The 144,179-nt window shown below is 40.4% G+C and overlaps 1 protein-coding gene across 1 annotated transcript; it reads left to right on the top strand.

The window, feature by feature from the left end:
* Positions 1–16,329: 16,329 nt before the first annotated feature.
* On the top strand, positions 16,330–19,752 carry LOC120287516 (TMV resistance protein N-like). The gene is made up of 5 exons (XM_039300329.1): positions 16,330–16,765; positions 16,881–17,161; positions 17,331–17,627; positions 19,470–19,555; positions 19,683–19,752. The coding sequence occupies exons 1-5, from the start codon at positions 16,330–16,332 to the stop codon at positions 19,750–19,752; spliced, it is 1,170 nt and encodes a 389-aa protein (XP_039156263.1).
* The last annotated feature ends 124,427 nt before the right edge of the window (positions 19,753–144,179 follow it).

The raw sequence follows: 144,179 nt of genomic DNA, 5'->3' as shown, positions 1-144,179 counted from the left end.
AGCCACGGAAGAAAAACTCGAGGGACCTCCCGAAACCCTCAGGCAGTATAAATCCATCAAAGAGAGGGAGAAATCCACTCGGTTTCTCTTGATATTGAACGAAACATACCTAACATTTCGTTCGCAGATCCTGGCGATGGATCCCATGCCACCCTCGGCCGGATTTTTCAGCTGGCTATCCAGGAAGAAAGCCAACGGCTCACAGCACCGGAGCAAGCACGAGGAGGCGAAGCTGTCGCCCTCGCTCTTCGTGGAGATCGCCGCGGAAGGGAATCGGGGGCGAGAACCCTAGCTCGGGAGAGAGAAATTCACAAGGGGCTAGGGTTTGCAAATGCGGACAAAACCCTTAAAAGGGAAGGCACCTACGGTGGAGATTCGCTCCGGAGATCTGACGGCCTGGATTTCCCGCGGAGATCTGACGGCCTTGATTTCCCCCGGAGATCTGACGGTCTGGATTTAGCGCGTCGATCCGACGGTCTGCAAGCGGTCGATCTATACGGTGCATCGGACAGTGGAGATAATTCCACGAGTAAATCATCCGACGGCCATTTTTATTCCGCATCAGTTCGAAATTTCGGACAAAATTCCAGGGGAAGAGGTAAATTATACTGTGAACATTGCAAACGTCCCCATCATACCATAGAAAATTGTTGGAAATTGCATGGAAAGCCAGGAGAAAAAGAAAAAAAGAAAGGGTATTCTGCAGCTTACCAGGTGATTGGACCTACTGGATCAAGTAGTGACCGACCAATTTCTTATGGGCAATATCAGCAGATTGATGCAGGCATTACAGAAAGCTGAAATTGGAAATAAAGGAGGCAGTTTCTCAGGTATATCCCATTGCCTGATTAATTCAATTTCAAAGAAGGCATGGATAGTTGACTTAGGAGCATGTGACCATATCATTTGTGATATAAATTTTTTCTCACAAGTGCATAGGAAATTGGACACGCCGATTTCTGTACAACTCCTAAATGGGAATATTACTCATGTCACAAAAGAGAGAACTGTCCAACTTAGCTCCCAAATTATCCTGAAAAATGTCTTATATGTCCCACAATTTCAGTTCAATCTGATTTCCGTATCCAAAGTCTGCAAAGAAAATTCTGTCAAATACTTTTCAATGCCGACACATGTTTTTTTCAGGCCTTTTTTGGGAAATTGATGGGCTTGGGTAGTCTTTCTGAAGGTTTATATTTCTGGACCAGTGTTCCAAGTCATTTAGATTTGAATTCAATTCCTTTCAATAAGTTATCATTGTGTAATGCTATTGCCAATGATAAAGACTTTCTTTTACATTCAAGGATGGGGCATAGTATTTCTTTTCCATATTCTAAATGTCCTATCTGTCCTCTTGCAAAACAACCTCACACATCTTTCCCTTTACATACCAAGCATTCCACTACTATACTTTCTTTGATTCATGTGGATGTCTGGGGACCGTATCACACAACACATCGTGATGGTTCCCGATATTTTCTTACAATTGTGGATGATCATTCTCGGGCTACATGGATATTCTTGATGCAATCAAAAGCTCAAGTTCCATCTCATTTGAAAATGTTCATCGCAATGACTAAAAATCAATTTGGAAAGTCAATTAGCGAATACGAACTGACAATGGGAAGGAATTTTTTAGTCATGAATGTAGATCACTTTTCTTGCTTCATGGCATTCTACATGAAAGCTCTTGCATCTATACTCCACAACAGAATGGAGTGGTGGAACGTAAGCATCGTCACTTGCTGGAGGTTGCACGAACTTTGAAGTTTCAGGGATCTGTTCCGGCAATATATTGGGGAGATTGTGTCCTCACTGCAGCCTATCTCATCAACCGTATGCCTACTCGGATATTAGCTGGTAAATCACCCTTTGAACTACTTTATGGAAAGAAACCAACAATAGATCATCTTCGAGTTTTTGGTTGTCTTTGTTATACTGCAACTATGGGACCTCGAGACAAAATGAGTCCACGTCCCAGGAGGTGCATTTTCATGGGTTATCCTACCTTACAAAAAAGGTTATTATGTCCTAGATCCATCCACAGGAGAATTTTTCGTGAGTAGGGATATCATATTTCACGAAACAATCTTTCCATTTCGAGCATCTACAAAGGATTTGGATATCTCCAATAGTCCTCATCTTTCCTCGATTGAGGAAAATATATCTCCTGAATATTTTCTAGCAGCATCACCAGGACAAGTCATTCCACCTTCTTCGGTTGATCGTCGACTCGGCGAGGCCATATTGGAAAGAGACTCTGCTCTTCCAATCAACAATGAATATGATTCTGGCGAACAAATCACCAATAATGCTGCGGAAGTATCCTCACCTCCACCACCAACGGATCATCCACGTCGTTCGGGGCGAGCTACGAAACCACCAGCATGGACCAAAGACTATGTCTGCGCCTCACTGAATGGACCAGGTATTCACTATCTAATATCTTCATATGTCTCCTTTGACAAACTCTCGTCAGAGCATAGATGTTGCATTAGTCGTATATCAGATGAGAAAGAACCGTCTAGTTATCATGAGGCATCCATAGATCCAAGGTGGCAAAAGGCCATGGAAGCGAAATTACGAGGCCTTATCGATAATCACACATGGGAAATAGTTCCTCTACCCTCAAATTGGAAATCCATAGGATGCAAATGGGTTTATAAAGTAAAGTATAGAGCTGATGGATCCATTGAACGCTATAAAGCTCGACTAGTAGCCAAGGGATATACGCAACGAGAAGGTTTCGACTATCATGAAACTTTTTTGTTGCTAAAGATGTCACCGTCCGCTCTTTCTTATCGGTTGCAGCCATCCATGATTGGACGTTGCACCAAATGGACGTTCATAACGCCTTTCTTCATGGTGATCTAGATGAAGAAATTTACATGGATATTCCTCGGGGCTTACGGAGACGGGGGAGAATAAAGTATGTCATCTCCCAAATCCCTTTATGGGCTAAAACAAGCTTCCAGACAATGGTATGCTAAATTTGCCAATGCTCTCATTAGTGCAAACTTCAAACAGTCAAAGTATGATCATGCCTTGTTTACATGGACCAAAGGTACGTCATCTATTTACTTGATGATCTATGTAGATGACATTCTTATCATGGGGAATGATGAAGTTGCAATAAAGAGCCTAAAGAAATATTTACATACTACATTCCATATAAACGATCTGGGAGCACCAAAATATTTCCTTGGGATTGAGATCGCCCGATCTCATCAAGGAATTTCTCTCAGTCAGAGGAAGTTTGTGTTGGAAATTATTTCAGAGGCCGGTTTATCAGGATGCAGGCCAGCTGTCATTCCAATCGAGCAGAACATCGATTGACTACGGAGACCACCTTTGGAGGAATTTCTCGGGATGATCCTATATTACGGGATCGACGAGTTATCAAAAGCTCGTTGGAAAAGCGATTTATCTAACTATGACCAGGCTCGATATATCATATGCGTGCATAATCTTAGCCAATTTATGCACAAACCAAAGGAATCCCATATGAATGCCGCTCTAAAGGTCATGAAGTATTTGAAGGATGTCCCAGGACTCGAGATACTTCTATCTAGAAGATGCAACATGGAAATGACAACATACGTGATGCGAGACTATGCAACATGTCCTATGAGTCGAAGGTCCATAACTGGATTTTGCATTAAGTTGGCGGACTCTCTTCTTTCGTGGAAAACCAAGAAGCAAGCAACAATTTCTCTATCTTCACTGAAGCGAGAATACGGGGCCATGGCAAAGACCACATGTGAAATTGTGTGGATACGAGGATTACTTGGTGATCTCGGAATACACCTAAAAGGTCCGACGAAGTTATTTTGCGACAATGAATCAGCTTTGAAACTTGCGGCAAATCCTGTAATGCACGAGAGGACCAAGCACATAGAAGTAGATTACCATTTCACTCGGGAGAAGATTCAAGAAGGAATAATCGAGACAAGAGGGATTGGAACTCTTGAACAACTTTGCACATGTATTCACTAAGGCCCTATGTCAAAGACAACATGCATATCTACCGAGCAAGCTAGGTGTCTTGGACATCTACAAGCCACCGGCTTGAGGGGGAGTGTTGGAAGATATGCAAAAGATTCTGAAAGTATATTGGCAATTGATTGATTCTGAGAGAATCAATCTTATATTAGATTGATTTGTAGAATATTACATTGCCTTTTTCTTTATGTATACACTTTGTAACATAAACAGCAAAGCATTGTACATTGATTGACACACAGAATACAAGAAAATCTTCTTCCTAAACCTTGCTCTTCTCCTTTCTCTTTGCCATCCGTTCCTTACTTGCCTTCACATTATGACAGAATGGTCTGGTTCGAGCTTGGACAGCAGCTCGCCGTTATTGCTGGGGATTCCGCAGATGGCTTGTAGAGTTGGAACTTGATGTCAGGGCAATGCAGGTGGGCGGCGTTGCCGGTGAGGGACACGAGCAGAGGTGACTACTGGTTGTAGGTGTCCGGGACGGTGCTGCTGGTGCTCGGGCAAAGAGCAGCCGCGTGCGTGGGCGGCCAAGGGGGGCGTGTTGGGTGCAGCGGCAAGGCGAGCGGGTGTCGGGCGGGCGCGAGAGAGGGACGTCGGCGCTGCAAGTGGAGAGGGCTCCGGCGACCACAAGTTAGAAGCAAATGCGATGGGGTTGCGAGCGTTGCTCGTGGCTTCGAGCCGCGGGGCGGCGACGGGTTAGCGGGGGTCGGCGTGAGTTGCGGCGGAGGCTGGCGGGCGCGATGGAGGCGGCGACGGCAGTAGTGGAGGCAGAGGGGCGTCGGGCGCTGCGGGTGGAGGCGAGCAGGTCGTGGGTCGTCGGGTTGAGGTCGGCGACGGTGAGTGGGGCTCCGGCGCGGTGACGAGCTGCGGAGGAACGGAAGACAAGCGGATCGGCTGGCCGGTCGTCACGGCCACGGCAGGGATGACGAATGGCGGTGCGAGCACATGGGTGGTGCTCGCACGGGGGATGACCGGCGGAGTGGTGGTGGCGGTGGTGCGGCTGGGCGGACAACAGCAGTTTTGCTGCTGAGGTCTAACGACGTAGGAGTAGAAGCAGAGCTGGCTGTCGCAGGGGGGCGAAGTGGAAGCGGGTCGGTCGGCGCAAGGGGGCAGCCGAGCGGCCAAGGAACCTCTGAAGAAGATGAACGGTAGGGATCTTTTCCTCTCTTTTTTTTTTTTTCTGCTGTTCGGTCACTTCTTTTCTCTGTCTCTCTCTCACGTCTCACTCTCTGCAGTCTCTCTTTCTCTGCTTTTTCTCTTCTTTTTTAATCTCCTCCCCCTGACTCCATATTTTCTTCTTTCTACGAGAGTCTCTCCTTTTTTAATTCCCTCCTTTCTCTCAACTTGTGTGTGTCCACACGGGCTCTCTTTTTTTTAATAGCTCTCACAATCTTCTCAAGGGAATTTTTTTCGTTCTCCTCTCCTCCCCCCTCCTTTTCGTGTGGCCTCTTGTGGTCTTATTTATAGGCGTTCCACTGCCTCTTGAAGATAGCCGACTTTTCCTTGCTCGTTCAAGTTTGGTTCTTTTTTTTTTTTCAAATATGGTGGTCGCCGATCTGCTCTCTATGAAGGAAAGTATTATAAAAACGTTAGCCCATCTTTTGCAGGTGTTTGTAGAATTTTCACGTCCCCCATTCCATGCGTGCATGTGCATTCATTAATGAGGGGGGAGAAAATGGACGTTGGATTCTTCTTTCTTCTTCATGCTTGGGGCTTCTTGTGAGGCTACTTGTCCCTCCCTTCTATAGGATTGCCGCAACTTTTGACTTTTCTTGTTTATTATTTGCTTCCTCCTTCAGCAAATTTCTCGTTGCTTCTCCTGACAACCCTCACTTGAGAGAGAGCATATTATATAATATATCATGGGCTCATTTTGCTTCTTTGAGGGTTCTTCTAGAATCCGCACGTTCGCCGAATTTGTGTGTGCATGCGCATGCATTAATGAGAGAGAGACAACGGACGTGCAAGAACTTCCTTCCTCTTCTTTTTTTTGACTTTCGCGCTTTTGCGCATTCAAACAAGCGGAGAGAGACCATCCCTTCTGTGAACATTATCGACCACGAGCTGCTGCGTCTTGTTGCCTTTTGGTACTGATGCAGATGCAACTACATGAAATGCAATTTTACTATTTTTTTAGGGGTTAAAGATTAATCCCTAAATTTTTTTGTGCAATTAATTACTAAATGATTAGTCAAAATTTAGGTGTCAACAACCATGATGAGTATGTCATCAACATAAATCATCAAATAAATAGACGACATACCTTTCTTCCAAGTGAACAAAGCATAGTCATATTTTGACAGTTTGAATCCAGCGGCCATAAGAGCACTAGTAAATTTGGCATACCATTGACGAGAAGCTTGTTTCAGTCCATACAAAGATTTGCAGAGACGACATACCTTAGAATCCCCCTATCTTCGTAATCCTGTTGGAAGATCCATGTGGATTTCTTCATCCAGATCACCATGTAAGAAGGCGTTATGGACATCCATTTGGTGTAATGACCAATCTCGAAAAGCAACAACCGACAGGAAAGAGCAAACTATGACATCTTTGGCTACTTGGGAGAAGGTTTCGTGATAATCAAAACCTTCTCATTGTGTAAAACCTTTGGCCACGAGCTGAGACTTATACCTCTCTATAGAACCATCTGCTCGATATTTAATCTTATATACCCACTTACACCCAATAGGTGTTCGATGAGTAGGTAATGGCATAACATCCCAAGTATGATTTTCTATTAGAGCCTATAATTCTGCCTCCATAGCCCTTTGCCAACGTGGATCATGCATTACTTCATTATAACTAGATGGCTCTTGCTCCTCAGAGATATGGCTCATGCAACATAAATGTTCTGACGATAGCCTATCAAATGAAATATAGGACGACATAGGATAACGAGTACCTGATGATCCGGATGAAGCACATACATAATCCTTCGTTCAAATTGGTGGACGACTAACTTGACCAGATCGCCGAGGTTCTTCATGCTATATTAAAGACGATTCTTCATTAGTGCTTGATTCCGGGGAAGCTGTCATACGAGAATCCCTTTCTGTGGAGGGTTCTTCAATTGATTGATCCGTAGAGGTCTCAGTAGACAACAGGGGTGATGCAGTAGTTGATTCTGGATTTCTTGGAGGAGGAACAATAATGTAGGATTCTCCAGAAGATGGGTATTCTTTTGATAAAGAATGATTAGTACCTAGCCTTTTGAGACAAATGATGCGCATCTTGGAAAGGGAAAATGTCTTCATGAAAAATCACATCCCTGCTCACCAAAAATTCTTTTGTGGATGGTTCATAAATCCGATCTCCCTTTTGCAGATTCGGATACCCCATGAATATACATTGTCGTGCACGAGGTCCCATCTTATCCCTGTGCCCTACCGTGGTCACATAGCACAGGCACCCAAAGACTCTGAGATGACTCAGATCTGGTTTTCTTCCATATAATATTTCAAAAAGGAGTTTTTCCTTTAAGAATGCATGATGGCATGCGATTGATCAGGTATGCTGCTGTGACACATTCTCCCCAAAATTTTAGGAAGCCTAAAACTTAAGGGCACGTGCTACTTCCAATAGGTGACGGTGCTTTCGCTCAACTACTCCATTTTGCTGTGGTGTATATGTGCAAGAGCTTTCATGTAAAATTCCCTTCAAGGAAAGAAAAGAAGCACATTCTCCATTAAAGAATTCTCTACCATTGTTAGTATGAATACGCTGAATTGACTTCCCAAATTGATTTTTGGATAAAGCAAGGAAAGTCCTTATGTGAGAAAGAACTTGAGCTTTTGATTGCATTAGGAATATCCATGTCACACGTGAAAAATCATCTACGATTGTGAGGAAAAATCAAGACCCATCATGATTCAAAGTGTGATAGGGTCCCCAAACACCAGCATGAATCAATGAAAAAATCTCATCAACTCGAGAAGTGCTATTTTGGAAAGGAGCTTGTGTATGTTTTGCTAATGGACAGATAGGACATTGAGGACAAGGAAACAAAGCAGTATGACCCAATCTTTGATGATAAAGAAAGTACTTATCATTTATAGTAGTATTACACAATGATTTTATTGATTCAATGGAAGACAATTGAAGACTGTTCAAAAGACTCATCCAAAAATATAGTCCTTGAAAGACTCTAGCCAAGCCCATTAGTTTGCTAGTCGAAAGGGCTTGAAAGAAACATTTATCAGAACTAAATAAGATGCGACAGGAATTTTCTTCACAAGCTCGAGATACTGACATGAGATTGAAGTGGAAATTAGGAACATAAAGCACATTTCGAAGTATAATGTGGGAACTAATGTGGGAACTAAGATTCACAGTGCCAGTCATTTCAACTTGGATTATGTTTCCATTTGGGAGCTGCACTAATTTGGGAAAAGATAATTTTTCGATGTTCGAAAGCAAACTCTTATCATAGACAATGTGGTCACTAGCACCTGAATTAATAATCCATGCACTCTTTGAAATTGAATTCACCAGACAATAAGATGTACCTGTGAAATTTCCAGTTTTATTAGAGGCATCCAATTTCCTTAAGGCTTCCATCAGCACCTGATATTGATTATGAGTGATTGCCTTGTCCGTTGGTTGCCCCGATACCTGAAAAATTGTCGACAATTTCCCCTTTTCTTTTTCTCCAGGTTTCCCATGCAATTTCCAGCAATTTTCTACTGTATGATGCGGACGTTTACAATGGTCACTATACATTTACCTTTTCCTTTGGAGGTAATATTTCTCGTGCCCAAAAAAGGCCTGTTTGTAGGCTGTGAGACTTGGGCCAAAGTCAGCCCATATGAGCCATTTGATCCACCGGCCAATAATCCGCGTGAGCCCTCCGACCCACAGAGAAAATTTCCTCGCGGCCCATCTGAGCCAATTAAGCTGCTCCCACGTGGACCGTCTGATTTGCTCACTGCCAGGGATGGATGTGGGCCATCCGATCACCCTATATAATCAAGATCTCTAGGGTTTTCTTCGAGAAACCCTAGTTCCGTCCCTTTCTGCCCTCAGCCTCCTCCATTCCTCGGCGAAGGGCGGACATGGGTTATTGCCACCAGTGCCATTCCATCTCCGCCTTTGTTGTAATCCACCGTTCTCTGTTGACTTTCCTCTTGCACGGCAAGTTGATAGATGCGGTCAAGGCTCGGTAGGGGCTCCATAGTTAGGATCTGGGAGCCAAACGAGAGGTAAGTCTCGTTGAGTATGAGCAGAAACCTTGTCACCTTTTCCCTTTCCCGCATCCATTTTTATTGTTGTAGAATAGGCTCAAGCCAGTTGAACTTCTCTTCGACTTCGAGTTCGTTCCATAGGTCTGAAAGTTTGTTGTAGACGGCTGCAATGGACATGTTTCCTTGTTTAAGCTTTGAGATTTGTTGTGTTAATGAAAAAATCTTGACTTGATCGAGTTTTCCATACATCTCTTTGATATTCTCCCAAATCTGTTTTGAATCCTCCATCGGGGGGAGTTCGGCTGCGACTTCGATTGTGATGCAATTCCCCATCCACGTTCTGACCAGTTGGTTGCATTTCTTCCAAATTCATGCCATCCTCTTGTCGGACGGAATCGGAATTGTTCCGTCGAGAAAACCTTCTTTATCTTTTGTTACCAGTGCCCCTCGGAATTCTCGCGACCAGCTCGAGTAGTTGTTAGCACTGGTCAATTGTTGGCTGATGAGCTTCAATTCCGATCCATCGGCGTTAGTTGTGTAAAGTGGGTCGCCGGGTTCCGGTCGGTTTGCCCACAACAAAGATATGATACGGGAAAATTCCGGGTCTGAGATTCAGGTAGGGATTTCCTCCCATGCCCGATCCATTCGGTCCGGTGCCCTGACTCGCATGACCAGCATGACCCGTATTGAGAAAAGTTGGGTAGGGGTTTGTACCCATACCGGTCTAGTTGATTCGCCTGTTTGCTCTGGTCCGATGGTTGCGCTTGCCTCTTCGTTGGTTGGTAGGCCTCCATCGGACCCAACGTTGCTTTGGTAGCCTCCTGGCAATGATGCATTTGGGCTTTGCCCATGAAACCATGGATATGGTATCCACTGGTACGGATGGCCCATAAATGGCTACCCCAGATTGGACTGAGCCTGGAATGGTTGCCATTGCGCGTGTTGAGCCTGTGGATGTGCTTGAGCCTGACTGTGTTGTTGTTCTGAGGCTGAAGTCACGACAGACGAGTCTTGGATCTCCAGGGTTTGTGGTGTAGCTTCTGTTGCTGCTGCTGCAGGTTGGTTGTTTGAAGTCGAGGTGAGGTCTTGTGCTTTAGGCATGATGAAGGAAAAACTTCTTCCCTTTCAAAAGATTAACGATTCCTATGGCAACCCCTTTTTGCAGATTGGAGTTCCGTGAGGCAATCGAAGCAGAATCATCAAATAATTCAGAACTTCAAGAATGGCTCCGATACCATGTCATAAGACTAGGTAGATGAAGAAGAAAGAGCGTAGGGAAGAATTCTAGAGAGTAAAATTTGTACCTCACTTCATTGATTTGTATTTTGTGTACAATGATGTATATAATACAAAAGAAATACTAATAAAAGAAAGTTTACATTTCCTGAATATTTTGTAATCTTTCTAATCCTAAGATATACACAAACATATCAATTTACAATTCATCCCGATCTTGCAAATCATATCTTCCAACACTCCACTTTATTATTTTTAAATTCATCAACTTTATTGACTCTGAATTTTCTACGGAGACAAAGCCATGTGAAAAAGCAAGAAAAAAGAACTCCATGTCATCCTGTAATGATATGGTCCTCCACCTTATCGTTTTAAGTCCATCAACTTTATTAACTGTAAATTGGACGCTGCTGCGAAGTTGCCCACTTGCGTCTTTTATGGCAAATGCAGTCAAATTCAAATATGTGAAATGTAGTATTTTTTTAATAAGCATGATGTTTAACTAGTGCTCCGAGAGTACCGATTAAATTAAATATTTACACAAAGAAAATTTTATTATTTAGAAAGCACGGCCTTCCTCATTTTATAAAAATATAGTGCATTGAGAATGTAAATATTTCTTTTATAAAATATAGCTAACAAGTGTCCATAGAACGCTTATTAAAAAGATCTATCTATTAATGATCCTTGATGCGGTTATATTGCCTGTTCATTATTTGGAAGCAAATTTTTCAAATTCTTTTTTAAGTAAGGCCACTTCTCTCAAGATTGAAATTATCTACTGCCACTTGTTGTTAATGTCTGAACCGATCTTATGGACTTCAGATTAGATCCGAATACACCAAAACACTTAGAATCTGTTGGTCAACAAAGTCAATTTCAATTTTTCCGAATCGATTGGTAGTTGGCTCATTTCTCGAGTCTTTGTAAAATTAATTTTATATTCAACGGTCCTCTAATAAGTTTTAGAAAGTCTTCGCCGTGACTTCAATATTAAAGTCACAGATTTGTATCGAGATCTACAAAACATATTTAGCTTTTTCCAAAATTGCCTACAGCCAGTACGATGTGTGTAATATTCGAGATTTTTTTACTAGGTCAAAGAAAAGGTGGTGGGACCCACTTTAAATAAAGAAAGAAAAAGAAAACAAAAAGGAGAAGAGATAAAAAGGAAAAGAAGGCTCACGTTCAGGCAGCAAAAGAAAAGAGGAAAGAAGAAGAAAGAAAGAAAGAAAGAAAGAAAGAAAGAAGAAGAAGAAGAAGAAGAAGAAGCAGAAGAAAGAGAAGAAGGAAGAGAGAGGGCTTTGTGTGCTCACGCTGCGGGCAACTCACCAAGCTTATTTACAATGCCTGGTAAGTGATCGCACCCTTCGTTCTTCCAATCGGAATAGTTTCGAAGTTAGGGTTTGAAATTTGGAATTTTGGGAAAATCGAGCGGCGAAGTCCGATTTTGGAGTCATTGAGCCGCGTATTTTTATAGAAATCATAGTTTATGGTGTTGTGGAGCAATAGTATTTTACAGATCGCGATTTGAGGTTGTGGTTTGTCCGAAATAAAATTTCAAAGTTTCCCACGTCCAGCAGCTTTAGGCCCATATTTTGTCATTTTTCGGCTTCATTTTGGAGCGGCCAAGTTGGGATTGTGTAGTTTGTTTGAAAGGCTTTCTATTGACTACAAGTACGTTTGGATCGGGGTTCAGAGGAGAAAATTAAGGCGCGGTCAAGTTTTGTGCTTAAACTCCGTGTTGCGAATGGCTTGAACAATCGCTTTAGTTATGCAATTTGTTAGCTCGTAGGAGTCATTTTGTGAGAGTTAAGGCATAGTTTAGTCATTTTGTAATTGAGATAGAGTTTTATTTTGATTTTAACATTATTCATCGGTTATTTGATAGGGCCGTGAGTTCGACGATACGAGTATCGTTTGTCGTTTGGTCGTAGACAGTGAGGTGAGCGGTACTGTATCTTCTTTGGTTTTGTAAAATCATGTCTTGAAGTATGTATATGTATATATATTGAATTGAGAAGAGCATTTTTATTGCATAAAAGCCGGATCGAGCAATTGCTACTTTTTGGTTGATTATGAATGTTTGAAAAGCATGTAATACAAAGTTTGTGGAGAAATATATATGAAATTGCTTTGCAACTGATTTATGGAAAGGTTTATTATGATTTGAGAAATGGATATGAAATGGATGATGGGCTATGCTGCAAAATATTATTTGCTTGGTTTAAGATATTGATTTCTAGATTGGATTTCTAGTATTGGAGGATGATTATTTATGCTCAATGTGACTGTGAACCTAGTGAGGGGTTTTTGGGGTATGCATACCAGGTTTAGGATATCATTTTGGGCCGAGCCACTAGCTTTGTAGGTAAAGACCTTGCCAAGGGGGGAATCTTGGTCGCCTTGTCACAAGGCGTTGTGTCGTGACCATGGTTAGGTATTGAGCAAAAGATTGGTCGATCGATGGACCATCGACGTGTGTCCGATATGAGATGAATCAATGGATAGGCCATTGATATGTGTTTTTGATGGAGATCATTCAATGGACTTGACCATTGATACTTGACTTTTGATGATGATTTAAATGAGTTTTCATATTAGTATAAAGCTTTGATGATAAGAAATAATTTTTATATGATTTGATATATATTTTATATATTGAGTTTGAGTTATGAAGTTTAGTATTGCTTTGTATACATGCACAGTAGTTGCTCGATCTGCTTAGAAGATATGTACTACTCACTAAACCCCTCTATTTCCAAACCTTTTCAGGTCATTTAGTTAGCAGCTAGTAGGTAAAAGAGTGCTATCGATGGGGACATTTAGAAGTGGACTTTAGGTATGATTTGAGGCTGCGTCCTTCGGGTGGAAGGACAGCTATGTTACCCCTATCCTTGTAGGGTTTGGGGTGTGACAATGTTCTAGATGAAAAAGTATTTCAATAGTGGCTATTAAAGAGAAAGAGAGGGAGAGAGAGAGAGAGGTGGCTCTGTTAGGTGTGACGTGAGCTTCTATGGCGATATCAAAGACGGGAATGAGCACCAGCAATCTATTAGGAGATGAGTACCAGGTGTTCTTGAGTTTTAGAGGACTTGACAATAATCGTGGATTCGCCGACACCCTCTACCAAGCCTTGTCTGAAGCCTGGATTCGTGTTTGCATCGATTACGAAGAGATTCGACCGGGCGAAAGAATTGATGGCAAACTTTTGCAAGCGATCAATGACTCTAGGCTCTACATACCCATCTTCTCCCCAAGCTATGCTTCAAGTTACAGGTGCCTTTGCAAGCTTGCGAAGATGGTGGAAAACATCTCTAATTCTTGGGAAGATGCGAATAACAAGGTGATATTGCCCTTCTTTTATAATGTGAAACCTTATGATGTGGAGTTGAGGACCCCCTTGTACGAAAATGACATTCAGAATTTGGAGCAAATGATGAAGGATAAGAAAAAGAATTTCAGCTCCGAGGATGCGAATACCTGGCGGCAAGCGCTGAAAACAGTTGGTGGCATCAGGGGGTTGGACTTGAAGAATTATACAAGGTAACCACTTATGAATGGGAAAGTCATTTTTTACAATTGAAAGGTAGATCTAATAAAAATTCATTTATCATATTCCAACTCCAGTTTCCCAAAATTGAAATAAAAATTCTCAAATTCTTTTTTTTTAATTTTTTTATATCATGAGATATCCAAATTTTTTCTGACCTAATAGAATTATTATGACTTTGTTTTTGACCTAATTTTCGTTGAATAAAAGATTGGCTTCGCTTCATCTTTTTTACTCCAACTCGATCCATATATGTATTAAGATTTCTAATCTATGCCAGAAAATTTTATAATGGAACTGAATGCAATTGCATTTGTAAAGTTCTTTTCCACGTCAAAAGAAATAAATAAATCTAATAATATTGTAACTCATCACGCATTTATATTTTGATTCTTCTACTTGATTTAAAGATCAAACGTTTCTTCCTCTATTCCTTCACCTTACACTTGTAATGGATATTCCCGGACCAAAAAAAGAAAACTTGCAATGGATATTCATGAATGTAATTCATCACGGACCTGAAGTTTTGGGGGTAACGTTGAATTTTTATCGAGTCTTTAATCCATCTTATTCTAGTCCTGATTCGATTCGTGTCCTTTTTCATTGGATAAATTTTTGTTGCAGCTGACCCATCCAAAAAAAAAAAAAAAGTTGCATCATAATCATAAAGATGAATATTAATACGTACAGACATGTGATAACCCATATGATTACTAGGTAGAGCGACCATCAAAAGTAAATGGCTGAGTAAAATTTAAGGGATCATGGGGACACGCACACACATATCTCAAGACATTCGATGGAAATTAATTTTATTTTTTTAAGTGAAATAATAATGTGGTGATAAATTCTTCCGGAGTGTCCTTCAACCTGGTAAACATTAAAAATATGAACTCGCAAAATTAAAGGCGGTTTAGTATTTTTATTTCGGGGGCTCGACGAACTCTTATTTAATTCCACTTCACACATATCTCAAGACATTCGATGGAAATTAATTTTTACTTGGTTCGTGTTCTTTTTTTTAAGTGAAATAATAATGTGGTGATAAAAAACCTGGTAAACATTAAAAAATAAACTCTGGCAAAATTGACAAAGGCGGTTTAGTATTTTTATTTCTTTGGTTTTTCTTAGTGTCCTTCAACCTGGTAAACATTAAAAAATATGAACTCGCAAAATCAAAGGCGGTTTAGTATTTTTATTTCGGTAACAAAACAAAAACACTTTTTCTCACGTTTTTTATTTTTTTTAATATTGGTTTCTTACTTGGTGGTTCTTTCTTAGATGTAATAATGAAGTATGAACATTAGATTCCTGGCTCCATCACTTAACTGAGTAATATCTGCCTTTTTGATTAGTTTATGAAATTGATCTACAAAAGAGAAGCGACAAAGACTTGTTATAAAACATCTGAATATGTCTAAGAATTAGAGATGGACAATTGGAGATTTGCTAAAGTGGTTATATAATATAAACTACTAGGTAAAGCTTGCATGTAAAAATGCCATGTCCTCAACCTCACGCGAGTTTTATCCACTTCTATATATGCTAACTTTATACTTTATAGAAGTGAGAACTCAAAACAATTGATGAAAAATTAGTTTATTTGTTTTACGTGAAAAATAAATACAGTGATGAGATTTTAGTGTCTTTGAACACGATGAACATTCGTAAAAAGGAACTTACAGGAATTAAGTTTTCTTACTCTATTCTATATCAGTTTTTTACGTGGTGTTCTTTCTCACACGCAAAACAAAGTATCAACACTAGATTCCTGGCTCCATCACTTAACTGATTAGAATCCACCTTTTAATTAGTTTATGAAATTGATCTACAAAAGAATAGCACTTATTCAGATGCTTCTTTTCCATTCTTTTTAATTTCTTTTGCACTAGGTATTGTCGATCTCATAACTTAATAATAACATTTCTGATTATCTTATTTGTTCATAAGATCAACTTTTCTTACATGGGAAACATTCACTAGGTGCTGGTGGATTGACATAGTAGTCCCCCCGTGGTTGAATGCTATTATATATCTCTAACTCAATCACTACCTTTTCTCAATTGAAATTGTTAATTTTGTGACAGTGACGGGGATCTAATCAATTCGGTTGTTGATGAAGTTGTCAATAAGCTAGGGACAAGACAAAGAAAATTGCCTAGAGATTTAATTGGAATGGAGGACCGAATAGCAGCCATAAACGATTTATTAGACATTCAATCCGGTGGTGTGCAGCTAATTGGAATTTGTGGGATGGGCGGCATCGGTAAAACAACACTTGCTAAAATTATCTTCAACCAACTATGTCCTCTTTTTGGGAAGAACTGCAGCTTTCTTTATGATGTACGGGAAATGGCAAAAACCAAAGGCTTAGTCTCGCTACAAAAACGATTATTGTCTGATATCTCTAATTCTAAAGTGGCTAGTAAAATTGGTAAAATTGATCAGGGAATCAACTGGATTGGAGATATAGTTTGCAACGAGAAAGTACTAATTGTATTGGATGATGTCGATGAGTGCAACCAAATCCAAAATCTGGTCGGAGTGAATTCTTTGTATCCTGGTACAAGGATTCTTGTTACCACTAGGGACAAAAGGGTTCTGAATATGGGGGAATTTAAGTATCAAATCTTGCACTACGAAATGGAGTCATTGAGCCACCAAGATGCACTTCAACTGTTTAGTAGACATGCCTTTGATGACGATGCTCCTCTAGGTAATTACTACACCCTTTCAAGAGGCTTTGTGTCTACTACGGGTGGACTACCTTTAGCTCTTCTAGCAATAGGTTCATCTCTTTTTTATAAAAAAAAGTGAGATATGGGAAGAGATGCTACAGAAGCTAAGGAAAAGACCTCATAAGGATGTCATGGCTAAGCTACGTATTTCCTATGCTACCTTAGAAGTGGATCAAAAACAGATATTTCTTGATATTGCGTGCTTTTTCATCAGTCATAATAAGATCGGTCCAATCTCCTTGTGGAAAGATTATGGGTTTAGGGCAGAGGATGCTATTAAGGTCCTTCAGAACATGAGCATGATAAAGGTTTTAGATGATAATAGCTTTTGGATGCATGATCAGTTTAGATATTTTGGAAGGGAAATTGCTGAGCAAGAGCATACCTGGTTTTGGGATGAATTGCGGGATGAAGAAGACATCACTTACAAATTAAGATGGACAAAGGTAAATTATAACTAAATTTGAATAGAAATTTACTTACCCAATTCCTAATTGAGGATTCCTGTTTCAAAATTAGGAGCTAGTGTTCTGTTTCATTTTTTTCTTCTCTTGATGAAATAAATTTGTGGGATATTGACAAATTCTTGCTTCTGCTCCTCAATGTCAATGGCAGATCAAGGGAAGCGTTCGAGCACTCTATTTGAGAGCGGAGGTTGGCAACCCGATAACTGTCACTGTGGAGCAAATTAAACAGTTTCCGCATTTGCAGCTTCTTTGGTTAAGCAATGTAATTTGCCGAGGCGACTTGACGGGCTGTCTCTCCGAACTGAAATGGATCAGTTTGGATTACTCTCGTACACCCAAACATTATCAAGGTTTTGAGGCAACCAATTTGCCCGTAGAAAACGTGGTTGGGATGGAGCTTTTTGGCCATGAGTTCACAGTAGATAAGGTCAGGAGCTTAACCAGGGTATGTCAATTTTCCTCTTAGTCTAATTTTTTCATTCGATGAAGGACAAAATTTAGTGGATTTATGGTTGAATTTTCTCATTTAGTGAGAAGAACATAGGACATATGATACAGGTTGGGAGCCTAAATCCATATTTATTTCTTGCTCAGACATCTAATTATCTGTCCTAATGTTTCATTTGTTTTTGTAGGGGGCAAAGAAAATGGAGTTTCTCAATTTTTGTTGCGACTCTCCTATAAAAATTATGTCTCGAATTTGATTCTCGTACTTGATTAAAAGATCAAACATTTCTTTCCCTCTATTCCGTCAACTTAAACTTGTAAGGGATGTTCAAGTTTGTAATCCATCATGTTCCTCAAGTTTTGAGGGTGACGTTGAACTTTTATCGGGTCTTTAGTCCATCTTTTTCCAGGCCCGTTCGGCTTGCGCCCTTTTTCTTTGAATATATTCTAGTTGCCGCCGACCCACCCAAAAAAGAAAAGAAATAGTTGCCTTTTAATCATAAAGACAAATGTCCGTACTTATAGACAAGGGATAACCCATATGACTACTAAGTAGAGTGACCATGAAAAATAAATTTACTGGGTAAAACCGTCACGAGAGCGTGGCGCATGCGCATACACGTGTGTGTATATATATTAAGACACTTTATGGGAATTAACTTTTATATTTTAAGTGAAATATTAATGTGGTGATCAAGTTTTAGTGTCCTTGAACCCGATGAACATTCAAAATAATGGACTCACAAAATTACATTTGGTTCAGTATTTTTATTTCGGTAAAAAAACAAAAACACCTTTTCTTACACTTTTTTCTTACGTGGTGGTTCTTTCTTAGATGCAATTGTTTCGTCGGTTTTGTTCTCCGCAATAAAATATTTTTCACCGAAATTAATTCTTCGATTTTTATTTAGAAATGACAAAGGTTATGTGCTAATTCTAGACAAAGAATATCAAATGCAATACATACGTTGAATTTCCAAATTTGAATATGTTGACACCTAATTTTTAGTCGACGTGTCAAGAAGGTAAAAAATCGAGATTCGGGATTCCGATCGCGATGGAGCTTGTTTCTTGGTCAAAGAATGTCATTTTTCATTTCTTTGTTTTACATCGTTGCTTTTAAGCAATTTCTGAAAAAAAATTTAAGATTAACTTTTTTGATCAACTCTTTTGACCAAAAAGTCCACCCCGGATCAAAAATTGATTTTTCATCCAAAAAATATACCATTTGGCTTTAGTTTCACTTTTCTCAAATCAAATTTTCAAAAATTCAAAGATTCGGCTTAAAAATCAACATCTTAGGAAAAGTCAATTAAATTGTTGACTTTTGGTCAAATCTTTGACCAAAAATTGGAAAAAGAAAATTCCACAAAAAACATTTCTTTTAGTGTCAATTTGATTTGTGTGTCAAAAATTTAATAAAATTCAATTAAGAACCCCAATTTCCGAATTTTTCGGTTTTAAGTTCTAAATCAACCAAAAATGAAATTACTTTGTTCTAGCCATTAGTAGGTGTAGTTCATTTTACAAAATTTGGTGTGATGACTATTTTAAATCCGCTCGTGCATTCAATTTCACGAATTTCCATGTAGAAAGACAAATTGCCATTTTAAGCCATAATTAGAGGTTAAAATCAATTCTTCATGACTTACAAATGGACAATTATTTTCCACTCATTTTCTTAAGATAAGTCCAAAAGCAAGTAGCCAAGTCATTCAACCACAAGGTCCGGCCAAGACACTTTGAGATCAATGATCTCGTCCTAAGGAAGGTCCTGCCTATCATTCTAGACCCTCGTGGGAAATTTACTACGAATTACGAAGGTCTATACATTGTAAAGGAGGTGTTGCCTGGTGGAGCACTAATTCTTGTAGAAATGGATGGACAAGAGTTGCCAAAGCCTGTAAATGCTGATGTTGTCAAGAAGTATGTACCCTTGAATAAAGTGAATGGCATTTGAGGTGCTTTTGGATTGAATCCGAGCCACTTCAGAACATTTACATCATGCATCTCGTGCATATATGTTGCATTTGCATGTTTGTTCATCTTGCAGGTACCAAAGGATCCTTAAGGAAGACATCACCTATCCTCAAGAGATCAACCTCAAGAGAATAAATCCCTAAGTTCAATCACCCTCTTTAGAACTTAGGAAAGACCTAGTCGGTTGGGACACTCGAGTGATGAACCCCTTTTTGGCAATGAAAATCGGATTTGTCCAAAAGTTTTCAACATTGTTTCCAAAACCTTCCTTAGAGGAGTCATGAAACATATCTTTTGAAAAACATTCTTCATATTTTAATTCCCCACGGAGAGGAATTTATCCAATTGGAGTTTTGAAAAACTCAAAAAGGATTGTTAGATATGCCAAATGGTAGTGCCTAAGATGATGAGAGATAACCATTTAACTGAATACGTCCTTATACACACTTCGAGAGAGTTGAGTGAAAAGAACTGTGTCTCAGGGCATAGGATTCATTTACAGTGGATACATAGATTAGAATGATAAAGACATTTCTTTCTCAATCTCTAAACACTATTATTATTCCTTGTAAACCACTTTGAGCCAAATAGGGAACATTTTCAAAATAACCCTGTCAAGAATGACCCCACACTAGGGCAAAATAGGGCCTCTTGGTTGAAAATTATGGAGCGACAAATCAAGAAAGATTTTATTGCCTTCATTTGTATTAATCTTCTTGTATTAGTTTTAGGTGAATTTTTATGGAAGCTTGAAGCATCCCAAAGTGACAAAGAGCATTCAGTTTACTACCCTAAACACAATTACCTTTTGCTGAGCCAATTTGAGCTTTATGCGATTCTTTTCGAAACCCCATATGATGATTATCTCCCTACACTAGGGCAAGGCATGTGATTTACCAACAAAAATGAAGAATGTTGATCACATTTGTAAAACCACTCGGGAGTCCCACATACTCGAGAGAGAGTGAAAACTAGGAGACATGGAAAAATAGTGTGCTTGGTAAAAGTAAGGCCGATGCCCATGAAAGATTCATTGTGAGAAAAGTAGGATTAGTGGTTGTGCAAAAGACCACGCATTAAAAAGACAAAAGAAATGCTTTGCAAAATACACATATTGCAAGCGATGTTCTTAGAAAAGAGAGCAAAGCTCTCATGTCTTAAAGCAAAAATGGCCAAAAGGACTCTTAAGATAGGTCGAATTTCAAAAGTCGTGACCTCCTAAAAGTTGTGTGATAGTAATGATGCCAAGATAATCACTTACTTTTAAACCCTTGATATCCAAAAAATTTCAAGCCTTTCAAGCTTCACTCGAACTGACATTACAATCCATATATGAAGTCTCTTCCGATTGGGATGGTTTGAGTTAAAGTGAAAATTTTACATAGGAGCTACTGCTAGAAGGAGTGGAAGCAATCCTATCTTATCTTATCTTCAAGGTTCTTGACTTGTAAATTTGATGAAGATACAAATTGAACATTCATTTCTTGGCCTCAAAGTGCATATCCTTTGTGTAAGCCCATAATCAAGCCTACATTACGGTCCTTTTAGAAGACCTTTTGATCAATAAATTTGTATTCACTTGAACATTTCCAAAAATCTTAGAGATAGATTACACGAGACTTCTCCAGTGAGAATCAAATAGCTTTCCCACATCAAAGGTTAGGAATAAAGCCCTATTGAGAGCTAGTGCGAAACACCTTTTTGATTAGGTTATTTCCAGTTTGGCATGTTGGATTCAACCCTTAGACGGTTAATCAAACTTCATTTTGTTAAAATCCTCTCTGAAGGAATTTGACAATTGGTATTATTTACCAAGTCATATTTGAATGATTTCACAAAGTTAGCCTTTATGCAATTTCAAAATCCTTTTTCAAAATATATGTTTCCCAACTGGTTTTGGTCATCCTAAACCATACCATTTTCTCTCCGATTTTTGATGATCCTGAACTATACCCTTTGTCTTAGGTTTTTGGTCATCTTAAACCATACCCCTTGTTTTAGGTTTTTGGTCATCCTAAATCATACCCCTCGTCTTTTAGGTTCTTGGTAAACCTTAAACCTCATCTCCTAGATTGTTGGTAAGCCTTCTCATCCCTTAGGTTTATGATAAACCTTAAACCTCGTCTTTTAGGTTCCTAGTAAACCTTAAACCTTGTCCTTTAGGTTCCTGGTAAACCTTAAACTTCATCCCTTAGGTTCCTAGTAAACCTTAAACCTCATCTTTTAAGTTCCTGGTAAACCTTAAATCTCGTCTCTTAGGTTTTAGATTATCCTCGTAAACCTTGATTTTCAAGTTCTAGATTATTCTCATAAACCTTGACTATAGATTCTAGGTTATCCTCATAAACTTTGACTTTAGGTTCTAGGTTATCCTCATAAACTTTGACTTTAGGTTCTAGGTTATCCTTATAAATCTTGATTTTAGGTTCTAGGTTGTCCTCATAAACCGTGACTTTAAACTCTAGGTTATCCTTAAATCTTGCCCTTAGGTTAGTGGTCATCCTTAGACCATTCTATTTCCTTAACAACTTTATTTCCTTCATTCCATTCCACGAGAGAGACGGAGAGAAAAATCCCAAGCATGAATTCAAATATCCCAATGAGCGAAGGTAAGTATCCAAGTATGTTCCTATCCAAATGTCATTTGTCATTTTTCTTTCCCCAAAGTCGAGTCGACTAAAAATTGAAGGTATTAATTTTGTCTTTAAGTGGTACCTCTTCGAACTTCCATTTAAATAAGGGTAGTTATTGACATATGATTTTCAGTTGACGTGTCAAGAAAGAAAAAATCGAGATTCGGGATTCTGATGACGATGGAACCCGTTTCTTGGCCAAAAAAAAAATTGTCTTTTTTCATTTCTTTCTTTTACATTGTTGTTTTTAAGCAATTTCCAAAAAAAAAAAATCAAGAAAAACCAGAAAAAATCGAATGGTTGATTTTCAGATTGACCTTTTGGTTAATTCTTTTGACCAAAAGTGAACCTAGAATAAAAAAATTGGCTTTTCATCCAAAAAAGATACCATTTAGCTTTAATTTCACTTTTGTCAAGTCATTTTTTCAAAAATTCAAAATTTTGGCTCAAAAATCAACCTTTTAGGGAAAGTCAACTAAAAAGTTGACTTTTGATCAAATCTTTGACGAAAAAATTGGAAAAATAAAAAATCCATTAAAAACATTTCTTTCAGTGTCAATTTGATTTGTGTGTCGAAAATTTCATGAAATTTCATTAGGAATGTTATTTTCTGAATTTTTCGGTTTTAGGTTCTAAATCAATCAAAAGTAAAATTACTTTTGTTCTAGCCATAGTTAGATATAGTTCTTTTTACGACATTTGGTCTAGGGTCTATTCTAAATCCACTCGTGCATTCAATTTCGTGAATTGCCATGTATAAAGACAAATCGCCATTTTAAGCCCTAGTTAGGGTCAAAATTAATTCTTCATGACTTATGAATGGACAATTATTTTCCACTCATTTTCTTAAGATAAGTCCAAATCTATGATTAATTTTGAGAAATTCACATTAAAACTTCTCGATTTGAGGGATTTCATTCTCTTGAAGGTAAGAGAGCTGAGCCGCCGAGCTTTAATTGAAGAAATTTGAATTGACCCATTCAAGACTAAGCTTCAATTGCATGAATCTATGTCCAATTTTAATGTGAGACCCCGATTCATTTTTGTCCTAAGTTTCGGCATTTCAATTCAAGGTCAATTTGAATACATTAGGCGACCTTACTCATGGGTAATTAGTTAAATAGGTCTATTGCAATATTAATTGAATTCAATTTCAATTAATTTGTGACTTTATTCAATAAATTGCAAAATTGCTCATTTTAGCCCTTTAGGCACAGTATTAAATACCCATGATTTTGGTCCATTGTTTTTCACAATAATTTCTCAATTAAGTGAATAGAGAGTCCATAGATCACATTTATGAAGTTTAATTAGCTTAATTGAATTGAAATTGGACAATTTCCCTTTAAATCGGACAAGTTTTCTCTTCAATTTGGTTCTTGAGGGACCAATTTGCATAAATTCTAAACCCACAAGAGCCACAAGTGCATCAACCAGCCAAAATTGGTCAAGAATCAGTCAAACTGGCGTGAACCGATTTGATCGGTCTAATTGGTCGCTGGTGGGGTAGGTCAGTTTGGCCCCTTGCCAGCCAGTTCTAAACCTCCAACAACCGGTTTCGGGATCCTCACCATCCAATTTCACTTCTACACCCTCAATTTCCCATGATTTTGTAGATTGACCCTCAAATTTTGTAAATTTGCAATTTGACCCCTAATTAGGCATTTTAGTGCAATTCTCGATTTCAACCTAGGTATTCACGAAGTGGACCCATCCGATCGATTACCTGACACATCCAAATAATAATTAAACTTTTAAAATCAAGTTTTGCCCATTAGATTAAGATTTCGACCGTTGGATCAAATCAATGGCTGAGATCAACCAATCTAGGGGTAGTATAAATACCAATTTTCCCTCCAAAATACAGGGGGGCCTTATTATGCACAAAGCTCTCTTTCCCTCTCTAAACTAATCCTCCTCTCTCTCTCTTATTTGCTTTTTTTCTTGCCAATCCTCCATCTCTCTCTAACCATCGTGGGTTCGTCCCCTTAGTGGCGGCCATTCAATCGGCACCAACGCTAGCCAGCTACCTGGCCATTCCCCTTCTTCGATCGCTAGCTTAGGACACCAGAGAGGTTGCCTGAGTTCCTCGTCTAGCGGCCTTTTGGTCGCCGCTCTTCAAGAGCGGCGATCAAGCCGGATTTCCTTTTGTTCAATTAAATCTATCGGACCAATGACAATCGCCGATCTTCTCCTCGATCGAGCATTTTCAACTAATCCTTTGAATGATCCTTGACCTTGGTGGGGTAGGGGATAGCTGGAAGAATCACCAAAACAACTTCGGTGACTTAGTTTCATTGGACGGATGAAGACCACTCCGATTGGACTAGTATCGATCTCCAGAGGTGAACCAGCAACCAGTAGTGGTTCAACCGCCGCCGAACTACATTCGATCCACTTCCAAGCCTATCCTTGACCTGCTCGTGGTTGGAGTCTAGCCGGTCAGCCATCGGAGGAGCACCAGCGGCTCGATCTAGCACTAGCGATCCCCAAATTGGTCCATCTAGGTCGATTCTATTTGAAGTCTAAACCGGTGGCCCAAGCCGTGCCAATCATGTTCTGATAGCTTCGATTACATCCAATTGCATCTAGATATGAAAAAAAAACGCAAGATTCAATGAAGACAATTACAAATTGATCTAAATAGGGCTTGAATACCTTATTTATTAGGTCCATGAATGCAGCTGGGGCATTCGTCAATCAAAATGGCATAACTAGGAACTCGTAATGTCCATAGTGAGTCCTAAAAGCAATCTTGGGAATGTTCTCCTTCTTAATTCTTAGTTGATGATATCATGACCTCAAGTCGATTTTAGAAAAGACTAAACTCCCTTGTAATTGGTCAAATAGGTCATCAATTCTAGGTAACGAATACTTGTTCTTAATGGTGGCCTAATTCAATTACCTGTAGTCGATACACAAGCGCATCAACCCATCCTTCTTTTTCACAAATAGGATCGGTGCACCCGAAGGGGACGCACTAGGCCTAATAAACCCTTTATCGAGTAACTCTTGCAGTTGAATCTTCAACTCTTTTAGTTCTGCCAAAGCCATCCTATACGGGGCTTTTGATATCGGTTCTGTTCCAAGCATCAGTTCGATCTCGAACTTAATCTCCCGTTCGGCGGTAATCCAGACAGTTCCTAGGAAACACATCCTGAAATTCCCACACCACTCGAATTTCATCGAGTCTAGCCTCCTCCTTCGTATAATCCTTTACTATTGCCAAGTATCCTTGACATCCTTCGTCAAGAAGTGCATGTGCTTCCACTACCGAAATGAGAGCTACGGAGGGGTTTGTCTGATCTCCATAAAATTCAAAGCTAGGCCGATTAAGTGGATTGAACCGAATCATCTTTCTATAACAGTCTATCTTAACTCATTGCCTATGGAGCCAATCCATTCCTATAATGACGTCAAAATCATACATAACCATTACTACTAGGTCTATTTCCAGACCTTGTCCCCTTATGGTTATCTTACACTTCTCATATACCAACATGGACAACACCATGTCCTTCAGCAGCGTAGAAATACAAAGAGGTGTCTCAAGAGATGTAGTTCCTATTTCACTCAATCGCCTATATCTTTTAGACACAAAAGAATGCGTTGCACCCGTATCAAATAACGCATATGCCTTCTTATCGTTTATAGAAACAGTACCTGAGATAACGTTTTTGGAAGCTTCCGCTTTCTCCTGGGTGATCGCATACACCCTTCCTTGTGCCGATGGTCTCTGTGATTTCCCTTGTGGAGATGGTCTGCCTACACATTGTTGCACTTGTTGCATCGAGTTGGCATTCGATTGCCATCCTTCTTGTGGACAATTTCTCCTAAAGTATCCCCTCTCTCCACATCCAAAACACCTCGGTTGATCGTTACAGGGTCCCGGTCCATGCTGTCTACCACACCTTTGGCAAAAGTTGTTTTGGTATGGCACTTTCCCTGAAGCCTGACCACTCTTGGTCTTTCCGAAATTTCCAAAATTTCGCTTCTTCTTATAATCCCAAGGCGGTTCTCGGTTTGGATAGGGTCTCTTACCTCGTCGGGCATCATTAAATGTTAACTGCCTCCTTGATTCCATTCGTTCCCTTATCTCTTCCTGCCCCACAAGCTATGCCCTTTCATAAATCTCAATGTAATCTTTAATATTCAGGGGCACTAGTTGCTTCCTGATATCTATCCTTAAACCCTTCAAAAATCTCTTAGCCTTTTCCTCTTGGTCCTCTATCAATCTAGGGGCATACCTAGACAGCTTAGAAAATTTTGCTTCATACTGGCCTACCGTCAACTCCTTTTGTTCTAACTGAACAAATTCAGTAATTTTCTTATCTCTGGCACAGTCAGAAAAATGCTTTCTATTTAAAGCTCCCACAAACTCATCCCAGTTTATAGCAGTACCGGGTGGAAAGATTGTATCTCTAGAAGCTCTCCACCAAAATTTGGCATTTCCTTCCAGTTGGTATTTTGCCAAGGTTATCTTTTCGGTGTCATTGCAATTCAACAACCAAAAGATCCTTTCTATTCCATCGATCCATTGTTTCGCCTCCTCAGGACTTCCCATTCTAGTAAACTTAGGTGGTTTCAACTTCAGGAATTGTTCCACTAATCCCTGAGCACGTTGTTTTGCTCCTGGTTGTTGCTGTTGTGCTTGTCTCTCCATCAAATTCCCTCTGTTGGCCATTGCCTGCAGGATGTCCTCCATTCGGGGTTCTGCCCTTGAAGCCGTAGCCTCAGTCCTTGATGGAGGAGAACTCTCAATTCGTACCATGGTTTCCTGCAGTTCATCAAGTATTTTCCTCAGGAACAATTAGTGACTTAGTGTCACTAATCAAGAAAATAACGTAAAAACGTTACTAGAGTCACATAAGTAACATAAAATGTTACTTGCATGCAAAGGTAACTCACAATCGTTACCAGTATTTTACGAGTGAACTCAATCACCTGTTGTTGATAGTTAGTCAACTACCCCCAGCTAGTGCCTTATCGTGTGCATCATTATAACCTCGTTTTCTACTAATGCACCTTATCACTCTAGACAGACCAAAGCTCTGATACCATTTGTTGTGGCGGCCCCGATGGCCCTCGGCCCGTTGGGGTCACCCCGTCCTTTTCCTTATCCTGGACGTCCTTTGTTTTGATACCATTAGATTGCGGCGATCCGCGATTTTAGGGCATGTTGCACTATTCATTGGTCCCTGCGCAATCTTTACTACGAAAATGAACACATCAACTCCTTGCTAAAACCTAAAATGATGTACACAATATATATACATATCAACTAGGCACTTTTATTTACATATATTTTGTTAGACGATGTTCATCGGTACACAAAAGCCAAAATTTTCTACATTTGGTTATACCAAAAGTTAGACCGACTCTTCCATTAACCATTCACAACATCGTTCATCTTCAAGTGCTGGTATTCCAAAAATTTCGGCTGTCTTCCCGTCTTCCACTACTCTACCCCACTCAAGCCCCCATCATCATCCTCTGGCGGCAATGGCAGTGGTCCCGTAGTACGCCCGTTCAGTTGAACGTATAGGACTACAAATGTCAGTATCACCAAATGTAGAAAGTCCACAGGACCGGAGGGGAGTCCGGTGTCAACCGTCAGTATCACCTGTATCCGGATGAAGACGAGTCGTGGTAGGTCTGGGTCGGGATGTTCTGTCTATTCCCATCGCAGGTCTATGGGAATGCCATAAAAGGTACCGGAAGACGCAGGCAGCAGCGGCATCTTTATCACTCTGTAATATGTTAGCCCCACAAGGGGTGAGTACAACTACTCAGTAGTCAAAGTTCTACTAAATTTTATTACGTATGTCTATCGCCATCCAATTCCATGCAATCCAATCAAAGCAGTTAACGGTAGTAATAGACATGCATCAATTCAAAAGAATATCATGATAAAACGACATATTAGAAACAATGAGAATTTAGAAACTTATTTCATTCAAATCCACTACCACCATCTTTCGGAGGACCAGTGTTTGCGTCTCTCCAGGCATATCGCACCCTACCTAGCATCACGAAGGCCTCCGGTTCCATATTTCAGTCATCAGGCATCCGGAGCATGTTACGTCACACCTCCAGGCATCTCGCATGCCACCTGGCATCACGAGGGACCTCCGGGACTCACCATGTCAATGATGTCCCCAGGCATCCGGAACGTGTTACGTTACACTTCCAGGCATCCGCCTTCCGGGGAACCTCCGGGGCTCACCAGCCCCAAGACTTCCAGAGGCATCGCCACCACGATCCTCAAGGCAACCCGACACCGGGGACATTGTCATCATCGTGAACCAACGGCATCCATAACTCACGTACCATGGTGTAGCAGTCTCAAGATTTAAAACCAACGCATTCTAACATCATTAATACAAAAGTTGCTTTGATTTCTAAATCTCAAACCCGGAATTTAAGTCAAAACAAAACAGACCTTAGAGGGATATTGGTTATGTGACAATCAAAACACTTATGAAATATAAAGTTTAAAAACACCGGAATGGATCGAGGTTTAAGTCATACCCTCTCCATTTCTTTCTTTGTTCGGGAGGTTACAGGCGTAGACTTATAGCATTCGCCACGCCTCAAGACTCGAAATGAAACAAGTTTATCAAAACCGTAAGTAAATTTTGAAATCGGCGCATCGGCGAATCCAAATCTCGGTTCGACCTTGGGGTTTTCAAAACGATTCACAAGTAAGGTCTCAAATTTCGAAAGTACCAAACCTTTCTAGAAACATTGGGAGTGGCATGTCAGAAATTAGAAATCCAACAAAGTTCTCCAGACTTTTTATAAATAGTTCACGAGTAGCGTTGCCAAAATTCTGTAAACACTAAGATTCGATGCATAAACCGATGTCGAAATTGCATTTAACTATAGGCCAATGTGGAATCCTCCAAATCACATAGTCCAATATCAACTCAACCGTCCCAATTTCATCATTCAGCATAAGAATTCGAAGAACACTAATTTATGGGCGCATTTCATCAGACAAACGATGGAATTACGCGATACAGGTTATTTGATATCGACTTGCCTCAAGTCTGGTGGTGTCGGTGGCAAGCGGACCGCGAACTGTGAATGCGGCTGAGGCAAGACAACGCGCTCTACGGGCCAGCAGCGAGCCAAGGAAGAGTGGCGAGAGAGGCCGGTGGTGAGCGGTCAGTGACTGGAGGCAAGAACGCGGGCGAGAGGTGAGAACTTTCTGGGTCCCTTTGGTGCAAACGTCGCTGGAGATGGAGGGAAAGAACTGAGCGTCGAGAGAGAGAGAAGAAGAAGAAGTAGCCATCTGCTTGCCTCGTTCCTTCCGCCTGCTGACTGCTTCGGTCAACCATCCGCTTCACTCGGTGGCAGCAGAGGGCGAAGACAACGTCCATGATTTGGGCCTTGGCGTGACACTTGCAATTCTCACGCAAGTGAAGTGCCTTCCTGCATGGTCAGGGACAGCAACGATCGTCCACGAAGCAAAGCAAACGTGGTTGCTCGGTCAAAATCCTCACCCTTATTGACCGGCTGGATGGCGAGAGAGAGGTGGCTGCATGGTCCTGTACGTGCATGGGAAAAAGCAACTTATTAAGGTTATTGGGTGGTCAATTATCCTCCTTTGTTGACCTCCAATGGACGTATACATGGCCGTGCATCGACAAAATTTTCGGTCACATGGAGAAGAGCATCTTAGTGTGGCCTTAATTTCGAAAGTGGGCATCCCCGCGTACTCAAAATGCCTGCTTTAGTATGGCACAAAAGTGGAAGGAGTCAGCCTCACGAGTGACATTACGTGAAAAGACTTTTAGGTGAGATGCTATCGCGAGAATGTGACCACGCATGATAGTCTTGATACGGTGAGGAGGGTGATGAAATGGGGTCATACGTGGTACCAATGACGTAGTTCGACGACAAACTTGTCGACCCGTCACAAACCGCTACGTATTCGAAGTTCGGCGAAATCCGGATATCATATTCCATCAAAGAAAAAAGGCGTTCCATTACTCCTTTACAAAGACAATTGGTATTTACACTGTAGAAATTGAATGTTTTCCTCATGATTACATTCAGACCATCGTGAAGTAATATTGTTCATCGTTCATCCATAATTCAACGTTCGTTCCGGGGTAAATTGTTCGTTGCACATCAGAAAGAGGTTAGTCATCTTTTGCCAACTTTCTTCTTACATTGGTATCAGAGCCCAGTTATAATTTTTGCCTTATTTTTCTATCGAATTTTCTCATTTACCATTTGATATCGGGATCAAGAGAATGAATGTGACGTCCTGAAATTTGAGCCCTTTGAGGGATGAATGAATGTGAATTTCATTAATGCATTGTTGGTTGATCTCACTCAGAATTGATCACTTTTGAGATACTGACCTTGAGGGGAAAGGCTAATGAGGACTGAACTCGTATGACTAAAGAACTCGACCAGGGAACATAATGAGACACGGGTGATTTCGTTTACCGTTATCGAGCTCGCGAACGACCCTATGTCAATTCTCAGTAATCGTATATTTTGAAATAAGAATCTATCCTCCACAATTTCATGTGGTCAAGGATGTCCATGTGTCGAGATGTCTTGAACGTGGTTTGGCATGAGTCGGTTACACGTGAATCCTCAAAGCTGCCTATTAGTCTAAGACGTACCAAAATGGCATACGGGTGAAATTGACAAGGCATGAGGATCCAAGATTGGACTTTGAATTCTTAGGAACGTTTGAGACGGATTTTTGGATGATGCTACTTCGACAGTCAACAGCGCTAGTTGAGCCGGGCATTTGGAAGAAGGATCTACGGACCGAGGAATCGAGCCTATGAGGACGTGGGTCGGGCAAGGCCAGTGTGGGCCTCATACCTAAGGTAAGACATCCACCATGGTAGGCCCAAGGCAAGCAAGTGAGTCCATTGGACCCAACCAACTATTTTACCCTTCCGAGCCCATTGTCTAACCTTGAGCCATTTCAAGCCCAATCAACTCCCGAGCCCATTCCTATTCATTTCCTAGCCCGTTTCTTAGGTCCGCCCATCATTTTCAGCCCAAGGGCAGATTGAGAAATGTGCAAGGTGGAAATGACCATTTTGTCCCTAGATATTGTGTGGATAAGTCAAAGGAAGTGTGAGAAGATGAGGTCATGGGCATGGGGACTTGAAGCAAGCTTTGAAGAGCCTTAATGAGGCTTGACTTCTAGCCCTCACTTCACTCTCTCTCCTCCTCTTCAGCCCCAAGAATTCGAGGCCCTCTCTCTCCCCTGTTTTCCTTCCCTTCCTTTAAAAACCTGAGTTGTTTGTTGCATTCCCATGCAAATCACCGCTCGTGCCACCCACCACCGTGCTCAAGAGGCCCAGTTCGTATGCCCCACAGTGACCGTTCGCCGGACGGAGCCGCTGGCTAACCCGCCGGCCGGCTAGAAGCCACCGCTTGCTTGACTGCCTGACCTTGCTCTATTCCGCCTAGTTCAGTGTTTTCCTCCTGTTTTCTCTTGTTTCGACCCAACCTCCGCCTAGCCTAGCCACCAGCCAGTCCCCCTTGACCCCTAGGTGCTGCCGGTCGTCGGCCAGCACCTCGCCGGAACTCCGATCAAGCCAGCTAACTCCTTTTTCGCTTGTGCAGTTCAATTTCCAAGAGTGGCAGTGGGTAGCATAGGGTTGAGGTTCCCGTGCGTCACCTTCGACATCACCGCCGTGTCCGTGTCTCCGGCCCGCTTAACGAGTGAGTTTATCTCCTAATCCGTCGATCAATGCCTAAACTTGCTTAGGGTTGGTTTAGTTAGGGCTAATTCTAGTTTAAGAGGTTTAATTAAGTTGCTTTAGCCCTAAGATGGGTGGTTAGATGGATGGTTAAGATTAGTTTAGGTTAATCTTGCTTATTGTTAATTAAATGTGGTTTATGATTAATTAAGCATGTTTAGCCTTGATTAGTTTGATTGTTTGCTTTAATTAATGGTTTTTAATGATTTCTGGATTTAATTTATTAATTATTGAATTTTGAAATTGTATTGTTCATAGTGCACTACTCACAAATTACTGTTTATGCGGTACTGTTCACGTGGTACTATTCATGCGCACTGTTCATCCAGAAATGAAAAATTGTCTAATTTCATGTATTTTGATCTTATGAAGTGAATTGGATGTGTAAATGCATGGACATCCGCATGACTCGTATGGTTTTCACATAAAGGGGGAAAATGATTTGTTTGAAGGACACTGGAAATGAATGCTTTTATGAGAAAAATAATTTGAGGTTGTATATGCAAGCATGTGCCTTGACTAATGCTCAAAGATAAAAATGAGCTGTGGTGGTGTGCTTGCGTGATCACTAAGTTGAAACCGTCGTCCAACGGGAGTTTGGGGACAATACCCGATTTATTGGATGCCTAGCGGGGGTCTGGATGCCGAGTCACGGTTGAGGCCGGACCGATGCTCCTTTATGGAATGCCGTCTAGGCGGGAGTTCTAGACGTTGCCGTGCCCGACGGGGCAGGATGATGCCCGACTTTATCGGATGCCCGGCGGGAGTCCGGATGATGGCTGTTGGGCCGTAAGAATTGGAACATGCATAAGTGGGTGAGATAACGGCGCCTGATTATGGGGCAAAATTGTGTGGCACGATATAGGACGTGCCATAACGATTTTACCTTATAATTGGGACCCATGTGAATTGTTTATGGCATGCACGCATGAATCAATAACGTGTAGAGTGTGGCAATGGTCAGGTGAGATCGCTTGTGACGCGACTCGTATGTGATTGATGAACTGCATCATCTAATGGCCGTGTGTATTGCGTGTATTGTATTGAGATATAACGTGTAGAGTATGGCATACTAGGTAAGGTTGCATTCGAACCGACTATTTGATTGTTGGTTGGCCCTAACTGTTGTTATTTGTTAGTTGTTGGTTGTCGGTTGTTGGTTTACTTGTGGGGTGGTTCTAAAGAGATATCCTGGGTTGAGTTGGTGTACTAACTAGGGGCCTAGGGGGAGAACTCGCTGAGATTTTATCTCACTGGTTATTGTATAACTGCTTTTAGGCCTTAGAATGGCACACCGGCCTATGCGATTCGGGATCCCTAAGGAATGGGATACTGTTGTGACACGCCACCACTTCCCGGGTTGGGCGCATCTGTATGAGAAGTATCTCTCCACCACCTAGGTGGATGAGGGACCGAGGCAATGGATACTCCATCGGTTCCTAGCGTGATTCATCTGGGATGACTATATGCTGATCGGCCCTCTACGAGGTTTTGACGGGCCGCCAAGTAGGGGCCTCGAGGATGCTGACTGGGATCCCATGGAGCTGGACCCTCCTGATGGTGCTGTGGAGAACCCTACCCCCGCTCCACCATTGATCGACTCGATAGAGTTTGAGTCCGATGAGTCCGAGTGATAGTGATGCCAAACCCGAGGGTTCTTTTTGTTATAGTTAGATTAGCCTAGCCTAGTTTTTTTTTGGTCTGGCTTAGAGGATGGATTGGTCCCTCTGTTGGGCTTGTAAATCGGAACGATCCTCCATTGGTTAATCCAATGAAAATGTATATATACGAGTAGTTGTTGTTGTTCTTGCTGTTCATCCTTTTATCTTTGTTTGATTGCTTGATTGTTTGTTTGATTGGGGGATGATTCGTTTTCCGCTTGCGCATAATGAAAGATAAAAATGAATGGTCGTCAACGAGGCTTGGGACGTCACTTTCTATTGACCAAGGGAAGGGGTTGTCGCGTGCCCGGGGTTCGGGGCATGACAATGACCTTCACACTGTCTGAATGTTTATTGCTCGGAATTGCAACCTGAATTGTCGAAAACGAACTGAAGCGAAGAATGGGTTTGGGGGCCGCATATACCCGTATGGTTTTGGCCATTTTTTGAAATATTTTTCCAGCCAAAATCAATTTTTAAATATATAGGGTGAAATTACTGATCGAGACGAGTTGAACGGCAAGTCAAATGCTACCAAAGGATGCCAGACGCGCCCACATGTGCGGTCAAAAGCCACGGCGTGTGGGTGCCACGTGCCATATGCACTGGGCATGCCCAATGTGTGAGCACTACACGCACGTCGGTGAACGGATGCGCGCTGACATCATCCAATGGTTAATAACCGCCAGATGACGTCATTGATGACATCACCACCAACACTAGTTGGATGGCCAGCGACCGACCAACAACTCGACCCAAGAACCAACCTAACTCGACCCATGACCTGAGTTGACCGAGACCCAACTTGATCGGACTAGAAACCAAACCGATCAACCGGTTAAACCGATCAACCAGTCTGGTGGTCAAAGCAGTCGAACCGATTGCCAGTTGGACTAGTTGTACTAGCCAAGAGCCTTAATGGCTCGCTGGTGCGTGCGTCACACACACCGCACACTCAGGCGGCGTGTGTGGGCACATGGAGGGTTCGATTGGCTCGTGTTCGACGGCGTTTGGTTTGTATAGATGTGCTCTATACTGTGGTATAATGATTTTACATGTTTAAGTTTTTTAAAGGTATAAAAATGTGTACATAACCCTAAGTACGAGTATTTTTTAGGTATAAATGAATTGTTTATTCCTTTTTAGCCTGTATTTTCTTATTGCTTTGGAAATACATAAGCTAACCTACATGAAAATGGTAATATATATGTTGTGTAGATCTTGGTTTGATGATAGCATGTATATAGTTTAATATGCTTGTAATTTCCTGATTCCAAGTAAATTTGAATAATGGTTGGAAATCCTTGATTTTTTTTATTACATGTTGAATTACGGTTTTGATTATAGTTTTTGCATGATTGTTTTTTGTATGTTGGTTCACATCATACTGTGCCTTTTTTGGTTAATGAAAAATGAAGAAATTACATGAGGTCATGTAATTTTTTTTTTTTCTCGTGGGAGTTCGTAGGTTGGTAGAATTCAAAGGAGTTCTCACCTAAAACTTAATATTTGCATAAATTAAACTAATTAATGATAATAGAACAATCGTACATAAAAGCTTATTGGGAACATAGTGAACTTTCATTTATGTGTTTTTTGTTGAATTACCATTAATTTAGTTTGTCTTTACTACAAATTAAATATGTGTATTACTCTGAAAATTATGCTAGTATTGATTATGCATTTATTATGTCAATGTGTTATAGCAATTGATTATGACTTCGCCATCCAAGACCATTGTGGCTGATCTCAATAAGGGTGAGAAGCTGAATGGTGACAATTATGATATTTGGCACCGAAAGATTTAATACATTCATGAGGAGCAAGAGGTTTTGGAAACCCTCAACCACATTATGGATGAAGCTAAGCATGAAACTTCAGCTCAACACAGGAGAGATCTAGAAACTTATCAAGCTTGGAAGAAAAAAAAATAGCATTGCTTGCATCACGTTGCTGAGTTGTATGTAAGATGATCTCATGTGTGAGTTTAAAAGTTATTATAAAGCTTAAACAATGTGGGTTGCCTTGAAAGATAAGTTTGGGGGTACATCTAATACTGAGTTGAGGAGACTCACCATCAAGTTTGACACATACCAAAAACGCTAAAATGTAACGGTGAGGCAGCATCTTTGGAAAATGTCAAACATGATTCACGAGTTGAAGTCGGCAAGTCACACTCTCACTGATGAATAGCAAGTTCAGGCTGTTATAAGGTCACTTCGTGACAATTGGGAGCATTTGAAGATCAATATGACGCATATGAGAATATTGTCACTTTGGATGATATAGCGCGTCATTTGGAATTAGGGGATGAGCGTCTAGAAGCTACACGATCCTCTACCCATGCTTATGTTGCTGAATCGAGTTCGCACAAAATTTCGGGCTTCAAACGTAAAAGGAATCATCAATTCAACAATAAAGGGAAGAAGATTGATCAGGCACCTAAGAGGATTAAGACTTTCCAACGCAAGAGGCGTGGTGGGAAGAAGGACAAGGCCAAGATGAAGTGCTACAATTCTAGCAAGATAGGTCACTTTACTCATGAATGCACTGAGTCGAAAGAGGTACCCTATTACTCCATTACTTTAAGTAATGCTTTTGTTTATAGCATTGTAATGCTTGCTAAATCTCATCTAATGTGGACTGTAGTCTTAGGAGCAACAAACCACGTAGCTAGAGACCGAGAAGCATTTGTGGAGTATCGTCAAATACAGCTTGGAAGAAGATGGATATATGTTGGGAATAACTCAAGAGTTGAAGTGAAGGGTATTGACACATGTAAATTAATTTTACGTTGTGGTCAAAGCCCATTCTTACATGATGTCCTCTATACTTCAAATATTCGACGAAATTTGGTCTCCGTAATTGTTCTTCTTAGCCTAGGTTATGTATTGAATTTTCATGGTGATTGTGTTGACATTTTGTTTAAAACAGTTTATTATGGTTCAGATCATGTATTGAATGATTTTATGGTATTAGACATTGACTATGATTAGTATGATGTTAATGTTAATAGTTGTTTTTCTTTAATTACATCTTCTAGTAATGTTGAGATTGATGCAAGTACTTGGCATGCTAGATTCGGTCATATTGGATTACAAAAAATGCAAAGGTTAGCTAGAGAAGGCCTTTTGGGGTCACTCATTAATGTTGATCTACCCGTATGTGAACATTGTCTAGTGGGAAAAGCAACTAGAAAACCATTCGGTAAAGGAAGTAGAGCCAAATTTCCATTATAACTCATACATTTTGATATTTGTGATCCTTTGAACGTGAAGGCGAGGCATGGAGCCTCATATTTCATCACTTTCATATATGACTTCACGCGTTTCGATTATGTATTTCGAATCTCCCATAAATTAGAAGCATTAGATTGCTTTAGACAATATATAGTGATGGTAGAGAATTAGTTAAACAAAACAATATAGGCATTGAGAACTGATTGAGGACGTGAGTATCTTTTGAGCAATTCAAGGCTCTTTGTGATAAAAAGGGAATTGAACGACAATTGACTATTCGTGGTACTCCGCAACAAGATGGGGTTGCTGAGGGAAGGAATAAAACCCTATTGGAAATGGTTAGGTCTATGATGGCACAAGCAAATTTACCTATCTCGTATTGGGAAGATGCGTTATTGACTACTGTTTATGTACTTAACCAAGTGCCCTCAAAATCAGTCACTTCCACCCCTTATGAATTCTGGATTGGTAGGAAACCAGACTTAAGTAATCTATGTCCATAGGGGTGTGCAGTTTATATTCAAGATTCTTCCCATAAATATGGCAAATTATGCCATAGAGGAAAGAAATGTATCTTTATAAGATATTATGAACATTTCAAAGGGTACATGTTCATAGGTGAACAAGCTGATGGAAGTATGACTGAAATGGTGTCACGAGATGTCATGTTCTTGGAAAACGATTTTCCTAGTAGATGTGAGATTGATAAGGATTTCCAATTATATCAGATGGAAGATCTTAATAACATACTAATTAATGTTGTAGAGAGAATTAAAGATTTACCTTGAAATGTAGGACCTAGTGGGAGTGTTGCATCGTTTGGCGAAATGAATTCAAGAGAAATTCAGTAATGTAAAAGTAATCGTAAAAGTATTCCTCGTCGTCATTTTGAGATTGAAGGGGAAGCATTTATGATTGCTCAGCAAGACGATGCCGAGCCTAAGACTGTTCAAGAGGCTCTCCCATCCTCTGATAAGGAAGAATGGAGCAAAGTTTTGAAAGATGAGATGGAGTTAATGAGGGCAAATCACGTTTGGGACTTGGTTGATCTACCACCCAATCGCAAGGCTATTGAAAATAAATGGGTTTTTAAGACTAAGCGAAGGGTGGATGGATCCATTGAAAAGTATAAGGCTCGTCTTATGACGAAAGATTATACTCAACAAGAGGGTATAGACTATGAGAAAACATTTTCACCAGTTGTAAGATTTGCCTCAATACGTATTATCTTAGTCATCGTTGCACATTTGGACCTTGAATTATATCAAATGGACATAAAGACGACATTTCTCAATGGAGAACTAGATGAGGAAATCTATATGAAGCAGCCAATAGGTTTTATAGCCATAGCTAAAAGTCAAAAGCATAAAGTTTGCAAGCTTCATCACTCAATATATGGCCTTAAGTAATCATCTAGACAGTGGTATATGCATTTTCATCGAGCCATAACAACTTTTGGATTCACGATGATTGAAGAAGATCACTGTGTATATGTCAAGCGGTCCGAAGATAAATTTGTGATTTTATCACTTTATGTGGATGATATTCTATTGGTTGGAAATGACAAGATTTTGGTTATCACTATAAAAGAATAGTTGTCCTCCAATTTTGAAATGGAGGACATGGGAGAAGCTACTTATATATTAGGAGTTAAGATAGAAAGAGATCAATCAAGGAAACTCATTACTTTATCATAAGAGTCTTATATAATTAAGATTCTTGAACGTTTCAATATGCAGCACTGTAATCTCATTGATATCCCTATCATGTAAGGTGAAGGCCTAAGTACTAAGATATGTCCTAAGATTCTAGAAGAAAATAAAGAAATGGAAACTCTTCCTTATGCTAGTGCGGGTGGAAGTTTGATGCATGCTAAGATGTGTACTCCACCTAACATATGTTATGCCGTGAGATTGGTGAGCAGATATCAATCAAGTCCTAGTCAAGCACACTAAAAGGTAGTCAAGAGGATCCTGAGATACTTAAAAGGCACCATAGACTATTGACTTTATTACTAAGGGAATTATTTACACCTATTAGGCTATTCAGATGCTGATTGGGGAGGAGACCTAGCTAAGCGTAAATTGACTTTTGGATATGCGTTGTTGCTCAATGAAGGTGCAATTTCTTAGAATAGCAAGAAACAGACATGCACGGCCTTGTCTACGATGGAGGCAGAATTTATTGCATGCTCCGCCGCAGTGTAAGAAACAGTATGGCTAAAACGTTTCATGGAAAATTTAACCATTGTCACTGAGGTTCCAAGACTAGTGGTAGTTTATTGTGATAGTCAAACATCCATTGCCTATGTGAAAGATCCCAAGTATCATGGAATGACGAAGCACATTGACATAAAGAACAACTTCATTAGAGATATAATTGCGCAAAAAGAAGTGATTCTACAAAACATTTCAATTAATAGAATAGTTGCGATCCATTTACGAAGGCTAATCCTAGAGACATATTATTAACCCACAGGATGTCACTAGGGTTACGTAGAATGTGATATGTGATATTGTAGAGGATCATTAATTTATGTATATGTGAACATATGTATTATATTTGATTATTTATTAGTGACTTGATATTTTATCAATAAGTACAAATCCATTATGAGACTAGCATATATACACATATATTATTGAAAAGCACATCAGTAGGCAATGATTGTCTCACTCACACAAGAAATTACCTCAAGCACTATAGTTAGCACGTTGAGATGAGACATTATAGACATTTAAATGTTGAAGAGTAAGTTTAGTACATAAAATGATAGTGTGTGGTTTGTTTATAATAAAAACAAACATGATAGTCCCACAATCATGTATGCTTGAAAGATGCTAAATGCGAGTACTTAATTAGGTGCTATAGAAAGCGAGCTGATATAGCACTCGAGCTAAACTTGAGTACATGAGAAATACGTGACTATATTTAGGCAAAGATCCGTATAGTTGATATATTTAATAAATGATATATGCTCTTATAAAAAAAAGAAATCCATTATAGCATATAATATATACTACATGTGCATTGTATGACTGACAATGGAATGTGAGTGAAATTATCCCTATTTACTCATCCTGTAAGTTATTGAGGCAATTTATAATTTACCTCATTTTGTGTCATATGTTACTTATGACTATATTCTTGAAGTGAAAAATCAATATTGCTACTTTAGCATGTTACTGGCGATCATGATAAATATGACTTTATGGGACATGTCTAGGAAATCAGTTGTTCTGAAATGGAGAAAGACATGAATGCGAATGAAGACTATTGTTATTTTACATCTATCACATGTATTTATTGGTCGACCAATTATATCGCCTTCTATAGTTTTGGATATAATTATAAATACATGGTGTTATGAGAATAGTCACGTATAGTCTTTAAGGGATAGGTATACTTGAATTGATGTAGCAAAATATGTCTAGGGTACCATGAGATATTAATTGTTTTTATTTTTTGGGATTGTAGCCATTATGTCATCTTTAACATATGCATAATTTGAGCTCCCAAGTGCAAATGTACTCACTGATCGCACGGATTTCTTGCTAGTATGAATTGTTTCTAAAGTTAATGAATGTTGAATGCCTTATATTCTTGATAGAACGCTGTCAAGCCCATCATGTCCGAGTATAAGATGTTGTACTTTATTAGTACATCCATGATGTGGTGCAATTAAGACGCACCGTTTCATCTTGATATGTTATGATAGAGAGACACCCTTTTGAAAGGATATGAGGGAGTCATATAAAAAACTTTTGAAGACAACCGTTGGGACTGTTGGTAGAAAGTACGTTTAAAAAGAAATTGTTTACTCTCCTTCTCCCTTTTCCATCAAAGAAAAAAGGCGTTCCCTTACTCCTTTACAAAGACAATTGGCATTTACGCTGTGGAAATTGAATGTTTTCCTCGTGACTACATTCAGACCATCGTGAAGTAATATTGTTCGTCATTTATCCACAATTTAACGTTCGTTCTGAGGTAAATTGTTCATTACGCATCAAAAAGAGATTGATCGTCTTCTGCCGACTTTCTTCCTACACATTGGTTTACCACTCCACGACACTTCTTGTTATAAAAAATGTGAATTGGGGCTTGTCTAGCACGAATTGTAATTTCACTGCCACCATTTTCACTCGTAGGGTGCATACAATTCCCTGCCATGAAGTCCATATGCAGTAATGAAGCTACGATTCACATCTAGACTATCACGAAATCATCAACATATTTAAATCATTACTAGAACCTTTATCACGGATGATTTTCACTTAAACCATAACCAAACTTCTCGGCTAGGTTTCATTCACAATCATTTAAAACAGAGCAAATTTAGTTCAATCTAGCAAAGGATTATGACCTGGGATGATTACTGATCGGATATGAATAAGGCAAACACAGGTACGGCTTCTAGGATGAGAATCAATGAAACAAGTAGAAATGATCACTTTATGAGGTCTTCGGTTGCGGCGACTGCAAGCAAGGCCGAACAGAGTGTCCAGGGAGTAGCAGTGAAATCAGGAACCTGCAACGGAGAGGTGCTGCTCTATAACCATGTCGCCGTTAATGAAGAGGAGCTTCAGAAGTGAGGATAAAGCTGCTGGAAATACAAAAGAAACGAGAAATCAGTGCGACGATTGAATCGAAAATCGAAAATAGAAAATCCGATAACCCAGAAAACTTGGCTTCAGTTTCGTTGCCATAATCCAGTAAGGTAAAGCTTGAAATGACAAAATTTGAGCTCAATGGAGCTCCATCTATAGCTGTTTTCTCCCTGTTTTAAGTTAGGGATTTCCTCATTCACGCAAATCGCACCCCCATCAGCACCCACACGGAACTGTGCGTGCTGAGCAGAGGAGTGAATCGGGGGGAAACCGCTTGTTGAGCAGGACAAGCACCTTCGCCAAAGGAGGCCGGGCATCGTTGTCGGCGGATACGGAGGCTAAGGGAAGTAGGAATGAGGAGGAGCAGTGGCGCATGACGTCCATTTCTACCAACACGCCGCCCTCTCGCGGCGGAGCGTGAGGTCGCGGGATCGGTAATGTGCCCATGTTTTCTCCGCTGCAGGATCCGATCGAAAGCGGAAGAAAGAAAGAAGTTATCAAGGTCGGGCTTGTTGAGTCTTGGAGCGGCTAAGCTTGTAAAGGTTTGGGCTTTTCTCACTAAACATGGGCTTGTTTTTTTTTAACTTTGCATGGGCTAAAACATTGGGCTGAATTGTTTGAACTTTTATAACAAGGCCTGTAAGACAAGACACACTCAAGGTGAGCGTAAATTCTGACCCTTGGTATGGGCCGGGTTTTATGTAAATATGCTATCAGTGCGAAGGACTCAAGTCTTCCAGAACCAATTTTTCTTTTTTAATCATATTTGCAAACCGAATGTGAAGTGAAAAGTTGCATAAGATAATTCTATGAAAACCGCGAGTAATCATCAATATGGCTTAGGAACACGGGCCAATCATGGGATTTTAATTATGTCCAACTGTAAACATTGTTAGAGAATAATAATATAGATTAAATATTTGAGAATTGCCAATTTATTAAACACCTCTTATGAGATGCGATGAAGTCTACTCTCCTTATTTGAAAGGCCTCCTAATTTTTTAGTGTAATTTTTTCTTTTTCACATAAGATAAAATACCTTAGATGTTTTATGTCTTAAAATTCAGACGAATTAATCTTAGAATATACCCGAGTACTTGTAATCCAAAAGTACAAAAGTGAATTTAGAGTAGATAGTGTCCACATTTCCAGACCCACGTGACAAGCACGAAAAGGTACAATTGTTTAAGAAAAGAAAAGAAAAGAAAAAAGAAGAAAAGGTACGACTGTTTTGAGCAAAAAGAGAAAAAAGAAAAAGAAAGGTAAATCTCTATCGGACAAAAGAAGGGGTACAGCTGCATGTGCTACTGTGTCCATTTTTCTAACTAGTCCCCACCTCAGTATTTTAAAAGGCATCAACTTTAATGACTATAAATCGAAAGTTGCACCTGCGAAGTTGCCCATGCACGTTTTTCTGTTTATTGCAAATGGGGTCAAATGCAAATATTTGAAGTATAATTTTTTCTAATGAGGATTTTACCAACGAATGTCCATTTTTACTGGTTAAATAAAATATCCACAAATAATTTCTTTGTCATTTTCAAAATACTTTTTTTCTTGTATTATACATAATTAATAAAGTCACTTATTATTTGGTGTGGAATGATTAAAAAGTTCCTGGAAAGCACTCCATAACAAAAATTTTCTAATAATAATCCTTGATTGGTCACCATAGCACCTCGCGTTCACAACTCGGAAGCAAATGTTAGAGGATCTTTTTTCATTTGTCCATAAGTTCAAAAGTGGATTCAGAATAGGCGTTGTCTACATCACCAGAGCCTGTGAAAAGCCGGAAGAAGAAGAAATTTCATGTGATCTTGTAATGATAATGTCCTCCAATTAATTGATTTTAAATCCATAACTTTATTGACTGATTTTTCTACGTAGACACAGCCATGTGAAAGCACGAAAAACAGAAGGAACTCCATGTGATCGTGTAATGATAATGTCCTCCACCTCATTATTTTAAGTCCATCAACTTTATTGACTTTAAATTGGATGCTACACCTGCTGCAAACTTGCACACGCGCGTCTTTTGTGGCAAATGGAACCAAATTCAAATGTCTAAAATGCAGTATTTTTTAATTAGCATTATGTCATTTGTTATCTTCATTTAATGTATAGTCCTTGGTTTGGTGGACAAACCTAAAAAAAGATAATGTTTACACATATGATTATTTAGAGATTATAAACACAATTTGTTATAACACTAGGAAGAGGAGTGATTTATAGAATGCTTGATGATTATGATGACTTTAAATCAGGAAGTTAGAAATAGTAATTGATTACTTGACAAATCTTAATTATTATAAATTACTCTTTTGTTCATCTATAATCATAGACATTATTATTGTTTATTGAGATTTAGGCATGGTTTCTCATGGATTAGTTTGACAAGGTTGAATAACCGTTGAATTTTTTATATTAAAAGTAAATGAGGGCAGGGAATCATAAGGAGTTTTTTCATTAAAAGTACAAGATTGAACTTACCGTCGGATATTTCTTTAGAATGTAAAGATAAGTCTCAAATGTTTTTTTTAGCTGATAAGTTCCAGATATTGACACAAATGGAATTGAGCAATTTTTGCATTCACTTGATTTACGTGAGCTCTCATAATTTGGGTCCCTTGCAGGTCTACTGAAGTTGATGGTTCACAAGAATAACGTGCATCCAATAACTTTTAAATGTGATAGATCAACGCATATAAGTAGATAAGATGTCTCATGTCATCGCGTGTCTAGCTACCACAATTATATATGTGTTTTCCCAAAGCTATTAAAACTCATTTCTAATGATAGATATGTGCCAATATACAATTTTTAACCACGTTTGTGAGAAGCTTGTAAAAGAATAAACAACCCATCTTATTATTTTCAAAGATCTGTGATCATATAATATTGTGTATTACTTTTCATACATTAGATTAAATCGAGCCATTCAATCGGAGAAAAGTATCAAAAAAGTTATATACCTATTACATTAATACTAATTCAATTCTAAACTTTTAAATTTAACTAACTTAGTTCTAAATGCATTTGTATCAATTGAGTTCATTCAGTCAATTTTAACTAAAAATCGCTGATGTGGACACCGGCCATCTTATATGACAGGACCAATATTAACATTGATATTTTTAATAATATTTTTGCACTTTTTTATTTCGGTTTTTTTGGTTCTTTTCTATTCTCTTTTTTTTTTTTTTTTTTAAAGACAACTTCTGCTTCCCATCAATGCCGCTGCAGCATATAGCGAAGATGGTGGAGGTTTCTTCACCACCTATCTTCTTTTCCATGACATTCTCTCTTACGAGACCGTTTCGAACCTACGAATGCAACAAAATCCACAAGAATGCTGTAAAATTAAAGATTAACAGAAGTGGACTCATAAGCATTTGGAGTTCTGACCTTTTGATACTTCATCAGGGGAGCAATTAGGTTCGGCTCCGGTCCAGCTTTCTTCGTCACGACGATTGGCCACGAGCCCGTTGTACTCGACCTCTTCGACCAGGTCGTAGATTGGATCCTCGATCTAGATTTGCACGGCGGACTCGGCTCTTGGGCCGCCAGCGCAAGGAGCCTTGAGGCACCGCAACTCCTCCACACACATCGTCGAGGTGGCTCCTAAGTTCCTTTGCTGGCGGCGACTCTTTGTTGCTTGTCTTCCAACTCTCTCCCCTCTCTGTGGCCAAGCTTTCACCAGCCCCAACGAGGGTATCGAGCGAAAGCTGCCACGCTCTCGTCGCCACAGCAAGGGAGTTGCAGCCGCCCAGTGCCGGCGAGGGTTAGCAGCGGCCCTTGCCAGCCCTCAGCAAAAAATAAAATAAATAAATAACATAAAAGAAAAGAAAAAAACCAAAATAATTATACAAAATTCAGAAAATTATTAAAATATTATTTAAAAATATCCACATCGGCACTGCTGTGCCACTTAGAATGATTGAGGTACATGTTAGCGATTTTTGATCAAAATTAATTAGATGGACTCACTTGATATTAATGCATAAAGGTTTAAGACTAAATTATAAAAGAATATTTGATTATTGATTTGTCATATGTTTTATATTTTCCTGTGGAATTTGAATTTCCACCTCTATCTCGGCCTCCTCCATGACCTCGAAGGCAGCTTCCATAACTTGATGAAACAATTCGACTGTGCAATGCTTGCTTGAGATTTGAATCAATGGTCTTTCGATTCATTTTTTGTATACATGAGTACGATGAACCCATCAATTGCTCCCACGTTAGGGTTGACACATTTTCCCCTTCCTCGATCCTTGCAATCTTGTAACCAAATCTTTCAGTCAAAGACCTTAAGATTTTTTTTTTTTTTTAAGACTTGCACATCTTGCAAGTCTTCATTGTTAACCTTTAATTGTTTAATAATGGTTTACACATGACCAAAATATATTGAGATTGATTCAGAGTCATTCATGCATAAGGACTCGAAATTACCTTAAAGTGTTTAAAGTTGAATTTTTTTAGCACAATCATTGCCTCTATATGAGTTTTGCAAAATATCACATGCTACTTTTGCGGTCTCCACACTTGATATTTATTTCAAATACCATTTCCTCTATGGCTTGAAAGATCGCATATGATGCATACTAATCTTTCTTCCTCGACTCCACCAATAAATTGTCCTCCTCCTTTTTTAAAGCATGAATGCTTTAGCATCAACCACTGTTGTAATATTAACGCGGAAACGACAGGATCTTATAAATTAAGTCAATACAAAAATACTGAAGAAACAAATGAGGAATAATAAGACACTAGAGATTTACGTAATTTAGTTTGAGTATTGGTACCTATGTATAAGTATCAAATAATTCACTATAATATGAGAATTAGAGTTATAATTACTCATATACTCAAATATTTTTATACATAAATTTAAATTTAAATCTAAAATATTTAGAAATAAATAACTTAATTGGACGTAAGTTCATAGCACCAAAATCAATCACAGTGTTCACCCCGTCCCCACCCCCACAAGCAAAAGCTTTTCTCACGCCACTGAAAAATCAACAACATTGCGTGCTCTTGAATTTTTCCCTTCTTCGTATTATTTTTCTTTTTGTACGGCTTTTGCAGGAGACAGTGAGTGGACAACTTCTTTTCTTTCCGTGGGTCCCTCACGCGGTCAAACCTTTATTGACTGAACACTGCTCAAGAATGGCGACGTACACCTCTTTCTTTCCTCTTGGAGATAGAATTTTTCACCCTATAAATAAATAAATATTCATAGAATAAATGAGCCCCTTATTTTGTTTTTTAGCATCTGTATCTTTTTTTTTTTATACCCAGGGAACCCCGTCGGCTTACGCCGGCAAATAAACCCGGAGTGACGCTAGCGGATGGACCCACCACCCCGACATCACGCTTAAGACGTCGATGCTTCCACTTGAGTTTGACCCCCTCACCTTTCCCCCAAGGCAAGAGATTCTTATCCAGCGGAGCCACCAAGGCCGGTGGTATTAGCATCTGTATCTTCCAATTTGAAAGAACAATCGATATTCGAATTCAAACTCAAGACATTAAAGCTTGTTTTTTAAAAAAGAGTTTATGTTTCCCCGAACAAAAATTTCTATTCTTTTGTTCTAGGGAATGAAAAAAAGAATAAAAATGTGTTTGGTAAAACTTTTATTCCTGGGAACAAAAGATCTATTTTTTGTTCCAAGGAATAGATTTGGAACAAAGACCACCGCCCACGGTGGCAACGATGGCTAGACCTTTACTCCCCCTACCAAGAGGGGAGGGGTTCGAAACCCCGCGTCCCCATTGCGCGACTCACCGCGACTAGGCTGTGGTGGTGGCTCAGTTCGCCCCGGGTTTACGCCGTCGGCTGCCGGCTGTACGGTGGTTCGTGGATCACCAAAAAAAAAAAAAAAGATTCGGAACAAAAACAAGAAATTAAAAAAAAAAAGTAGCTTCTTGTTCGCGGGAACAATTTCTAGAATCAATTTTTCTCTATTTTCTATTTTCTTCTCTTTTCTTCTTCCATTTCTTTTCTTCTTCTTCTTCTTCCTTTTGGCCAGTCGCCAGCCTTGGCCATGGCGAGCGCCGGCGATCGGCCAGACGAGGGCTGGCAATGTTGCTAGAGCATCGTCGGCCCCGAAGACGCCGAGCCTTGGCGAGGCTTGGCCTTGCCTGGGCTAGGCGAGGTCGACCTTGCCTAGATTTGGCGAGGCCGAGCATGTCATCTTGGAGGTGGCCTAGAGAGGTCGACCCTTGCCGGTGGCTAGGTGAGCTCGGCCTTGTCAAATCTAGGTGAAGTCGACCTCGCCTAGCCAAGGCGAGGCCGAGCCTCGCTTAGATCTGGTGAGGCCAAGGCTTGTTGTGCACAGGCTGGCCTCCAGCAAGCTCGTCAGGCCTCGCCCTAGCCTGGCGAGACTCCGGTGACCGGCTAAAGAGAAAAAGGAAAAGGAAAAAGAAAAAAAAAAAAGGAAAAGAAAAAAGGAAAAAGGAAAAAATAAGGAAAAATAATAAAAGAATTAAAAAAATCTAAGAATCTTACCAAACGTATTTCTATCATGGGAATATAAATTTTGAAAAGTTAGCAAATGTGTTCTTTTGCTCAGAAATTGTTTCCGAGAACAGAAACATAAAAATCATTTATCATAAAAAATTATTCCTCGAAACAGAATCGTTATCAAACACGCCTTAATTCACAGTCATATTTTGCAATTTGAAAATAACACTCATCTAGATGGACTAGTTATTGAAATTTATTTCGTTTAGCTTAATAAGTTGTAATTGAACGCAATTGGTAGATGTCATTTCTAACTCTGATATCAAATATTGGAACCAAGAGAAGAATAACCCACAAATTTGGAACAAGAACACAAACAAAGACTAGAGGGAGGACTTTCTTATTGAAATACAAATGCTCATACTGCAATTCTAAACCATTGTTTTTTTTTTTGGCCTGCTTACAATGATTCACAAGTAATCTATTTATAGCTAAATATTTAGTATTGAAAAAGTGTTGCACCCTTTGGCTATTTGCTCTAAGACAAACATAGCATTCACTGGAGAAGAAATTTTTCTAGGTGTCCTCAATCTTTCCTTTTGTCTTCTTTCTTTTTCGTGCACCTGCTAGCGATTAATAAGGTCTTCACAAAGAGGTCTTCATTTTTGAGTTCAAGTAGTCTACCATAAATAACGCTCGTTGATTTTTTGTTGTTTGTTTTCATGAAGTTATTGTTAACACATTAATTAATTTTATCAATACGAACAATACGAGATTTCTTTGAGGGATTCTAGTGATCTTTGAGGTCGTGGTCCGTGGTGACGATGGTGAAAGATCGGCAAGTGGAGTTGTTTTTCCTTTCTTTTTTTTGGGTTGAAAGTGGAGTTGTTGAGTGAAGGGACTGGCAGGGAGTTTCAGATGGCCTAGGGTGGTACGAAGCCGGTGGGAAATGTGGTTTATAAAGCCTTTGTGCTTGCAGGAAAAGTGAAGAAGTGACCTTCTTTGTCTGATTGGGAAGTGCATGTTTGTAAATTGCTTCAAATATTAAGGCCATTTCACATTGTTTATTAATCTTAGCTACTCCTCTTATCATTTTATAAGTTGCATACTCATTTCTTTGTAGCTTTGGAATAAAGCCAATGCTCTACTAGTGAGCTATATATTTAATATCTATCCCTTCTTTTCGAGTTAGCCAAAAAAATCATTAAAAATACTCCCAAATGAGTAGTAACAATGCTTAGTTAGAGCATCTTTGTCGGCAACAATAGAGCAAATCCAATCTTTGCAATTTGAAAGAGATTTTTCCAGTAATCTATAGTTTCATGTGTTATTATTATTATTATTATTATTATTATTATTATTATTATTATTATTATTATTATTATTATTATTATTATTATTAGATATTGTGAATTTACAATATTACATTGATATTTTAATTATGTCCACCATAGATATTGCTAGAGAACAATCATAAAGATTAAGTGTACAAAAGTGAATTCAGAGCAGATGCTGTCCACAATGCCAAACCCATGTGACAGGTGACACGGCCGATAGACAAAGCATGTCCAAGATCGTCCATGACTCAGCCGTGTCACGCACAAGGGCCTACCTGCGGACAGCCTTGATTGGTCCCAGCCCTAATCAGTCCCAGACCTGACTGATCCCTGACTGATCACGCATCAATCCTTGATGGATCCTTCAATCGATCCTTGATCAGTCCCTAAATGATTCCTCGATCGTGCATGATTCGTCCATGCACGATGCTCGATTCATCCATGCGCGATACGAGGGATGATCCATGCATGACCAATGACCGACTCCTAATCAATGCTCGGCCAATCCCTGCACAACCTAGAGTTGTTCACCTGCTCTGTGTCAAGCGCCTATACTCTCCCATGCTGACCCTGATCTTGCTTTTGACATGCGCCTATGGCTATTTTCCAAGGCCTAGAGCCATTGAGTGGCCTGCTGTGTAACCTTGTAATGATGATACGGATTCAAATTCCACTATTGGATTGGAGGGACGATCAACGGCTGAGATATGACCCAAACTTTTATAAATAGGGGTTCCTCCCCCTCATTGTAATCAGCTCGTTCATAAGCAATACACTCACCCCTTGTGCGCCGACCCTTTGTGTTTGTGTGTGTGCATGAAAAGGCTGACTTTGGATCACAAATCCTAAGGCCGCATGGTGTTTGATCGATCGTAATCGATCGACCCGTGACAAGTGGTATCGGAGCGATCGTTCCAAGCGCAATGGCCGATCCTTGTGCTGATGTCCTGATCGTGCAAGGCGATGACCGAGAATATAGTGGGCGTCCAGCCAAGAAGGCCACTCCGTCGAAGAAAAAACTGTGATGTCTTGTGTTCGAGGGATCTGAAGGGGGATTTAGAGAACGGAATGACGGTCCTAGAGGAGACCGTCGTGGACGTCCACACGCTGATAGACGACCTGAATCAGACCATCCATGGAGCAGAAGCCAGTAGGGAGGAGTTCTTGACTGAAGTGCAAGAACTCAAGGCCGACAAGGGAGAGCTCCGTGTCGAGGTGCTGGGATCCCTCACGCACGAGCTACAGCAATGGGACGAGACTTGGGAGGCCGCGATGGAGGCCATGCATACGGAGATGGCCGGGCTGAAAAGCAAGCTTGCTATGCTTGAAGCTACACGCGTGAATAGGGTGATCACCGTGCAACCACGTGCCGATGCACCCAAGCCGAAAGAGTTTAAGGGCTCTCGGGTGGCAAAGGACGTGGACAACTTCCTGTGGTACATGGAACGATACTTCCAGACCATGGGAATGACCGACGACGTGATTCGGGTAAACACGACAGCCATGTATTTAGCTAATGATGCATTGTTGTGGTAGCGTTGTCGGTCGGATGATAGGAGTGGCAATCCTATCATGACATGGGCTTGGTTTGTCAAAGAATTTTGGCGAATCTACTATCCTGCTTATGCAGAGGAGGAATCTCGCGGGGAACTCAAGCACCTAGAACAAAAGGGTGGAGTCTGCGACTATGTGAAACGGTTCTCGGAGCTACTACTCAAAATCTCGTCCATGACCGAGACAAAGGCATTCCATCAGTTCATGAGCGGACTCAAACCATGGGTCAAGCAAGAACTCAAACGATGCCAAGCAACAGATCTCTCAACGGCTACTTCCGTGGCTGAGTCTCCTGTGGAATATAGGTCGGCACTCTCGGCTAAGCCCAATTTTCGGCCGAGAGAAAAGGCCACTAGTGGGGGAGATCGGAGTTGGTAGCACCATCTGATTGGAGGCAAACCACCATCGCAACGGAGGATACCATCGCAATGTACGCACATACAAGTGCTTCTTTTGTGACAATCCCCATATGGCTTGAGATTGTCCGAAAAGAGCAAAGTTGGCAACCTTGTGCAAGGAGAATGAGTCGCGAGAAGAGGCGCGGTTGGGATCATTGCAAATCCTTGGGTTAATTAAGGCCAAGAAGGCCAAGGAACCCAAAGGAATGATGTTCGTGGATGTGAAGATCGGTGGTACCACAATGAGTGCGCGCATGGATATCAGGGCCTCCGACCTCTTTATATCCAAAGAGGCTACGAAGAAGCTGAATCTTTCGGTCAAGTCGGGTGATGCCGGTTTGCTAAAAACGGTGAATTCCAAGGAAGTCCCGACTAGCGGCATGGCTAAGGACGTAGAGTTTCACCTTAGTCCATGGACCAGTAAAGAAGACATCGAGGTAATCCCCCTTGACGACTGTGATATCATACTCGATTTAGGATTCCTCGATCAGATCAATGCGAGTGTTATGCCCATCGCAAATTGCATATGTATTTTAGATAAGCGGTGCCAATGCATGGTCCTGATCTACCACGAGTTGAGACATGATTGGAAGATGTTATCGGCCATGCAGCTAACTAAGGGGCTAAAGAAGGATGAGGTGACATTCTTGGTAGCATTGAAGGAGGAGGGCATGGGAGAAAGTGAGGAGGTGTCTCGAGTCCTCGGAGGAGGTGTCTCATAGAGAGTCCTCGACGCTTTCCAAGATGTGATGCCGCCCGAGTTGGAAGAGTTGCGAAGACAGCTGCCCAAGAAGCTACCTCCTCATCCAAAGAGAAGTGGACCACCGGATGAACAAGCTCACCTCAAGAGCAAGTGCCCGATGTTCAATTAGCTCGAAGCCCAATGGTTCTCCAAGCTTGATCTTCATGGCAACCGAATGAATGCGGATGGACGCGGCCAAGATCCCTGCCATCGTTGAATGGGAACCACCGACCAAGGTGACAAAATTGAGATCCTTCCTTGGTCTCACGAACTACTATTGGCACTTCATCCGGGGATATTTGAGCCTCACCGTGCCACTCACGGACACGCTGAAGAAGGAAAGGTCGTGGGTGTGGACAGATTGGTGTCAAGAGGCATTTGATCGATTGAAGCGGGCCATGATCGAAGAGCTGGTGCTCATGCTGCCAACCACACCAAGCTTTATGAGGTAGAAACCGATGCTTTTGATTTTGCTATCAGTGGTGTCTTGATGCGGGAAGGGCATCCGGTTACCTACGAGTCTTAGAAATTGAACAATACCAAGCGACGATACACGGTCCAAGAGAAGGAAAAGACCGTGGTGGTGCATTGCCTTTGTACATGGAGGCTCTATCTCTTGGGATCGCGGTTCGTCGTGAGGACCGACAATGTGGCCACGAGCTACTTCCAAACCCAGAAGAAGCTCAGCCCGAAACAAGCTCAGTGGCAAGACTTCTTGGCCGAGTTTGATTATGTGCTGGAGTACAAGCCCGGAAAATCCAATTCCATGGCCAATGCCTTAAGCAGGAAGTTCGAATTGGCCAATGTAGTGAGCCGAACTAACTATCCGTGGATTGACCGTATCAAGGAGGGGCTGAAGCACTGACGCAGCCCGCATTGAAGACCAGCTCTCTCGACCAAGAAGATCGGCCTGCATTCAAGCTCGACAAAACTGAGAAGCCGTATCGATATCTTGAGTCCATCCCAGAAGTTTGAAAGACACCTTGGAGCCATGAAGACGCTTTGACTAGTTTCTAGTTTCTATGCTATTTACTATTTTCCTAGTTTTAACGCTCTGTTTTTATTTCTTTGACGATATAAGCCATCCAATTTCTGGTAGAAGACGAACGACTTTTGATGAATGAAAACTTTGCTTTGAAGCAAGTATCGTGATTCTTGTAGAGTTCATAATCTTGAAAACCTAGAAGAGTTTTCACTCCGTCCTTGAAGAGTTGGAGCTTTCGAAATCTGCATGCTTGAAGAGTTGCAGTCATCGATCTAGAAGAATCAGTGCCCCTCTCAACTTCCTTGGAGGCCTAGAAGAGCAACCAACGAAGTTTCTATCTTTTCCTGTTCTGTTCATTATTTTTTTACCCACTTCCAACCCAAATTCGACCACCCTACAATGCTTATTTCAGAAAACCCAAAACAGAGAAATTGTAGATCCAGAAGTCTTTGTTCACTTGGCTTTGGAAACAAGTCGATCCGATCTGTATCGACAAAGATACGACTGTTCTCTTGAGCTTGTGCAGTGCTGAAATTTCTGTTCGTCCCGTTTTTCTTGTGTGTGAGTCACTCTCCCGATCCTACTGTTGAGAAAGCCTAACCTTGGGTTGCATCATTTGGTATCAGAGCTTTGGAGGAGAGGACAATGCCTCCAAAACAAGCTAGATGTCGTGGTGGTAGAACCATTCCCCTCGATGAATTGCATACACTTGCTGAGAATATGCAACAACAAATTGATGAATTGACGTGAGAAGTTCAGTGTTTGAGGGCTGAAGAAAATAATTCTCCACCCCATTCTAGGACTGAAGATTCCCATGGTGACTCTTCCTCTTTGGAGAGTGTTCAACCTATTCGCGGTCGGAGGCTTGTTCGGCATCATTTACAACATATTCATGAGCCAAATTGGGAAAAGGGAGTCAAGAAAGATGTTCCAGAATTTATAGGTTCTGAGTCTCTTGATGAAATTGTTGATTGGCTGACACTTGTGAATGAGGTGTTTGAGCATCGAAATGTTCTAGAGAATCATCGAGTTGGGATCATTGCTATGCAATTCCGAGGCAAGGAGATTGCTTGGTGGAGACGTGAAAAACAAACTCGCCAAGCTGTTGGCAAAGCACCAATTACTTTGTGGAGAAAGATGGAGGGCAAGATTCAAAAATATTTTCTTCCCAAAGGATATAAGAGAGAGCTTTACCAGCGGTACCAAAATCTAAAACAAGGTATGCAAACGGTGAACCAATACACCAATGAATTCAATGAATTGGTCATTCGTAACAATATCCAGGACCCGGAGGAGGTGCTTGTGAACAAATACTTGAACGATCTTCAATTTTACATTCAAGACACATTGGAAGTCCTCGACATTTGGGACCTAGGAGATGCACAACAACGTACACTCAAAATGGAGTGCTCTTATTCTCGAAGACAGCAATCAACTACCATGGCAAGCCGGGCCACTAAGAGTACCACTAGCACTGCTAAAGTTGCTAAGGCTACAATGGAATCTGCTAGTAAGCCTTCTACTCAACCCCATGTTTCGAAGCAACCTACTATGTCCGAAATACGATGCTATTCTTGTGGGGAGTTGGGTCATCGTGCTAGCAATTGTCGAATCAATAAGAATCGACTAGCCGGTAAAGCCTTCTTAGTGGATAATGATTTTGATGAGAATGCTAAGGATTCACTTGAAGAGGAGTTGAACAATGATGAAGAAGCTGCGGATGATGAACAAATAGTGCATGTTGACATTGGCGAACTTCTTATGGTGAGGAAAATTTTTCTTACTCCTCGAGATGACACTGGAGATAGGTGGCTGCGTACCAATATTTTTCATTCTGCTTGCACAATCATGGGAAAGGTGTGTCAATTAATTATTGACTCTGGTTGTTGTGAGAATATAATTTCTGAAATAGAGGCAAACAAGCTGAAGTTGGAATTAAAAATGCACCCTACACCTTATAAAATGTCGTGGTTGAAGAAAGGCGCTGAGGTAACTGTTTCAAAATGATGCCTTGTTAATCTGTCCATTGGTTCTGTTTATAATGACAAGATATGGTGTGATGTTTTGCCGATGGATGCTAGTCACATTATTCTTGGTCGACCATGGCAATTCGATAGGAGGACTACCCAAGATGGTTATCAAAATACATATTCTTTTAAATTTGGAGGCAAGAAGATTACGTTGGCACCAAGTAGGGAACCTTTGAAAACTCCTGTAGTTGAGAATTCCTTCTCCCCTACATTGCTTACAATGAAGGATATGAAGGATGCTTTGAAAGGAGTTTGTATCTTGTATATTTTGCTTAATAAAACAGGTGAGAAGAATGAAGTTGCCTCCATCGTACCTCATCGAGTTCAACCTCTTTTGGAAGAGTTGAAGGATGTCTTCCCGATAGACTTACCCATTGGACTCCCTCCTATGAGAGATATTCAGCATCAAATTGACTTGATGCTCGGAGCCTCTTTGCCGAATCTCGCTCATTACGGAATGAGTCCGACCGAACATAAGGAATTGCATCAACAAGTTATGGAGTTGTTGAATAAGGGTTTTATAAGGGAGAGCTTCGGTCCATGTGCCATTCCAGCTCTTTTAGTGCCTAAGAAAAATGGTACTTGGAGGATGTGTGTCGACAGTAGAGCGATCAACAAGATCACCATCAAGTATCCATTTCCTATTCCTCGCCTTGATGATCTCTTAGATGAACTTTCTGGTGCAATTATATTCTCGAATCTGGATTTGAAGAGTGGATATCATCAAATTAGAATCAAACCCAGAGATGAATGGAAGACAACATTCAAAATGAAAGATGGGCTATATGAGTGGCTAGTCATGCCATTCGGATTGTCGAATGCACCATCGACATTCATGAGGTTTATGACTCAGGTGTTGAAGCATTTTCTAGGAAAGTTTGTTGTTTATTTCGATGATATCTTGATTTTTAGCAAGTCTGCTGATTAGCACTTGCAGCATCTTCAAGAAGTATTATGTGTATTGAGGCAGGAACAATTGTATGGGGCTCTCGACAAGTGCTATTTTATGGTACCTCAAATCCTTTTCTTAGGGTTTCATATTTCAAAGAATGGCATTTCGGTGGATGATTCTAAGATCAAGGTGATTCGAGAATGGTCAACTCCAACAAATGTGCATGAAGTGCGAAGTTTTCATGGCCTCGCTTCTTCTATCGACGACTTATTGCACATTTTAGCACCATTGCGGCGCCACTCACTTCTTGCATGAAGAAGGGAGTTTTTGAATGGACGAATGCAGTTCAGAAAAGTTTTGAATAGCTCAAAGAAAAATTGAGCACACCCCGATACTTGCATTGCCTAATTTTGATCTTGTTTTTGAAGTGCATTGTGATGCATCAGGTACTGGCATAGAAGGAGTTCTAAGTCAAGGAGATCGACCTGTTGCCTTCTTTAGTGAAAAATTGAATGGTGCCAAACTTCGTTACTGCATTATTTGGCACACTTGAGTATTGGCGACCATATCTTATTCATCGAGAGTTTATTTTATATATTGATCATGAAGCCTTGAAGTATATTTTCAAACAGCAAAAGCTTAATTCCATGCGTGCAAAATGGGCTGAATACATCCAGGAGTTCACCTTCATTATTAAGCATAAGGCTGGAGCTCAGAATCAGGTTGCCGATGCCCTTAGTCGAAAGAAGAGCTTGCTCTCTACAATGAATTCTACTGTTCTTGGATTTGATTCTTTTCAAGAGTTATATCAAGAAGACCCCTACTTTTCCAAGATCACTCCTGATGCACATGAAAAGAAGCTTGCTGATTTTACTATATGTGATGGTTTTCTTTTCAAAGGAAACTGTTTATGTGTGTCGGACTGTTCTCTTCGACAAAGGGTGATCGATGAAGTTCACCGTGAAAGACATTTTAGGCGTGACAAAACGGTACAACTCGTCTCAGCCAAATACTTTTGGCCTCATTTGAAACGTGATGTACATCGACATGTGATGAGGTGTTGACGTTGCCAAATTGGAAATGGACAAGCTACTAATGCTGGCCTTTATTTGCCCTTGCCGATTGCACATGCCCCATGGGAGGATTTCTCTATGGACTTTGTCCTTGGACTACCACGTACAAACAGAGGTATTGTGGCACCCCTTGAACGGCCCTCGATCCATTAGAGTCACCACAGTTCGCTTACCTTTTTCTTTCCCTAATTATATGTCACTCTGATACCATTTCAATTGTAGTGGGTCTAGACAATCTGGGGGTTTACATCTTTTAGATCGGTCCCTACGCAACTTATATGGCAGAAGCACATCCATTAACTCCCTTCTCTATATTCAGAAAATGATGCACACCTACTAAACATTTATAGGTAAAAGCCGAACACTTTTATTTACTTAAACCAAATGGACATCATTCATCGGTACATCAAAATGCCGTAGTCTTCTATACTCGGCAATACTTCAAAAGATGACCGACATCTTCTCCAACGGTTGTATACTTAAAGTCCATCGATCAGTGTCGGTGTCCAAAAGTTCATTCCTTTGCTATCCTCCTCCTCGCAGTCATATCCAACCACTCGATCCGTCTACCGGTGGCAGTGGCAGCAGAGGTATCTTATCTAGTATGAAATGTTATTCCCCAAAAGGGGTGAGTACAACCACTCAGCAATAAAGGTCCACCACACTACTCAATGCGTCAAACAGAACAATCAAGAATAAAACACATATCATTCATGCATATCAAGCATACCTCACCTTGCAACCATACATATATCACCATGCCATCATCATCAAGCATTCATGCATATATCACCATGCAACGTGCATATACCACCATGCACTCATATTATCCATGATATCAAGCATACATCACCATGCGGTTGTGCATATATTACCATGCAATCATGCATATCTTGCCATGCCATCGTGCATATATCACCATGATTCGTATCATCCATGCTATCAAGCATACATCACCATGCGGTTGTGCATATATTACCATGCAATCATGCATATCTTGCCATGCCATCGTGCATATATCACCATGATTCGTATCATCCATGCTATCAAGCATACATCACCATGAGATCCATTCAAGCCTTCATGATCGCATTCTCAATGTCAAATAGCATCAATTTATTTTCATAAGGAGATCATGCATCATGCCATATGCATACACCCATGCACATGATTCACTTTCAATTCTTATCTTTCATGAGGATCTCATTAGTTTTTTTTTCCAGGGATCAATGTTTGCAACCCACAATTTATCACTCGCATCCAACTTGGCATCGCGAGGAGCCTCCAGCACACACCTCCGGGCATCTGGCACCCCCACATTCCAGGCATCTCGTATCCCAACTAACATCACGAGGAATCCCCCCGGCACACACCTCCAGGGCTTCCGGGATTATGTACCAACATACCACTAGGCATTCCCCTGGAATTACGTACCGTATACCACCGGGCATCTCGAAACTCCCAAGGACCCTCCGGAATTACGCCACTAGGCCACCGAGCATCCGGCACCCCTACACTCCGGGCATCCTGACACTCCCAGGGCATTGTCGGCTTACACCTCCGACGGCCTTCTTATCATTACAATGCATATTCTCATATATCTCATTTTTCAATTTCACACTTGATGCAATAATGCCAATGATTGGAATCAGCCCTTTTAAAATCATATAATATGCATTGGGAAAAATATTATTTGATGCAATGATTTTGAGAAACTTCATTGAATTCATGAAAATCCATAAATCTTTTGATGTCATATGGTATGCATGAATTTCACCACATCATTGCACGAATGATAATCCAAGATATCACAATTTATCTAGCAAATCAATAACCTGTAAATAGAACAGTTTTTCAGCTTAAACAGAACGCGTGCTGTTTATGAAAAATTCTGGAAAATTAGTAAAAGATGGAAATTAATTCTGAAAATTCTACAGATTGTAGATAATATCTAAGAAAACACATTTTGTGAAGAACACCATATCAAACAAGGCTTCGTAAAATACGTACAGGTCCATACATCACCGGAAACGGATTTTAACATCATCCATGCATAGTTTTGAATTTGTTTTTGATTAAAACCTTAAATAAACTCAGAAATTTATGAAATTTAGACACACTGTATTTAAGACCTAGAGGTACAAGTTTCATGAAGAAATAATAGCCCAATTCATTCTGGATTAAAATATAAAATCAATTTCATTTTCCTTAAAGGTATCGTTTTCCAGATCTACCCGTGTTGAAGAAAAAAACGTTTCCTTGGTCATTACTGGTCCATTTACTCTGAAATTTCAGTATGTTATTACTCAGAATATTAACTACAACTTTAATTAAGGACACACGATCAAATTTTAACTGTATGATTTTATAAAAATCCCGAAATCATACTAGGTCGAAGCAGCGTTTTTCCCAGATCCAGTTTCTTAAAAAGAAAACGATTTCACTGACCTATTTTTGTTCATTTCCTCGAAATTTTTGATATGTTCTACCTCAAGAAGTATTATACAAATTTTGTTAAGAGACCAAAGTGATATTTTCACAATAAGGTTACTTTACAGACCACGAAACCACTGAAGGTCGGCACAACGAATTCCAGATCTAGTCTCTCCAAAGAAAAATAATTTCACCGACCATTTATTGTTTTTTTTGCCTCAAATTTTAGTATGTTTTTCTTCAAGGTGTTCTCTACAACGTTTATGAAGAAATAAAATCAAGATTCGGACTAAAAAGGCACATGGAGCACACAAACTCATGGATGGTCGGACTGGTCTTTCCATAAACAGCATACATGGCCAACGAATCTCTCTCCAAAGGTCCGAAATTTCATCCCATCTACCACAACCAAGACTTTCCATCTACTACACATACACACAGCAATGCAAAAGGTAGGTTTTAGGACTTCACTTGCCTCAAATCAAAGGAAAACACAGCAAGAATGACGGCGGGACTAGGCGGGCTCGACGGTGTCTCCTCTTCCTCTCTTCCTCTCTTTCTCTGGTTTGGTTTCCTCTCAAACTCTCTCTCGGTCTCTCCTGCCTTCGTATGAAACCCCCTCCCCCTTTTCTCTGTTTTTTGATTAATCAATAAGTTTAAAATGGACAGATGGCAAAAGAAAAAGGACAGGTGGTATTATGGTGGAAGACAAGTGTTTGCTTTGCATGCTCCTCGTTTTGCATGGGGGACACTTGTTCCCAAGAAGGAGACAAGTGTCTCCCTTGCCAAGACACTTGAGGTGGTCATTCGGCTCCTCCCCCCTCCATACGGCCCATATTTATCTTTGATAATCCATCTTAATCCCACTTATACAAGGTACCAAATTACAAATTTAAATGGCCATAATACTTTGTAACATAGTTTAATAAAATCCAACTTATAAAATTCATGACCAAAAACATAATTTCATCATCAAATAAAATCCTTGGTCTCACATGGACATAGGACACGTTTCCAACAAAATAATTATCCATTTATATAAATACCAGATCATTCTTATTCACTTGGCCATAAATCTTGAAATCATAAATCAATAAACTCCTACTTATAAAACACATGGCCAAGAGTTATTTTTGGGATGCCACAGGTATGGATCTTTGTTGTTGTCGATCAATTTTCAAAAATGGCACATTTTATTCCATGTCGAAAAACTATGGATGCTTCGCATATTGCCAACTTATTTTTCAAGGAAGTCTATAAGTTGCATGGCATTCCGAAGACCATTACTTTGGATCGGGATACAAAATTTCTTAGTCATTTTTGGCGACAACTATGGAAGAATGTCAGTACTAAACTGCAATATAGTATTGTGTTTCATCCCCAAACGGATGGACAAACTGAGGTCGTCAATCAAAGATTGGGAAATCTATTAAGGACTTTGATCGATAATAATCCCTGTTCTTGGGAGACATAGTTGTCACTTGGAGAATTTGCATATAATTGTGCTAAGAACCGAAGCAGTGGATATAGTCCATTTATGATTGTATATGGTCGACAATCGAACATTGCTCTTGATCTTGCACCAATTCCTTTTGCTGAGAAGTCGAGTAGCAAAGTTGACGATATTGTTTCTCAAATGAGGAAAATTCATGAAGATGTGCACCAAAGACTAGAGAGCAAAACTGAATCCTATAAAACGGACATCGACAAGTGGCGGCGTGAAGTTATCTTTGAACCTGGAGATTTGTTTGGGCTTATTTGCCACCGGAATGGCATCCCGTCAAAAGTTATAACAAGCTTAGTGATCGAAAGCTTGGACCTCTTGAAGTTCTTGAGCACATCAATCCTAATGCGTATCGATTGAATCTTCCTTCTCATTTGAAGATTCATGACGTCTTCAACATTCGACATTTAACACCTTATGTGGGAGATTCTTCTAATGATGATGGCGAGAATTCGAGGATGAATTCTTTTAAAGATGCGGAGGATGATGCAGCCCGCATTGAAGACTAGCTCTCTAGACCAAGAAGATCAGCCAGCATTCGAGCTCGATGAAACCGAGAAGCCATCTCGATATCTTGAGTTCATCTCGGAAGTTTGAAAGACACCTTGGAGCCATGAAGACGCTTTTACTAGTTTCTAGTTTCTATGCTATTTACTATTTTCCTACTTTCAATGTTATGTTTTTATTTCTTTGACAATATAAGCCATCCAATTTCTGGTAGAAGACGAATGACTTTTGATGAATGAAAACTTTGCTTTGAAGCAAGTATCGTGAATCTTGTAGAGTTCATAATCTTGAAAACCTAGAAGAGTTTTCACTCCGTCCTTGAAGAGTCAGGGCTTTCAAAATCTGCATCCTTGAAGAGTTGTAGTCATCGATCTAGAAGAATCAGTGCCCCTCTCAACTTCCTTGGAGGCCTAGAAGAGCAACCAACGAAGTTTCTATCTTTTCCTGTTCTGTTCGTTATTTTTTTTACCCACTTCCAACCGAAATTCGACCATCCTACAGTTCTTATTTCAGAAAACCCAATATAGGGAAATTGTAGATCTAGAAGTCTTTGTTCATTCGGCTTTGGAATCAGGTCAATCCAATATGTATTGACAAAGATACAACTGTTCTCCTGAGCTTGCACAGTGCTGAAATTTCTATTCGTCCCGTTTTTCCTATGTGCGAGTCACTCTCCCAATCCTATTGTTGAGAAAGCCTAACCTTGGCTTACATCAAACACGATCGAATAGCCCAAGCCCTCCTTTGATACGCCCAAGAGGGCAAGACTAGGTGGTTCTGGTGTGAGGACGATCTCCTCTACACCAAGGGATGGCGACTCTATGTGTCGTCCTACTAGAAATTGTGGAAGGAGGTGATGCATGAGTGCCACAATTCCAAATGGGCGACTCATCCAGGAATTCATCGCACCATGGCATTCGTCGAGGATCAATACTATTGGCCACACATGTGCGACGACATCGAAGCCTACATGCAGACTTGTCTTGTGTGCCAACAAGATAAGATAGAGCAACGATCACTAGCGAGGCTCCTTGAACCGTTGCCTATCCCCAAACGTCTATGGGAGAGCGTCTCCATGGACTTCATTGTGAACTTGTCAAAGTCCGAAAGGTGTGGGACTCTTATGGTCGTGGTGGATCATTTTTTTAAGTATGCGACGTTCGTGCCAGCCACAAAAGATTGCCTAGCCAAGGAAGCAGCCAAGCTATTCTTGAAGTGAGTGATCATGATCCTTGATTCACTGAGCGGTTCTGGACTGAGCTCTTCAAGTTGCTAGGGACGAACCTCAACTTCTCTACGAGTATGCATCTCCAAACCGATGGACGGACAGAGCGGGTGAATGCACTCCTAGAAATCTACCTCCGACACTACATGAGCAACACACAAGTGAATTGGGCGCGGCTGATCGACATGGCCCAATTTTTCTACAACTTGTAGCAAAGTGAGTCCACGAACCAAAGCTCGTTCAAGATCGTGATCGAGCAACAACCGGTTACACCAAGCAAGATTGCCTTGGGATATCGAGGAAGTAGCCCCTCTGCATACAAGTTTGCTAAGGAATGGGATGAACATGCGGACTTGGCACAGGCATACCTAAATAGAGCCGTGAAATGCACAAAGAAGTGGGCCAACAAGAAGTGACGGCACGTGGAATTTCAAGTTGGGAACTTGGTGTTGGCCAATCTACACTTGGTCATTTGGTATTGGGACATGCACAAAGGGTTGATCCGTTGCTATGAAGGCCCCTTCCGAGTGTTGCAGTAGATTGGGAAGGTAGCATACAAGCTGGACTTGCGGGCCAAGCTCAAGGTACAGCCCGCGTTCTATGTGAGTATGTTGAAACCTTTCCATGCGGATGAGGCCGATTCAGATGGAGGTGAATCACAACGGGCGCCTCCTGAAGCGAAAACCTCATATGATCGGGATGTTGAATGCATCATGGCGGACCAGATCAAATGGAAGAGATATTGTGTGCCAAAGAAGGAATACCTCGTCCGATGGAAGGGCCTTCCCGAGAGTGAAGCAAGTTCGGAAACCTCGAGGCTTTGTGGCAGTTCAAGAAACACATTGAAGCTTTCCATGCCACAGACACGATGGTGGCTTCACTCAATTAGGTGGGGGAGAATGACACGGTTGACGGACGAAGCATGTCCAAGACCGTCCGTGACTCGGCCGCGTCACGCACAAGGGCTTGCCCACGGACAACCTTGATTGGTCCCAGCCCTAACCGATCCTTGACTGATCCTGCATTAATCCCTGATCGATCCCTTGATCGACCCTTGATCAGTCCCTGAACGATTCCTCGACCGTGCACGATTCGTCCATGCACGGTGCTTGATCCATCCATGAACGACCAATGACTGACTCCTGATCAATGCTTGGCCAACCCTTACACAACCTGGAATTGTTCACCTGCTCCGTGTCAGGCGCCCATTCTCACCCATGCTGACCCTAATCTTTCTTCTGACATGCGCCTATGGCTATTTTCCAAGGCCTAGAGCTATTGAGTGGCCTACTGTGTAGCCTTGTAATGATGATACAGATTCAAACTCCACTGTTGGATCGGAGGGATGATCAACGGCTAAGATATGACTCGAACTTGTTTAAATAGGGATCATTCCCCCTCATTGTAATCAGCTCATTCATAAGCAATACACTCGCCCCTTGTGCAGCCGATCCTTTGTGTTCGTGCATGTGCATGAAAAGGATGACTTGGGATCACAAATCCTAAGGTCGCACGGTGTTTGATCGATCATAATCGACTAACCCCTGACACAAGCACCAAATGTACAATTGTTTAAGAAAAAAAAAGGTACGACTGTTTTGAGTAGAAAGAGAAAAATAAAAAGAAAGATACATCTCTATCTGACAAAAGAAAGGGTATAGTGTATGTGTTATTGCGTCCATCTTTCTAACTCGGTCCCATCTTATTATTTATAAAAATATTTATGTGATAATTTTTAATATATTATAAAATTAAATCATAACTAATTATAAATTACTATAAAACTAATTTCTTTAAAAATTTATGACTCACATTATACTGTATTTTCAGTATCTTAATGACTATCATTGTGGCACCCCTGAACACCTGAGGTCGCCACAGCCTGCTAATCGCTTTATCTCAACAAGATATCCGTTACTTAACTTTTATATAAAGGGTTTTAAAGAATGACTGAGGTCCCTAGGCATTTTTTTTTAAAACAGTCCCATCGCAACTTATTAGCGGAAGCATAATTCAGTCTCACCATCTCTCCCTCCAATAACCATAATGCATTGCACACCAACTACGCACCATAAGAAAAGGTAAGGCCGAACCACTTTTATTTACATATATATTCATGATGGGTTTCAAGGGTAGGTACAGCCAAAAAGAAAAGCCAAGACTCTTAACTACACTTGGCCACAACCCAAAAGGTATCTCGACCCCTATATCGATCGTGTGTCAACCCCCATCTACAAGTGTCGGCTACTCTAAAAAAGCGTTAGCTCTCACTCCTCACGCGGCCATCACACCCATCCTGGTGCGTCGGGCGGTGGTGGCGGCAACATCCCCCGAATCACTCCATCTCGGCGGACGTGGATTGACAAAAACTCCTGAATGACCAGGCCCCTAGCCAGGCCCACATCGTACATGACCAGCATGCGAACTTGCACAAACGTCAGACCAGGGATGGTAACGCAATCAATCTCCAAACACTCTACCTCCACGTCAGATGGGAGGCCATAAAAGGTACCCCATGTGACCAGAGAGAGCGGCATTTTCCTAATCTAAAATGTTGGTCCCCAAAGGGGTGAGTACAGCCACACAGCAGGTAAAAGATCCAATAAACTACTCAATGCATCACACAATACAATCACAACATCATAGCATAGTACATGTCATCCATATGTCCAAGCATAACTTACCTTGTAGCTATGCATATGTCATCATACCATATGTGCATACAACCATGCACTCATCCTCAAGCATCCACGCATATACCATGCCTCATGTACGCATACCATCATGCCATAGGTGCACACACAACTATGCACTCATACACATCATATCATACAGCCATGCATACATATTACTATACCATGCATGATTCAATTTCCACTTTTTATCTTTCAATTTGATCACCACATCTTTCTTCCCGGGATCAATAATTGCACCCCACATTCTATCACTCGCACCCCAACCTGGCATCGCGAGAAACCTCCGACACACACCACCGGGCATCCGGCACCCCCACATTCCAGGCATCTTGCATCCTAACCGGCATCACGAGGCATTCCCCCCGGGCACAAACCTCCGAGGCTTCCGGCACCCAACCATTCCGGGCATCTCGAAACTCCCGAGGACATCCAGGCATGTATCACAATACAACCGGGCATCCGGCACCCCCCATCCCGGGCATCCTAACACTCCCAGGGCATTATCGGCCCACCTCCAACAGTCTTCTCATTCATCATAATTCATATTTACCAATTTATGTCTCACAATCAACATGGCACATGATGTAAATGGCAACAAAGTCAAATTCAGCATTTGATTCTATATGCAATGCCAAATATCATCACGTGCTCAGCAAGATTCAATCACCTCAATCAATATAATTCATGGGGCTCATCCAAAACAGAATAATCATAAATTACAGCATTTGAAATTCGCACAATCCAGCTTGCACAGTTTTAGAAAATATTTCCATTAAATACCCAAATGACCTTTAAAAATTATGAAATTCGAACATGTGATAGTCGAGACATAATGGCAGATATTTCATATGGTACACTGCACCAAAAAACCCTCATATCATGCGGTATAGACCGAACATCACAGCACCATTATCATAACCACTTAACTTGCACAGTTTTCGAAACAATTTCATTTAAATAGGCAAATGAACTTCAAAAATTATGAAATTTGAATATGTTTCAGGGAAGACATAAAAAAAAATAATTCATGAAGAACACTTTGCCAAAAGAGCTTCATAAAAAATGATATGACCCATGCATTGAAACTGATTAAGTCCGAACGCGTCAGATTACAGGGCTTTAGAAATATTTCCAATTAAATACCCTAATAACATTCAAAATTCATGAAATTTGACTATATTGTAGTCAAGGTCCTAAGATAGGTTTTTCATGAAGAAACCAAAGTCAAATTCGTTCCAGGTGATTAAATATAGGCGGATAAAACTTCTGTTTCAATACCAAAATTTCCAGATCTGACTACTTCCGGAAAACCACAATTTCACCTGTCTATTCTTGTTATTTTTCTCTAAATTTTTGATATGTTAAATCTCAGGATGTCCTTCACATATTTTTTCAAGAAAATGTAGTGAAATTACAACAAAAAGATAACCTTACAGTCCATGCATTCATCAAAGGTAGTTACCAAAATCTCCAGATTCAGTCTCTCCGAAAAATACAGATTTTACCCAATTATACTCGTTTTTTTTTATCCCAAATTTGAGTATGTTTTATTTCAAGAAGTCCTTAACAAGTTTTATTTAGAAGTCACGACCAAAATCGAACTCAAACAACACATGCAAACCAAAAGAACATCCAAGGTCGAACTGTTTTCTCAAGAACAGTTTACTAGTCTCAAACATTTCTCTTAGAACTTCAACTTTTAACACCTTAAACATCCGAATTCTATCACCATTCAAGCACACATACTAGACACAACATGCAAGAGCAGATTAAGGATCCCAACTTGGCTCTAAGCCGAGCAAACAGCGGGCACACAGCGACGAACGACGGACGCACGGCGGACGGTTGACGGGCAGCTCTCCTTCTTTCCTCTCTTCTTCCGCACGCTCACTCTCCCTTTCTCTCTCGATTTCTCTCTTTCTCTTGGTAGCTCTCTCTCTCGGTCGACGACGCTTCCCCTCTCTCTCCATCATCAGCCGGTTCCCTTAGTTTCTTCCCCTCAATGATGAACAGTCATTGATTTTGCATGGGGAGCACTTGGCTGCTAGGAGGGACAAATGGCCTTCTTCATGCAAGATGGGCCTCCATCTTTTGGTTGGGCTTGGGCCAGCCATGGGCTGACGGCAGCTCTTCCTATCCTTGGGCTTCGTGGGCTGGCCGAAGTGGGGTGAGGCAATGGGCTGGTTTGGGCTTTCAATTTTCCAGCCCATTCTCATCCTATTAATTTATGTAATCCTTAATTATATAAACACCTAATTGAAATTTATAAATCACAAAACTTTGTGACCTATCTTCATAAATTCCAATCCTTAATCTCACATGGCCAAAAATAGAATTTTTTTCTATCAAATAATTATTCACCAAAAGCTTGGCCAAAGTCTTAATGCAAGACAAGAATTTTGAGCACCCCTAAAGATTGGCAAGGAATTCTAGGATGCCACAATCATGCTAACGGAATTCTATTTATAAAGGCATCAATTTTAATAACTATAAATTGGAAGTTGTACCTGCTTTGAAGTTGCCCATATGCGTTTTTCCATTTCATCGCAAGTGGGGTCAAATCCAGGTATTTTAAGTATAATATTTCTAATAAGGATTTTACCGACAAATGCTCATTGTTACCGATTAAATAAGACATCCACACATAGAATTTTTGTTATTTTCAGAATACTTTTTTTTTAATATTATGCATAATCAATAAAGTCACTTCTCACTTGACGTGGAATGGCTAATAAATGCCTAGTGACCATTCATTAACAATAACCTTTTACAATCACCTCCTGTTCACGACTTGGAAGAAAATGTTCGAGGAATTCTTTTTTTATATATTTGTCTAGAAGTTCAAAAGTGAATTCATAACAGGAGTTGTCTACATCACCAAGCCATGAGAAAAGCACAAAGTAGAAGAAACTCCATGTGATCTTGTAATGATAATGTCCTCCATGTCACAAGACTAGGTAGATGAAGAAGAAAGAACGTAGGGAAGAATTCTAGAGAGGAAAATTTGTACCTCACTTCATTGATTTGTATTTTGTGTACAATGATGTATATAATGCAAAAGAAATAATAATAAAAGAAAGTTTACATTTCCTGAATATTTTGTAATATTTCTAATCCTAAGATAGACACAAACATATCAATTTACAATTCATCCCGATCTTGCAAATCTATCTTCCAATACTCCCCCTCAAGCTAGTGGCTTGTATATGTCTAAGACGCCCAGCTTGCTTAGAAGATATGCATGTTGTCTCTAACATAGAGGTTTAGTGAATATGTCCACGGGTTGCTCCGCGGTTCTAATCCCTCTTGTCTTGATAACTCCTTCTTGAATCTTCTCTCTAGTGAAATGACAATTGACCTCTATGTGTTTTGTCCTTTCATGAACTACGGGATTTGTTGCAAGTTTGAGTGTTGAATCATTGTCACGTAAGAGTGTAGTGGGTCCCTTAACTTGTGCCCCGAGATCCGTATAAGCCCCTTAACCAAACTATTTCACAAACAGTTTTGGCCATAGATTGATATTCGGCTTCAGCTAAAGATAAGGACACAGTGGATTGTTTCTTCGTCTTCCATGAAAGTAATGATTCCCCAAATTTGATACAAAACCCAGTAATAGATCTTCTGCTCATAGGACATGTAGCATAATCCGCATCGCAAATAGGCTGTCATTTCCATGTTGCATTTTCGAGAAAGAAGTATTCCTAATCCTGGGCATGTCTTCAAATATTGCACAATTTTCAAGGCTGCATTCATATGAGATTGTTTTAGGCTGTGCATGCATTGGCTAAGAGTATGTACTGCATAGCAGATGTTTGGCCTAGTCATGGTAAGATATATAAGCTTCCCTACGAGTCTCTGATATCCTAATGGTTCTTTCAATACTAGATCATCAGAAGAAGATACGCCAGTGTCATAGCCGACAGAAGTCAGCTTGGCATTCTGCTCGATGGGAATAATAGTAGGTTTACAACTTGACAATCCTGCTTCTGATATAATCTCCATTACGAATTTCCACTGGCTGAGTGAGATTCCTTGATGTGAACGAGCTATCTCAATTCCAAGAAAATACTTAGGCGAGCCTAAATCTTTGATATGAAAAGTGGAATGTAGATATTCTTTTAGTTTCTTCACAGCAGAATCATCATTGCCCATGATGAGTATGACATCAACATAAATCATCAAATAAATAGACGACATACCTTTCTTCCAAGTGAACAAAGCATAGTCATATTTTGACTGTTTGAATCCAGCGGCCGTAAGAGGACTAGTAAATTTGGCATACCATTGACGAGAAGCTTGTTTCAGTTCATACAAAGATTTGCAGAGACGACATACCTTAGACTCCCCTTATCTCCGTAATCCTGTTGGAAGATCCATGTAGATTTCTTCATCCAGATGACCATGTAAGAAGGCATTATGGACATCCATTTGGTGTAATGACCAATCTCGAAAAGCAGCAGCCAACAGGAAAGAACGAACTGTGACATCTTTGGCTACTGGGGAGAAGGTTTCGTGATAATCAAAACCTTCTCATTGTGTAAAACCTTTGGCCACGAGCTAAGTCTTATACCTCTCTATAGAACCATCTGCTCGATATTTAATCTTATATACCCACTTACACCCAATAGGTTTTCGATGAGTAGGTAATGGCATAACATCCCAAGTATGATTTTCTATTAGAGCCTATAATTCTGCCTCCATAGCCCTTTGCCAACGTGGATCATGCATTACTTCATTATAACTAGATGGCTCTTGCCCCTTAGAGATATGGCTCATGCAACATAAATGTTCTGACGATAGCCTATCAAATGAAATATAGGATGACATAGGATAACGAGTACCTGATGATCCGGATGAAGCACATACATAATCCTTCGTCCAAATTGGTGGACGACTAACTCGACCAGATCGCCGAGGTTCTTCATGCTGTATTAAAGACAATTCTTCATTAGTGCTTGATTCCGGGGAAGCTGTCATATGAGAATCCCTTTCTGTGGAGGGCTCTTCAATTGATTGATCCGTAGAGGTCTCAGTAGACAACTGGGGTGATGCAGTAGTTGATTCTAGATTTCTTGGAGGAGGAACAATAATGTAGGATTCTCCAGAAGATGGGTATTCTTTTGATAGAAAAATGATTAGTACCTGGCCTTTCATCTTGAGACAAATGATGCGCATCTTGGAAAGGGAAAATGTCTTCATGAAAAATCACATCCCTGCTCACCAAAAATTCTTTTGTGGATGGTTTATAAATCCGATATCCCTTTTGCAGATTCGGATACCCCATGAATATACATTGTCGTGCACGAGGTCCGATCTTATCCCTGTGCCCTACTATGGTCACATAGCACAGGCACCCAAAGACTCTGAGATGACTCAGATATGGTTTTCTTCCATATAATATTTCAAAAAAGAGTTTTTCCTTTAAGAATGCATGATGGCATGCGATTGATCATGTATGCTGCTGTGACCACACATTCTCCCCAAAAATTTTCAGGAATAGAAGCCTGAAACTTAAGGGCACGTGCTACTTCCAATAGGTGACGGTGCTTTCGCTCAACTACTCCATTTTGCTGTGGTGTATATGTGTAAGAGCTTTCTTGTAAAATTCCCTTCATGGAAAGAAAATAAGCACATTCTCCATTAAAGAATTCTCTACCATTGTCAGTATGAATACACTGAATTGACTTCCCAAATTGATTTTTGGATAGAGCAAGGAAAGTCCTTAAGTGAGAAAGAACTTGAGCTTTTGATTGCATTAGGAATATCCATGTCGCACGGGAAAAATCATCTACGATTGTGAGGAAAAATCGAAACCCATCATGATTCAAAGTGTGATAGGGTCCCCAAACATTAGCATGAATCAATGAAAAAATCTCATCAACTCGAGAAGTGCTATTTTGGAAAGGAGCTTGTGTCTGTTTTGCTAATGGACAGATATGACATTGAGGACAAGGAAACAAAGCAGTATGACCCAATCTTTGATGATAAAGAAAGTACTTATCATTGATAGTAGTATTACACAATGATTTATTTGATTCAATGGAAGAAAATTGAAGACTGTTCGAAAGACTCATCCAGAAATATAGTCCTTGAAAGACTCTAGCCAAGCCCATTAGTTTCCCAGTCGAAAGGGCCTGAAAGAAACATTTATCAAAATTGAATAAGATGCGACAGTAATTTTCTTCACAAGCTTGAGATACTGACATGAGATTGAAGTGGAAATTAGGAACATAAAACACATTTCGAAGTAAATGTGGGAACTAAGATTCACAGTGCCAGTCATTTCAACTTGGAAAAAGTTTCCATTTGGGAGCTGCACTGATTGGCAAAAGATAATTTTTTGATGTTTGAAAGCAAACTCTTATCACATACAATGTAGTCACTGGCACCTGAATTGTAGGCTGTTTTTCAATTGGAGGTAATATTTCTCGTGCCCAAAAAAGGCCTATTTGTAGGCTGCGAGACTTGGGCCAAAGTTAGCCCATATGAGCCATTTGATCCACCGGCCAATAATCTGCGCAAGCCCTCCGACCCACAGAGAAAACTTCCTCGTGGCCCATCTGAGCCAATTAAGCTGCTCCCACGTGGACCGTCCGATCTGCTCATTGCCAGGGATGGACATGGGCCGTCCAATCGCCCTATATAGTCAAGATCTCTAGGGTTTTCTTCAGGAAACCCTAGTTCCGCCCCTTTCTTCCCTCTGCCTCCTCCGTTCCTCGGCAAAGGGCAGACATGGGTTATTGCCGCCAGTGCCATTCCATCTCTGCCTTTGTTGTAATCCACCGTTCTCTGTTGACTTTCCTTTTGCACGGCAAGTTCATAGATGCGGCCAAGGCTCGGTAGGGGCTCCATAGTTAGGATCTGGGAGCCAAACGAGAGGTAAGTCTCGTTGAGTATGAGCATAAACCTTGTCGCCTTTTCCCTTTCCCGCATCCATTTGTATTGTTGCAGAATAGGCTCGAGCCAGTTGAACTTCTCTTCGGCTACTTCAAGTTCGTTCCATAGGTCCGGAAGTTTGTTGTAGATGGCTGCAATGGACATGTTTCCTTGTTTAAGCTTCGAGATTTGTTGTGTTAACAAAAAAATCTTGATTTGATCGAGTTTTCCATACATCTCTTTGATATTCTCCCACATCTGTTTTGAATCCTCCATCGGGGGAGTTCGGCCGCGACTTTGATTGTTATGCAATTCCCCATCCACGTTCTAACCAATTGGTTGCATTTCTTCCAAAGTCATGCCATCCTCTTGTTGGACGGAATCGGAATTGTTCCGTCGAGAAAACCTTATTTATCTTTTGTTACCAGTGCCCCTCAGAATTCTCGCGACCAGTTCGAGTAGTTGTTAGCACTGGTCAATTGCTAGCTAATGAGCTTCAATTCCAATCCGTCGGTGTTAGTTGTGTAAAGCAGGTCGCCGGGTTCCGGTCGGCTGCCAACAACAAAGATCTAATATGGGAAAATTTCGGGTCTGAGATTCAGGTAGGGATTTCCTCCCATGCCCGATCCATTTGATCCGGTGCCCTGACTCGCATAACCCGCATGACTCGTATTGAGAAAAGTCGGGTAGGTTTTGTACCCATACTCGATCTAGTTGATTCGCCTGTCTGCTCTAGTCTAATGGTTGCGCTTGCCTCTTCGTCAGTTGGTAGGCTTCCATTGGACCCAACGTTGCTTTGGTAGCCTCCTGGTAGTGATGCATTTGGGCTTTGCTCATGAAACCATGGATATGGTATCCACTGGTACGGATGGCCCATAAATGGCTGCCCAGCATTGACCGAGCCTGGAATGGTTGCCATTGCGCGTGTTGAGCTCGTGGATGTGCTTCAGCCGACCGTGTTGTTGTTTCGAGGCTGAAGTCACGACGATGACGAGTCTTGGATCTCCAAGGTTTGTGGTGTAGCTTCTATTGCTCGCTCGCCGCAGTTGGTTGTTTGAAGTCGAGGTGAGGTCTTGTGCTTTAGGCATGATGAAGGAAAAATTTCTTCCCTTTCAAAAGATTAATGATTCCTTATAGCAACCCCTTTTTGCAGATTGGAGTTCTGTGAGGCAATCGAAGCGGAAGCATCAAATAATTCAGAACTTCAAGAATGGCTCCGATACCATGTCATAAGACTAGGTAGATGAAGAAGAAAGAACGTAGGGAAGAATTCTAGAGAGTAAAATTTGTACCTCACTTCATTGATTTGTATTTTGTGTACAATGATGTATATAATACAAAAGAAATACTAATAAAAGAAAGTTTACATTTCTTGAATATTTTGTAATCTTTTAATCCTAAGATATACACAAACATATCAATTTAGTATTCATCCCGATCTTGCAAATCATATCTTCCAACACTCCACTTTATTATTTTTAAATTCATCAACTTTATTGACTTTGAATTTCCTACAGAGATAGAGCCATGTGAAAAGCACAGAAAAAGTAGGATCACATGAAATCCATCAACTTTATTGACTCTGAATTTTCTACGGAGACAAAGCCATGTGAAAAAGCAAGAAAAAAGAAGAACTCCATGTCATCCTGTAATGATAAGGTCCTCCACCTTGTCGTTGCGAAAACAATGAATGAGCACGAAAGTAAACAAAGATTGACCCATGGCAATGGCCTAACTACTTTTTTATTTATCAAAAGAGGATTTTATAGACCGCGGACTTCTGACATCTAAAACTTGAAATTGAAATGACAGAATGAAATACTAGATATTAAACAAAAGTCCCTAAACAATGGGACAAAACTTTCACAATATTAACACTAAGGGGCACATGATTGCCAATTTATATATGACGGGGAGCCTTGCTCTTGCGTAGATGCTTGCTTTCTTGGACCGGCTCTGAGGTGTGTATTCAGTCCATTCCCAAATCCCTCTCCATGAGCTCTGCTTGCTCATGCTGGTTGCTCTCGCTGATTGAGTGAGGGACTGATGGCTTCCATCTTGTCGGGATACGATGGTTGTGGTTGTAGGATGTGGAGGCGTGGTGGGCTTTTTCTTCTTCCTCAAGCCCTTTAGGTACCATGATCCTTTTGCGATGGTACTTGTCCCAGGTTTCCTCAGCGATAGAAATTTCAAATGCGTAGTCACGGTTTGTGTTGAAAAGAATTGGAGGGATCATCCTCTTGAAAGGTGGTGGGATCTCCTGAAGGGCTCGATATTGTCGTGCCACTCGATATGGGTAATAGGGAATGGCACCGGTGAGGCTGAGCAACGGAATTGGGTAGCAGCGTTTGTAAGCGAAGCGAGATCTCTTTTCATGAAACCAACCAGCACACCATTGGAATGCCTCAGAAGCTGGGTCTCTTAAGAAGTTTATCCAATTTAAATAGCTTTGATTAGGAATGTTTGGTCCGAAAACCATAAATTTTTGTAATGGATTTTCGAAATCATTCATTTTAGACGATCGCATGAAGTCTCGGAATTCGCTTAGGTGAGAAAAGAATCAGACTTGTAAAAATTCCGGAGAGACCCGCATGATTTTTTCCGTGTTTTCTTTAAAACGATTAAATGACAAGAATGTTTCAGTTAAAATTATGTTGACATAATTTGCCCCCTCAAGATCTGATCAACTATCCACGCCATCTTAGGACTTATGACATTTCTTTGATGGGGGAAAATGATGAACCCAAAAAAGGTCAGGAGGAAAATCTCACTTTTTTGAGTCATAAGCTGATTTTGAAAACAGGCGTTCATAAATTCTAGTGGGCTGGTATTATGGTTGTTTTCAAGAATTTGCCTCATAATATGAACTTCAGTTCTTAAAAGTCGCGCTAACCCATGCAACGGGATGATGCTTGTTGATGGCCTGACAAGCTTATTCTCGAGAGGCATTCCAGTGATGATGTTGTACTCTTCCAGAGTTGGGGTTAGCTCAAATCTACCAAACATAAAAGTAATTATCTTCGAGCACTAGAAATACGCCATGGCTTATATGACTTCAGGATGAACAGTGATTTGAATCAACGATAGGAGATGACCGACTTTGGCTTTTACACGCTCTTGGGCATATTGGTCCAATTGACCCCACCATCTGAAGAGCTCTGCTTTGGGAGCGGGAATAAACTGGATATTGTCTTTTCCCATCACATATAAACTGGGACTTGAAAAGCTTACCCTAAATTGCCATGGGCCAATAAAAAAGATTGAGTAAAAGTAAAGAAATTACTTTGCTTTTAAAGAAAAATGGCAAGCACAAAGACATGCGTATGGGACGTGCGGCTCGATTTCTAATTGAGAATGTTTGTTGAAATTAAAAGGATATCCGCCCGACGTAGTCTCGCGTCAGCAGTATACCTTCCTAACCTCAGCTAAGAAATTCGGGGAAAAGAAATGCAACCTCTTCATCGCAGTCTCGCGTTCGAGGTTGTATCTTTCTTAACACCATCTTAGAAATCCAATGGCGGCCCAAGTCCGAAGGCCGGGTTGTGTGTGCCATGTGTAGTGTTAAAACAGTAAAGCACGCATAACAATTTATAATCACAAAAATTATATATATATATATATATATATATATATATATAAAAGTCTAAGCTATTACCCTGCATAAAAGAAAAAAAAACCAAAGTCAGAAAAGCATCTAAACAAAGACAAAATGGCCTAAGTCGTAAAAAATTCTCCCCAGTGGAGTCGGCAAGCTGTCGCGACCTCTTTTTTTCGGCGCCCGACCAAGGGCATGCGCCTAAAGGAGGCTAATGGTTTGGCTAAATTTATTAGGCCAGACTCTCCCAAGTCCACCAATTCACGACTTTAATAATCTAAGTTTTTAACCTGTAAATAAATTTTAAAATGGAGTTGCCACTAATTGGTTAGGGGTAGGTCAATTAGAAACCCAAGCGAAGTATCAGGAGAAATACTCACTCCAACGCAACCAAAAAAATTAGGATCGGGGACTTGATTACACTAGTTAATCACTAATGCCCTTTCGGTACCTAATCTTGTTTAAACCCTAAGGCTTTTTGGATATTTAAGGGATTTTCTATGCTTTTGTGGAGAAAAGCATTTTTTGGGATCTTTTTCTCATTTTTTGGAAATAAAAGGGATTTTTGGATTTTTGGGTATCTTTAGAAAATACAAGTCTTTTTTCCTTTTTATGAATTTTTTTGGATTTTTGGCATTTTTGGAAAATATGAAAGATTTTTGATTTTTTGATTTTTTTGGAAAATAAAATATTTTTACTATTTTTAAATCATTTTTCGAAAATAAATCATTTTAATCATTTTTTATTTTTGAAAATAAATTATTTATTTATTTATTTTTATAAAACATTATTTAAACAATAAAAACCGACCCGGGTCGAATCCATGGGTTGTGTCCACCCGGGCCGGCCCAAAATGCGAGATGGGCCCGCTACACATGCCCGACTTGTTTTTTTAAAACGATGCCGCGGCCGGGCGTTTGGGGACGCCTTGCCCGACCTGATGACCCGACGAAACCCTACCCGGATCCGACCCAATTCTAGCTTGGTTCCCGCGAGAAACCCTACCCGACAAGGCTTTCGCCCGACCCGGTCGTGACCCGAGTCCGCAACCCCAAATTCTAGTGCTTCTTTGCGGCGTCGAGAGGGGATGGAGAGGACGCCGGCAACTCAGCCATGGTGGTGCGACGGGCGGCGGATCGACGACGACGACGGCAGCTACATGAAAGATAGTAGCGGCCGACTACTCGATGGGCTGCGGCGCGGCAACAACACGGAGCCTCTTGGCCAATCGGGATTGAGGCTGAGGCTAGGGTTTCAAAAAAGGGGCATGTGACGGAGACGACTAGGGTTTCAAGCAGGGGGAAGCGACGGTGATGATACGACCGATGGTGGTTGATACCTATCTGCAGAGGAGGCGCTGCGTGGTGATGAACAGTGGATGCAACGATGGACTATCACGACCGAGGAAACTTCGCTACAACAGCTTCGATTTCGCGCTGGTTCTTCGAGCTTCGGAGGAGAAGCGGCTCGTGGGGGAGACAGTAGCAGCAATTGGCATCGGGATCTCATGGTTTGTAGCTGGTGCTCGGCTCACAGCGGCTTTCTCTGGTTTCTCTTCTCTCCAGCAGCCCCCTCACACTCAGATCTGACCTTCTTTGCTTCTCAACCCGACCCTTTCCTCCGGATCTAACCTCGTTCAACCTCCTCACGCTCAGATTTGAGCTTGCGAGCGCTTGGGCCTCCCCTGAAGTCTCTCGGGGGAAGCTTGCGACGCTCGCTCACTTTCGATCGCTCTCTCCCTCTCTGGTTGCGAGCTCTCAGATCTCGGCCTGCTCATCCTTGGCCCCTCTTTCTGAAGTCTCTCAGTGGGAGGTTTCGAGAATTTGCAGCCCTCGATCCTTTGCCGCTTCCAGGTGTCTCTCGTCGACGGAGGGGCTTCACTATTTATAGGCGAGGGGGGCGGTCAGCAGAGGTCGGGCCGGCAGTCTTTGGTGTGCCGATCGGCCTTCCTTCGCCGGCCAAACCGGCGTAAGTTCCTCCCCCTCCACGGAGGCTCGCTCGCCATCAATGCCACGTCCCCTCAGCTTGCATCATCGTCGATGCCTCCTTCTGCGTCCTGGCATCACGTGCGTCTAGCCTCCGGCTCGCGTGTTGCAGAGGACGAAGACAAAGATGAGGGCATGAGGAAGAAGACATAAGGGAAAGGGGCAGGGTTGATTTGCGTGGGCCAGGCCATGAGGGCTCGTGCGAGAGAGAAAAGAAGGGAGGGGCTCGGCTTCCGAATGGCTGCTGTCTTTTTTTTATATTTTTGTTTTTGTTGTTTTTTTGTTTTTTTTAATCCAAAAAAGGCAAAATAAATAATAAAAAAGCTTAATTAATTAAAAGACGAAATTTAGGCGTCAACAGCTACCCATCTTTGAAGGTGAGTTCGTAGAGGTTGCATTCAAAGACAAACTTATGCCTAAATTTTATCCATGCACGCGCAGCAGATTATATTTTATTTGGGACTTATTTTTCTATGCGGAAAAAGAGCAATATAACTTTACATATATTAAGACAGATAAGAAGATACATGTAGTTACTTACCGGGAGTGAGTGAGATAGGGTGTGAACCTCGAGTTTGGCAAGTATCAAGGTATCATCTTACCTGGTGATATAAGGAGGTTGCTTTTCCAGGACTCGAACCATTCTTTGGTCGCCTATTAAAACAATCAATAATTTGTCTAAAACCCGAACCTCTCTTCGATCTCCTTGACGGGAAATCGCCTTTCCAGGACTCAAACCATTCTCCGGTTGCCTGTTAGAGCAATAAGTGATTTGCCTCGGACCCGAACCTTTCTTCGGTCGCCGTGACAATAAAATGCTTTTCCAGGGCTAGAACCATTCTTCGATCGCCTGTCAGAGCAGTATGTGGTTTGTCTCGGACCTGAACTTTTCTTCAGTCGCTGTGACAAGAGATACGCCGACCTTTCTCAGGGCATCGATTTGTGGGGTGTCCGACTTACGTCGAAGACATCGCAGGAACCCGACCTTTCTTGGGAGGATGCGCCGACCTTTCTCAGGCATCGATTTGTGGGGTGTCGACTTCCGTCAAAGACACCAGTTGGAACCCGACCTTTCTCGGGAGGATGCCCCAACGTTTCTCAGGGCATCGATTTGTGGGGTGTCTAACCTCAGTCGAGGACACCAGTTAATAGCCGACCTTTCTCGGGAGATGCGCCGACCTTTCTCAGGGCATCTTGTTTCTTTAGTGTCTGATCTTCGTCAAGGACACCGATTGATACCCGACCTTTCTCGGGAGGATGCGTCAACCTTTCTCGGGGCATCGATTTGTGGGGTGTCTAACCTCAGTCGAAGACACTAGTTGCTACTCAACCTTTCTCGGGAGATGCGCCGACCTTTCTCAGGGCATCTTGTTTCTTTAGTGCCTGATCTTCGTCAAGGACACCGGTTGATATCCGATCTTTCTCAGGAGATGCGCCGACCTTTCTCAGGGCATCTTGTTTTTTTGGGTGCCTGGACATTTACAGGCATTTTGAAAGAGTACCTGGATATTCACAAGTACTAACCTGGAGGATATTTGAACCTTTGCAGGCGTTGAAAGGGTATTCGGATGATCACAAGTACAAACTCTTGGAGGATACCTAGACATTCGCAGGCGTTGAAGGAGTACCTGATTGCTTGCAGGTGTTGAAAGAGTACTTGGATAATCACAAGTACAAACTCTTGAAGGATGCCTGGACGTTCGTAGGTATCGAAGGGGTACCTGGATAATCATAAGTACCAAACTCTGGAGAATACTTGGTCATTTTTTTAAAGTCTCCTGGTAGATGGAATATCGAGGACGTACCTGGGATATTCGTAAAGGTTTCTCACCTTCTGGTAATGGGAAAATCAAGGACGTACCTGGGATATTCATGGAGGTCGCCTACCTCTTGGTAATTGGGAATATCGAGGGCGTGCCTCGCATATTCATGAAGGTCTCTCATCTCCTGGTAATGGGGAATATCGAGGACGTACCTCACATATTCGTGAAGGTCTCCCACCTCCTAGTAATGGAGAATATCGAGGACGTACCTAGGATATTCGTGAAGGTCTCCCACCTCCTGGTAGTTGGAATATCGAGGACGTACCTTTGATATTCATGAAGGTCTCTCACCTCCTGGTAAAGGGAATATCGAGGACGTACCTTTGATATTCGTGAAGGTCTCTCACCTTCTGGTAATTGGAAATATCGAGGGCGTACCTGAGATATTTATGAAGATCTCTCACCTCCTGGTAATTGGGAATATCGAGGGCGTACCTGAGATATTCGTGAAGGTCTCTCACCTCCTGGTAATTGGGAATATCGAGGACGTACCTTGGATATTCATGGAGGTCTCTCACCTCCTGGTAAAGGGAATATCGAGGGCATGCCCTGCATATTCGTGAAGGTCTCTCACCTCCTGGCATTATAAACTTGAATGTGGTATGAGGCTTACTTGGATCGCTGCAGGCACTTAAAAGAGGTGGAACACCTGGGTAGCCGCAGGTGTACAAAGTACTAGAATACTTGGATGAACACAAGTATTTAATGATACAGCCTGGGACCACTCAGCTGGTCCAAGTGTAAGAAAGCATACCTGGGTAGGCGCAGGCACACAAAGCAGTGGAATGCTTGAACAACAGCTATTATTTGGGGACAACTCGGGCCAGTTGAGTGTCATGAAAAGGGAATACCTGGACGGCGGTAGGTACTTGACGATATGGGGATACTTAGATAGCAGTAGGTATTGAAAGATAAAGGGATACTTGGTCAGTCACAAGTATCAATACTCTAGAGAAATCTTGAACAGGTCGAGTGTCAGAAAAAGGGAGTATCCAAACAGTGGTCAATACTCAAAGACAATGCGATACCGAGACAGTTGCAAGCACCCAAACTCAAGGGACGACTCGAAAAGGTCGAGTGTCAAGAAGAGAGTACCTGGACAGTGGTAGGTACTTTAAGACAAATGGGGATAAAGATATGCTTACCTAGCAATATCTCTGATCTCTAAGAGTATGTTTGCTATTTGTACAATATGCATACATGATTGTATATCATGTAAATTCATGAATTTAAATGTGATTTATGCATGAAAATTTTGTCAATTTTGCATCATTTGAATTCCACTGGGAAGATTTTAAAAGACATCCTTCATTTAGAATATAGAGGTCTTGAGCATGCCAAATGAGGGACTTTCAGTCTGAAAGGACTTTCCGCTCACTCTCGTGGAAAAGGCTATCCTAACCATTAATGTAGGATTTATAAGGACCACACTATCTCACTGTCATCATGTCAGCAGGGGTCCGAGTATTCTCGCAAACGGTACGACTTTACCAATGTAAGAGGTCTTTGTTAAAATTGTGATGAAGACTTAGTCAATGGCTCATTGAATGGGACCGTCGAGGTCAAGGCTTATGAACGAAGTGCCGCACGATCATCTCCGGGTTTGCAAGTCAAGAATCCTGCGAAAAGAGATAGAGTAATCTTGTTCGTACTTCTTTGAGCGATGCTTATGTACACATGAAATCCTACGTTAATTGAAGTGCCCTAGTTTGAAGAGACTTTCACAATGAGACGCAATGTAGGCTTGACTCATGTGTAAAAGGGTGAGAGCTAGTGATTGCCTTGGCATTTGTCACTAGTCTTTCTTCTCATTGTCAAAAGGAGGCTCTATCAATCGAACCATAATAGCAACTTCTCTGAATTTTTTGACTGGGGGACGTTGGCCTTGCTTTTACTAGGCACACTGCTTTTTTGTGCCCCTATTTTTATTCCAGTTCTACATTTATGGGCATTGACATTGCTTTTACCAGGTACACTGCTTTTTTATGCCCCCATTTTTTTTTCATTCTTGTCGTTAGAGGAACCAGCCTAGGCAAGTTCAATCGAAGCACCGTTATTAGACTCTTGAGTCTTCATCTTGAGTAGGCGCTCTAGGCTATGCTACTTAAATGGCAGTAACTTCTGTTTTGCCTCCATGTGAAGGTGAAATTACAGACTCAATTAGGTTGTACAATGAATACAAGTGTATAGAGAAAGAATTGCTCTTCGTCATTCTAGGGCACTTAAATTAACGTGAGTGTTCATATGCAATAAGGACACCCAAAGATTGATGCAAGTGCGAGCAAGAAAATTTCTATCTCTCTTCTCACCTTGTGATGTTGCTCGCCTCCGATCTACCCCAGTGTGGGGTGGTTCTTGACGGGGATATGAGAGAAGCTTCACCAGTGTATGGGGCTCAAAGGAGTGAGCAATGAAATGCCTCTCACTATTTTGGTTATCGTACCATTCGCGAGAAAACTCTTTACCCTGCAGTCATGGAATCTTCTGCACTTATCTCACAAGTGTATAGATGGGGGACTGTGTGTAGGATATGGTTTGCCTTTCATCATTCTGATGCACCTCATTCAGCATGCTCAATCAATGATGTATTCTTCATTTAGCTGTCTATTCTGATAATCCTTAGTGGAATCAGTGACTTAGACAGACAAAATCATCATGCATAATTCATTTGGAAAAGGCATGCAGCATTTTAAATGTGAGAGAGTTTGTATTCCTAAAACAAAGGAATGGTTTTTACCCAAGAAATCCTATTAACAGCTTTAGGGGTGTTTACTTGGTGGAATTGTATTTACAAATGTGTTGAATTTTGAACATCAAAAGAGTTATTCACAAAGGGCTATTCGCAAATGGGTGTCGATAGATGTCCCTATTGATTAGGGATATGACACATGAATGATCAGCCAAGGATTGGGAATCTGATCCGACATCTCTGTTTTTTCCCCTGCAGAAGAGAAAATGTACAAGTAGATCAATTAGTCTGGCCAAAATCAAATGTGAGTTGAGGCCTGAAGGATATCTGTCATTTGCTTTGGCGATTACTTAGGACGCCATTTCGCTTAGGAGAGCCTATCAGAGTTTGACATGTCTTTCATTGATTTGTTATCCGCATTTTTGACAGTCAGGTGATCCTGAAGTGAGAGGGGGACACGAAGTCCTACATCCCTTGCTTCGTTAGGTCAATTATTGGCTCCTGGATGACACGTCATTTTACACGAAATCAGGTGAATTCGATGTGGGTCATTTCCACGTACTAGCTTGGCCAATATTGATTTGCCAAACCTACCCATCAAGTTTGGCTCTTGAATCCCGATGCTTCATGTCAATAGGGACAATATGTCAAAAGTGGGTTCAAATAGTGGGGATATTGGAAACGATACCAAGTTACCCTTCCCAGAGTTTGTATTTGTTGATTCCTAAGGATTTCTGTATACTGATGACAGCCTCTTCGTCTTTGACACAGTTCAACATTTCTTTCGATTGGCCCTCCTCATTTGTGGCCCTGTGTACACGATTGATGATTTGCAATGCATTCCTTCTATGGAATTCTGTCTTTGACCATATTACCATTAATAGCATTGAGCAAAGTCATGTACTTCAAGCTTCTATGGAATTTGAGATGGACAATCAAAACCTCCAATTCTCTGATGGCAATCACTTCTTGGGAGAGCATGCGTCGGGAGCACGAAGTGAGGTTTCTAGGCCTTAAGTCGTTATCAAAATATGGGCTAGAGATCGCTTTAACTGTCTGGATTTTCTCCTTGTTGACAGTAGTCAATTCAAATGAAGAGAAGAAATTCATTTTCTGCGCTTCTTGGCTTGTCAAAGTTGGAAATCCCATTGATGAAACCTCAGCATCTAGTTGCTCGGGCATATTGTGGGGAAAAGATATTGCTCCGGCTTGAGAAGGAGTTGGGCAGGAGTGAGGTGGAGTGCACAGAGCTCTTGGGGACGGCTTGATTTCAACCGTATGCCTGTACCTATTACGTCCTATCTTTCGTTTCCTGTAAATAGAAAATATAAGACATCATTTCCAAAATTATATTCATAGAACTTACCTTCTTTGGATGGAATGATTCTTTCTGTTTGCCCCTGTTTTCTTGGCAGGGTGAATTTAGCGAGCTCACATGATGCACTTGTTTCAAATGCCCCCTTGTCACACTAAGTCAAAGGGGATGGGAATGATCTTCTAAGACATGAAGTGAGTGAGTCAAAAAGACAAACATGATTAAATTTAACACCTTGTTTTGACGAAAGCTTTTGCTAATGAAACATTTTTTGTTTTCAAAAGTATATATCTTTGGGGGAAAGAAAGCATGAGGAAGCCCAACCCTCATTGTTCTCCTTGGATGATATTTTTTTTTTCATGGTTGGGTAGCATCACCGGGCTGGTTTGGAATACCGCATTATACTCTCAAAAAAAAAATATTAGAACTATACATTAGATTACTGGAATGGAAAATACAACAGTAGCACACTAGATAGGATAAGAAACATGAAATTATAAAAACAAGTAAAACCCATGAAAACTCCTATGAAAAAGGAGCACTTTGATAGTGTTGGTTCCGAAATCAAGCACCTTTGAGTTCCTCGCCTCCAGTAGACTCGAAGTATTCGCATGAGAGGACCACTTCATTGAAGCCATGGAAGTGCAACCCATGCAACCAACAACAATGCTTGCGAGGTAAAGCCCCTATGAACAGCTTTATCATTTCTTCTTCGGCCAGTTGAGGGTAAGTTTGCATCATAAAAGCCTCCCACCTCCTTGCATATGCTCGGAAATCCTCCATTAATCTTCTTCTGAAGTGAACCAAGTTCTGACAAGGCACTTTAGTCCCAATTTGGCTTTGATATTAAAGCAGGAATGCAGAAAACGGCTCATTCCAATCTCTCATGAGGTAGATATCTGCTGTGATGAACCATTGTAATGCAGACCCCGTAAGACTTTCTTGGAAGGCCTAAGTTGCGAATGACATCGGGCTATAGTACTGACTCATTTCAGCGTGGATATATTGCAAATGAGCCACGGGGCAAGTTGTGCCATTATACTTACATAGATTAGGTATCCACATCTCTCCAGGGGTCATGATCCTATGAGCGCAAGACGGGCTTGATGTATCTTGGTTAGGCCACTGGTTTTCCCATTGCATATTCGTTGTAGTGGTGAATTTTTCTGTTTCAGGGAAGTTGGACTCTACCGAGATTACCCCATTGCTTTCTTCTGGGTCAAAATTTCCAAATGAGGATGAAGTATTGAAGCTATCTTCATTGTTAGAGGACGAGCTTAGTAGTTCGTTAGGATCGTAGTGGATAAAGATGTACGTTTCCTCTTCTGACGAGCCTTCATCCCCGGGTGAGAGTAGGAAACAGTTATACGATGAATCGTCAGTTTCATCAAAATAACGCTGGAAGTCCTTGGGATTGTATTCTAGGGACGGGAAGTCTTCAGGGTTATACTCTAGGGGATGGTAGCCTTTAAAGTTGTATTCTTGGAAATGCTCAAAGCTTTGGTGCAGCGGCTCGTCGGCAGATGCTGAATTGATTTGCTTAGGCTTTCTTTTCTTGGCTCCTGGTCCAGACCTTTTGAGTAAGGCCCTTCGTTTCGCCAGCTCAATTCTATCAAGGGAAGTGAGAGATATTAGAGTTTCACTCTCTGCTTCACTTTCTAGGTTGATATGGGTCGGTATTCTTTGGACCCTAGCTCTTGTAGTAGGCTTGGGGAGCTGTCCTATCGTGCCTCGGTCTTGAACAGGCTCTGTGTCTTTGATCTCGTGCAAAGGCTCCTTGCACCTAGTGGGAAACTTTTCAATAATAAGATGCTGCTCAATCGCTCATTTATTATACAAGGCTTCATTGACATGTTCCTCTCCTATTTCAGCGACTAACAGCTCCTCGTGCTCGGCGGTCATCGGTTCTTCGTAGGGCAAGGTGATGTCAGGGGTGATGTCAATATTATACTCTCGGTGAAAAACATGAATTAGTTCCCTCTAGGTTTTAAGGGGACTAATCTTCATGACAATGTACCATCGCAAGGCAGGGCCAATCAAACTTGATTGGTATGATTGAATCATCATTCAGACTAGGTAGGCCTGCAAGTGGGTCTCTAGGAGGGAGGTATCAGCATACCTTTCGCATTCAGGTGCTTTAATCTCTTCAGGGATCTTAATGCTGGCGTAATTGGACAGGTCCATGGGATTTCGCCCCTGCAGCTGGTTTAACTTTTTCATGATCTTTTCAAACTGTCTATGGTGCTGGCTATTTTCCGGCAAATTCGCGAGTGTCATCACAGTGCTTAAAGCAACTACAGAGTTGGGTTTGACTTGAGTGGATTCCATTTGCTTTGACAGTTTTCGAAGGACAATGGACATCTGTCCTACGCCGTCTTCAATGTTAATGAGGCAATTTTGTACGTCATTCTGATCGGGCCCTATTGCATGAGGCCATTCACGGGCGATTGGTGGCCGGCAATTCATCATTACCTGTCGTTGCAAAAACAATTAATGAGCACAAAAGTAAACAAAGATTGACCCATGGCAATGGCCTAACTACTTTTTTATTTATCAAAGAGGATTTTATAGACCGCAGACTTCTGACATCTAAAACTTGAAATTGAAATGACAGAATGAAATACTAGATATTAAACAAAAGTCCCTAAACAATGGGACAAAACTTTCATAATATTAACACTAAGGGGCACATGATTGCCAATTTATATACGACGGGGAGCCTTGCTCTTGCGCAAATGCTTGCTTTCTAGGACCGGCTCTGAGGTGTGTCTCTAGTCCATTCCTAAATCCCTCTCCATAAGCTCTGCTTGCGTGTGCTGGTTGCTCTCGCTGATTAAGTGAGGGACCGATGGCTTCCATCTTGTCGGGATACAATGGTTGTGGATGTAGGATGTGGAGGTGTGGTGGGCTTTTTCTTCTCCCTCAAGCCCTTCAAGTACCACAATTTTTTTGCGATGGCACTTGTCCCAGGTTTCCTCAGCGATAGAAATTTCAAATGCGTAGTCACGGCTTGTGTTGAAAAGAACTGGAGGGATCATCCTCTTGAAAGGTGGTGGGATCTCCTGAAGGACTCCATATTGTCGTGCCACCGATATGGGTAATAGGGAATGCCGCCGGTGAGGCCGAGCAATGGAATTCGGCGGCAGCGCTTGTAAGCGAAGCGAGCTCTCTTTTTCCATTGGAATGCCTCAGGAGCTGGGTCTCTTAGGAAGTTTATCCAATTTAAACAGCTTTGATTGGGAATGTATGGTCCTAAAACCATAATTTTTTGTAATGGATTTTCGAAATCATTCATTTCCAATGATCGCATGAAGTCTCGGAATTCGCTTAGGTGAGAAAAGAACCAGACTTGTAAAATTTCCGAAGAGACCCGCATGATTTTTTCTGTGTTTTCTTTAAAACGATTAAATGGCAAGAATGTTTCAGTTAAAATCATGTTGACATAATTTTGCCCCCTCAAGATCTGATCAACTATCCATGCCATCTTAAGACTTATGACATTTCTTTAATGGGGGAAAATGATGAACCCAAAAAAGGCCAGGAGGAAAATCTCACTTTTTTGGGTCATAGGCTGATTTTGAAAACAGGCATTCATAAATTCTAGTGGGCAGGTATTATGGTTGTTTTCAAGAATTTGCCTCATAATATGAACTTCAGTTCTTAAAAGTCGCGCTAACCCACGCAACGGGATGATGCTTGTTGATGGCCTGACAAGCTTATTCTCGAGAGGCATTCTAGTGATGATGATGTACTCTTCCAGAATTGGGGTTAGCTCAAATCTACCAAACATAAAAGTAATTTTCTTCGGGCACTAGAAATGCGCCATGGCTTGTATGACTTCAGGATGAACAGTGATTCGAATCAACGATAGGAGATGACCAACTTTGGCTTTCATGCGCTCTTGGGCATATTGGTCCAATTGACCCCACCATCTGAAGAGCTCTACTTTGGGAGCGGGAATAAACTGGATATCGTCTTTTGCCATCGCATATAAATTGGGACTTGAAAAGCTTACCCTAAATTGCCATGGGCCAATAAAAAAGACTGAGTAAAAGTAGAGAAATTACTTTGCTTTTAAAGAAAAATGGCAAGGACAAAGACATGTGCATGGGACGTGCGGCTTGATTTCTAACTGAGAAGGTTTGTTGAAATTAAAAGGATATTCGCCAGTCGCAATCTCGCGTCAGCAGTATACCTTCCTAACCTCGGCTAAGAAATTCAGGGAAAAGAAAGGCAACCTCTACATCGCAGTCTTGTGTTCGAGGTCGTATCTTTCTTAATACCATCCTAGAAATCCTATGGCGGCCCAAGTCTGGCGGCCAAGTTGTGTGTGCCATGTGTAGTGTTAAAACAGTAAAGCACGCACAACAGTTTATAATCACAAAACATTTTATATATATAAAAAAAAAATCTAAGCTATTACCCTGCAAAAAGAGAAAAAAAACCAAAGTCGGCAAAGCATCTAAACAAAGACAAAATGGCCTAAGTCGTAAAAAATTCTCCCCAGTGGAGTCGCCAAGCCGTCGCGACCTCTTTTTTCGGCGCCCGATCGAGGTGGGCGCCTAAATGAGGCTAATGGTTTGGCTAAATTTATTAGCCCGGACTCTCCCAAGTCCGCCAATTCACGACTTTAATAGTCTAAGTTTTTAACCTGTAAATAAATTTTAAAATAGAGTCACCACTAATCGGTTTGGGGTGGATCGATTAGAAACCCAAGTGAAGTATCGGGAGAAATACTCGCTCCTGCGCAATCATAAAAAGTAGGATCCGGGACTTGATTATACTAGTTAATCACTAATGCCTTTTTGGCAACTAATATTGTTTAAACCCCGAGGCTTTTTGGATATTTGAGGGATTTTCCATGCTTTTGTGGAGAAAAACATTTTTTTGGGATCTTTTCTCATTTTTGGACATAAAAGGGATTTTTGGATTTTGGGTATTTTTAAAAAAGTACAAGTCTTTTTGGCTTTTAATGAATTTTTTTGGATTTTTTGGCATTTTGGAAAATATGAAATATTTTTATTTTTTGATTTTTTTGGAAAATAAATATTTTTTAATATTTTTGGAAAATAAAATATTTTTAGTATTTTTAATATTTTTCGAAAATACATCATTTTTTATCATTTTTTTATTTTTTGAAAAAAAATAAATAATTTATTTATTTTTATTAAAACATTATTTTAAATAATAAAAGCTGACCTAGGTCGAATCCACGGGTTGTGTCCGACCCGGGCTAGCCCCAAATGCGAGATGGGCTCGCTACGAGGGCCCAACTTATATTTTTTTTTAAAACGATGCCGCGGCCGGGCATTTGGGGATGCCCGGCCCGACCCGATGACTGGCGAAACCCTACCCGAATTCCGGCCCGGTTCCCACAAGAAACCCTACCCGACAGGCTTCACCCGACCCGGTTGTGACCCGAATTCGCAACCTTACCCGACGGGGCTTTGAGAGAGGGGTGGCAAGGACGCCGAGCACCAACTCGGCCGTGGTGGCGCAACGGGCGGCGGATCGGCGATGATGACAGCAGCTACATGAAAGACAGCATCAGCCGACTACTCGACGAGACACGGCACAGCAACATCATGGAGCCTCTTGGCCAATCAGGATTGAGGCCGAGGCTAGGGTTTTAAAAAAGGGGCGTGTGACGGAGACGACTAGGGTTTCAAGCAGGGGGAAGCGACGGCGACGACGTGACCGACGGTGGTTGATACCTGAAGTCTCTCGGGGGAAGCTTGCGACGCTTGCTCACTTTCGATCGCTCTCTCCCTCTCCGGCCGCGAGCTCTCAGATCTCAGCCTGCTCGTCCTCGGCCCCCCTTTTTGAAGTCTCTCAGTGGGAGGTTTCGAAGATCTGCAGCCCTCGATCCTTTGCCTCTTCCGTGTGTCTCTCGTCGACGGAGGGGCTTCTCTATTTATAGGCAAGGGGGGCGGTTAGCGGAGGTTGGGCCGGTGTGCCGACCGGCCTTCCTTCGCCGGCCGAACCGGCATAAGTTCCTCTCCCTCCATGAAGGCTCGCTCACCATCAATGCCGCGTCCCCTCAGCTTGCGTCATCGTCGATGCCTCCTCCTGCGTCCCGGCATCGCACGCGTCTGGCGTCCGGCGCGCATGTTGCAAAGGAAGAAGACAAAGATGAGGGCATGAGGAAGAAGACAGAAGGGGAAAGGGGCTGGGCTGATTTGCACGGGCCAGGCCATGAGGGCTCGTGCGAGAGAGAAAAGAGGGGAGGGGCTAGGCCTCCGAATGGCTGCTATCTTTTTTTATTTTTGTTTTTGTTGTTTTTTTGTTTGTCTTTTTATCCAAAAAAGGAAAAATAAATAATAAAAAACTCAATTAATTAAAAAACGAAATTTAGGTGTCAAATTAGTTGGCTCATTTCTCGAGTCTTTGTAAAATTAATTTTATATTCAACGGTCCTCTAATAAGTTTTGGAAAGTCTTCATCGTGACTTCAATATTAAAGTCACAGATTTGTATCGAGATCTACAAAACATCTTTAGCTTTTTTCCGAAATTGCCTACAGCCCGATACGATGTGTGTAATATTCGAGATTTTTTACAAGGCCAAAGAAAAGGTGGTGGGACTCACTTTAAATAAATAAAGAAAAAGAAAACAAAAAGGGAAAGAGATAAAAAGGAAAAGAAGGCTCACGTTTAGGCAGCAAAAGAAAAGAGGAAAGAAGAAGAAAGAAAGAAAGAAAGAAAGAAAGAAAGAAAGAAGAAGAAGAAGAAAGAGAAGAAGGAAGAGAGAGGGCTTTATGTGCTCATGCTGCGGGCAACTCACCATGCTTATTTACAATGCCTAGTAAGTGATCGCACCCTTCGTTCTTCCAATCGGAATAGTTTCGGAGTTAGGGTTTGAAATTCGGAATTTTCGGAAAATTGAGCGGCGAAGTCCGATTTTGGAGTCATTGAGCCGCGTATTTTTATAGAAATCATAGTTTATGGTGTTGTGGAGCAATAGTATTTTATGGATCGCGATTTGAGGTTGTGGTTTGTCCGAAATAAAATTTCGAAGTTTCCCACGCGCAGTGAACAGTACGCGTCCAGCAGCTTTAGGCCCATATTTTGTCATTTTTCGGCTTCATTTTGGAGCGGCCAAGTTGGGATTGTTGTAGTATGTTCAAAAGGCTTTCTATTGACTACAAGTATGTTTGGATCGGGGTTAAGAGGAGAAAATTAAGGCGCGGTCAAGTTTTGTGCTTAAACTCTGTGTTGCGAATGGCTTGAACAATCGCTTTAGTTATGCAATTTGTTAGCTCGTAGGAGTCATTTTGTGAGAGTTAAGGCATAGTTTAGTCATTTCGTAATTGAGATAGATTTTTATTTGATTTTAACATTATTCATCGGTTATTTGATAGGGCCGTGAGTTCAATGATACGAGTATCATTTGTCATTTGGTCGTAGACAATGAGGTGAGCGGTGCTATATCTTCTTTGATTTTGTAAAATCATGTCTTGAATTATGTATATGTATATATATTGAATTGAGAAGAGCATTTTTATTGCATAAAAGCCGGATCGAGCAATTGCTACTTTTTGGTTGATTATGAATGTTTGAAAAGCATGTTATACAAAGTTTGTGGAGAAATATATATGAAATTGCTTTGCGACTTATTTATGGAAAGGTTTATTATGATTTGAGAAATGGATATGAAATGGATGATGGGCTATGCTGCAAAATGCTATTTGCTTGGTTTAAGATATTGATTTCTAGATTGGATTTCTCGTATTGGAGGATGATTATTTATGCTCAATGTGACTGTGAACCTAGTGAGGGGTTTAGGATATTTCTCGTATTGGAGGATGATTATTCACCAAGCTTATGCATACCAAGTTTAGGATATCATTCTAGGTTGAGCCACTAGCTTTGTAGGTAAAGACCTTGCCAAGGGGGGAATCTTGGTCGCTTTGTCACAAGGCGTTGTGTCGTGACCATGGTTAGGTATTGAGCAAAAGATTTGTCAATGGATGGACCATCGACGTGTGTTCAATATGAGATGAATCAATGGATAGACCATTGATATGTGTTTTTGATGGAGATTATTCAATGGACTTGACCATTGATACTTGACTTTTGATGATGATTTAAATGAGTTTTCATATTAGTATAAAGCTTCGATGATAAGAAATAATTCTTATATGATTTGATATATATTTTATGTATTGAGTTTGAGTTATGAAGTTTGGTATTGCTTTGTATTCATGTATAGTAGTTGCTCGATCTGCTTAGAAGATATGTACTACTCACTAAACCCCTCTATTTCCAAACCTTTTTAGGTCATTTGGTTACCAGCTAGTAGGTAAAAGAGTGCTATTGATGGGGACATTTGGAAGTGGACTTTGGGTATGATTTGAGGCTGCGTCCTTCGGGTGGAAGGACGGCTGTGTTACCCCTATCCTTGTAGGATTTGGGGTGTGACAATGTTCTAGATGAAAAAGTATTTCAATAGTGGCTATTAGAGAGAGAGAGAGAGAGAGAGAGAGAGAGAGAGAGAGAGAGAGGGCTCTGTTAGGTGCGACGTGAGCTTCTATGGCGATATCAGAGACGGGAATGAGCACCAGCAATCTATTAGGAGATGAGTACCAGGTGTTCCTGAGTTTTAGAGGATTTGACAATAATTGTGGATTCGCCGACACCCTCTACCAAGCCTTGTCTGAAGCCTGGATTCGTGTTTGCATCGATTACAAAGAGATTCGACCGGGCGAAAGAATTGATGGAAAACTTTTGCGAGCGATCAATGACTCTAGGCTCTACATACCCATCTTCTCCCCAAGCTACGCTTCAAGTTACACGTGCCTTTGCGAGCTTGCGAAGATGGTGGAGAACATCTCTAATTCTGGGGAAGATGCGAATAACAAGGTGATATTGCCCATCTTTTATAATGTGAAACCTTATGATGTGGAGTTGAGGACCCCCTTGTACGAAAATGACATTCAGAATTTGGAGCAAATGATGAAGGATAAGAAAAAGAATTTCAGCTCCGAGGATGCGAATACCTGGCGGCAAGCGCTGAAAACAGTTGGTGGCATCAGGGGGTTGGACTTGAAGAATTATACAGGGTAACCACTTATGAATGGGAAAGTCATTTTTTACAATTGAAAGGTAGATCTAATAAAAATTCATTTTTTACAATTGGCTTCGCTTCATCTTTTTTACTCCAACTCGATCCATATATGTATTAAGATTTCTAATCTATGCCAGAAAATTTTATCATGGAACTGAATGCAATTCCATTTATATAGTTCTTTTCCACGTCAATAGAAATAAATAAATCTAATAATATTGTAACTCATCACGCATTTATATTTTGATTCTTCTACTTGATTTAATGATCAAACGTTTCTTCCTCTATTCCTTCACCTTACACTTGTAATGGATATTCCCGGACCAAAAAAAGAAAACTTGCAATGGAAATTCATGAATGTAATTCATCACGGACCTGAAGTTTTGGGGGTAACGTTGAATTTTTATCGAGTCTTTAATCCATCTTATTCTAGTCCTGATTCGATTTGTGTCCTTTTTCATTGGATAAATTTTTGTTGCAGCTGACCCATCCAAAAAAAAAAAAAAGTTGCATCATAATCATAAAGATGAATATTAATACGTACAGACATGTGATAACCCATATGATTACTAGGTAGAGCGACCATCAAAAGTAAATGGCTGAGTAAAATTCTTAAGGGATCATGGGGGCACGCACACACATATCTCAAGACATTCGAAGGAAATTGATTTTAATTTTTTTAAGTGAAATAATAATGTGGTGATAAATTATTAGTGTCCTTCAACCTGGTAAACATTAAAAAATATGAACTCGCAAAATTAAAGGCGGTTTAGTATTTTTATTTCGGTAACAAAACAAAAACACTTTTTCTCACATTTTTTTTTTAAATATTGGTTTCTTACTTGGTGGTTCTTTCTTAGATGCAATAATGAAGTATGAACATTAGATTCCTGGCTCCATCACTTAACTGAGTAATATCTGCCTTTTGATTAGTTTATGAAATTGATCTACAAAAGTGAAGCGACAAAGACTTGTTATAAAACATCTGAATATGTCTAAGAATTAGAGATGGCCAATTGGAGATTTGCTAAAGTGATTATATAATATAAACTACTAGGTAAAGCTTGCATGTAAAAATGCCATGTCCTCAACCTCACGCGAGTTTTATCCACTTTTATATATGCTAACTTTATAATTTATAGAAGTGAGAGCTCAAAACAATTGATGAAAAATTAGTTTATTTGTTTTACGTGAAAAATAAATACAGTGATGAGATTTTAGTGTCTTTGAACACGATGAACATTCGTAAAAAGGAACTTACAGGAATTAAGTTTTCTTACTCTATTCTATATCAGTTTTTTACGTGGTGTTCTTTCTCACACGCAAAACAAAGTACCAACACTAGATTCCTGGCTCCATCACATAACTGATTAGAATCCACCTTTTAATTAGTTTATCAAATTGATCTACAAAAGAATAGCACTTATTTAGATGCTTCTTTTCCATTCTTTTTAATTTCTTTTGCACTAGGTATTGTCGATCTCATAACTTAATAATAACATTTCTGATTATCTTATTTGTTCATAAGATCAACTTTTCTTACATGGGAAACATTCACTAGGTGCTGGTGGATTGACATAGTAGTCCCCCCGTGGTTGAATGCTATTATATATCTCTAACTCAATAACTACCTTTTCTCAATTGAAATTGTTAATTTTGTGACAGTGACGGGTATCTAATCAATTCGGTTGTTGATGAAGTTGTCAATAAGCTAGGGACAAGACAAAGAAATTTTTCTAGAGATTTAATTGGAATGGAGGACCGAATAGCAGCCATAAATGATTTATTAGACATTCAGTCCGGTGGTGTGCGGCTAATTGGAATTTGTGGGATGGGCGGCATCGGTAAAACAACACTTGCTAAAATTATCTTCAACCAACTATGTCCTCTTTTCGGGAAGAACTGCAGCTTTCTTTATGATGTACGGGAAACGGCAAAAACCAAAGGCTTAGTCTCGCTACAAAAACGATTATTGTCCGATATCTCTAATTCTAAAGTGGCTAGTAAAATTGGTAAAATTGATCAGGGAATCAACTTGATTGGAGATATAGTTTGCAACAAAAAAGTACTAATTGTATTGGATGATGTCGATGAGCGCAACCAAATCCAAAATTTGGTCGGAGTGAATTCTTTGTATCCTGGTACAAGGATTCTTGTTACCACTAGGGACAAAAGGGTTCTGAATATGGGAGAATTTAAGTGTCAAATCTTGCACTACGAAATGGAGTCATTGAGCCACCAAGATGCATTTCAACTGTTTAGTAGACATGCCTTTGATGGCAATGCTCCTCAAGGTGATTACTACACTCTTTCAAGAGGCATTGTGTCTACTACGGGTGGACTACCTTTAGCTCTTCTAGCAATAGGTTCATCTCTGTTTTATAAACACAATGAAGAGATATGGGAAGAGATGCTACAGAAGCTAGGGAAAAGACCTCATCATGATGTCATGGCTAAGCTACGTATTTCCTATGCTACCTTAGAAGTGGATCAAAAACAGATATTTCTTGATATTGCGTGCTTTTTCATGGGTCATAATAAGATCGGTCCAATCTCCTTGTGGAAAGATTATGGGTTTAGGGCAGAGGATGCTATTAAGGTCCTTCAGAACATGAGCATGATAAAGGTTTTAGATGATAATAGCTTTTGGATGCATGATCAGTTTAGATATTTTGGAAGGGAAATTGCTGAGCGAGAGCATACCAGGTTGTGGGATGAATTGTGGGATGAAGAAGACATCACTTGCAAATTAAGATCGACAAAGGTAAATTAAAACTAAATTTGAATAGAAATTTACTTACCCAATTCTTAATTGAGGATTCCTGTTTCTAAATTAGGAGCTACTGTTCTGTTTCATTTTTTTCTTCTCTTGATGAAATAAATTTGTGGGATATTGACAAATTCTTGCTTCTGCTCCTCAATGTCAATGGCAGATCAAGGGAAGCGTTCGAGCACTCTATTTGAGAGCGGAGGTTGGCAACCCGATAGCTGTCACTGTGGAGCAAATTAAACAGTTTCCGCATTTGCAGCTTCTTTGGTTAAGCAATGTAATTTGTCGAGGCGACTTGACGGGCTGTCTCTCCGAACTGAAATGGATCAGTTTGGATTACTCTCATACACCCAAACATTATCAAGGTTTTGAGGCAACCAATTTGCCCGTAGAAAACGTGGTTGGGATGGAGCTTTTGGCCATGAGTTCACAGTAGATAAGGTCAGGAGCTTAACCAGGGTATGTCAATTTTCCTCTTAGTATAATTTTCTCATTTGATGAAGGACAAAATTTAGTGGATTTATGGTTGAATTTTCTCATTTAGTGAGAAGAACATAGGACATATGATACAGGTTGGGAGCCTAAATCCATATTTATTTCTCGCTCGAACATCTAATTATCTGTCCTAATGTTTCATTTGTTTTTGTAGGGGGCAAAGAAAATGGAGTTTCTCAATGTTTGTTGCGACTCTCCTATAATTTATGTCTCGAATTTGATTCTCATACTTGATTAAAAGATCAAACATTTCTTTCCCTCTATTCCTTCAACTTAAACTTGTAAGGGATGAGCTTCTCCTCGCGTCATGCTCAAGTCTTCCCCAATGTCTTCCGTCTCCCCAATTATCCTTCTGCACTTCACATTCTGTTTGAACCTACTTTGCTTACTTCAAATTCCACCATAACTGATCCCTGCCTTCGTGGATTGCCTTGCATGCTAAGTTTCTCTCATCTCGTACAGTCATCGCGATCTTCATCCTCTTCTCACCCCCTTCTGTTTGCTGCTGGTCTTCTCAATTTCACTTGAATCCGCAATTTCAGAGTTGCATGTATGCGATCCGCAACATGCAACCCCCGAGAGCTTCATTTCAGTACTATATTCCTATCAATTAACCCATACTACTGAATTCCTATATTATTTTGGCTATGGATGAAAGCGACAATACCTTGCGAATTGCTTCGTTGTGTCATTGTCTGGGACGTCTGTGTTAGGAATAGGAGTTGGAGGTTTGGGATGACATACCTGCCTCGGAAAAACTGAAGGACTGTCGCCTTATACTGGTTGGTAATATCTTCACAAATCCTACTGTCAATTTATCTGCTTTTCAAGTCGCGATGAAGAAAGCGTGGCGTGTTGATCAAGTTGAGATTTCTCCTAGTGATAGCGGGTTGTATATCATTAAATTTCGATCTGAAATGGAAAAACGACGCATATTAGAGGGTAGCCCTTGGTTATTCTCAGGTCATTTGGTCCATATGCGTCCATGGCAACCCAATAGTCCTTTACACTGTTACGACTTTTCTAAGTGCGCTTTCTGGGTGCATGTGATAGGCTTACCTTTGGAGTGGACTACTCCACCGCTTCTGCGAAGAGCCGTGCAACAAGTGGGTCGAGTTCTAGAAGTGAAACCTGTTACATCTGGGAGAGTCCGCATAGAATTAGACCTGAAGCACCTTTAAGGTCGGGCAAGCTTATAAGAATTGAAGGCAAACCCCTAAGGCTAGATTTTCGGTATGAGCGACTATCCCACTACTATTATTCTTGTGGAAAGCTTGGTCATTATGCAGCGTCATGTCAAGATTACCCTTATGAAGAAGCACAATTTGAAGGCCGCGAGATGATGGTCTATGGCCCGTGGCTAAGAGTAGAGGTTAAACAGTTTAGCTCTTATTGGGATGCTTTTTATCATCCTTCAGCACCTATAGAGCAGATGGAAGAGACAGTACCTGAAACCCCTTCAGCTATGCAGCCCATTATCCTAGCTCTCCCTCCCATTCCTGCATCAGAGGCCCCTGTTTCACCCCCTGTTTCGACCCCTGTTCTACCACCAGGGACTTCCACGTATCTGAACTCTGTCAACCCAACAGCGATAACTACAAATTTGGTACCTGCAAAGGCAAAGATGAAGAGCATTTAGTTACCTTCATTGGACATTCCTCAACAGAAGAAACCCAAAATCCCTCGACCAATGCCAATTGGGGGATCAAGCAAGAAAACCAAAAGATACTCACCTTATGACACTCGACTTACTTACTCTGCAGCCTTCGATGAAACCCACCTTATGGACACTCATGTGGTTGTGGCAGACAATCCTGCTCCTTTGGCTTTGGCGGCTGGCCCTCAACAGCCACCGCTTTCCAAATGAAACTTCTGAGTTGGAATTGTTAGGAGTTGGGCAATCCCCTGACAATTCAAGCACTGAAGGCGTTGTTAGCCTCTGAAAAGCCCGACATTGTTTTTTTAATGGAAACAAAGAATGTACAGAAAGTTGTGACTAGCTTACAGCGAAGATTTCACTTCCCTCACTCTTTTTTGAAGGATCCACTTGGCTTCTCGGGTGGACTTGCTGTGTTCTGGATTGACCTGTTTGATGTTACTATTGTACAGTCGGATGATCACTTTGTAGATCTCATAGTCCTTGACCCTTTGGCAGCTGCTTCGATGCATTTAACATGCCTGCACGCCCCTTCAACTTATCAGACACGCCAGGCATTTTGGGATACAATTAGGGTAATATTTGCTGCAAATCATTTACCTTGGCTGTGTGTAGGTGATTTTAGTGATTTCCTTTCCCCCTGGGAGAAAATGGGAAAAGACCAGCCATTACCTCGCGAATGACATCATTTAGAAATTTAATCAATGATTGTGCTTTACTTGAACTGCACAGTAAAGGGTGTGAATTTACCTGGTCAAATAATCAAGCAGGGGATGCTCTGGTGAAGAAGAAGTTAGATCGTGTTTTTTGCTCCACGGATTGGATGCTATCATACCTTTCTGCAGAAGTGTTTGCCCTACCACCTATAGGTTCGGATCACTATCCTATACTGCTGCACACTCGTTCTCCATCTGTCAAGCGAGCAAAGACTTTTCATCATGAAACTTTCTGGAGTCAAGATCAAGAATGTCAAGAGGTAATAAAATAGGCTTGGGAGAGAAGGAATACCTCTTTGGTCTCTAAATTGCAGGCAGTTACTGCTCAGTTAGCTAGCTGGAGTAAGGCACGGTTTAGTAATGACCATTAGCGAATCTCCCAATTGCAACATCAACTGCAGACAATTATCAATAGGAAACTTTATCATATTGGAGATAAGGAGCAAGCCACTGCTATTAGAATTGAAATTCAAAAACTGTGGAATCAAGAGGAGCAGTTCTGGGCTATGCGCTCACGTATTCACTGGTTGAAATGGGGAGATAAAAATTCAAAATTCCTTCACGCCTGTACTATGCAAAGGAGACAACGAAATAGAATTGCTATGCTTAAAGATGCTAACCAAACTTGGATCAGGGAGCCAGAACAGCTCAAGGCTATGACAATAGGCTTCTTTTGTCAATTATATCAATCTGTGGGATATCGGGATTTTCATCCATTTTTAGAGCAATGTCCAGCTGTGGTAACACCTGAAATGAATCAACAATTGATGAGTGGGGTAACAGAGGAGGAGATTTACCAGGCTACTTTCCAGCTGGGTGCTTCTAAGGCTCTTGGGCTTGATGGTCTTAACGGCCTCTTCTATCAGCAACACTGGAATATCATCAAAACAACTATCATTAAAACAGTTCAAGATTTCTTCACAACTGGTTGTATGCCTCCTAGACTAAACGGAACAATAATTGCCCTAGTTTTTAAAGTTCACCATCCATAAAGCATTGACCAGTACCGACCCATCAGTCTTTGTAATTTCGCTTATAAGATTATTTTGAAAGTTATGACCAACAGACTTAAGCCTTGGCTACCTATTTTGATATCAAAAGAACATGCAGCATTTGTCGGTGACAGGCAGATACAAGACAATATCATGGTGGTGCAAGAAGTGCTTCATCAGTTTAAAGTGAGAACATGCAAGAAAAGATTCAATCTTATTTTGAAACCAGATATGCAGAAGGCTTACAATAGGGTTGAATGGGATTTCTTGAAAACCTATTTGCAGCAGTTGGGCTTTAACGACAGCTGGATGGCTTGCATAACTACGGCTTCTTTTAGTATTCGCTTTAATGGGGAACAACTCCCTTACTTTCAGCCTACTAGAGGGCTTCGCCAAGGTGACCTCCTATCCCCATATATTTTCATTCTACTTGCTAATGCTCTGTCAACTACTATCAGCCAAGCTGTGGATATGGACCACCTACAGGGGATTCAATTCAATAGAGCCTGTCCTAAGTTATCCCACTTGTTTTTTGCTGACGACTCAATGTTCTTCCTAAAAGCCACGGTTTTTTAATGCCAAAATCTTGCTAATATCCTAAACCAATATTGCCCAGCTACGGGCCAACTCATTAACCGGAACAAATCACGTTTATTTTTCAGCAAACATTGCCCTATCTCCTTACAAACCAATTTAGCAAATGAACTGAGAATACCAGTGGTCAGTAAATATGGTAAGTACCTGGGCATCCCCTTTGATTGGGGTCATTCCAAACATGAGATGTTCTCCTGGATCCTGGCAAGAGTAAATGCTAAATTAGCTGGTTGGAAGGAAAAATTCTTATCAAAAAGTGGCAAGGAGATCCTACTGAAATCAGTAATTCAAGCCTTACCTCAGTATACCATGTCCATCTTTAAGTTTCCCTTGTCGCTCTATAGATTAATAGAGAGGAAGATATCAGCATTCTGGTGGAGCAAACACAACAGTCAATCTGGAATTCATTGGCAAAGCGGTCGAGGGTGAAGCGAGTCAAAAGCATCGGGGGATGGGATTCGGAGATTTGATTAACTTCAATAAAGCAACGCTTGGTAAGCAAGCTTGGCGTCTTTTCCAGCAACCTAATGCTATCTGGAGTCAGCTTTTCAATGGATTATATTTTAGGTATTCCTCTTTCCAAACTGCCCAATTAGGCTATCGACCTTCATGGGGGTGGCAGAGTATTTTAAAAGGTCGAGATACTATTATGCCTAAACTACGTTGGCTCGTTGGGGATGGATCACAGATTCAAATAAGAGAAGATATCTAGCTACCAATTGGTCAGATAGGAGGAGTAGCAGAGGAGGGAGAACCTGATGTAGTTGCTGATCTAATAGACTTACCAAAATCAAAATGGAAGACCTCTCTTGTTACCACTTTCTTTGATGCCCAGGTCAGTGAAGCTATTTTGAATACACCTCTCAACCCTTCGCTCCTGCATGATCAATTAGTGTGGACTGCTACTTCTTCTGGTACCTACACAGTGAAAAGCTATTATCATTATATCTCTTCGACCCAAAATACCCCAAATTAATGTAGCTTCATCCTCTTATAACACCCCTACTAAGTTATGGAGGAAAATCTGGCATATGCGAACTATTCCTAAGCCTCGAGTGTTTCTGTGGTTAGCCTGTAAAAACGCCATTGCTACAAAAGCTAATCTCTATCAACGCCATATTTCCCCTACCCCCTACTGTACACTTTGTAACTTCAACATTCCAGAAACGATTGAACATCTTTTCTTTTTCTGCCCTTGGACACAACACATCTAGAATCATGAAGCAGTTAGGGTTTCGATTTCACCTACCTCGGTTCGACGTTTTGATGCCTGGGTTGCAACCCAAGCTACCCTCCCAAAGGCGTCCCCTGATTTCGAAGTGATTGCCAGTTTGATGTGGGAGATCTGGCGACAAAGAAACAACGCAGTTTTTCGGCAACACCAACTAGATCCTCTCCAAGCCGTGGACAACGCCCTAGCCCACAACCGAATCATCATGCTTTTACACCCCTCTGTACAACGGATCAACAACAACCTGGTCAGTTCAGATCGGAGATGGAAACCGCCTGAAAAGGGATGCCTTAAATGTAATGTTTATGGGGCTTTTCGAACAGGGTCGGAGGATGGATCAATTGCGTGTATCTACAGACATTGTAAAGGAGTTCTTACCGTTGTGATTACCAGAACTGTTCCAGCCCAATCAGCCTTCCAAGCTGAAATCTATGCTCTCATATCGGCTATCCAACATCTGATCCAGTAGGGGCTTCATCTTCAAAACATCGTGATTGAGTCTGACTGTCTGTCATTGGTGGAGATTGTTCAGCAGCAGCAGCAGCCGCCATGGACGGAGCGCCATCTTTTTGCGATTCTACGCGAAGTGTATTCTCGATGCCCTAATCTCTCTCTCCACCATGTTCGCCGAGAAGCTAACCTAGCAGCCGACTGGGCTGCTAAAGCCCACCGGGACCATGGCCCAGTTCGCAACTGGCTTCTTTTCCCTCCCTTTATTTTCCAGGATATCATCTCTTCGGAAGCTTTAGCATCTGGTTGTACTACCGTTTGATCTAATATATGTTTTCTTTCGACCAAAAAAAAAGTTGTAAGGGATGTTCAAGTTTGTAATCCATCATGTTCCTCGAGTTTTGAGGGTGACGTTGAACTTTTATCGGGTCTTTAGTCCATCTTTTTCCAGGCCCGTTCGGCTTGCGCCCTTTTTCTTTGAATATATTCTAGTTGCCGCCGACCCACCCAAAAAAAGAAAAGAAATAGTTGCCTTTTAATCATAAAGACAAATGTCCGTACATATAGACAAGGGATAACCCATATGACTACTAAGTAGAGTGACCATGAAAAATAAATTTACTGGGTAAAACCGTCATGAGAGCGTGGCGCATGCGCATACACGTGTGTATATATATTAAGACATTTTATGGGAATTAACTTTTATATTTTAAGTGAAATATTAATGTGGTGATCAAGTTTTAGTGTCCTTGAACCCGATGAACATTCAAAAGAATGGACTCACAAAATTACATTTGGTTCAGTATTTTTATTTTGGTAAAAAAACAAAAACACCTTTTCTTACACTTTTTTTCTTACGTGGTGGTTCTTTCTTAGATGCAATTGTTTCGTCGGTTTTGTTCTCTGCAATAAAATATTTTTCACCGAAATTAATTCTTCGATTTTTAATTAGAAATGACAAAGGTTATGTGCTAATTCTAGACAAAGAATATCAAATGCAATACATACGTTGAATTTTCAAATTTCAATATGTTGACACCTGATTTTTAGTCGACGTGTCAAGAAGGTAAAAAATCGAGATTCGGGATTCGATCGTGATGGAGCTTGTTTCTTGGTCAAAGAATGTCATTTTCATTTCTTTGTTTTACATCGTTGCTTTTAAGCAATTTCTGAAAAAAAAAATAAGATTAACTTTTTTAATCAACTCTTTTGACCAAAAAGTCAACCCCATATCAAAAATTGATTTTTCATCCAAAAAAAATATACCATTTGGCTTTAGTTTCACTTTTCTCAAATCAACTTTTCAAAAATTCAAAGATTTGGCTTAAAAATCAACATCTTAGGAAAAGTCAATTAAATTGTTGACTTTTGGTCAAATCTTTGACCAAAAATTGGAAAAAGAAAAATCCACAAAAACATTTCTTTTAGTGTCAATTTGATTTGTGTGTCAAAAATTTAATAAAATTCAATTAAGAACCCCAATTTCCGAATTTTTCGATTTTAAGTTCTAAATCAACCAAAAAATGAAATTACTTTGTTCTAGCCACTAGTAGGTGTAGTTCATTTTATGAAATTTGGTCTGATGACTATTTTAAATCCGCTCGTGCATTCAATTTCGCGAATTTCCATGTAGAAAGACAAATTGCCATTTTAAGCCATAATTAGAGGTTAAAATCAATTCTTCATGACTTACGAATGGACAATTATTTTCCACTCATTTTCTTAAGATAAGTCCAAAAGCGAGTAGCCAAGTCATTCAACCGCAAGGTCCGACCAAGACACTTTGAGATCAATGATCTCGTCCTAAGGAAGGTCCTGCCTATCATTCTAGACCCTCGTGGGAAATTTACTATGAATTACGAAGGTCTATACATTGTAAAGGAGGTGTTGCCTGGTGGAGCACTAATTCTTGTAGAAATGGATGGACAAGAGTTGCCAAAGCCTGTAAATGATGATGTTGTCAAGAAGTATGTACCCTTGAATAAAGTGAAAGGCATTTGAGGTGCTTTTGGATTGAATCCGAGCCACTTCAGAACATTTACATCATGCATCTCGTGCATATATGTTGCATTTACATGTTTGTTCATCTTGCAGGTACCAAAGGATCCTTAAGGAAGACATCACCTATCCTCAAAGTGACAAAGAGCATTCAGTTTACTACCCTAAACACAATTACCTTTTGCTGAGCCAATTTGAGCTTTATGCGATTCTTTTCGAAACCCCAGGTGATGATTATCTCCCTACACTAGGGCAAGGCATGTGATTTACCAACAAAAATGAAGAATGTTGGTCACATTTGTAAAACCACTTGGGAGTCCTACATACTCGAGAGAGAGTGAAAACTAGGAGACATGGAAAAACAGTGTGCTTGGTAAAAGTAAGGCTGATGCCCATGAAAGATTCATTGCGAGAAAAGTAGGATAAGTGGTCGTGCAAAAGACCACACATTAAAAAGACAAAAGAAATGCTTTGCAAAATACACATATTGCAAGTGATGTTCTTAGAAAAGAGAGCAAAGCTCTCATGTCTTAAAGCAAAAATGGCCAAAAGGACTCTTAAGATAGGTTAAATTTCAAGAGTCGTGACCTCCTAAAAGTTGTGTGATAGTAATGATGCCAAGATAATCACTTACTTTTAAACCCTTGATATCCAAAAAATTTCAAGCCTTTCAAGCTTCACTCGTGACATTACAATCCATATATGAAGTCTCTTCCAATTGGGATGGTTTGAGTTAAAGTGAAAATTTTACATAGGAGCTCTTGCTAGAAGGAGTGGAAGCAATCCTATCTTATCTTATCTTCAAGGTTCTTGACTTGTAAATTTGATGAAGATACAAATTGAACATTCATTTCTTGGCCTCAAAGTGCATATCCTTTGTGTAAGCCCATAATCAAGCCTACATTACTGTCCTCAAAGTGCATATCCTTTGTATTCACTGTGAACATTTCCAAAAATCTTAGAGATAGATTACGCGAGACTTTTCCAGTGAGAATCAAATAGCTTTCCCACATCAAAGGTTGGGAATAAAGCCCTATTGAGAGCTAGTGCGAAACACCTTTTTGATTAGGTTATTTCCAGTTTGGCATGTTGGATTCAACCCTTAGACAGTTAATCAAAATTCATTTTGTTAAAATCCTCTATGAAGGAATTTGACAATTGGTATTATTTACCAAGTCATATTTGAATGATTTCACAAAGTTAGCCTTTATGCAATTTCAAAATCCTTTTTCAAAATATATGTTTCCCAGTGAACTGGTTTTGGTCATCCTAAACCATACCATTTTCTCTCCGATTTTTTATGATCCTGAACTATACCCTTTATCTTAGGTTTTTGGTCATCTTAAACCATACCCCTTGTTTGAGGTTTTTGGTCATCCTAAATCATACCCCTCGTCTTTTAGGTTCTTGGTAAACCTTAAACCTCATCTCCTAGATTGTTGGTAAACCTTCTCATCCCTTAGGTTTATGATAAACCTTAAACCTCGTCTTTTAGGTTCCTAGTAAACCTTAAACCTTGTCCTTTAGGTTCCTGGTAAACCTTAAACCTTGTCTCTTAGGTTCCTAGTAAACCTTAAACCTCATCTTTTAAGTTCCTGGTAAACCTTAAATCTCGTCTTTTAGGTTTTAGATTATCCTCGTAAACCTTGATTTTCAAGTTCTAGATTATTCTCATAAACCTTGACTATAGATTCTAGGTTATCCTCATAAACTTTCACTTTAGGTTCTAGGTTATCCTCATAAACTTTCACTTTAGGTTCTAGGTTATCCTTATAAATCTTGAGTTTAGGTTCTAGGTTGTCCTCATAAACCCTGACTTTAAACTCTAGGTTATCCTTAAATCTTGCCCTTATGTTAGTGGTCATCCTTAGACCATTCTATTTCCTTAACAACTTTATTTCCTTCATTCCATTCCACGAGAGAGACGGAGAGAAAAATCCCAGGCAAGAATTCAAATATCCCAATGAGCGAAGGTAAGTATCCAAGTATGTTCCTATCCAAATGTCATTTGTCATTTTTCTTTCCCCAAAGTCGAGTCGACTAAAAATTGAAGGTAGTAATTTTGTCTTTAAGTGGTACCTCTTTGAACTTCCACTTAAATAAGGGTAGTTATTGAGATCTCGATTTTCAGTTGACGTGTTAAGAAAGAAAAAATCGAGATTCGGGATTCGAGATGACAATGGAACCCGTTTCTAGCCAAAAAAAAAAATGTCTTTTTCATTTCTTTCTTTTACATTGTTGTTTTTAAGCAATTTCCAAAAAAAAAATCAAGAAAAACCTGAAAAAATCAAACGGTTGATTTTCAGATTGACTTTTTGGTTAATTCTTTTGACCAAAAGTCAACCCAGAATAAAAAAATTGGCTTTTCATCCAAAAAAGATACCATTTAGCTTTAATTTCAGTTTTGTCAAGTCATTTTTCAAAAATTCAAAATTTTGGCTCAAAATCAACCTTTTAGGGAAAGTCAACTAAAAAGTTGACTTTTGATCAAATCTTTGATGAAAAAATTGGAAAAATAAAAATCCATTAAAAACATTTCTTTCAGTGTCAATTTGATTTGTGTGTCGTAAATTTCATGAAATTTCATTAGGAATGTTATTTTCCGAATTTTTCGGTTTTAGGTTCTAAATCAATCAAAACTAAATTACTTTTGTTCTAGCCATAGTTCCTTTTACGAATTGCCATGTATAAAGACAAATCGCCATTTTAAGCCCTAGTTAGGGTCAAAATTAATTCTTCATGACTTATGAATGGACAATTATTTTCCCCTCATTTTCTTAAGATAAGTCCAAATCTATGATTAATTTTGAGAAATTCACATTAAAACTTCTCGATTTGAGAGATTTCATTCTCTTGAAGGTAAGAGAGCTGAGCTGCCGAGCTTTAATTGAAGAAATTTGAATTGACCCATTCAAGACTAAGCTTCAATTGCATGAATCTATGTCCAATTTTAATGTGAGACGCCGATTCATTTTGTCCTAAGTTTCGGCATTTCAATTCAAGGTCAATTTGAATACATTAGGCAACCTTACTCACGGGTAATTAGTTAAATAGGTCTATTGCAATATTAATTGAATTCAATTTCAATTAATTTGCGACTTTATTCAATAAATTGCAAAATTGCTCATTTTAGCCCTTTAGGCACAGTATTAAATTCCCATGATTTTGGTCCATTGTTTTTCACAATAATTTCTCAATTAAGTGAATAGAGAGTCCATAGATCACATTTATGAAGTTTAATTAGCTTAATTGAATTGAAATTGGACAATTTCCCTTCAAATTGGGCAAGTTTTCTCTTCAATTTGGTTCTTAAGGGACCAATTTGCATAAATTCTAAACCCACAAGACCCACAAGTGCATGAACCAACCAAAATTGGTCATGAATCGGTCAAATTGGCGTGAACCGATTTGATCGGTCTAATCGGTCGCTGGTGGGGTAGGTCAGTTCGGCCCCTTGCCAACTAGTTCTAGACCTCCAACGACCGATTTTGAGATCCTCACCATGCCAATTTCACTTCTACGCCCTCAATTTCCCATGATTTTGTAGATTGACCCTCAAATTTCATAAATTTGCAATTTGACCCCTAATTAGGCAATTTAATGCAATTCTCGATTTCAACCTAGGTATTCACGAAGTGGACCCATCCGATCGATTACCTGACACATCCAAATAATAATTAAACTTTTAAAATCAAGTTTTGCCCCATTCAATTAAGATCTCGACCGTTGGATCAAATCAGTGGCTGAGATAAACCAATCTGGGGGTAGTATAAATACCAATTTTTTCTCTAAAATACAGGGGGGCCTTATTATGCACAAAGCTCTCTTTTCCTCTCTAAACTAATCCTCTCTCTCCCTCTCTTATTTGCTTTTTTTCTTGCCAATCCTCCATCTCTCTCTAACCATCGTGGGTTCGTCCCCTCAGTGGCGGCCATTCGATCGGCACCAATGCCAGCCAGCTACCTAGCCATTCCCCTTCTTCGATTGCTAGCTTAGGACACCGGAGAGGTAACCTGAGTTCCTCGTCTAGCGGCCTTTTGGTCGCCGCTCTTCAAGAGCGGCGATCAAGCCAGATTTCCTTTTGTTCAACTAAATCAATCGGACGAACGCCAATCGCCGATCTTCTCCTAGATCGAGCATTTTTCAACTAATCCTTTGAATGATCCCTGACCTTGCTGGGGTAGGGGATAGCTGGAAGAATCACCGAAACAACTTCGGTGACTGATTTTCATTGGACGGATGAAGACCACTCCGATCAAACTAGTATCGATCTCCAGAGGTGAACCAGCAACCAGTAGTGGTTCAACCACCGCCGAACTACATTCGATCCACTTCCAAGCCTATCCTTTACCTGCTCGTGGTTGGAGTCTAGCCGGTCAGCCACCAAAGGAGCACCAGCGGCTCGATCTAGCACTGGCAATCCCTAAATTGGTCAATCTGGGTTGATTCTATTTGAAGTCTAAACCGGTGGCCCAACCATGCCAATCATGTTCTGATAGCTCCGATTACATCCAATTGCATCTAGATATGAAGAAAAAACGCAAGATTCAATGAAGACAATTACAAATTGATCTAAATAGGGCTTGAATACCCTATTTATTAGGTCCATGAATGCAGCCGGGGCATTCGTCAATCAAAATGGCATAACTAGGAACTCGTAATGTCCATAGCGAGTACTAAAAGCAATCTTAGGAACGTTCTCCTTCTTAATTCTTAGCTGATGATATCATAACCTCAAGTCAATTTTAGAAAAGACTAAACTCCCTTGCAATTGGTCAAATAGGTCATCAATTCTAGGTAACAAATACTTGTTCTTAATGGTGGCCGCCTGATTCAATTGCCTGTAGTCGATACACAGGCACATCAACCCATCATTCTTTTTCACAAATAGGATCGGTGCACCCGAAGGGGACGCACTAGGCCTAATAAACCCTTTATCGAGTAACTCTTGCAGTTGAATCTTCAACTCTTTTAGTTCTGCCAAGCATCAGTTCGATCTCGAACTTAATCTCCCGTTCTGGCGGTAATCCTGATAGTTCCTCAAGAAACACATCTTGAAATTCCCAGACCACTCAAATTTCATCGAGTCTAGCCTCCTCCTTCGTATAATCCTTTACTATTGCCAAGTATCCTTGACATCCTTCGTCAAGAAGTGCATGTGCTTCCACTACCGAAATGAGAGCTATGGAGGGGTTTGTTTGATCTCCATAAAATTCAAAGCTAGGCCGATTAAGTGGATTGAACTGAATCATCTTTCTATAACAGTCTATCTTAACTCATTGCCTATGGAGCCAGTCCATTCCTATAATGACGTCAAAATCATACATAACCATTACTACTAGGTCTATTTCCAGACCTTGTCCCCTTATGGTTATCTTACACTTCTCACATACCAACATGGACAGCACCATGTCCTTCAGTGGCGTAGAAATACAAAGAGGTGTCTCAAGAGATGTAGTTCCTATTTCACTCAATCGCCTATATCTTTTAGACACAAAAGAATGCGTAGCACCCGTATCAAATAACGCATATGCCTTCTTATCGTTTATAGAAACCATACCTGAGATAACGTTTTTGGAAGCTTCCGCTTTCTCCTGGGTGATCGCATACACCCTTCCTTGTGCCGGTGGTCTCTATGATTTCCCTTGTGGAGGTGGTCTGCCTACACATTGTTGCACTTGTTGCATCGAGTTGGCGTTCGGTCGCGATCCTTCTTGTGGACAATTTCTCCTAAAGTATCCCCTCTGTCCACATCCAAAACACCTCGGTTGATCGTTACAGGGTCCCCGTCCATGCTGTCTACCACACCTTTGGCAAACGTTGTTTTGATATGGCACTTTCCCTTAAGCGACCACTCTTGGTCTTTTCGAAATTTCCAAAATCTCGCTTCTTCTTATAATCCCAAGGCGGTTCTCGATTTGGATAGGGTCTCTTACCTCGTCGGGTGTCATTAAATGTTAATTGCCTCCCTGATTCCATTTGTTCCCTTATCTCTTCCTGCCCCACAAGCTATGCCCTTTCATAAATCTCAATGTAATCTCTGATATTCAGGGCACTAGTTGCATCCTGATATCTATCCTTAAACCCTTCAGAAATCTCTTAGCCTTTTCCTCTCGGTCCTCTATCAATCTAGGGGCATACCAAGATAGCTTAGAAAATTTTGCTTCATACTGGCCTATCGTCAACTCCTTTTGTTCTAACTGAACAAATTCAGTAATTTTCTTATCTCTGGCACAGTCAGAAAAATGCTTTCTATTGAAAGCTCCCACTAACTCATCCCAGTTTATAGTAGTACCGGATGGAAAGATTGTATTTCTAGAAGCTCTCCACCAAATTTTGGCATTTCCTTCCAGTTGGTATTTTGCCAAGGTTATCTTTTCGATGTCATTGCAATTCAACAACCAAAAGATCCTTTCTATTCCATCGATCCATTGTTTCGTCTCCTCAAGACTTCCAATTCTAGTAAACTTAGGTGGTTTCAACTTCAAGAATTGTTCCACTAATCCTTGAGCACGTTGTTTTGCTCCTGGTTGTTGCTGTTGTGCTTGTCTCTCCATCAAATTTTCTCTATTGGCCAATGCCTGCAGGATGTCCTCCATTCAGGGTTCTGCCCTTGAAGTCGTAGCCTCAGTCCTTGATGGAGGAGAACTCTCAATTCGTACCATGGTTTCCTATAGTTCATCAAGTATTTGCCTCAGGAATGATTAATGACTTAGTTTAACTAATCAAGAAAATAACGTAAAAACGTTACTGGAGTCACATAAGTAACATAAAATGTTACTTGCATGCAAAGGTAACTCACAATCGTTACCAGTATTTTACGAGTGAACTCAATTACCTGTTGTTGATAGTTAGTCAACTACCCCCAGCTAGTGCCTTATCGTGTGCATCATTATAACCCCGTTTTCTACTAATGCACCTTATCACTCTAGACAGACCAAAGCTCTGATACCATTTGCTGTGGCGGCCCTGATGGCCCTCGGCCCGTTGGGGTCACCCCATCCTTTTCCTTATCCTGGACGTCCTTTGTTCTGATACCATTAGATTGCGGCGATCCGCAATTTTAGGGCATGTTGCACTATTCATTGGTCCCTGCGCAATCTTTACTACGGAAGCGAACACATCAACTCCTTGCTAAAACCTAAAATGATGTACACAATATATATATATATATATATATATATATATATATATATATACATATCAACTAGGCACTTTTATTTACATATATTTTGTTAGACGATGTTCATCGGTACACAAAAGCCAAATTTTCTACATTTGGCTATACCAAAAGTTAGATCAACTCTTCCATTAACCATTCACAACATTTTTCATCTTCAAGTGTTGGTATTCCAAAAATTTCGGCTGTCTTCCCGTCTTCCACTACTCTACCCCACTCAAGCCCCCATCATCATCCTATGGCGGTAGTGGCAGTGGTCCCGTAGTATGCCCGTTCAGTTGAACGTATAGGACTACAAATGTCAGTATCACCAAATGTAGAAAGTCCATAGGACCGGAGGGGAGTCCGGTGTCAACCGTCAGTATCACCTGTATCCGGATGAAGACGAGTCGTGGTAGGTCAGGTCGGGATGTTTTGTCATTCCCATCGCAGTCTATGGGAATGCCATAAAAGGTCTTTGGAAGAGCGAGGCAGCAGCGGCATCTTTATCACTCTGTAATATGTTAGCCCCACGAGGGGTGAGTACAACTACTCAGTAGTCAAAGTTCTACTAAATTATATTACGTATGTCTATCGCCATCCAATTCCATGAAATCCAATCAAAGCAGTTAACGGTAGTAATAGACATGCATCGATTCAAAAGAATATCATGATAAAACGACATATTAGAAACAATGAGACTTATTTCATTCAAATCCACTACCACCATCTTTCGGAGGACCAGTGTTTGCGTCTCTCCAGGCATATCGCACCCTACCTGGCATCATGAAGGCCTCCGGTTCCATATTTCAGTCATCAGGCATCCGGAGCATGTTACGTCACACCTCCAGGCATCTCGCATGCCATATGGCATCATGAGGGACCTCCGGGGCTCACCATGTCAATGATGTCCCCAGGCATCCGAAACGTGTTACGTTACACTTCCAGGCATCCCACCTTCCGAGGAACCTCCGTGGCTCACCAGCCCCAGGACTTCCAAAGGCATCGCCACCACGACCCTCAAGGCAACCCGACACCGGGGACATCGTCATCATCGTGAACCAACGGCATCCATAACTCACGTACCATGGTGTAGCAATCTCAAGTTTAAAACCAACGCATTCTAACATCATTAATACAAAAGTTGCTTTGATTTCTAAATCTCAAACCCGGAATTTAAGCCAAAACAAAACAGACCTTAGAGGGATATTGGTTATGTGACAATCAAAACACTTATGAATATATAAAGTTTAAAAACACCGGAATGGATCGAGGTTTAAGTCATACCCTCTCCATTTCTTTCTTTGTTCGGGAGGTTACAGGCGTAGACTTATAGCATTCGCCACGCCTCAAGACTCGAAATGAAACAAGTTTATCAAAACCGTAAGTAAATTTTGAAATCGGCGCATCGGCGAATTCAAATCTCGGTTCGACCTTGGGGTTTTCAAAACGATTCACAAGTAAGGTCTCAAATTTCGAAAGTACTAAACCTTTCTAGAAACATTGCGAGTGGCATGTCAGAAATTAGAAATCCAACAAAGTTCTCCAGACTTTTTATAAATAGTCCACGAGTAGCGTTGCCAAAATTCTGTAAACACTAAGATTCGATGCATAAACCGATGTCGAAATTGCATTTAACTATAGGCCAATGTGGAACCCTCCAAATCACATAGTCCAACATCAACTCAACCGTCCCAATTTCATCATTCAGCATAAGAATTCTAAGAACACTAATTTATGGGCGCATTTCATCGGACAAACGACGGAATTACGTGATACAGGTTATTTGATATCAACTTGCCTCAAGTCCGGTGGTGTCGGTGGCAAGCGGACCGCGAACTGTAGATGCGGCTGAGGCGAGACAACGCGCTCTATGGGCCAGCAGCGAGCCAAGAAAGAGCGGCGAGAGAGGCCGGTGGTGAGCGGTCAGTGACTGGAGGCAAGAACGCGGGCGAGAGGTGAGAACTTTCTGGGTCCCTTTGGTGCAAACGTCGCTGGAGATGGAGGGAAAGAACTGAGCGAGAGAGAGAGAGAAGAAGAAGAAGAAGTAGCCATCTGCTTGCCTCGTTCCTTCCGCCTGCTGACTGCTTCGGTCAACCATTCGCTTCACTCGGTGGCAGCGGAGGGCGAAGACAACGTCCATGATTTGGGCCTTGGCGTGACACTTGCAATTCTCACGCAAGTGAAGTGCCTTCCTGCATGGTCAGGGACAGCAAAGATCGTCCACGAAGCAAAGCAAACGTGGTTGCTCGGTCAAAATCCTCACCCTTATTGACCGGCTGGATGGCGAGAGAGAGGTGGCTGCATGGTCCTGTACGTGCATGGGAAAAAGGAACTTATTAAGGTTATTGGGTGGTCAATTATCCTCATTTGTTGACCTCCAATGGACGTATACATGGCCGTTCATCGACAAAATTTTCGGTCACATGGAGAAGAGCATCTTAGTGTGGCCTTAATTTCGAAAGTTGGCATCCCCGCGTACTCGAAATGCCTGCTTTAGTATGGCACAAAAGCGGAAGGAGTCAGCCTCACGAGTGACATTACGTGAAAAGATTTCTAGGTGAGATGCTATCGCGAGAATGTGACGACGCATGATGGTCTTGATACGGTGAGGAGGGTGATGAAATGGGGTCATACATGGTACCAATGACGTAGTTCGACGACAAACTTGTCGACCCGTCACAAACCACTACATATTCGAAGTTCGGCGAAATTCGGATATTATATTCCATCAAAGAAAAAAGGTGTTCCATTACTCCTTTACAAAGACAATTGGTATTTACATTGTGGAAATTGGATGTTTTCCTCATGATTACATTCAGACCATCGTGAAGTAATATTGTTCGTCGTTCATCCATAATTCAATGTTCGTTTCGTTGCACATCAGAAAGAGGTTAGTCGTCTTCTGCCAACTTTCTTCTTACATTGGTATCAAAGCCCAGTTATAATTTTTGCCTTATTTTTCTATCGAATTTTCTCATTTACCATTTGATATCGGGATCAAGAGAATGAATGTGACGTCCTGAAATTCGAGCCCTTTGAGGATGAACGAATGTGAATTTCATTAATGCATTGTTGGTTGATCTCACTCACTGATCACTCTTGAGATACTGACCTTGAGAGGAAAGGCTAATGAGGACTGAACTCGCACGACTAAAGAACTCGACTAGGGAACATAATGAGACAATGGGTGATTTCGTTTATCGTTATCGAGCTCGCGAACGACCCTATGTCAATTCTCAGTAATCATATATTTTGAAATAAGAATCTATCCTCCGCAATTTCATGTAGTCAAGGATGTCCATGTGTCGAGATGTCTTGAACGTGGTTTGGCATGAGTCGGTTACACGTGAATCCTCAAAGCCGCCTATTAGTCTAAGACGTACCAAAATGGCATACGGACGAAATTGACAAGGCATGAGGATCCAAGATTGAACTTCGAATTCTTGGGAACGTTCGAGATGGATTTTTGGACGATGCTACTTCGACAATCAATAGCACCAGTTGAGCCGGGTATTTGGAAGAAGGATCTACGGACTGAGGAATCGAGCCTATGAGGACGTGGGTTGGGTAAGGCCAGTGTGGGCCTCATACCTAAGGTAAGACAACCACCGTGGTAGGCCCGAGGCAAGCAAGTGAGTCCATTGGACCCAACCAACTGTTTTACCCTTCCGAGCCCATTGTCTTACCTTGAGTCATTTCAAGCCCAATCAACTCCCGAGCCCGTTCCTATTCATTTCCTAGCCCGTTTTTTAGGTCCGCCCATCATTTTCAGCCCAAGGGCAGATTGAGAAATGTGCAAGGTGGAGATGACCATTTTGTCCCTATATATTGTGTGGATAAGTCAAAGGAAGTGTGAGAAGATGAGGTCATGTGCATGGGGACTTGAAGCAAGCTTTGAAGAGCCTTAATGAGGCTTGACTTCCAGCTCTCACTTCACTCTCTCTCCTCCTCTTCAGCCCCAAGAATTCGCAGCCCTCTCTCTCCCCTGTTTTCCTTCCCTTCCTTCTTCTTCTCCTGTAGACCTTCCTTTAAAAAACTAAGTTGTTTGTTGCCTTCCCGTGCAAATCACCGCTTGTGCCACCCACCACCGTGCTTAGGAGGCCCAGTCTGTATGCCCCACAGTGGCCGTTCGCCGGACGGAGCGGCCGGCTAACCCGCCGGCCGACTAGAAGCCACTGCTCGCCTAACTGCCTGACCTTGCTCTGTTCCGCCTAGTTCAGTGTTTTCCTCCTATTTTCTCTTGTTTCGACCCAACCTCTACCTAGCCTAGCCACCAACTAGTCCCCCTTGACCCACAGGTGCTGCCGGTCGTCGGCCAGCACCTCGCCAGAACTCCGATCAGGCCAGCTAACTCATTTTTTGCTTGTGCAGTTCAGTTTCCAATAGTTTCAGTGGGTAGCATAGTTTGTTGCTATTGTTTTGGCCTTGGGACCATCTTAGATCGATGTGGTTGAGGTTCCCATGTGTCACCTTCGTCGTCACCGCCGTGTCCATGTCTCTGGCCCGCTTAACGAGTGAGTTTAGCTCCTAATCCGTCGATCATTGCCTAAACTTGATTAGGGTTGGTTTAGTTAGGGCTAATTCTAGTTTAAGCGGTTTAATTAAGTTGCTTTAGCCCTAAGATGGGTGGTTAGATGGATGGTTAAGATTAGTTTTGGTTAATCTTGCTTATTGTTAATTAAATGTGGTTTATGATTAATTAAGCATGTTTAGCCTTGAAATTGTACTATTCATAGTGCACTGCTCACAAATTATTGTTCATGCGGTACTGTTCACGTGGTACTATTCATGCGAACTATTCATCCAGAAATGAAAAATTGTCTAATTTCATGTATTTTGATCTTATGAAGTGAATTGGATGTGTAAATGCATGGACATCCGCATGACTCGTATGTTTTTCACAAAAAGGGGGAAAATGCTTTGTCCGAAGGACACTGGAAATGAACTGCTTTTATGAGAAAAATGATTTGAGGTTGTATATGCAAGCATGTGCCTTGACTAATGCTCAATGATAAAAATGAGCTGTGGTGGTGTGCTTGCGTGATCACTAAGTTGAAACCGTCGTCCAATGGGAGTTTGGGGACAATGCCCGATTTATTGGATGCCTGGCAGGGGTCCGAATGCCAAGTCATGGTTGAGGCCGGACCGATGCTCCTTTATGGAATGCCGTCTAAGCGGGAGTTCTAGACATTGTCGTGCCCGGCGGGGCAGGATGATGCCTGACTTTATCGGATGCCCGGCGGGAGTTTGGATGATGGCCGTTGGGCCGTAAGAATTGGAACATGCATAAGTGGGTGAGATAACTGCGCTTGATTATGGGGCAAAATTATGTGGCACGATATATGACGTGCCATAACGATTTTACCTTATAATCGGGACCCATGTGAATTGTTTATGGCATGCACGCATGAATCAATAATGTGCAAAGTGTGGCAATGGTCAGGTGAGATCGCTTGTGACGTGACTCGTATGTGATTGATGAACTGCATCATCTAATGGTCGTGTGTATTGCATGTATTGTATTGAGATATAACGTGCAAAGTATGGCATACCAGGTAAGGTTGCATTCGAACCGACTATTTGATTGTTGGTTGGCCCTAACTGTTGTTATTTGTCAGTTGTTGGTTGTCGGTTGTTGGTTTACTTGTGGGATGGTTCTAGAGAGATATCTCAGGTTGAGTTGGTGTACTAACCGAGGGCCTAGGGGGAGAACTCGCTGAGATTTTATCTCATTGGTTATTGTATAACTGCTTTTAGGCCTTAGAATGGCACACCGGCCTATGCGATTCAGGATCCCTAAGGAATGGGATACTGTTGTGACACGACACCTTCCCGGGTTGGGGGCATCTGTATGAGAAGTATCTCTCCACCACCTAGGTGGATGAGGGACCGAGGCAATGGATACTCCATCGGTTCCTAGCATGATTCATCCGGGAGGACGATATGCTGATCGGCCCTCTACGAGGTTTTGATGGGCCGCCAGGTAGGGGCCTTGAGGACGCTGACTGGGATCCCATGGAGCTGGACCCTCCTGATGGTGCTGTGGAGAACCTACCCCTGCTCCGCCACTGATCGACCCGATAGAGTTTTGAGTCCGATGAGTCTAAGTGATAGTGATGCCGAACCCGAGGGTTCTTTTTGTTATAGTTAGATTAGCCTAGCGTAGTCTCTTTTTGGTCTGGCTTAGAGGATGGATTGGTCCCTCTGTTAGGCTTGTAAATCAGAACGATCCTCCGTTGGTTAATCCAATGAAAATGTATATATGCGAGTAGTTGTTGTTGTTCTTGCCGTTCATCCTTTTATCTCTTTTTGATTGCTTGATTGTTTGTTTGATTGGGGGATGATTCTTTTTCCACTTGCGCATAATGAAAGATAAAAATGAATGGTCGTCAATGAGGCATGAGACGTCACTTTCTATCGACCAAGGGAAGGGGTTGTTGTGTGCCCGGGGTTCAAGGCATGACAATGAACTTCACACTGTCTGAATGTTTATTGCTCGAAATTGCAACCTGAATTGTCGAAAATGAACCGAAGTGAAGAATGGGTTTGGGGGCCGCATATACCCGTATGGTTTTAGCCATTTTTCGAAATATTTTTCAGCCAAAATCAATTTTTAAATATATAGGGTGAAATTATTGATTGAGACGAGTCGAGCGGCGAGTCGAATGCTACCAAAGGACGCCGGACGCGCCCACATGTGTGGCCAGAAGCTGCGGCGTGTGGGCACCACGTGCCATATGGGCTGGGCATGCCCAATGTGTGAGCACTACACGCACGTCGGCGAACGGATGCGCGCTGACATCATCCAACAGTTAATAACCGCCAGATGACGTCATTGATGACATCACCACCAACACTAGTTGGCTGGCCAGTGTGGCATCCCAAAATTCAATGTCAAGCCATAAGGTATGTTAAAGTCTTTAATTAGGTGATAAAATTTATATGGCTTATGCTTTAGCCATTAGTCTTTTAATTAGATGATTTGTGCATATGATTGTGAAAATTTAAATTGATAGATTAATAATCTATGCTTGGCCATGCACTTTATAAATTAAATTTCAATAAACAAGATTTCCCAAGACTTTGGCCAAGATGAAAATTGAAATTTAAAAATATTTATAAAAGAATTTATAAAAAAAAGAGAGGGAAAAGTCAATTTTTAGGTTGAGGCTTAGGCCCATTGGCCTAAGCTTAGTGGGCCGAATGGCCAGCCCAATTAGGCCCACTAAAGGGGGCTGTCGACCAGCCAAGGGCAGGCCCAAGAGTGGCCGGATGGCCCAAGCCCAAGCCCAAATTCAAAAATCCAATAGGACAAGTGGCACTAGACTCTCATGCATTGGCTTAGGGAAGAAGGCCATGCATTGGCTGGTTTGTAGGCAAGTAATCATGAGGATTTGGGGGTATAACAGGGAAGAGAGAGAGAGGGTGGCCGGATTTTCTCATTTGGCCGAGAGAGAAGGTGAGAGAGAGAGAGGAGGAGGAACCGCCGTCCGTTCGCCGTGTGCCGCCGTGTTCGCCGCCCTACGCCGTCGACCGTCCGTTCTAGAGGCAAGTGGGAGTCCTCTAGCTTCTCTTGCATGCTTGTCTGTTGTTTGCATGTTGAATTTTTGGGTGTTAGATGAGAAAAACCGAAGCATGGATGAGTTGTGTGCGGATGGTGTGGCTGTTTGTGTTCGGACCGTGTGAGTCAGAAACTTGTTTGAGCTTGCATGTGTGTTTAGAGTCAGATTTTGGCTTCAATTTTTTCATGAGAGTTGTAGCTAACATTTTGAACTACAACATACTAAAATTTCGTGAACAATGATGGAGATTTGTGGGATTAAAGTCTTGTTCTACGGAGACCTCAGATCTGGAGAGTTTTTACTGACCTCTTGCTGGATTTGTGGTTGCATGTTGGTTTGTGTTGAGAATATCACTTTGGTTTCTTCATGAAAGTTGTAGGACACATCTTAAAATACAACATAATCAAATTTTAAGTGAAATTAACAAGTATAGCCTAGTAAATCGACTAGATCTTGAAGATGATGATTCTGGTGATGTATTCCGAGATACCCGAGACTTAAAGGACCTAAATGATGACTCTACTCTGGTTATTTGACTTGGATCTCTTCATGAAACTTGTATAGGACACCTTGATGTATAACATATCTAAATTTCAGAGGAAACAAAAGAGAATAGGTAGGTTAAATCTCAATATTTCGGTGATATGTGCACTGGACGATGCGGTAATGGATCCAGAAGCTTCGTGAGGTTTTATTAAATAATCTAAAACGATTCTGGCTTGGAGTTATGAATAAAAGTTGTGCGAAAATGTCTTTTCTATCACTCTGTAAAATTTCGTAATTTTTTGAGACCGTATGGGTATTTTAATCGAATTTATTCGAAAACTGTGCATTCTGGTTTTATCCGAATATTATGTGCTGTTTTGTGGAAATTGTGAAATTGTGTGAAATTCAATGTGGCCATGAATTTTGCATGAAATTGTCATCCTATTGGTTTGTTTAATGATTGCTTGAATTTTTATAATTTTGGGAATTTATAGATATTGAATTTAATATTTATTTATTATAAATAAATAAATAAAAATAATAAAATAAAATGGATTATTTTATTGGCCATAAATTCCATTGAATTTATAAGTAAATAATTATGCATTGTTGCATGTATGATGACATATTGGTGTATGTATGACATTGAATTGTGATGCATGTGTGCCAAGTATGACTTGTTTGATGTCACGCCATATGCCATGTTAAATTGAGATCAAAATGATGGTAAATGTGGATAACGATAAGTGAGGAAGTGGTTGTGGTGGATGATGATGCTCGGTGGCCTAGTGGCGTAATTCCGGAGATTCCCCAGGAGTGTCGGGATGCCCGGTGGTATACGGTATGTAATTCCAGAGGAGGGGGGGATCTTGGTAGTATGTCGGTACATAATTCCGGAAGCCTTGTCGAAGGTCTTTGCCCAAAAGGAATGCCTCACGATGCCAGGATTGGGGTGCGGGATGCCCGGCTAGGGAGTGCAAATGCCGGAAGCCCTGTTGGAGGTTTTTGCCCGAAGGCAATGCCTCGTGATGCTAGTTGAGATGCGAGATGCCCGGAATGTGGGGGGCCGGATACTCGGTGGCCTGGGAGGCTGAATGACGGAAGCCTCGAAGGTCTTTGCCCGAGGGGATGATGAAATTGATGATTTGAGGAATGGGTGATGTGGTGATCAAATTGAAAGCTAAAAGTGGAAATTAAACCATGGCGCGATATGCATGATGATATGCATGGTGATGATGATGATGATGATATGTGATGTGAAATAATGATGATCACCCATGATATGATATGCATGATGATATGCATGATGATATGTGATGTGAAATAATGATGATCACCCATGATAATGATATGCATGATGATATGCATGATGATGATGATATGCATGATGATGATGATGATGATGATGATGATGATATGTGATGTGAAATAATGATGATCACCCATGATATGATATGCATGATGATATGCATGATGATGATGATGATGATGATGATGATATGTGATGTGAAATAATGATGATCACCCATGATATGATATGCATGATGATGATGATGATGATGATGATGATGATGATGATATGTGATGTGAAATAATGATGATCACCCATGATATAATATGCATGATGATGATGGTGATGATATGTGATGTGAAATAATGATAATCACCCATGATATAATATGCGTGATGATGATGATATGTGATGTGAAATAATGATGATCATCCATGATATGATATGCATGATGATATGTATGGTGATGATTATGATAATGATATATGATATGACATGTGTAATGTAATGATGTCATGATGATGATGACATGTATGATACGATGATGATACACATGTATGTGTTATAAATTGATATGATGATGCATGATAGTATGCGCATGGCTTCAAGGTAAGTAACGCTTGCAATGCATGTATGATTTGCCTGATGCATTGAGTTGTTATTGGATTTCCCTATCTGCTGAGTGGTTGTACTCACCCCTTTTGGGGAATAACATTTCAGATTAGTAGATGGTTTAAGCGGTTAGATATGACCGCAAGGAGAAGGATAGCAAAGGAGGGAACCTTTGGACACCGACACTGGTTGATGGACCTTAAGCATACGATTGTGGGAGGAGATGTCGGTCATCTTTTGAAGTGTAGCCGAGTATAGAAAACTATGGCATTTCGATGTACCGACTAAAGATGTCCATCTACTTTATGTAAATAAAAGTGTACGGCTTTAACTTATATAATATGTTTAGTAGGTGTGCATCGTTTTCTAAATATAGGGAAGTGAGTTTGCTAAATGTGCTTCCGTATATGAATTGCGCAAGGGACCTATAAAAAAAAATGTGTAAACCCCCATGGTTGTATGGACCCGCTGCAATTGAAATGGTATCAGAGTGACATGTTATTAGGAAAGTAAATGGTAAGCAAACTGTGGCGACCCAAATCGAATCGAGGGCCGTCGAGGGGTGTCACAGCCAGCGACCGACCAACAACTCAACCCAAGAACCAACCCAACTCGACCCATGACCTAAGTCGACCGAGACCCAACTTGATCGGACTAGAAACCAAACCAATCAACCGATTAAACCGATCAACCAGTCTGGTGGTCAAAGCAGTCGAACCGATTGCCAATTGGACTAGTCAAACTACCCAAGAGCCTTAATGGCTCGCCGGCGCGTGCGTCACACGCGCCGCACACTTAGGCGGCGTGTGTGGGCACGTTGAGGGTTCGATTGACTCGTGTTCGATGGCGTTTGGTTTGTATGGATGTGCTCTATACTGTGGTATAATTATTTTACATGTTTAATTTTTTTAAAGGTATAAAAATGTGTACATAACCCTAAGTACGAGTATTTTTTAGGTATAAATGCATTGTTTATTCCTTTTTAGCCTGTATTTTCTTATTGTTTTGGAAATACATAAGCTAACCTACATGAAAATGGTAATGTATATGTTGTGTAGATCTTGGTTTGATGATAGCGTGTATATAGTTTTATATGCTTGCAATTTCCTGATTCCAAGTAAATTTGAATAATGGTTGGAAATCCTTAATTTTTTTTATTACATGTTGAATTATGGTTTTGATTATAGTTTTTGCATGATTTTTTTTTTGTATGTTACTGTGCCGTTTTGGTTAATGAAAAATGAAAAAATTACATGAGGTCATGTAATTTTTTTTTTTCTCGTGGGAGTTCGTAGGTTGGTAGAATTCAAAGGAGTTCTCACCTAGAACTTAAAATTTGCACAAATTAAACTAATTAACGATAATAGAACAATTGTACATAAAAGCATATTAGAAACATAGTGAACTTTCATTTCTGTGTCTTTTGTTGATTACCATTAATTTAGTTTGTCTTTATTGCAAATTAAATATGTGTATTACTCTGAAAATTATGCTAGTATTGATTATGCATTTATTATGTCAATGTGTTATAGCAATTGATTATGACTTCGCCATCCAAGACCATTGTGGCTTATCTCAATAAGGGTGAGAAGCTGAACGGTGACAATTATGATATTTGGCACCGAAATATTTAATACATTCATGAGCAAGAGATTTTAAAAACCCTCAACCACATTATGGATGAACCAGAGCATGAAACTTCAGCTCAACACAGGAGAGATCTAGAAACTTATCAAGCTTGGAAGAAAAAATAATAGCATTGCTTGCATCACGTTGCTAAGTTGTATGTAAGATGATCTTATGTATTAGTTTAAAAGTTATGATAAAGTTTAAATAATGTGGGTTGCCTTGAAAGATAAGTTTGGGGTACATCTAATACTAAGTTGAGGAGACTCACCATTAAGTTTGACACATACCAAAACGGTCAAATGTAATGGTGAGGCAGCATCTTTGGAAAATGTCAAACATGATTCATGAGTTGAAGTCGGCAAGTCACACTCTCACTGATGAATAGCAAGTTCAGGCTGTTATAAGGTCACTTCGTGATGATTGGGAGCATTTGAAGATCAATTTGACGCATATGAGAATATTGTCACTTTGGATGATATAGCGCATCATTTGGAATTAGGGGATGAGCGTCTAAAAGCTACGCGATCCTCTATCCATGCTTATGTTGCTAAATCGAGTTCGCACAAAGTTTCGGGCTTCAAGCATAAAAGGAATCATCAATTCAACAACAAAGGGAAGAAGATTGATTAGGCACCTAAGAGGATTAAGACTTTCCAACGCAAGAGGCGTGGTGGGAAGAAGGATAAGGCCAAGATGAAGTGCTACAATTCTGGCAAGATAGGTCACTTTACTTATGAATGCACTGAGTCGAAAGAGATACCATATTACTCCATTACTTTAAGTAATGCTTTTGTTTATAGCACTATAATGCTTGCTAAATCTCATCTAATGCGGACTGTAGTCTTAGGAGCAACAGATCACATATCTATAGACCGAGAAGCATTTGTGGAGTATCGTCAGATACAGCTTGGAAGAAGATTGATATATGTTGGGAATAACTCAAGAGTTGAAGTAAAGGGTATTGACATATATAAATTAATTTTACATGGTGGTCAAAGTCCATTCTTACATGATGTCCTCTATGCTTCAAATATTCGACGAAATTTGGTCTCTGTAATTGTTCTGCTTAGCCTAGGTTATGTATTGAATTTTCATGGTGATTGTATTGACATTTTGTTTAAAACAATTTATTATGATTCAGGTCATGTATTTAATGGTTTTATGGTATTAGACATTGACTATGTTTTTCTTTAATTGTATCTTCTAGTAATGTTGAGATTGATGCAAGTACTTGGCATGCTAAATTCGGTCACATTGGATTACAAAGAATGCAAATGTTAGCTAGAGAAGGCCTTTTGGGGTCACTTATTAATGTTGATCTACCCGTATGTGAACATTGTTTAGTGGGAAAATCAACTAGAAAACCATTTGGTAAAGGAACTAGAGCCGAATTTCCATTATAACTCATACATTCTGATATTTGTGATCCTTTGAACATGAGGGCAAGGCATAAAGCCTCATATTTCATCACTTTCATATATGACTTCACGCATTTCGATTATGTATTTCGAATCTCCCATGAGGTAGAAGCATTAGATTGCTTTAGACAATATATAGTGATGATAGAGAATTAGTTAAACAAAACAATATAGGCATTGAGAACATATTGAGAACGTGAGTATCTTTTGAGCAATTCAAAGCTCTTTGTGATAAAAAGGGAATTGAAGGACAATTGACTATTCGTGGTACTCCGCAACAAAAATTGGGTTGCTGAGGGAAGGAATAAAACCCTATTGGAAATGGTTAGGTCTATGATGGCACAAGCAAATTTACCTATCTCGTATTGGGAAGATGCATTATTAACTATTGTTTATGTACTTAACCGAGCGCCCTGAAAATCAGTCACTTCCACCCCTTATGAATTGTGGATTGGTAGGAAACCAGACTTAAGTAATCTATATCCATAGGGGTGTGCAACTTATGTTCATGATTCTTCCCATAAATGTGGCAAATTATGCCCTAGAGGAAAGAAATGTATCTTTATAAGTTATTATGAACATTTCAAAGGGTACATGTTCATAGGTGAACAAGCTGATGGAAGTATGACTGAAATGATGTCACGAGATGTCATGTTCTTGGAAAACAATTTTCTTAGTAGACGTGAGATTGATAAGGATTTCCAATTATATCAGATGGAAGATCTTAATAACATACTAATTAATGTTGTAGAGGGAATTAAAGATTTACCTCGAAATGCAAGACCTAGTGGGAGTGTTGCATCGTTTGGTGAAGTGAATACAAGAGAAATTCAATAATGTAAAAGTAATCGTAAAAGTATTCATCATCATCATTTTGAGGTTGAAGGGAAAGCATTTATGATTGCTCAGCAAGACGATGCCGAGCCTAAGACTATTCAAGATGCTCTCTCATCCTCTGATAAGGAAGAATTGAGCAAAGTTTTGAAAGATGAGATGGAGTTAATGAGGGCAAATCACGTTTGGGACTTGGTTAATCTACCACCCAATCGCAAGGCTATTGAAAATAAATGGGTTTTTAAGACTAAGCGAAGGATGGATGGATCCATTGAAAAGTATAAGGCTCGTCTTATGACGAAAGATTATACTCAACAATAGGGTATACACTATGAGAAAACATTTTCATCAGTTGTAAGATTTGCCTCAATACGTATTATCTTAGTCATCGTTGCACATTTGGACCTTGAACTATATCAAATGGACATAAAGAGGACATTTATCAATGGAAAACTAGATGAGGAAATCTATATGAAGCGGCCAATAGGTTTTATAGCCATAGCTAAAAGTCAAAAGCATAAAGTTTGCAAGCTTCATCGCTTAATATATGGTCTTAAGTAATCATCTAGACAGTGGTATATGTGTTTTCATCGAGCCATAACGACTTTTGGTTTCACAATGATTGAAGAAGATCACGGTGTATATGTCAAGCGGTCCGAAGATAAATTTGTGATTTTATCACTTTATGTGGACGATATTCTATTAGTTGGAAATGACAAGATTTTGATTATCACCATAAAAGAATAGTTGTCCTCCAATTTTGAAATGGAGGACATGGGAGAAGCTACTTATATATTATGAGTTAAGATCAAAAGAGATCAATCAGGGAAACTCATTACTTTATCATAAGAGTTTTATATAATGAAGATTTTTGAACGTTTCAATATGCAGCACTATATTCTCATTGACATCCTTATCATGTAAGGTGAAGGCCTAAGTACTAAAATATATCCTAAGATTCTAGAAGAAAATAAATAAATGGAAACTATTTTTTATGCTAATACGATCGGAAGTTTGATGTATGCTAAGATGTGTACTCGACCTGACATATGTTATGCCGTGAGATTGGTGAGCCGATATCAATCAAATCCTAGTCAAGCACACTAAAAGGTAGTTAAGAGGATCCTAAGATACTTAAAAGACACCATAGACTATTGACTTTGCTACTAAGGGAATTATTTACACCTATTAGGCTATTTAGATGCTAATTGGGGAGGAGACCTAGATAAGCGTAAATCGACTTTTGGATATGCGTTGTTGCTCAATGAAGGTGCGCAATTTCTTAGAATAGCAAGAAACAGACATGCATGTCCTTGTCTAAAATGGAGGCAGAATTTATTGCATGCTCCGCCGCAGTGCAAGAAACAGTATGGCTAAACATTTCTTGGAAAATTTAACCATTGTCACTAAGGTTCCAAGACTAGTGATAGTTTATTGTGATAGTCAAACAGCCATTGCCTATGTGAAAGATCCCAAGTATCATGGAATGATGGAGCACATTGACATAAAGAACAACTTCATTAGAGATATAATTGCGCAGAAAGAAGTGATTCTACAAAACATTTCAATTAATAGAATAGTTGCGGATCCATTTACGAAGGCTGTTCCTAGAATGTGACATGTGATATTGTAAAGGATCATTAATTTATGTATATGTGAACGTATGTATTATATTTGATTATTTATTAATGACTTGATATTTTATCAATAAATACAAATCCATTGTGAGACTAGCATATACACACATATATTATTGAAAAGCATGTCAGTAGGCAATGATTGTCTCACTCACACAAGAAATTACCTCAAGCACTATAGTTAGCACGTTGAGATGAGACATTATAGACAAATAAATGTTGAAGAGTAAGCTTAGTACATAAAATGATATGTCGCCTTAGTTGGAGTCAATATGAGGTGTGTGGTTTGTTTATAATAAAAACAAACATCATAGTCCCACAATCATGTATGCTTGAAAGATGTTAAATGCGAGTACTTAATTAGGCGCTATAGAAAGCGAACTGATATAGCACTTGAGCTAAATTTGAGTACATGAGAAATACGTGACTATATTTAGGCAAAGATCCGTATAGTTGATATATTTAATAAATGATATATGCTCTTATAAAAAAAGAAATCCATTATAGCATATAATATATACTACATGTGCATTGTATGACTAACAATGGAATGTGAGTGAAAGTATCCCTATTCACTCATCCTGTAAGTTATTGAGGCAATTTATAATTTACCTCATTTTGTGTCATATGTTACTTATGACTATATTCTTGAAGTGAAAGATCAATATTGCTACTTTAGCATGTTACTGGCGATCATGATAATATATGACTTTTTGGGACATGTCTAGGAAAGCAGTTGTTCTGAGATGGAGAAAGACATGAGTGCGAATGAAGACTATTGTTATTTTACATCTATCACATGTATTTACCGGTCGACCAATTATATCGCCTTCTATAGTTTTGGATATAATTATAAATACATGGTGTTATGAGAATAGTCACGTATAGCCTTTAAGGGATAGGTATACTTGAATTGATGTAGCAAAATATGTCTAGGGTACCATGAGACATTAATTGTTTTTATTTTTTGGGATTGTAGCCATTATGTCATCTTTAACATATGCATAATTTGAGCTCCTAAGTGCAAATGTACTCACTGATCGCACAGATTTCTTGCTAGTATGAATTGTTTCTAAGGTTAATGAATGTTGAATGTTATAAAGCCCATCATGTCCGAGTAGGAGATGTTGTACTTTATTAGTACATCCATGATGTGGTGCAATTAAGACGCACCGTTTCGTCTTGATATGTTATGATAGAGAGACACCTTTTTGAAAGGATATGAGGGAGTCATATAAAAAACTTCTGAAGACAACCGTTGGGACTGTTGGTAGAAAGTACGTTCAGAAAGAAATTGTTTACTCTCCTTCTCCCTTTTCCATCAAAGAAAAAAAACGTTCCCTTACTCCTTTACAAAGACAATTGGCATTTACGCTGTGGAAATTGAATGTTTTCCTCATGACTGCATTCAGACTATCGTGAAGTAATATTGTTTGTCATTTATCCGCAATTCAACGTTCATTCTGAGGTAAATTGTTCATTACGCATCAGAAAGAGATTGATCGTCTTCTGCCGACTTTCTTCCTACACATTGGTTTACCACTCCACGACACTTCTTGTTATAAAAAAAGTGAATTGGGGCTTGTCTAGCACGAATTGTAATTTCACTGCCACCATTTTCACTCGTAGGGTGCATACAATTCCTTGCCATGAAGTCCATATGCAGTAATGAAGCTACGATTCACATCTAGACTATCACGAAATCATCAACATATTAAAATCATTACTAGAACCTTTATCATAGATGATTTTCACTTAAACCATAACCAAACTTCTCGGCTAGGTTTCATTCACAGTCATTTAAAATAGAGCAAATTTAGTTCAATCTAGCAAAGGATTATGACTTGGGATGATTACTGATTGGATATGAATAAGGCAAACACAGGCATGGCTTCTAGGACGAGAATCAATGAAACAAGTAGAAATGATCACTTTATGAGGTCTTCGGTTGAGGCGACTGCAAGCAGGGCCGAACAGAGTGTCCAGGGAGTAGCAGTGAAATCAGGAAACTGCAACGAAGAGTTGATGCTCTATAACCATGTCACCGTTAATGAAGAGGAGCTTCAAAAGTGAGGATAAAGCTGCTGGAAATACAAAAGAAACGAGAAATCAGTGTGCCGATTGAATTGAAAATCGAAAATAGAAAATTCGATAACCCAGAAAACTTGGCTTCAGTTTCGTTGCCATAATCCAGTAAGGTAAAGCTTGAAATGACAAAGTTTGAGCTTAATAGAGCTCCATCTATAGCTATTTTCTCCCTGTTTTAAGTTAGGGATTTCCTCGTTCATGCAAATCGCACCCCCATCAGCACCCACACGGAACTGTGCGTGCTGAGCAGAGGAGTGAATCGGGGGGAAACCGCTTGTTGAGCAGGACAAGCACCTTCGCCAAAGGAGGCCGGGCATCGTTGTCCGCGGATGCCGAGGCTGAGGGAAGTAGGAAGGAGGAGGAGCAGTGGCGCATGACGTCTATTTCTACCAACGCGCCGCCCTCTCGAGGCGGAGCGTGTGAGGTCGCGGGATCGGTAATGTGCCCATGTTTTCTCCGCTGCAGGATCCAATCGAAAACGGAAGAAAGAAAGAAGTTATCAAGGTCGGGCTTGTTGAGTCTTGGAGCGGCTGAGCCTGTAAAGGTTTGGGCTTTTCTCACTAAACATGGGCTTGCTTTTTTAACTTTGCATGGGCTAAAGCTTTGGGCTGAATTTTTTGAACTTTTATAACAAGGCCTGTAAGACAAAACACACTCAAATTGAGCGTAAATTCTTACCCTTGGTATGGGCCGGGTTTTATGTAAATATGCTATCAGTGCGAAGGACTTGTCTTCCGGAACCGATTTTTCTTTTTCAATCATATTTGCAAACTGAATGTGAAGTGAAAGGTTGCATAAGATAATTCTATGAAAACCGCGAGTAATCATCAATATGGCTCAGGAACACGGGCCAATCATGGGATTTTAATTATGTCCAACTGTAAACATTGTTAGAGAATAATAATATAGATTAAATATTTGAGAATTGCCAATTTATTAAACACCTCTCATGAGATGCGATGAAGTCTACTCTCCTCATTTGAAAGGCCTCCTAATTCTCGAGTGTAATTTTTTCTTTTCCACATAAGAGAAAATACCTTAGATGTTTTACGTCTTAGAATTCAGACGAATTAATCTTAGAATATACCCGAGTACTTGTAATCCAAAAGTACAAAAGTGAATTTAGAGTAGATAGTGTCCACATTTCCAGACCTACGTGACAAGCACGAAAAGGTACAATTGTTTAAGAAAAGAAAAGAAAAGAAGAAAAGGTACGACTGTTTTGAGCAAAAAGAGAAAAGGTAAATCTCCATCGGACAAAAGAAGGGGTACAGCTGCATGTGCTACTGTGTCCATTTTTCTAACTAGTCCCCACCTTAGTATTTTAAAAGGCATCAACTTTAATGACTATAAATCGAAAGTTGCACCTGCAAAGTTGCCCATGCACGTTTTCCTGTTTATTGCAAATGGGGTCAAATGCAAATATTTAAAGTATAATTTTTTCTAATGAGGATTTTACCGACGAATGTCCATTTTTACTGGTTAAATAAAATATCCACAAATAAAATTTTTGCCATTTTCAAAATACTATTTTTCTTGTATTATACATAATTAATAAAGTCACTTATTATTTGGTGTGGAATGATTAAAAAGTTCCTAGAAAGCACTCGATAACAACAATTTTCTAATAATAATCCTTGATTGGTCACCATAGCACCTCGCGTTCACAACTCGGAAGCAAATGTTAGAGGATCTTTTTTCATTTGTCCATAAGTTCAAAAGTGGATTCAGAATAGGCGTTGTCTACATCACCAGAGCCTGTGAAAAGCCGGAAGAAGAAGAAATTTCATGTGATCTTGTAATGATAATGTCCTCCAATTTATTGATTTTAAATCCATAACTTTATTGACTCTGAATTTTCTACGTAGACACAGCCATGTGAAAGCACGAAAAACAGAAGGAACTCCATGTGATCGTGTAATGATAATGTCCTCCACCTCATCATTTTAAGTCCATCAACTTTATTGACCGGAAATTGGATGCTGCACCTGCTGCAAAGTTGCACACGCGCGTCTTTTTGTGGCAATGGAACCAATTCAAATGTCTAAAATGCAGTATTTTTTAATTAGCATTATGTCATTTGTTATCTTCATTTAATGTATAGTCCTTGGTTTGGTGGACAAACCTAAAAAAGATAATGTTTACACATATGATTATTTAGAGATTATAAACACAATTTGTTATAACACTAGGAAGAGGAGTGATTTATAGAATGCTTGATGATTATGATGACTTTAAATCAGGAAGTTAGAAATAGTAATTGATTACTTGACAAATCTTAATTATTGTAAATTACTCTTTTGTTCATCTATAATCATATACATTATTATTGTTTGTTTAGATTTAGGCATGGTTTCTCATGGATTAGTTTGACAAGGTTGAAGAACCGTTGGATTTTTTATATTAAAAGTAAATGAGGGCAGGGAATCATAGGGAATTTTTTCATTAAAAGTACAAGATTGAACTTACCGTCGGATATTTCTTTAGAATGTAAAGATAAGTCTCAAATGTTTTTTTTTTAGCTGATAAGTTCCAAATATTGACACAAATGGAATTGAGCAATTTTTGCATTCACTTGATTTACGTGAGCTCTCATAATTTGGGTCCCTTGCAGGTCTACTGAAGTTGATGGTTCACAAGAATAAGGTGCATCCAATAACTTTTAAATGTGATAGAGCAACGCATATAAGTAGATAAGATGTCTCATGTCATCGCATGTCTAGCTACCACAATTATATATGTGTTTTCCCAAAGCTATTAAAACTCATTTCTAATGATAGATATGTGCCAATATACAATTTTTAACCACGTTTGTAAGAAGCTTGTAAAAGAATAAACAACCCATCTTATTATTTTCAAGATCTGTGATCATATAATATTGTGTATTACTTTTCATACATTAGACTAAATCGAGCCATTCAATCGGAGAAAAGTCTCAAAAAAGTTATATACCTATTACATTAATACTAATTTAATTCTAAACTTTGAAATTTAACTAACTTAGTTCTAAATGCATTTGTATCTGTTGGGATTGTCGGATTCCCAAAAAATCGGAATCGACACTAAATCGAACCCCTAAACTTGTGCGGAAGACGAGCTCGAGAAAAACACATGCATCACCGTTTCTAAGGCACATCATAGAATCGAACGTACCTTGTTAGCCACAGATTAAACACCAACGCTGATATGAGGAAGAGAAAACCAATCCCGTTCGATCCGATGACGTCAATTTTTCCTTGAAGGGAAGAGAGCATCGCCTTTTGCCTTTGTTTTTCTTTTGGAGCATTTTTAAGGGAGAGAGGGAGGAGGGAACGTATGTTATGCCAAAAGGTACGTTCCTCCCTCTCTTTTCTCCCTTATATACGTCCCCTCCAAAAAGAAACGTGCCCTTCATCATATCCCTCCATCCATGGGCCCTAATCTTGTGGGCCGGGCTTTTAGGCCCAACATGGGCGGAAGGGCCAACTTAGGCCCATCACAATAATTAATAAAACCATCATCTCTCACTTGCACATGGTGGGCCGAACAGGATTCTCTTTACCTCTTTTCAACATTCATACCGGTGAATAATCCGTGCGACTAGCATACTTTGAGAGCTCATTGCTATACATCTGTTAGGAATATATAGCAGCTCATAATGTGCGTCATACTCTGAGTAGATTTAGTATGTAGTACCCTAGATCGATCAATCACATTTATATCTCTCTTGATTTCTTTTAAACAATGATATATATATATATATATATATATATATATTGTATTCAGAATTATGATCATCCCAAAGACAGTCATAATTGGTCGACCAGTGAATACAAAACTTAGAATGTGATTCTCCGAATTTGATCTTCCTCTTTCCTTCAAACTCTCAATTTCAGTTTAGTTTGTTTTTTTTAGAAATGTCCCATTAGATCGAATCTACTCATGACCATTAGCAACATCCTAAGATAGTAAACATTAAATAGAAATCTTGAGAATAAGTAAAAGTCATGAGGGCACTAAAATTGAGGAACTCTTTTCCTCAAGAGTCTCACACACCATAAAAGTTGAGATCAAACTTTTGCCACTCTTATTGGTCGTCTCATGCATATGTAGTATGAAATATGTATTACGGTATTTACTCCTTTTCCATGGAGCGTATGTCTACACCTTTAATACCCTATAGATGATAGTTCAGACATACCCAATGTCTAACTTGAGTTCACGTATCTACTCATTCACAAAATTCATCAGAACTCACATCTGGCATCATAGACAGATAAAGTAAAATATGTAGGTTATTTTACTTTCGGACATAATAAGTATTATGTGCTCATCTTAACACTCAGTTAAGGCGACATACGTATTTTAAACTTGAGCTCTCGATTATCACCTAGATAATAAGCTTAAAAACAATCTCATCTCTATTTATCACACATTAAATAGAGGTGATTACCCGTGTAAGTGGGCCAATCTTATATCTGTCCGACATACTTTCTCAACTTAAAGTAATGCACTGAGCATTAAGATGCAAAAAAATCAAACAAAGATTCATAGGCATTAATAATGAAAAACACAAGTTCATAAATGTGAACCACTTATGAGAAATTACAATCCAGTACATCAGACTCTACGCAATCCTAGAGATTTTACATGACTACAAAACACATCTCTAGGTATTGGCTTTGTCATAGGATCTACTACCATTCTATGCGTAGATATGTACTGTAAGTTCACATCCTTTTGTGCAACTATATCTTTGACAAAGTTATACTTTGTATCTATATGTTTGGTCTTGTCATGATATTTTAGATTTTTGGTATACGCTATAACTGATTGGCTATCACAATTAACCAATAATGGATTTGCAGCTTTCTCAATAACGCCTAAATGATCCAAAAATCTCTTAAGCCAAACTCCTTCTTGTACCGCTGCTGATAATGCCATGAAATCAGCTTCCATCATGGACAAGGCTATACATGTTTACTTCTTCTTTGCTCCATGATATGGCGCCATTGTTCGATAAGAAAGCAAATCCAGAGGTAGATTTTCTTTCATCTAAATCTCCTCCCCAATCAGCATCTGAATAGCCTTCAAGTCGCAGATCCTTTCCTTGGTAAATCAACTTGTAATCAACAGTTCCCTTCAAATACCTTAGTATTCTCTTAACGGCCTTCCAATGTGCTTGACCTGGGTTGGATTGGTATCTACTCACCATTCCAACTGCAAAACATATGTCAGGTTTTGTACACATCATAGAGTACATCAAGCTCCCAACAGCACTAGCATAAGGAACATGTTTCATTTGTTCCTTCTCTTGAGGAGTCCTTAGACACAGTCTATGGCTCAATCCTTCACCTTTTACAATATGAGTGTCTATGGGTTTATAATCTTTCATACGAAATCGTTCAAGAACCTTATTTATATATGTTTCTTGCGAAAGAGATAACGATCTCTTGAAATCTTAACTCCAAGAATGTATGCAGCCTCACCCATATCCTTCATCTCAAAGTTCGAAGACAACCAACTCTTGACAGTATTAACAAACTCCATATTGCTTCCGGCAATTAGTATATCATCAACATATAATGATATGATCACAAATTGATCTTTGGATCTTTTGATATATACACAATGATCCTCATCAATCATTGTAAAATCATATGCCATTATGGCATTATGAAAACTTATATACCATTGTCTTGACGACTGCTTAAGGCCATATATCGATCTCAAAAGTCGACATAGCTTTTCTTCTTGGCCTTCTTTAAAGAAAACCAGCAGGTTATTACATATATATTTCTTCCTCTAATTCTCCATTGAGGAAAGCAATCTTTACATCCATTTGATGTAACTCAAGATCCATACTAGCCACTATTGCCAGAATAATGCGAATCGAGGTAAATCTTACTACAAGAGAAAATATTTCTTCATAATCAATTCCTTCTTGTTGATTATACCCCTTCGCCACAAGGCGAACCTTATGCCTTTCTATCAAGCCATCAGCTTTTCACTTTATTTTAAGAACCCACTTGTTCCCAATAGCTTTGCATCCTTTTGGAAGATCAACCAGTTCCCAAACTTGGTTTGACTTCATTTACTCAATCTCCTCTTCCATTGCATGAATCCATTTTTCCTTACTAGGGAAACTTAGAGCCTCATGTATATTTCTTGGCTCATTCTCATCTTGTGGAGCAATCATAAAAGTTTCCCCTTCAATGTCAAAACGTCAACGGGGAACACTTTGGCGACTTGTTTGCCGTATGGGAGATTGTACACTTTGCACATCATTCCCGATTATGCTCCTACTAGGATTAGATAATGATGCTGTGGTCCCATCATGTGGTTGCAATTGAGAATGAGTTAAATTCAATTCATCACTTCTCATATTACTCCCACTTGGACGAACTCCACCAATATCGTTATCATGATCCAAAGTTTCAAATAGGGAATAATCTGCACCTATTTCGCCCTTCTTAGGAAATTCATCCTTTAAGAATGTGACATCCCGTGATTCAAATTCAGTTATACTCCCACTTTCTTGCTCACCTATGAACACATACCCTTTTGAGTGTTCGGAGTATCTTATGAAAATACTCTTCTTTCCTTTGGGACCCAATTTCCCAAACTTGTGAGAGGACTCATGAGTATAGGCAGCACAACCCCATGGCTTAAGAAAACTTAAGTCCGGTTTTCTACCTGTCCATAACTCATATGAAGTGGAAGTAACTGATTTGGAAGGCACCCGGTTAAGTATATAGGCAGCAGTTAACAACACATCACTCCAAAAAGTGATAGGTAAGTTAGCGTGCGCCATCATGGACCTAACCATTTCCAGTAGGGTTCTGTTCCTTCTCTTCGCAACACCATTTTGTTGAGGAGTATATGGAATAGACAACTGTCTTTCTATTCCTTTTTCATCACATAATTTTCTAAACTCATCAGATAAATATTCTCGACCTCGATCAGATCTCAATGCTTTTATTTTCTTGTCTAATTGATTTTCTACCAAGTTCATAAACCTTTTGAAACAACTCAATGCTTTAGATTTATGAGAAATCAAATAGACATATCCAAATCAAGTATAATCATCTATAAAAGTGATGAAATAAACAGCCCCATGCCTTCCTCTCACATTCATTGGACCACAGACGTCATAATGGATTAAATGCAAAGGAAATTCAGCTCTTTTACCTTTTCCAAATGGTTTCCTTGTCATTTTCCCTTCTAGGCAATACTTACATATGGGCAAATCAACTTTTTCAATGTTGCCCAACAAGCCCTCTTTGGCTAGTCTATTCATACGTTGTTGGCCAATATGACTAAGTCTAGCATGCCACACATTCACATCATTATCATATGAATTAGGAGACGTGAGAAGGGAATAACAAACATTTGCATTAACATAATCAATATCTAAAACAATGAAACCATTCAGAAAATAATCACTACCATAGTAATTTGTATCCAAAAACAAATCCACACCTCTATTATGGAAGTTCATATTAAAACCTCACTTGACCAACACTAAAACAGACACTTAATTCTGACGAATCTCTGGAGAATACAATACATCATGTATGAATAAAGTGCGTCCACCATGCATGTTCAGTTGGCAGGTGCCAATTCCTTTTACTTCAGCTCTGGAGTTGTTTCCCACATAGACCCACTTAGTTCCAGTTGGTACTCGTCGAAATTCCACGAAGGATCCTCTATCCTTCGCTACATGGTCTGTCGCTCCTGAATCTACAGTCCACAAAGGATTAGACTCAGTCAAGAATATAGAACTTGATACATAGACAAAGTTCTTAAAAGCACAAGGGGTATATACCTTCTTTGGCTCACGACAGTCGCGAGCATAGTGACCCTTCTTGTCACAATTGTAACACTTCACCCTTGTAAGCTTCTTCATTCGATGACGCTTTCCTCTTTCATGTTGGTTAAGCTTAGATTTATTCCCTGAAGAACCTGCCTCCTTGCATTTCCCTTTATCAAACCAGTTAGGACGTTTGCGCTTGGAGCCCGAAGCTCCATGTGAGGTAGAACCAGCATGATAGATTTCAGCTTCCAGCTTAGCCGCCAAGAGGCGGTCCTCTTCCAGCTCAAGATGACGCACTGCTTCCTCAAAGGTTTTGATATTTTCATTATGGGTCAGGTGCACCTTCATATGCTCCCAACTCTGAGGCAAGGAACGAATCACTGCTTGCACTTGCTGCTCATCAGTGAGGACATGGTCAGCATCTTTCAGTTCATTAATCATGTTTGACATCTTTCTAAGATGTTGCTTCATGGTCTGACTATGAGACTTCTTATAAGAGTCAAACCTAATAGTGAGCTGCCTCAGTCTGGTCACCGAAGTATGACCAAATCTTGCTGCCAATGCTTCCCATCTTTCCTTGGCTCTCAACAACGTAATGCGAGCAAGAGAGTTCTTTCTTTTCCATGCAGCAAATGCTTCATTATCTCTCTTGTGCTGTGCAGTGTTTCCTTCTTTAGGTTCTACCATGGTCAGGTTAAGAGTTTCTAGTGCCTCTTGCTCTTCTAGCACATATTGGACTTTCATGTGCCATATTTCATAGTTATCGCCATTGAGCTTTTCACCTTTGTTCAGCTCGACAACTATGCTCTTTGTGGCTGAAGCCATTTATCTGAACACATCAGACATATATGCATGAATTATTAATGCCTATTATTTATGCATCCATTTTGCACAGACCCATCATATTAATGAACAATTTCAAGTAAGGTTTTAGAATCAAAAGGTCACTATATTTCCAATCATCCTCCAAAAATCCTAACTTAAAACTATCATTAATATAATTGTCTTATGCAAAATAAATTTTATGAAGCTACAAAAACTTCTATGAACTACCCACAACAATCAATAATTACAGAAAGCAAATAATATTTGACATCCTATAGAATAATAATGCTTTCATATAATACAACTAACATATCAGTTGCTACATCAACAACAATCAGGTAGTAAACATTACATAAGATATCCACAAAGCACACTTAGCAAAGGCCAGCTAATACATCTAACACTAAGTCAATACACGAACTGGAAAAGATCCTCTTTTATTCAATTTCTTGATCTTTTCCCTTGTAACAATCCAGTAATATTCATCTATAAAATCCATCACAATTTTCCTATATGAAGTGGCTCTATTGACATCCCATATGCGATTAAACACTCCTTGCCATTCTGGTGGAAGAGTATTCATGAAAAATTGCACCATCTCAAACTGTGGCATGGGACGACCATTCCATATGACCTTTTGAATTTTCCCGTTGACTTCAAGGACGCGATCAATTAAGTCACCACTCTCCCATCGATGATCAGACAGCTCAGCTATCAACTTAGAAAGCTTTTCCTTTTGTTCATCGGTAATTGCGCAAATAGGTGTGCGCAACCTAGAGGGAGGCATTATTCCTGCAACAAATACAGAACAAATAAGGAATCACATATAATCCACATAGACTTAATTGGAAAAAGAAACACATTCTTTTCCTTCCTTTTTTTTGGTCAATGGTCAACAACGGTCTGCCGGGTCGGGCGGGCCGGTTGGATGGGCCGGTCGAACCAGTCGGGCCGGTTAGACCGGTCGGACCGACCGACCGGCACGTGCGGCACGCGTGCAACTGACGTCACGACACGTGTGCGCGTCGGTTGCGTGCACGCGGGCGACGCACGAGCCGAAGACTCCGGTTCGTTCCGGCTGCGCATGGGGGCGCGTCCTGCGGCCTTTGGCGGCGTTCCGCCACTCGTCGCGCTCGTCTCGACGAGACCTTCCATCCAACACCATCAGAAATTGATTTTGAGTTACAGAAACTCGAAAAAATGGATGAACAGTGCTCGAGTGTCGGGATTTTTCGCCCCGATCGGTGTCGGCCGATTATTTTCACGAAAATTAATAAAACAAATCATCCATAAACATGAAAGGGGTCAGTAAAAACATGGAAAATGATCGGGAAACAAGAACTACGGCTCTGATACCAATGTTGGGATTGTCGGATTCCCAAAAAATCGGATTCGACACTAAATCGAACCTCTAAACTTGTGCGGAACATGAGCCCGGGAAAAACACATGCATCACTGATCCTAAGGCACATCACAATTCGAATGTACATTGTTAGCCACAGATTAAATACCAACGCCGATATAAGGAAGAGAAAATCAATCCCGTTCGATCCGATGACGTCAATTTTGCCTTGAAGGGAAGAGAGCGTCGCCTTTTGCCTTTGTTTTTCTTTTGGAGCGTTTTTAAGGGAGGGAGGGATGAGGGAACGTACGTTATGCCAAAAGTTACGTTCTTGCCTCTCTTTTCTCCCTTATATACGTCCCCTCCAAAAAGAAACGTGCCCCTTCATCATATCTCTCCATCCATGGGCCCTAATCTTGTGGGCCGGGCTTTTAGGCCCAACATGGGCGGACGGGCCAACTTAGGCCCATCACAATAATTAATAAAACCATCAGTATCAATTGAGTTCATTCAGTCAATTTTAGCTAAAAATCGCTGATGTGAACACCGGCCATCTTATATGACAGGACCAATATTAACATTGATATTTTTAATAATATTTTTTTTCGCTTTTTTATGTCGGTTTTTTTGGTTCTTTTCTTTTTCTTTTTTAAAGACAACTTATGCTTTCCCATCAATGCCGCTGTAGCATATAGCGAAGATTGTGGAGGTTTCTTCACCACCTATCTTCTTTTCCATGACATTCTCTCTTACGAGACTGTTTCGAACCTACGAATGCAACAAAATCCACAAGAATGCTGTAAAATTAAAGATTAACAGAAGTGGACTCATAAGCATTTGGAGTTCTAACCTTTTGATACTTCATCAGGGGAGCAATTAGGTTCGACTCCGGTCTAGCTTTCTTCGTCACGACGATTGGCCACGAGCCCGTTGTACTTGACCTCTTCGACCATGTCGTAGATTGGATCCTCGATCTAGATTTGCACGGCGGACTCGGCTCTTGGGCCACTAGCGCAAGGAGCCTTGAGGCACCGCAACTCCTCCACAAACATCATTGAGGTGGCTCCTAAGTTCCTTTGTTGGCGGCGACTCTTTATTGCTTGTCTTCCAACTCTCTCCCTCCGTGGCCAAGCTTTCACCAGCCCTAACGAGGATATCGGGCGAGAGCTGCCACGCTCGTTGCCACAAAGCAAGGGAGTTGTAGCCACCAAAGTGTCGGCGGGTTAGCAGCGGCCCTTGCCAGCCCTCAGCAAAAAATAAAATAAATAAATAACATAAAAGAAAATAAAAAAACCAAAATAATTATACAAAATTCAGAAAATTAATAAAATATTATTTAAAAATATCCACATTGGCACCTTTGTGCCACTTAGAATGATTGAGGTCCATGTTAGCGATTTTTGATCAAAATTTATTAGATGGACTCACTTGATATTAATGCATAAAGGTTTAAGACTAAATTATAAAAGAATATTTGATTATTGATTTGTCATATGTTTTATATTTTCCTGTGGAATTTGAATTTCCACCTCTATCTCGGCCTCCTCCATGACCTCGAAGGCAGCTTCCATAACTTGATGAAACAATTCGATAGTGCAATGCTTGCTTGAGATTTGAATCAATGGTCTTTTGATTCATTTTTTGTATACATGAGCATGATGAACCCATCAATTGCTCCCACGTTAGGGTTGACACATTTTGCCCTTCCTCGATCCTTGCAATCTTGTAACCAAATCTTTCAGTCAAAGACCTTAAGATTTTTTTTTTTAAGACTTGCACATCTTGGAAGTCTTCATTGTTAACCTTTAATTGTTTAATAATGGTTTACACATGACCAAAATATATTGAGATTGATTCAGAGTCATTCATGCATAAGGACTCGAAATTACCTTAAAGTGTTTAAAGTTGAATTTTTTTAGCACAATCATTGCCTCTATATGAGTTTTGCAAAATATCACATGCTACTTTTGCGGTCTTCACACTTGATATTTATTTCAAATACAATTTCCTCTATGGCTTGAAAGATCGCATATGATGCATACTAATCTTTCTTCCTCGACTCCACCAATAAATTGTCCTCCTCCCTTTTTAAAGCATGAATGCTTTAGCATCAACCACTGTTGTAATATTAACGCGGAAACAACGGGATCTTATAAATTAAGTCAATACAAAAATACAGAATAAAAAAATGAGGAATAATAAGACACTAGAGATTTACGTAATTTAGTTCGAGTATTGATACCTACGTAAGTATCAAATAATTCATTATAATATGAGAATTAGAGTTATAATTACTCATACTTAAATATTTTTATACATAAATTTAAATTTAAATCTAAAATATTTAGAAATAAATAACTTAATTGGACGTAAGTTCATAACACCAAAATCAATCACAGTGTTCTCCCCGTCCCCACCCCGACAAGCAAAAGCTTTTCTCACGCCACTGAAAAATCAACAACATTGCGTGCTCTTGAATTTTTCCTTCTTCGTATTATTTTTCTTTTTGTACGGCTTTTGCAGGAGACAGTGGGTGGACAACTTCTTTTCTTTCCGTGGGTCCCTCACGTGGTCAAACCTTTATTGACTGAACATTGCTCAACAATGGCGACGTACACCTCTTTCTTTCCTCTCAGAGATAGAATTTTTTACCCTATAAATAAATAAATATTCATAGAATAAATGAGCCCCTTATTTTGTTTTTTAGCATTTGTATCTTCTTCTTTTTATACCAGGGAACCTTATCGGCTTAAGCCGGCAGGTAAACCCTGAGTGACGCTAGCGGATGACTCACCACCCGGCATCACGCTTAAGACGCCGATGCTTCCACCGGGTTTGACTCTCTCACCTTTCCCCAAGGCAAGGGATTCTTATCCAATGGAGCCACCAAGCCGGTGGTATTAGCATCTATATCTTCCAATTTGAAAGAACAATCGATATTCGAATTCAAACTCAAGACATTAAAGCTTGTTTTTTAAAAAAGTTTATGTTTCCCCCAACAAAAATTTATATTCTTTTGCTTTAGGGAATGAAAAATAAAAATAAAAACGTGTTTGGTAAAACTTTTATTCCTAGAAACAAAAATCTATTTTTTGTTCCAAGGAATAGATTTGGAGCAAAGACCACCGCCCGCGGCGGCAGCGATGGCTAGACCTTTACTCTCCTTACCAAGAGGGGAGGGGTTCGAAACCCCGTGTCCCCATTGCGCGACTCACCCGCGGCTGGGCCTGTGGTGGTGGCTCAGTTCGCCCCGGCTTTACACCGTTGGCTGCCGGCTGTACGGCGGTTTCCGGATCACCAAAAAAAAAAGATTTGGAACAAAAACAAGAAATAGAAAAAAATAGCTTCTTGTTCGCGGGAACAATTTCTAGAATCAAATTTTCTCTATTTTCTATTTTCTTCTTCCCTTTATTTTCTTCGTCTTCTTCTTCCTTTTGGCCAGTCGCCAGCCTTGGCCATGGCGAGCACCGACGATTCGCCAGACAAGGGCTGGTGATGTTGCTAGAGCATCGCCAGCCCTTGAAGACGCCAAGGCACGGCGAGGCTTGGCCTGGCCTGGGCTAGGCGAGGTCGACCTTGCCTAGATCTAGCGAGGCCGAGCGTGTCATCTTGGAGGTGACCTAGAGAGGTCGAGCCTTGTCAAATCTGGTTGAAGTCGACTTCGCCTAGCCAAGGCGAGGCCGAACCTCACGGGGCCAAGGCGAGGCTGAGCCTCGCTTAGAATTGGTGAGGCCAAGGCTTGTCGTGGCCAGGCTAGCCTCCAGCAAGCTCGCCGGGCTTCGCCCGGTCTCGGCGAGACTCCGGTGACCAGCTAAAGAGAAAAAGGAAAAGGAAAAGGAAAAAGAAAAAAAGGAAAAGAAAAAGAAAAAAAGGAAAAATAAGGAAAAATTAAAAAAATTAAAAAATCTAAGAATCTTACCAGATGTATTTCTATCATGGGAATATAAATTTTTAAAAGTTAGCAAACTTGTTTTTTTGCTCAGAAATTATTTCCGAGAACAGAAACATAAAAAATCATTTATCAAAAAAAATTATTCCTCGGAACAGAATCGTTATCAAACGCGCCCTAATTTCACAGTCATATTTTGCAATTTGAAAATAACACTCATCTAGATGGACTAGTTATTGAAATTTATTTTGTTTAGCTTAATAAGTTGTAGTTGAATGCAATTGGTAGATGTCATTTCTAACTTTGATATCAAATATTGGAACCAAGAGAAGAATAACCCATAAATTTGGAACAAGAACACAAACAAAGACTAGAGGGAGGACTATCTTATTGAAATGCAAATGCTCATACTGCAATTCTAAACCTTTTTTTTTTTTTTTTTGGCCTGCTTACAATGATTCACAAGTAATCTATTTATAGCTAAATATTTAGTATTGAAAAAGTGTTGCACCCTTTGGCTATTTGCTCTAAGACAAACATAGCATTCACTGGAGAAGAAATTTTTCTAGGTGTCCTCAATCTTTCCTTTTGTCTCCTTTCTTTTTCGTGCACCTGCTAGCAATTAATAAGGTCTTCACAAAGAGGTCTTCATTTTTTAGTTCAAGTAGTCAACCATAAATAACGCTCGTTGATTTTTTGTTGTTTGTTTTCATGAAGTTATTGTTAACACATTAATTAATTTTATCAATACGAACAATACGAGATTTCTTTGAGGGATTCTAGTGATCTTTGAGGTCGTGGTCCGTGGTGACGATGGTGAAAGATCGGCAAGTGGAGTTGTTTTTCCTTTCTTTTTTTTTTTTTTTTGGGTTGAAAGTGGAGTTGTTGAGTGGAGGGACTGGCAGGGAGTTTCAGATGGCCTAGGGTGGTACGAAGCCGGTGGGAAATGTGGTTTATAAAGCCTTTGTGCTTGCAGGAAAAGTGAAGAAGTGACCTTCTTTGTCTGATTGGGAAGTGCATGTTTGTAAATTGCTTAAAATATTAAGGCCATTTCACATTGTTTATTAATCTTAGCTACTCCTCTTATCATTTTATAAGTTGCTTACTCATTTCTTTGTAGCTTTGGAATAAAGCCAACGCTCTACTAGTGAGCTATATATTTAATATCTATCCCTTCTTTTCGAGTTAGCCAAAAAATCATTAAAAATACTCCCAAATGAGTAGTAACAATGCTTAGTTAGAGCATCTTTGTCGGCAACAACAGAGCAAATCCAATCTTTGCAATTTGAAAGAGATTTTTCCGGTAATCTATAGTTTCATGTGTTATTTTATTATTATTATTATTATTATTATTATTATTATTATTATTATTATTATTATTATTATTATTATTATTATTACTATTATTATTATAGATATTGTGAATTTACAATATTACATTGATATTTTAATTATGTCCACTGTAGATATTGCTAGAGAACAATCATAAAGATTAAATGTACAAAAGTGAATTCAGAGCAGATGCTATCCACAATGCCAAACCCACGTGACAGGTAACACGGCCGACAGACAAAGCATGTCCAAGACCGTCCGTGACTCAGCCATGTCACGCACAAGGGCCTACCTGCAGACATCCTTGATCGGTCCCAGCCCTGATCAGTCCCAGACCTGACTGATCCTTGACTGATCCCGCATCAATCCTTGATCGATCCTTCAATTGATCCTTGATCAGTCTGTGAACGATTCCTCGATCGTGCATGATTCGTCCATGCACGGTGCCCGATTCGTCCATGTGCAATACGGGGGATGATCCATGCAGGACCAATGACCGACTCCTAATCAATGCTCGGCCAATCCTTGCACAACCTGGAGTTGTTCACCTGCTCTGTGTCAGGCGCCTATACTCTCCCATGCTGACCCTGATCTTGCTTCTGACATGCACCTATGGCTATTTTCCAAGGCCTAGAGCCATTGAGTGGCCTGCTGTATAGCTTTGTAATGATGATACGGATTCAAAT

This window comes from Eucalyptus grandis, chromosome 8 (assembly GCF_016545825.1).
Source record: "Eucalyptus grandis isolate ANBG69807.140 chromosome 8, ASM1654582v1, whole genome shotgun sequence".
In the NCBI taxonomy this organism is placed as follows: domain Eukaryota; kingdom Viridiplantae; phylum Streptophyta; class Magnoliopsida; order Myrtales; family Myrtaceae; genus Eucalyptus; species Eucalyptus grandis.
The sequence above is the reverse complement of the archived record's forward strand: the minus strand, read 5'-3'. Positions and strand labels throughout refer to the sequence as shown.

Coding starts and splice junctions, on each gene's coding strand:
- LOC120287516 (XM_039300329.1), top strand. CDS start 16,330: ATGGCAAAAACCAAAGGCTTAGTCTCGCTACAAAAACGATTATTGTCT. Junction 17,162..17,330: donor ACAAATTAAGATGGACAAAG/GTAAATTATAAC, acceptor TGTCAATGGCAG/ATCAAGGGAAGCGTTCGAGC. Junction 19,556..19,682: donor AATGCTGATGTTGTCAAGAA/GTATGTACCCTT, acceptor TTCATCTTGCAG/GTACCAAAGGATCCTTAAGG.